Source organism: Toxotes jaculatrix, chromosome 20 (genome assembly GCF_017976425.1).
Source record: "Toxotes jaculatrix isolate fToxJac2 chromosome 20, fToxJac2.pri, whole genome shotgun sequence".
Classification (NCBI taxonomy): domain Eukaryota; kingdom Metazoa; phylum Chordata; class Actinopteri; family Toxotidae; genus Toxotes; species Toxotes jaculatrix.
The window spans coordinates 5,828,010-5,949,905 of record NC_054413.1 but is presented as its reverse complement, the minus strand read 5'-3'; the positions used below and the strand labels follow the sequence as shown (position 1 = coordinate 5,949,905).

Here is a 121,896-nt window from a genome sequence, read left to right as displayed (position 1 = left end):
TTTCATTTGGTTTCTCAGCCTCTGGTTCAGGCTGCTCCACTGTGTCTGCAGGCTGCTCATGGGCTGAATCTGAATCTGAAGATTTGGGTTCTGCAGCAGCATCATGTATGGCTGTGGTCTCATTTTTCTGTCCCTCTGACTCCTTTTTGGCTCCCTCCTTTTCCACAGGAGGTGTTTTAGCTACAGATTCTGAAAGGGAATAATCATTTGTAAACATGTCATCTCAGTCATGGCAAAAAATTACACCAAAGTGTGATGTTTCAGGTGTACACATGCTTCACTTCAGCCCTCTCACCCTTTCGCCTCTGCGTTTTCGTTCCAGTGACTGTGGTTTTCATCTTCTCCTTCGGGGTGTTTGGGCCAAACACCACATTTCCTTCTGCATCAGTCCAATACGAGGTCACGCCCAGGTCTGGTGTCCCCTCTGTGACCTCCAGCTGAAAGGAGGCAAATGTGAGTTAGCAAAAAAAGAAAAAAAAAAACTTGCTTTGTAATCAAACTCACACCATCAGCCAAAGAATTATTTTCCACTACTTACCCAAGAAGAGGTCAGACCTATCACTGAGTGCCAAAGTAATCCAGTTGACGACAGTACAAACGAGAAAACTTGCGTAATATAATATGTATCACTTCATTTACTCATTCATTTCATGAACTTTATAAAATGTAAAGCCCTGTGAGACAAAAGTGTGATTTTAGCTTAAATAAATAATCATGACTTAAGTTATTGTGTGTTACAGTGTTTGCTATAACTGAAGGGTGGTTCCTGAGGACAGGACACCATGTATAAAGCATGCTCCTTATCCTGTATACAGTACAAATGAGTATCATTTTAGCCCAGTTACATGGTGCTAAGACCTAAAAATAATGTAAAGTGACCTTTCAAAGTAAAAGTCCTCAGCTACACAGCCTTACTGTTAAGAATTTGTAGTCTATAGACTGTGACTAGTAAAATGACTTCGACATGAGAAATCTGTGGAGTGCCCCTTTAACTCTTTGTGTGCTTAACAGTTTACAGCATACGTCATCTATCATTTCCATTCAGTTAAACTAAATAGAGACCTGGACCTGCAAATCCACATGCTCCCCAACAGCAGCAGCAGCAGCAGATGACTGAGCAGATTTTACTGTCTGTCTAAAGTGTGATAATCCTGCACAATTAAGTATATGAAGTAAATAATATGGACAAATCTTAATGAAAAGGTTGTGACTGTACCATTGGATGCTGGTCACTACAGACAACAAGGGGAAACAGCATTAGTTTTCTCTCAGTTACATTCAGGTGAGCTTGATTTTGTTGCTCTGTTAGTGATCGTCCTGACATGAATGACTCGTTATTTTTGTTTCCAAAGCCTCATCAATCAAGCGCATCTTAAGTAATAGTACTAAAACACATATTTGGATCAGGGTTGGATCACAGTACGAGGCGGGTTGTGTCCATGCTGGTGGTTGATCTCCGGGGTTTCCAAGTCTACAGAAATCGTGACTGGGAGTGAAAAAGGGGAAGAAGCAACTGAAACGAGAGAGTGAATAGTGAAAAGGTTCAGGGTGAAGGGCTCAAACCAAAGTGAGACAACTCAGAAAGGAGGAGGAGGAGGAGGAAGTAGGGAAGTACATGCTCATTTTTATTAGTCTCATCAAGAAACAGGGAGATAGGAAGTGGAGCAATGATCACTACTGTTTGGTATTAACAGTGATCTCAGTCTTCGTTACAGTGGTATCACTATCATCATCCTAATCATTAATGATGGGCTGTGATGGGGACGTGGTAACAGTGGTGAAGGACATCAATAATAATGATAATGAGACAGTGAGTTGACAAACAGGATTCATCATTTCTTTCCTTCGACTTAGCATCGCATCCCATCAACACAACATGTCTCAAACTATTATCTTTGGCTTCCTATTGTCTACAAATGTCTTATTTAATATTCTAACGCAAAGGCTTGTGCCTCTGCATGGCACAGCTTTATACAAACACAAACTAAAATTGCACCAGTAACATTATGAGCAGGCAGAATATCACAAATACCTTTTTTATCTTGAGTCCAATTGGTTAGTCTTGGACCAAATCTCTGGTTTTCACTCTGAACAGTTTGACATTTCGTCTTCAGATTTAGCACCTCTAGAGTTAATTTTATATTCTACACAAACATCCCACACATCCTCAAGCCTTTTTTTCCCCCTTTTAACTGTTTCCAGTGTTTTTCTTTTATACATATTTACGACAAGATTTGGACCGCTTTTATTTTTTCTTGCTGCCCGCCTCTTCAGGGATGAAGACACTTACGGTGAAGTCCCCGCTCTCTGTGCCGTACTTGTTCTTCACCAGGATACTGTATTTGCCAGAGTCCGACGTGTTCACGGCCGTGATAGTGAAGCTGGCGAACTTGCCCGACTCAAACTTCAGGATGCAGTGGTCGTCGGATGTGATCTCCCTGTCGTTCTTCAGCCAGGTGACCTCTGGCACGGGGTCACCCGAAATGTTGCAGGTGAGATTGAGGGCCTGGGGGACAGATAATTACATTACAGTAATTAGAATTATATTTAGGCAGTTAGAGTGACTACCAGCTGTCGAATGTGCAGGTCAGGTTATTTCAGCTGAAACAGTTTACCTTGCCCTCCTGAATGGTGACAACATCAGGCAGGCCTCCTGCTACTCGAGCACGGTCTGAAAGAAATGACGAGTACTTTAATAATTACCACTTAAAAAAAAAAACTTTATTTCTAGGACACTTTCAAAAACAAAAGAGCTTTTCATAAAATATAAACTGTAAAATAATTAAGTAAAGAGAGCAAACAGGGACAAAAGCAACAACACAAAGTAAACAACCTCACTGGACTAAAATCAAGTCACCAAAACGGCAATCTCTTTATGTTAAAGCTAATTATATTTTCAATGTGTTCATGTCACAAATAAGGGTAAAAGGCCTTTTAGTCCAGACAAGAGAGATGGGAAATTCAATTTTGTACATGAGATAAAATCTCAAATACATAGTCTGTTGCTTTATTGCTTTAAAACTAAACAACATTGATTATAAAATCAGCCAAAATGCCAAAAGCAGCCAAAAGAATCAGAGTTATATGAAATGAGTTTTGAGTTTTAGTTACAATAAAATCATAGCATTTGAAACTCAACATTATAACAGGTCTTTATAATAACTCAACAGCTTCATCATCAGCCCCAAAAAACAGCCACATATGAAACAAGTGAAGCCACTGTAAACACAGTCTTACTCACTTCTCTCTGCAACAGCAGCAGCTCTGAGAAGGTAAAAAATAAAAGAGGGAACAAATTAGATCAAAGGTGCTGAGAATCAGAGGTGAAAGTTCAAAATGAATTAATGCATGCATTCACTTGGTCTTCGTGTATTTTCTCAAATCAGGAAAAACTGTGGGTTTAAATTTACAAGCAGCACATCTGTTTGGAACAGTACAAATCAATGCTAATATCACGTGGAGCACAATATTAAAACTAAGAATATGATGGTTATCAAGTAATCAGTAACTTACTTGAGTCTCTGGAATTCTGCAAAAGCATCGTCGAATGCTGCAAAACAAAAACAAGCAGTAAGAATCTGAATCTTTTTTTTTCAGTGGTCAAGTGTGTTGTGTAGTGTGTACTCTAAACACAAAACACGACAAAACAAGAAATCTAAAGTATTTAAAGTATTTAGGTCATTTAAAAAAAAAAAAAAAAAAAAAAACAAATTTAAAAACTCCAACTTTTAAAGAATGGTCTCTGGTTTGATGTTTAAATGAGGAACAGGTTAAAAAATACAGATTGAAAAAGTATCTAAGGAATATAAAACTATAGTACAGTATTGCGCAATAGTCACATGCTAGACTATGGCAACTATAGTGCAGTATGAAGTCACTGTGGCTTAGCAAGAGGTTAGAAATACCCTGACAGCCTCACCTTGACCAGACAACTCAACAGTTCTCCTCAGGCCACCCTTTCCATCATTGAACTCGATGGCATATTTGCCCATGTCTTTCTCTGTGGGCTCTGTGATCTGCAGCCACAGCTGCTCTCCCACCACACCACTCTTTATACGGTCAGAGAAGGCGATGGCTGAATCCCTGTCAGAGAGATACAGGAGTATGTATATGATATATAATGATATATAATCAGTTTCAGTGAAAATGTGCATGTGCTTTCTAATATATAAATGTGTTCAGAGAGCTCACTTGTGGTGCCATGTCACTTGGAGTAAATCGTTATAGTAGCTGACAAAGGTGTAGAGTCTGATGCCCTCATCTGTGCTGGTGATCTTCAGTGGAGTAGAGGAATTGGCTGCAAGCGAAGAAGACGCCGAAAGGTTCATTCAAGTATTCGTTTTTGGTGAAAGACCGAATTTAAAATGAATTCAGTACAACATTGCTTGGAGACAAAATGTTTCTTCTCACCGATAAAACTGAAAACTTCATTCATCAAGTCCTTGAAACCTTAAAGAGAGCAAGATTTGACCATTTTAAGTGATCTGTTTACTGCATTCAGTCACTTATTCTGTTAGTGTGCAAACCGCTCTAGGTTACCCTGATCTGTCAGATTCAACGTGGAAGTGTCCTTTCCTCTGTCGTCCTTCAGAACAACCTCATAGACACCAGCATCCTTCTTGGAAATCTGACAAAGGAAGCAATAAAGTCAAATGCAGTCTCAAACAACACGGATCATCACCAAGATTTTGTAAAGGAATATGATATGTATTCATCTGAAAAGGCAAGCTTTTCTCTTCTGCTTATGGGTGCTGCAGAAAACACATATATGACGCAAAAGCAAAAAAGCCAACAGACAAACAAACAAACAAACATTAATTTAAGAAATAAAAAAATAAGCATTCTCAGGCAAAACCAGAAGCGGCCATTGGCCCATGATGACAATAGAAAACTGATCCCAACTTTCAGTCTTCTCCAGATTAGGTCGCCGGTAAAGTCTGCTGTGTCTGCAGGGGAGTCGCGCTGAAATGGGACACATGTGACATCATGTTTACATGTTATCATGACCTGCAAGGATGGCATGCCACTGCACGCCACTCAGACAGACGTTTAGAGACGATACAGTGGGATGGGAATGAGTTATGAGACACAGAATGAAGACAGGGTTTGGAGAAAATCTGAGAGAAAAGAGCAGAGTAGAACAGAGAAGATGACAGAACAGTTAGAGAAAGAGAGAGAAAACAGCGTCCTAAAGTTTAGTGTGACTTAATTTAGTGGTATTATGATATGATATGTTAAATTTATTTATGAGGAAGTTAATGCTGAAGTTCCCTGGGAAAATTAGTAAAAAAAAAAATTAAAAATTAAATGTTTTAACAGCCCTCTTCTGATCATTTTATAACTTACTTCCTCTTACTCAAAGAGCGTATCTTTGGGATCAGAGTTCAGATGAGAGGAGCCCATAAAATGTGAAGGATCCGTATATTTTTGGAGTATAGGCATAAACAGAGCTGTGCAAGGATTCCACCGTTTACAGTCATATATGCAAATGAATTCATTGACAATTATACAGTACAGAAATACACATGTATATATAGATATATATAGATATGCACATCAAATCACACTTCACACAGGTGTCTTTTCTCATACTCTTACCTGAGCTATTTCCAGTTTCAGCACTCCCTCGGTGAAGCCCAGATGCTCGTCTGCTTTGATCTCACGTCCGTCTTTGTACCACAGTGCAGAGGTCTCCTTCTTCATGTTGCCTACCTAAAATGCAGCACAGCAGAAAGATGTGAAAAATTTAAGACTGTTCTTTAAAGGAGTGCAGCATGAAAAACTGAAAAGTTCTGTCTCACCTTGCATTTCAGCACAACACAGCACTCTGGCGTCACTTCATAACTCAAATACTCGATAAAGTGAGGACCTGGAGCAAACATGGCAGGTATGAAAACGGAAATCATAACACATACTTCCAGGAGAGCGGAATATTTTCAACCATTGGTTAAACCATTTACAACTAATGGTTTAACCAAGGAAATAATCAGCAGATTAAATGATAATGAAAATAACAATTTTAGTCAGTTGCAGCTCTAGTTTGCTGTAACTTCTTCCATACCTTGCTTTCTGAACCATTCTTTCCTCTGGAACTCTGATTCCTTCTGCAGCCCCTTGAACACTGCAAATAAAAAAAAAAAGTTTACAACATTGAGATTTTACAGTTCAAAATGAAGCTGAATCTATCTTAATCTAACCACAACATCTAACCCTGTGATACATGTTTGGTTGCTGTTAAACTGTGTGACAACATGAATGTGGTTAGTGATGCTCTTAAATGTTTTTACTGCCCTCCAGTGTCCAGAACTTAGAGCTGCAGAACTGAGCTCTGTCCAAAAAGTGTAAGAAATGTTTCAGGATGTGTTCATGTGGCTGAGCATACCGTCTCCTATCAGTACCAAGCTGGACTGGTTGGTTGCTTTCCCATCCTGCAACTGGAAGGTGAATGTGCCCTCGTCTGCCGGGGTCAGAGACTCCATGATCATCTCAATCACGCCGGTGTTCTTGTCAAAGTTCATCTTGTATTTCTGCAAAACAAGGATGACAACCTCTGAAAATTTAAGTTAAACATTTGCGCTCTCATCTCCTAATTTCCCTATTCATCATGTATGTAAATTACTTAGGATTAATTTCTTTAGTTGCTTACCTCCCCCTGAGACAGAACATTATCATTGAACACGTAATCGACTTTGCCATTAGCCGAAATCTTCTCCGCTTGCAGCCAAAAGCGAACTCTGCCTTTCTCCAGCAGCTCCACGGCCAACTCTGACTTCAGGGGAATAACTGGTTTGAAGAGGTGCAATAAAGAAGGAGTCAAAGCCAGCTCAAAGAAACCAGTCCCTGTTTCTCAACACACTTAAAAACAGCGGTGACAGGACGTGAAGGGTGATACACTCACTGGGGAATTTGTGGTCGTGACTGATCTCCAACAGCTTCTTCAACTCTGACAAAGAGAGGAGAAGGAGATTCAGAAAAAGAGTTCATAAACATTACATTAACTTCTTGAAAGATGTACTCACCTTCCTCAGAGAGATTGTAGCTGGATGAAGCACCATCAGTGTGGGTGACAAGACAGGAGTAAATGCCAATGTCCTCCTCCCCGGGAGAGTTGAAAACAGCTTTGGACCTGCAAGAAAACTCCGTATTACAGTGATAAAAATGAATTAATAATGGCGAGTCAATCCAAGAGTCACAGCCTCACAGATTTTGACATCTCTCACTTGTTTCCCTTGGTCTCTACAGTCAAGCGAGAGGTGTCTGTGATTTCCTCGTAATTCTTGGACCACACAAATTTGGAGTCAGGGGTCAGGTCACAGCATTCGAAGTTCAGGGAGATAACGCCGTCATCGTCAACATCCACAACTATCTCTTTGGAGCCTGAAGCACAGAGAGGGTAAAGGGGAAACCTTGCAGTGAAGTCATATACTGTGGTAATTTGCAAGACGCTCGTCATTATCACCATCATTTCATCACACTGCCTTTTTTTTTAAATTTCACCTGGTTTGGTCAGAGCTGGGACTGGCTCTGTCTCATCAGAGGTTTGTCCAACACCGGCTTTATTCTGAGCACGAACACGGAACACATACGTCTCTCCTTCCTTCAGATTCTTAATCTGTAAAATAAAAGAAAACAGCCAGATTACACACCAGCTGCTGACACGTGTAAAAGCGAACAGGAAAAGGCCTCCAGATGACTGCGACCTTTATGTACGCCTTCTCCGTAGCCTTGGTGTTGACTCCTCTCCACGCCTCCACAGGTGCGTCCGCTTCCTTGATGTCGATGTAGAACCCGTTGACCGGATCACGACCCTGATACACGGGTGGTTTCCATAGCAGCACCAGGGAGTCACTTCGCACCTCTCTTATCTGCAGGTCATGAGGAGGCCCTGTGGTCCAAAACAGAACAGACACATATTGGAAATATACCTTTCGGGATTTGCAGGTGACACATGCTAAATTAAAAAAAAAACAAAACAAAACAAAACAAAACAAAGAAACAAGAAAGCAGTGTGTCTGGGTGTTTTTTCTCTTCTTGTTCTGGTAATGTTCTAAAAAAGACCATGTCCATGAAAACATTCTCTCAGTAGGCCAGACAGGTGGTCTAACCAACCTGGTACAGCGATGGTCCACTCCTCACACAGGAAGGTGTTGCTGGGCAGTGAAGGGATGCCAACACCTGCCATGTTGGCTGCTCGCACCTGGAACTGGTACTTCCTGTTCTCCTTCAGGTCAGACACCTGAAGACAAAAGTCTTGCTCATGAAATGGTCTTATTTACCTTTAGGTCCGTATCACCTCTAGTTTTGGCCTGAGAAGCTTGTTTCACATCTACTCACTCTGTAGGCCCGCTCACTGACAGCCTTGATGTTGGCCTCGTGCCACTTCCCCGGCACGCCATCGATGACCTCACGGTAATCCACAAAGTAGCCGGTGATGTCAGCGCCGCCGATGAAGGTAGGCTGCTTCCAGGCCAGCACCATGGCGTCACGCACACACTCCAGGACGGTGATGCCATAGGGTGGAGCAGGGGAGGCTGACATGGCAGAAAAGTCAAATTAACACCACAGTGCCTCAGCACGGGAAACAGAGTGATGTAATGGGAAACTGAAGCACTGCAACGAGCTGATGAAACTTCTTTTGACACTTCCACCCAGCTGTTGTCGTTAATTTAAAATCTTTGATCTTTCAAATTCTTGTAAAAGAGCTTATTGTAGCTTTGTGGGTGCTGTTCAGCTTCATAGTCCCATTAATGAAAACCTTTCTGTTTACATCAATTATCGGCCGTACAACTATGACTCACTTTCTTTTGAGGCCAAAAAGTGACCACTGGATTGTGTATAAGTTTAAAAACAATAATAAACAAAAATCTACTGTAACAAAATATTGTCAAAGCTAACCAGCTGCTGGCTGTAGCTTCATATTTAATGGATAAACAGAGAGTCCAAAATGTCATACTACTTCTTCGTACTCTTAATTAGAAAAGGTCAAACGGTGACATATTACATTTGTGGTAACAAAATTCTAACAAGGGACACAGTGATTTCTGAGACTAGGTTGAATGAGTGACTGTGAGCAAAAGGTCTTTCCAAGAGCAGCACCATGTTACATGGTGATAATAAACTGGCCTGTCACACACAAATAGTCACGTGAACTTGATACCCTCCTCTATTTAGCGAGCGAGAAGTTGGTAAAAGTGTCCGAGGGGTCGACGTCTGAAGTGCACAGCCTGCTACCAAAAAGGTCTCAGATCACAAGTGTCCTTCTCTTGTGTTTGCTGAATGACCCACTTCTCGTGTACAGGGTTTAATTAGCTGTCTCTTGCCATGACATACTCCTGTGTGTGTGTGTGTTTGTGTGTTAAAGTGCTCTGGGTACTTGGAGTGGTGGCAGCTCCCGAGGTGCCAGGTAACTGACACCAGGCCACCGAGTGAGGAGGCTGTGGGAAAGTGGTGGCCAGCAAAACTACTGACAAGCGTGACGGTGTTTCGTTAAAGTTTGGTGTGGTTTTACAATGACTTACCTTTAAGAGGAGAATACCAGTTGCACACATCACCTCCTGTTTATTGATTATTTTAGGTCAAATGCCTGTGCATATAAGAGTCTTGCAGAACTGATACAACATGGGAAAGTCTTTTCTTTTTACTTGGAAAGTCAGGGTAGAATATTTTATGAGATCCTAAGTGGGGGGTCATCTTGATTTATTTTGTGGTTTGTTTTCAGTTTGATGAAAAGCGCTTCCATCTGCAACTGTTGCTCACCTGTCGACTCTCTCCTCGGCCTCGCTGTCTCCCGATTAGCAGAGGCATCTACAGAGAACTTACGTGCCTGCCCGGCCTCAGGCCCATCAGCTGTCTCTACAGCCTGATGCTGAACCTCAGCAGTGACTGGGTCTAAGTGTGCAGCTGTGACTATGTCAGTGGGTGAGTTAGAAACTGAGCCTGACACGGACTCTGAGACCAGGTCTTTTGCCAGGTCAGGGGCCCAGGACACACTGCCTCTCTTGCCCCCCTTGTTTTTATTGTCCACGGGGTCAGGCTCTGCGAGGCTTGAGCTAGCAGCCCCGGCCCCCGCCCTGGCTTCAGTGTCAGTCTGAGCTTTTTTACTGGGCTTTTGCATCGTGTCAGGGAGGGACTGGACAGTGTCATGCGTGCCCGTCCAGCGTGGCCTGTGCTCAGTTAGTTGGCCCACGTTACCCCCCGGCCCCATCTCCGGCAACACACCATGAGGGATGCCGCCCCCTACAGGAGTTAGCAGAGAAAAGCAGAAGAGGCTTTTTAAAACAGGCACAAAGATCCATCCACAACTCACAGCTCTTATTTCAATCACACAACAGTGACAGGGCAATAAGAAGAGACAGGCATAAAAACACCAAGAAAGCAATATTCATTACATCAGCCTATCAAATCCAGTAAAATGTCTTCATCTGACTGGGAGTGAAAAATGAAGACAAGATGACCAGCAAGTGACATCCATGTGAGGAGGCTGGTAGGCCTGATACGGGGTTAACATGCAGGCGTGTGAAGTGGAACAGTCGGTGAGTGTGGGTGTGCAGGCTTTGCGCCAACCCTTTATGAAAAAAACACTTCACTTCAGTAACAATGCCCATGGATATCAACACTTCTTAGATTTCCACTCAAAAGATGAAATAATTGCTGTGTTAATACCGAAAGCTGCAGCACACCACGATGTAATTCATACAAAGTCGTGTTGGTGTTACTGGTTTTAGCTGTTCTTTGTTTACTATTTTTCCTCACTTTTAAAAACTCTGAGCTGTAACTTCTCTTCAGTGAAATGTACTACATGATGTAAATACAGTTTATTATTGGTGGTAATAAAACAGCTTGTTCCGTTCTCTGTAATTAAAGATAGAAGAAATTATTGTGTTTCCTGAAAACAGGGTTGCGTCCGCCCATACGAGTGTGCAGCTAAATACATCGGCGTTCTTACTAAGTGTGTTTCACAAGGGAAAACAGAGCATGCCGCTCAGCACAAAGCTGGCCAGTGAATGAGTGACATCCAAAGGCTGGGAGTTGTGTTAGTAACAATGCAGAGAGACTTTAGGGAACATGCAGGAGATCAGAATGAGCATCTTTGACAGTTATTACAACAGTAGCTTTGTTCTGTTTTGCATAGTATATGTTAGGGCTGGGCTCCAATCAATCAGCAGAGTCCTATCTTGACAATATGAAGATATATGTATATGATATACAGTAAAAATTTAATTATCCGACAGAACAAAACTGCTGCCAGGTTTGCTGCTAAGAGAAATGTTATGACAGAGAAACTCAGTGCAGTTTAAGGGTACCAGAGATGTGTGTGTTGATACCTTTAACACCACGTGGGGTTGCTGACACATTTTGTGCCCGGGATAGGTGAGGGATAATGGTGGGGGTGGTGGTGGTGGTGTGTGACATTGGCCTGGTTTGCAACAACCGCTGCATTGGATCACACTGACCCAAATTAGAGGAAGTCTACAAGTCCTGACCCTGACCCCTGCCTCAGGCTGTGCAGGGAGGAGGAGGAGGAGGAGGTGGAGGTAGAGGTGGTGGGGTGGGGGGCGAGGGTAGGTGTAACTGAACATGGTGGTGGGTAGGTGGGGCACACAACAGTGCAGAATAATATGACAGGGTGACAGAGTGGGACCATGGTGGAGAAAGTGTGGGAGTATAAATGCTGATGATAAAAAACAGCTGAAGACATGATACAAAAGAAAAACAGCAGCCTACAACATACTGTATGTTAAAATATCAAGAATGCTAATTCTCGCATGGCTTTCCTAACATCCATCCAAAAATTAAGCAAAGAAAATTTCAGTTCATTCTGTAGTGACATTTCCTCTTTTTAGCCAGCTCACTTTGTCTCACACATTTCAGCTACGAACTGTTCCATGGAGGCAGATGTTTTGATCGCGATATTACGCTAAACATGAACAGCAGTTATTTCAAGTGTATTTTTCTTTTGAGCCACAAATCTTAATAGACAAATAACCTGATAAACTGTAATTCTCAGTTTCCTACTGACTCCTACATTAGCTTGTTTTTTTAGATGGACAGTATAAACCCTCCGTCTCACTCACCAATAGCAGCCTTCACCTCCACAGCCTCAGACTCCGGGGAGAACTGGCTGAGCCCTGCAGCGTTCACTGCCCTCACCCTGAACATGTACTTCTCTCCTGTCATCAGACCGTGGCAGATGAACCTGTAAATATGTTTGATCAACTGTGATGGTGGCAATGCATTTCCAGAAAATAAGCCTATCCTGCAAAATCCATTCTAAAAAAAAAAAAAAAAGAATGAGCTGTAATTTTACCTGGTAGCATTTACAGGCTTGTTGTTGCATGGCTCCCACACGTTGCTGCCCTCAACACTCGCCTCAATGTAGTATCCAATCAACTCTTTAGCATCATGGGATGCTTCCCAAGACACAACAACTGAAGTGTCTGTGTTTCTAGTGGGGATAACTTTGCCTGGGGCAGAAGGGATATCTGTGGACGAGAACCATGTACATTCATTGTAGAGTCATTAACTGAGAATGGATCTCGGCTGCTTTTAGTGATACGTGTGTTCGTGCTTTTTCTCACCAAGCTTGTCGCCAACTGTGGTGGCCTCAGTTGGGTCAGAAGGTTCACCGACGCCGGCGGAGTTGCAGCACCGGACGCGGAAGCTGTAGGATTTCCCTTCAGCGAGATCAAACAATGCAAAGCGAGGAGACTTGACTGGGATCTCTGTGTTCACCCTCTGCCAGCTGTCTGTGCCTGAGACACACTGACAGATAATACAGATACAACGGTCAAGGGTCATCCATCACAGATACACTGACTTGAAACAACTTTACATGCAGATCCAAATGACAAAATGTTTCCAGCGCTTTAGTGTGGATTTCTTTGAAAAGTAACATGTAAGAATATGTTGTTAACAAGACATAATTTACCTTTTCCACATAGTACATAACACCCTCCAGGCCTTTCTCTCCAGGCGGCTTCCAGCTCAGCACCACATAATTCTTGGTTGCCTCTGTCACCTGTAGCTCACGAGGTCTTCCAGGAACAATGCCCTCTGATGGTCAAAGGATAAAGGACAATGTCACAACAGCTGGGCAGCAGAAAAACATGTCATGGAGAGTATAACTTATTTAAAAATAAGATCTCCTACCTGCAGGCTCCTCCTCTGTGACAATGATTTGGCCAGTCCAGGGAGCAGAAGTACCTGACAACAAAAACATCAATCATGTAAATGTTTTGTCCATATTTTACTGCTGCTATCCCTTTACTTTTATGAGGCAGAAAAGTTCTTTAACGATGGACAGGAGTATGGTGGGGTCCGTCTGACCGGACATACAGGTTCAGCTGTACCTCTCATGCGGGCGCGGTCAGCTGGGTCCATGGCAGCCACTGGTTCAGACACTCTGGACGGGCGACTCATGCCACTCTTGTTGACAGCACGCACACGGAAGATATAGGACCGGCCCTCCACCAAGCCGGTCACAGGGAAACGGGCAAACTTGACTGGAGTGTCATTGCACTGGATCCAGTGGGTGGTTCCAACCTCACACCTGTACATATATTATAAATTTAAAACATACATACTGAAGTTTTTTTTTTTAATGTATCACCATCACTATAGTGTCTTTTTCCTTGACTTTGATAAAATGTTTGACTTTCTTTAAATGGGACTGCTGCGAGACAAATGTGAGCGTGACATAGGCAGCAACACATTGACTGACCTGTCCACAAAGTAGCCCAGGATGGAGTTGCCACCATCCACAGCTGGCTGCTTCCAAGTCACAATAATGTAATCCTTGTTGGCATCCAGGCAGCGAACATCCAGGGGGGCACCTGGAGCTCCTTCAACCTCAGCATCAGCATCTAACACATACAGTAATAACACATACATGCATGAACAGCCTTCACTGTTTTGCTTTTTTTTTAGTATTTATTTAACACTGACCAAAAGTCACAACTACAAAAGCTTGATTCTAGTTATTTAAATGTGCTTTGCCCTGTGTTGAACTGTGTAGCTGCAGGGCTTGACGCCAGGAATGTCTCTGGTCCTCAAGTCAAGCACAAGCCGAACGCAATCAGTGGCAGGAGGACAGAATTAGCAGCAGCCCACCCCGGAGTGAAAGGGGATAAGAGAGGTGACTCTTAAAGAAACACAAGGGTAAAGCCAGGGCACCTAGAAAAGACTTCACCGCAGACAAGAGTTGCATCATAAAGTAAGAGCGCGTGTTAGCAGAGTATGCATGTGTTTGTAGCCTGTTTTTTTTTTTTTTTTACAACCACAAGGGCGATGTCTTAATTACTCTTCAAATTATATCAAGATTTTTAAATTAAACATTTCAAAAAGAAACAGAGACATTTTCTTTTTGCAGCAACTTCATAAAATGATCACTTCACATTTCAGAACTGGGCAGCCCATTGTTTCTCCTTGAAGCAGATATTTACAGGATCTGTCTGCGCTAACAGACAGACTCATTCCACAGCTGAGCTCTCTGAGAATAGCCTGACTGCTGCCAGGCTCATATAGCGTTTTGTTATGGAGACTGTACCTGGCGTCTTCTTTACTGGGCGACCCTGTAGCAGGGGAACAACAGGATCTATTTTCTAGCTCATTCATACTCAACATGGTTCCTCCGCAGAAGCTGAAGTTTCAAAGGTCAGATTGTCTCCGAAGGCAGCGAAGATAAGCTTCACTGACCACTTTTTCCACGGCATTCAAACAGATGCCAGGGAGTTGCCACTCTGTGGTGTCTCTATTAGAGATATCCTATTTAAAACCACTTACTCACATTCATACACTTTGACTATTAAATGCGGTATTGTCGTCAGGTGCCAGAGGACATGCTGTTGTGACTTTGACCTCGATCTGATGACATACTTGACAAAAACAAAGCTGGGGCCACCAGGCTGCATTTAGATTGTGTTGGCTGGGGTTGCAGTTAAAATGTCTGTGGGGAGATATCTTAGATACGTAGCATTTTAGAGAATTAAGGGCTTGAGGATCTTTCCTAAATGTGTATGAAGTAAGATTTTACAGCAAGCTTTGCTGATGTTCTGATATTTAAACAGTGGTTTGAATGAATGTGAATAAGTCAAAGTTAGACCTCAGAGTCTCAGGCTTAGAGACAACAATGGAGCAGGATATGAATGTTATTCAGGCAAGTAGCAGTTGAAGGGGGCATATTTACAGCCATCTTTACATTCTAATCCCTCATCTAGCGAGGAACGGAGAGTCTTTTAAGTTTTATGGAAGGTGCCCCCACCTCTGACAAAGACATAGGCTGAGTAGGTTTCATATCCAGACTTGGTGATGACACGCAAGGTGTAGAGACCCTCATCCTCCTTGTTGAGATGTGTGAGTGTCAGTGTGGCTCTGTCTCCACTCCAGTGCATGTGGAACCATTTAGATGGAGACAGCAGAACATCTGGAAAACACACCAGTGAATATTAGCAAGGTAAGATGGGCAGAAGAACTATATGCCAAGGACAGAGTTGTCTTTCTGAGTTGTCTGCTAACCGTCTCTGTACCACTGGACCTCTGGCTGGTAGCGGTGCAGGGCAGGGTAGATGATGACCGTACACCCCAGACTCATGGTCTCCCCCTCTCTCCCAAAGGATACGCCAAACTTATCAACAATGTGAGTCTGGAAGGTGATGCCATACTCAGACACTGGGCCCTCTACACACAAAGCAAGAGACAGCAGAGTCAGAGTTTGGACTGGCATTAATGTGCTACGGTGAATCTTGCAAATTCAGACAAGCGAAAAGACTACTGTGTTCAAATCAAGAAGAAGGAGCAAAACATTGCCAGGATATCATCACGTCAAAAATCATATCCAACAGAAAAACCCAGAGAAAACATGAACAATAAGCTAGATCACAACTTTTCAACCACACTAAAGAAGGTGGAGAAGAAAACGTGTATCAAAAAAAACACAAATCCAGACCAAATGAGTGACTCTGAAACTACAGCACAGTGCTCACAAAAAGAACTCGGTGAAATGTGACAACTTGTTGTCATGCATTGAACAGTGGAACACAAAAAACACAAGTTAAACAGAGGTTAAATAGAAAAACAACACACAGTACAGTATGATTTCAGTTGTTTTAATTAGTTCAAAGTACAATTAAAGGATCAGCGTGTAGGATTTAGTGGCATTTAGTGATGATGTTGTGATGCTAACCAATTTAAAAACATTTAAAATGTGTCCAGGATGAAATAATGATTTCTAAAATCTAAAAAATATATGTTTTTTAACAGTTCTCTACTTTTACCAATACGTTCCAAGGCTCTATTACTTAAAGCAGACACTATCAAATGGCAGCAAAATGTGTTCTCATTTAAGTCAGATGCATCTGAAGAAAATTCTCACAGCAGCATTGCATAGAAAACGTAAGCCAGGGAAAGCAAGAAAGCTTCAGCAGTTCATGAAGACCTTGCACAGACCTACTGCCTAAACTACATGAGAACATCAGCTTCCAAGGTTGCATACTTGCATCATTGTTGATGCACGCAGTCTGCTGTTTTTCAACCAGAAATGCAGAAAAATCTGTAGATTTTTCCAGATTAACTACTTTATATCTCACAGTTCCGAGAGAACACTGTGAACTTGGCTGTGGAATTTCGACACAGACAAGAGTGGCCATGCATGGACACGTAGTCAGTGGAAACATTAAGTTCATCAAAATGTTTTCAAACCAGATTCCTGTGAACCTGTTACCTTCAGACCTGGCCCCTGCATTGTCGCCGCAGCATCAGAGAAACAAATAAGTTGTTAGTGCAGTAGCACCCACTGTTCTTCCAGCTCTCATTCACCCACATCTCCACCACCCCTCCGCCTGAGGTCAGCCATATATCAATAACCCAGCATGGGTAACATATATAAATCTTTTTTAGAAAGATTAGATTTATTTTTTAGAATGACTAATAAACACTAAATCAAGCGTTTTAGCTCATTGATTTGGTTTAACTGCCAGCAAGTTTTCAGCAAAAAATAAAAAATCTCTACTAGACCGACTCTATGATACATGAAAGGCAAGGCAAGGCAAGGTTTATTTATATAGCACCATTCGTACACAAGGTAATTCATAGTGCTTTACAGATTACATTAAAATCATAGAATAAAAACAAATCATATAACATTAAAATCATAAATAATAGAATAAAAGAAATATATTAAAACATCTAGATGAAAACACGAGACAGACAAAGTTAGCAACTGGCTGAGGAAGAAAGCTAAAACCAAAGAAGAATTGGTGGAAACCAAAGCAGAGCTTTTAATGTTGCTTAGCATCTGCTGGATATTTAACAGGCAATCCTTTGCTAAAATATTAGCTGTAGCACTTTAATCAAATAATAATTCAAGGCCGTGTGTCTTTCAATTTTTTCAGTGTTGGAGATATTCTACCCCCTAGTGGCCATGAATGAATAAATGCAGCTTTAAATGCACAATGCAGGATATTTTTTTTTAAATGCAACAGTGGAAACAGTGAATTAACACTTACGTCTAGGTGATGGGAGGGACTCATCAATTTCACCTTTGAACCCTATGGAGAAAAGCAGCAGTTGCTATTAAAACATGCAACACATGCATCATTTTCTATAACACTAGTAACAAATTGCACGCATTATACTGACAAAATATCGAAATCATTTGAGATATCACAGTTGGTATGATTGCTGTTTTTTCTTCTGATTTAAATAATTTTGTGATTGTGTGAAAATTGTTCTTTCACGTCGAGAACTCTGGGGCGCTGGGACTCGGTGAGACCTACTCTTAACGACGACGGAGGCAAACGCAGACAGCTCTCCCTTGGAGTTCATGGCAGAGACGCGATACTGCGCTGTGTCGTCAAAATCACATCTGAAAGAGGAGAGGATCAGGTGATCAATGTCCATGATACGCACATTCTCTTAAGGATTCATGTGTACAGTGCCCCCCCCCCCCCACCTCAACCTCAGCCCTCTCAGCCATGTAAATAATACCAACCATGTGAACCCTGACTGTAAAGCGTTCCATAACTCCCGGCCAGGAATACTCTGGCAATAAATAGAAACCACTGGTGATGTCATTTGCATCAGGTGGTGTGGGTTTCTGTACACGACAGTGTCTGTTGTGGGCTGCACATAATGGGGACCAACAATCCGACTTTACGAGACTTATTCAACAAAAACATAAGACAAATCTGAGGAAGTGGTATTTATGTTTATGCGTTTTGTAAGTTTTGACTGTGTGTTGAATTGATCAAATACGATCTCAGCTATCTTTAGACATGCACTTTGTTATCTGTGGCAGCCAGGGAAATAGTGTGGCTCTTCTCCAGGTCACAGTCCTACAGTGTCACTCTGTTTAAGCCAGTTAGGCAGGGATAAAGGCAGACATCAACACTACCATGCCACACATGAAAAGTGAAGCTTTGGCTCTTCCCATTGGGTATGGTCCTGACTGAATGCTGAAACCACGGCTAAAGTAAATTCAGGTATGAGTAGAGACAGGCTGCAAAAAATCTAAGTAGGCTAAGTATGTGTCAGAAATAATTTTTGTGCCAAATCTCTCTTTTTTTGAGTAAAACACAAAAATAATTTTGATGGCTCACTTTCAGCTCATAAATTTATCCAGTCGAATGCAATTTTGGGGAGACAAGCAGCAAGCCCAAATCTAAACTTCAAATTCTCACTCCTGAGCACTATGGGAGGCTTCACTGGCACTACATCCATGCTACATCCGTGCTCGGCATACAAATAAGCTGCGTGCCAATAGTTGGACTCTCCAAAATGTTTCCACTGATTCTACAAAAGCCGTAAAGATGCTGAAATGTGTTGGATGTTAAACTGTTACACAAGATGTCAGAGGCTCTTTTAAGAATAATTTATTTTAAGTACTGTGGACATGAAAAGCTGCACCTACCTGTTAATCTCCAGTGAGTGCACGCTGTACCTGCTCTCAAGTTTATACTTGCCAGGGTTGGCAAGGGGGTCGATTGCCACATTGTTTTTGTACCTTGTAGTGGGATGCAGAGAACATGAAAGAGGAAAGAGCAAGGGAAGCAGAAAAGGCTTAAAATGAAGTCAAAAGATGAAAAAAATAAAGCCATGGAAAATAGATAGAGCTCAAAGAAACAAGCAGGCTGTTGAGAGAACGGCAAGGACAGACTTCAGGTTATGTTATGGGTGATGTGTGTTGGTGACCTACCAGACGACCCGTGGGTCGGGCCAGCCGCTGACGGTGCAATGCAAGCGCACACACTGCTTTTCCCACACTGTGTGGGAGCGAGGTTTAATCACAAACTCCGGGGCGTGCATCAGGCTGTCTTCGTTCATGCGCTTGAAGTGTTCCTCGTGTTCATGGATCTAAAGATAGCAGAGTAAATCACTCAGGACAACTGAATCTTTGCCAGCCATAAACTGTTACACCACACAAAAAGTGTACAAAAAAAATGATTTTACCAGGAATTCACAATGCATGCTTGAAGCAAAAACAAAGACTGTACATACACAAACTGAGCAAGATACCAACATATCTTTATTTGTTTACACTTGCAAGGTGTGTGTACTTGACACGTGTTATGAGTGTGACTGTGTGTTGTTCATTATGTCCTATGAATAGATAGCGGTGTTGAGGCCCCATGTAGTTGTGCACCCAGAAACTCAGCACATAAAATGACAACACCCATGGCACATTGCTTCCCTGTGTCTCAAGGAACACGATCTCCTGAGGAATTTGTCACCCAGTAGTAAGACTGTCTGGCAGAGTGGAGGCAGATAAATACAGTGGGGGGGCTTTTATGATGCTCTGTGAATGGCTGGGTACTTCACATAATCACCCAGGGACATAAATAACTCCCTTGTGTAAGGAATAGTAATAACAACCAGTTAGCCACAGACACTTGGTCTTCCTAAGAAGGACTGCGATTAATTTCGCTCAGTTATGCAACCATGCAGATAAAACAGATGACTAACGAAGCCTAATATGTTTAAAAGATGGAGGGTTTTTTTTTCACTGTGGTGTCGCAAGTAAGAAAAGACATTTTGGGATGTTATAAAAGAGGATGTCTACAGTGAGGGTGTCACAAGAAACAAAAAAAAAATCTGTTATGTTTTGAAGCAGAAAAATCTGTCACAAGTAAGAAAAGAGTCTATGATGCCATGAGACAGAATAGTCTACCATGGCAATCATGTCACAGATGTGTTTTTGACTTAAAGCACTGTCTACTTGTAAAAGACAGTGGCTTCCTGTATGACCTTGAAACAGCGTGAAACCCCTTCACTGACCCTTTTGTTCAGAGAGATGCGTTCAGCTGACTCGCGCATGGCCTCCTTCCTGGAGATCTGCTCTGACCTCTCCATCTCCAGGCCACTGGTGAACAAATCCCTGCGGGCCATGTATGCAGCAGTGTCCCTCACCCTTGCTTCCTCTGTATTCGATAATCCTGTAGCAAACTCTTGACTGGGAGTCAGCAGAGCACAGCCGTGTGGATGGATGTGGGGAGTAAGGAATAACATTAAAACTGAAATAACTTTAAAAGAAGAGGATTTTTGGGGGGTTTCAGTTTTATATAGTGAGGTGTTCATTACCTGCCCCTGAAGATAGGCACTACATAGCCGATGATTTGGTTCTCTTTATCCACAGCCAAGTAAGTTGGCTTGGCTCTCTTGGGTATGGGGCTCAGTCTGCTCTCTTCCAGCCCAGAGTGTGAAGACACTTTAAGTCTGAGACATACAGCATACCATCAGCCTGGCACACACCCAGACAGTGCAACTAATAAAATAACATTAACATGTAGGGATAAAGCCAAAGTCGCAGGAAGATGGGTGGTAGATTAGGGTTCAGTGGGAAAGTAGTGTAGATGGTTTAGTTGTGACTGTAGCATTTTTACACCTGTGCAATGATTCCTTTGTCCAAATCAACATCACAACATCTCAACACCTCCACTGAGAACCACTGAAAACAATAATCACTGAATCATTACAAAAACCCAAACAACACTTTTGCTGCAGTCCAATTCACTGTGGATTCCAGAGCCACAAATCTCAGAGTACAAGTGATGCTGATACTGATATTATAGCCCATGGGACTCACATCACACTTGATAACCTTGACCACCACTCGTAGCAATTCAAAGCCATGTTGCATCAATCCTTCACATTGTACTGCTGTGCCAAGATGAATGAAGAAAGGGGATGTTAAGTTTAGAGGGAAGGGCGCTCAGAGAAATGCCCATAGCATCTCATACATCTAATATATCAGTTTTCCAAACCACTGTACAATGTAGGTCAGGCTCCACTCACTTTGTCATTCTGGATGAAGAGGGAAACACTATCTGTAGCACTGGAGAGTTGAAGAACTTGATAGGGAGACAGGAGCAAGAAGGGTGACAGGGCAGCTGCCCTCATTTTTACTGTATCTATATGGGTCAGTGCCTTTTTAGCTCTGACCATTCACATCCTCTTGACTTTCCAGGATCAGAAGTGCAACAATATAATATCTGAGGCTGCGGTTTCATTACTGAAATCCAGTGAAGGTTATCCCATATAACAAATACAATGTTCACGTCTTCATAAGTACAATTGCATCTTTAACCACATTATCATAAACACTATGACTGTTGACACATCACACAATCCCCCTTTCCTCAACGCAGCACAGATTCGCTGGCTGATGTGCTGCCCAGCAGTGTAAAGGCAAAGATCAAATGGTGTTAGCAGAACCTAAGCCCTCTGACCTGTTCACACTCTCCAGGCCAGGGTATTTAAAGACTTGCCAGGCACTGTAAAAGATACGATCAGGGTAAACTGGGTGTTTCGTTATTCCCAGGGTAAAACAGCTCAACAGACTCCGTCCTTTTATCAGGACATGTGAATTGATTGACTGAGCCTGTTCACCTTTTTACTGACTGCTGTGACCATTGACATCATAACAGATTTTGGAGAATCAGCCATAAAACCAAACTACTGACAAACATCACGACTTTCCCAGTAAAACCAGAGCTTATTTCCATTCATATGTTACACACACATCAGGTACATGAACACTAGACGACTGAACAGCAGCTTCAACCGTAAGCAATCAGGTTTTAAAGACAATAAATCTGTAATACAAGGGTTCAGCTTTGAAGTGGACAAGACTGAGAAACTGTCACTTCTTATTTACCCTCCAACATGGTATGCACAGGTCAAGATTCTATTTCAGTCCATGCCATATAGCATAATTCAGCCATTACATAACAGCACATTTCCTTACAGCTTATCTAACAAAGGTTTTTGCTCTGGAGTGTTATATTACCCACAACCATTTAGTTATAGTTGTATTAAAAGTAAGAGTTTGTCAGCGAGCACGAAAGCACACAGGGCACCTCTCAGCCTACATGCAAAGAGTTTCATGCAGGATTCAGAACTGATTTCAAACAGCAACAATCCTCATGTGTGAAGGAGGGTTGATCGAAAGTGGGAGAGATCTCGGAAGGGGAGAAAGACGGTTACTTGTTGTCAATATAGCAGCAGAGCAGGGAAGATGATCCCAGAGATGTGACTGTGATGGGTGTGGGGGGGCTTGATCAGTAGGGTTGGTGTTAAGAGAGGGGGATGGGCAGGGGCGGGTGGAGGTGGGGGGCAGCAGGGCTTTCCTGTGACAAAGACGTGGATTGATGAAGGCAGGGCATGAGTCTCCATCCACCTCCTCTTCCTCCTCCTTACCCTCTGCTCCTGCTGGTGGCGGAGGTGCTGCTGCCAGCAATGTATCTGCTGCTGGCCTGGTACTGGCTCATTTTTGACTCCGTCTCCTTGCTACGGTAGCCACGGTCGTAGTGGCGATGGTGCTTCTGGTAGAACGGTAAAGATCCAGACATGCTGCAGGCCGCTCCTGGTACGAGCCCTTGAGTTTCCGAGTTTCTTGCTGCCTATTTGTTTGTCTGTCTGGTCAGTTAATGAGCAGGTGGATTTACTGTTATCATAATATACTGTAGGCTCATTATGACTTTCACTGAATTATAGATTTTACAGGATTTTTTTAAAATTAACAAGCCAATGGTTTCATTTACATCAACATGTTCTGTTCATTACAGTTGAACATGGTTTATTCTTGTTGTCATGATGGGAAAAAAATGTTCAAATGTTCTAAAAAAATACACCGCGGAGAAATAATGTAATCCCCATGATGCCACTAGAAGTATATTAAAAATGTTCCAGAAACAACTGCATGATATTCCGTTGATCAAAAAAGAAAACAAGGAAAAGTCTTTTAACCATCATGAAACCTGTGAATACAAACCTGCAACATCAGCTCGCAAGACATGATATAAGATTCAGGCAAGCAGGCACGTTCTCAGCATGCTTAGACAGACATATGCAACAACTACAACCTGGCTTATCACATCTTATCCCTGCACAACAGTTGCCACTTACCCCGGACAAAGCCCCTCAAACTCAAAACTTTACAGGAAAAGATGGTCCAACTCCACGTTTAAAGCTTGATATCCCAGCAGACCTACAGGTAGGTGCACACAGGGCTGTGGTCTTCACAACAAAAATAATATTGGCCCTTGCCGGAGTGTCCAAGCAGCAGTCACAGCCTTTTATGGTGAGGGTGGAGATAAATATAGCTGAGAGCAGAGCTGGGGGGCAAGTCAACTCCCGTAGTGCAACGCACTTATGGGTACAGGTCTCTGCCAATGCACATTAACGTCTGGAATGCAGGTAAACACAGGGTTACTTTTCACTGTTTTTATTTACTATTTAATATTGTTTTTTATTCATTTAATGACATTCTTTGCCTGTACGAAATGTATAGTAAGACATACAGTATAGTCAAAGCCTACATACTTGAAATCAGAACAGCACCACATTACCCAGCCTTTTCCCAGGCATCAGCGATCCCTGGATTCCTGAGATGCTGGTTTTGATTACTTTTTTTTAATGTCATTTAAAGTCCATCAAGACCTTGCCGACTTATAGGCTGAGGTTTTACCACAACAGTCTCAGCTGTGACTGTTGCTAACTTTAGCTATGCTATTGTTACTTGCTTCACATACAACAAATGCCATTTACTGTCTCTTTGTCACTCTCTCTTTCAGTCTCAGTCATTTGTTGAGGTACACAAAAGTTCCCTCTTGTCCCCTCTGCTCATAAACAGCTACTAAAACACAAGGTGAAACAAATCAGAGACTCAGGGTCTAGTGGTGGACTGATGCTACACGAGTGAAAATGTGATAAAAAAAAAAAAAAAGGAATTAAAAGTTATCGAAAGTTAAAGAAAGGACAGAGAAAGTTTGTTAAAGGCCGTTTGGCAGGTAGATTCAATTTGACCACCACAGATGTTTGGCTGTAGCTCTGGAAATTGACTGCAACACAAACACCTGGTAAATTTCCATGGCAAAGATATGTCGCTGACCACTTCTGAGGCCTTTTCAGTCCTCACACATCACTGTCCCACACAATGATCAGCATGACAACATTCCTAAAATGTCATGGCAGCAATCTGAAGTTTAAGCCTATTAAAAGAGCTCAACAGTGAGGGGAACTAAGACATTAAGCAGGGTCACAACACTACATATAAATACGTATAAATATTGTCTTTTGTGATGCAGAAGATGACATTAGTCTGCCTCCTTTCATTTCATCATATTTGAGCATTAAAATGTTTTTACATACTGTAAATAGTTTCTAAATGTAGTGAAAGCAAAAGTGACACAATGTCCAATGAGCAAGTTAATCACATGGACTCGTGACGTCCATGTCATAGTGCCCTGTCAGACACATGAAGGCACAGTAACCTACAGGATTAGAGTATGTGATTGAACGTCAAAGAATAGCATAAAGTCTGTCTGCAGCTTTTATCACAAACATCCTGGGCTTTACGCTGATCTGACTATAAGCCCAAATTACCAAACAGCTGCCGCTCACAGCTCATATAGAAAAGTCTTTTCCTCGAAACTTTCCAGTTCATTAGAAAAACTCAGGTGCATATCTTCCCAGGAACGTGATAACACAGTCACTTAATTACTTCATCCCACTGTGCCCCAGGGTATTTAAGGAGTATCATATGCCACATAAATCTATTCTAGCAACAGTGCTTTACATTGTCAGCAGTCAATTTTATCACATTTTAACTGGATTAACAACACCTATACTCAGTTACTGTTTCATTACATACAGTGTTGTACAATATTCTGTTTTGTTGACCCTTAGAGTGGTGTTGATTCAACTCTATGGCAATTTTGCGACAATAAACAGTAGTGGAGTTGTATTATACTGCATTATACTGAGAGGTGTTTCTAATATTTTTTCTATTCCCCACTTATATACTTGAGTGTTTTGGTTTCACCCAACTTTTCTCAATTTTCTGAATGTAATGACTCTTGTTCATGTTAGCAGTATGTCTCTGAGTTCAGCTGTCCAGGAAATTCCAACTGTATGGAGGTCTCAAGGGATCTAGTCTGGTTTTGCATGTCCCTACACGGAGGCTAGAGGAACATTTAAAATGAACAGTTGTAGACATGAACAAATTGACTGAGCTCACACAGGATTGGGTAACATGATGAGACAAACTTTCACCTCAAGAATTGGTTTAAGGTAAACTGAGGAAAAGAAAGTTTCCAATGAAACTAGCACACTCTGGTGGTTTAATACAACACTACAATGTCTAAGGAAACTAGACCCATCTGAGTTAACTAGTGTTATAAATGCAAAAAGGCAAAGTAGAAAAGGTGAATGTCCCAGGCTGACTCGTGTTTCTGCCAGTTTAGAAAACTGTTTCTTCTTCTATGACAATAAACAGATTTCTTTAAACTTACTGAGTTTCGAGATACAACCACTACAGATTCTGATGACAATTAGAATCTGTTTTTGTCTTTTACAAATACAACATTACAGTAAGACCAGTGTCAGCTCCTATTGTATCGTTCATTAACACCAGTCATGATGTTTTTAACCTACACAGCTCTAGATCTACATAACATACAGCATAACTATAAATGGCTCGTGGCACATGTTCTACAACTTTGTTATCAAGTTTGAAAGTGACATGACAGCTGGACAAAAAGACAGATGTGGCTTGTTTTAACCTGTGAGTCAACGGTTCCACATCTTGCTTTTGAAGCCCTGCAGCGGTAAGCCTCCCTTTACAGCAGTGACTGGGATACCAACTGTTGTCTGACCCACGCTGGGCAGTCAGTATCTATTATTACCCATCCTATCCCTTATTGTTTTGGTTTTAGAACATGAGGTTCCTCTCATATTTCTTTTCTTTTATTCTTTTCAACATAAGTGTCATAATGATTATTTGCAACTGACTGGCATCATTTATTAGATAAAATATGATACAGTAAAATGTCATATTATGTTTGGTTTATTGATGATAACGCCTATTTTCTCCCATCATTTAAGCTTTACCTTCCCTTAATTGCACAATGCCAAGGAGGATGTGTCTTTTCTGCCCTTAAAAGGGCATATCCAGGAATTTCAAGGGAGTGCTTGTTTAAGTTACATTTACTCCACCGGGGGTGTGAGCCTATACTGTGTGTTTTATTATCATCAATACTGAGGTATTAGGGTGATGTTTTCTAAAATAGTGTTATAAAGAATGTCTAACTATAGCATTCAGACCAAAACAACGTAATAATTGCTTTATAAACTTGTAATAATGGCTTCATGCTAGATACGACCCCCCTATCTTCCTGAATTGGTCTGTTCTGATGTTCTGTACGGAATCCAACATTATTATGAGGAAGTGAAGGGCGGTGGTTGAGAAGAAGAGCAGTACCGGGCTAGCTGACAAGTCAGGTTGTAGTAAGGTAAGACTGTGTTTTCATTTTTTATTGTTCTTCATACAACAGTTAGCTACATTATAAATGCTCTGCTACCAAAAAACACACAACTACTGGTAATATTAAAGTAGAATATGTGATTAACATGCTATCGTGCCATTTTAAGTGTTCGGTTGATCGCATTGAAAACACGGCTAACTGTTAGCTGCGCGGCTAATACCTCTATAGCTAACGTAGTGATACCGAATTGGCTGCAGATAAACGGGTATTTTATAGCGTTGTAATGTTCGTTGTTGGCTTTATAAACTGAAATATACACATGAACCTGTTTGTAGTGGGCTACCGCTCACAGATGTGTGCACACTAATTATTTAATGTCGCTGAAACTAGGCCGCGAACCTTCAGGACTTTGTACGTACTTAATAATAAGCCTATGTTACGTGTTTTTTACGATAGAGGTTACGGTAAAATTATTTCCTAAAACAGTTTAACATGAAGATAAATTGGTTTTGTAAAAAGTTAATTGTTGGTTTAAATGATTTGCAAAGTGCACAACTCGCGATTTCTTAAATGTGCATTATAGATTTAGTTCTCAGTAAATCGACCGCTTATAAAACATCTAAATAATAGTGAAAATGCCTGTTGTTTTGTTTGTTTTGTTTCCATCAAGATCCCTAATCCCACTGAGATATGCAATCCATTGTTATGTATGACTTAAAAACTAAGGTCCTCAAAATTGAGAAGCTGGAAACCAGCAAATGTTGGCATTTCTTTTCTTCAAAAAGAATGATACGGTCATCATTATATAATCAGTTACTATAATTATTTTATTGGCAACGCTTCTATAAACATTACTACCTGTGCTTTCAAATTATAACGATATTTTAAGAGATTAGATATTTAAGCCATTTTTCAAGTTAAATGTATTTGCTGTGGTCACTTCAGATGTGAGAATTAAAAAAGAAATCCTGCCAAATTTTATGCTACTGTTTGAATTGGAGCCCTAACAATATCCAAAGTCGCAGATTAAAGTCTAGCGGTATCACCATATTGACAGTGCATCAGTACAAGGCCCGGCTGTAGATTCTTTGTGCTCACGCTAGTGGAGTCAATTTTCCATCAGTACCTTGTAGCTAAAACATGGGGTCTGTCAACATAAAGATTTGACTGTTGGACAAGTCTACATTCAAGGCATTGCCTGATAAGGGCATCTATCTTCACATCAGTAATTTTCCTGCCCTCTGTGAAGGCAGTGAGCTGATCAACCTAGAAAGATCAGGGACATTCCCATTTATAGCTCAGTGAGGGACACCACTCTGGGGACACACTGCCAGAGAATTAAATTCCGCGGCCACCGAGTTGTGGGCACGAATGACAAAATTTTGAGTAACAGCATGATCCACTTTACCTTTGATCAGATTGTCTCTCCATCGGTCACTGCTACTCTCAAACTAAGTTTGCTATAAACAAAACGTGGCTGCAACTAAGTTATTTTCATTGTTAATACATTTGCTGAATATTAATTTATTTATTATTACACTTTCTTAAAGCACAAAGCCATATCATCAGATAGCATATATTGCCCACACACTATATGAATATATTAATATATTGTTCATGTCAGATAACACAAAGAAAAGCAGAATGATTGGCCTTTGGCATTATTGCCTGACTGTACCAGGATATATAATCTGAGTTTGTGTTTTTTAAATTTCACAGGAACTAAACAGTCAAAATGTCGAGCAAAAGGGCTAAGGGAAAGACCACAAAGAAGCGCCCTCAGCGCGCAACCTCCAATGTCTTCGCCATGTTTGACCAGTCTCAGATTCAGGAGTTCAAGGAGGCCTTCAACATGATTGACCAGAACCGTGATGGGTTTGTCGACAAAGAGGACCTTCACGACATGCTGGCCTCACTGGGTGAGTGGGAGAGTCACTGAGACAAGTCACTTACTTCAGGATGAGCTGAAGTCAGATCACAAGCTGTGAGCAGCTCTGCACTTTACCCATTTGGGTGTACACCTGCAGTGTTTGCTGTATGAAAACTAGTTCTCTAAGCAAACACACCAGAATTTTCATCAGGTATTAATGTCACTTGTACTTAAAACCACCTCAGCAGTTGTTCAGAATTATACCTATTATGTTAATATATTAATTTAATATCTTCAGAATCAAAATTAAGTGCACTGTACCTGTTTCTTTATACAGGCAAAAATCCAACTGATGAGTACCTGGAGGCCATGATGAATGAAGCTCCTGGACCTATTAACTTCACCATGTTCCTGACCATGTTTGGAGAGAAGCTCAATGGCACAGACCCAGAGGATGTCATCAGAAATGCATTCGCTTGCTTCGATGAGGAGGGGACAGGTAAATTCCAACAGTTGTAATTCCTTTCCTGTTGATAGACAAAATAAAAGTAAGAACATTTTGCGTTTTGTTATGCCTTTTAATGTATTAAGCACTTTGAATAGCAGAGTTTCTTTGTCCTTCCCAAAACAGTCGGTCTGCATAAAGACAAATTGTTTCTAAAAGACATCAGTTTAATCATTGCAAGCGAAAGAAAACTCTTCAGGAGATGATTCAGGCTTCCTTCTTCTCTGCCTTCTCTTCCTCCTCAGGTTTCATCCAGGAAGATTACCTCAGAGAGCTGCTCACAACAATGGGTGACCGGTTTACAGATGAGGAGGTGGACGAGCTCTTCAGGGAGGCCCCCATCGACAAGAAAAACAACTTCAACTATGTGGAGTTCACACGCATCCTAAAGCACGGTGCCAAGGATAAGGACGATTAAAGAGCCATACCAGCATATTCCTCTTCACCATTTTCACCCTCTTCGCCTCTTTTGTCAGCTAGATCACCGTGCGGCATGTCTCAACTCTCCAGTATAAAAGTCCATTTTAAACAAACCAAAGCAATAACTATCCACTCTTTTTATTGTGAACTTCCAGTACTGCCAAATTTACACATCTCTAATGAGAAGAAAAAATCTAATAGGTTGTGAAATGTTTTTTTTTTCCTGTCATGTAAAGATGTGAAGTGGCTGGATCCTGGAAGCTCTAAGGGATAAGTCTTTGCAATTCATGTGATCGGGTATAGCTGAATTTTTACATTTTATAATATAAAGTTTTTAAATAAAGCCCTCTATCAAGTTGTATTTTGCTGACTGTTTCCCTTCCATAAATAACATCTGAAATAAGTATTGCATTATTCTGTCTTTATTTTTCCTGGGGCGAAATAACTTAAAAGCTCACGCACCATTTATCTCCTCTTCAGGTGCTTTGTCAGGTCTTGACAAGCCTGGTCTTCTTCCTCCTCAACAAATTCATTGAGCGTGTGCAGACGAGCATCAGCTGAATTCTTTCTGTAAAACAGCAAATTCAAAGAGTTAACATACCCTACACTGAAAATTGGGGTGTTTTGTTGTGGCACAGTTAAATGAAACTCCTTAAAGGGAAGCTGTTACCTGTATGTGGTGGTGACTTGTATCATACAGGGAGTGGCCTGAGGACCTGACCTATGAGACAAGAATGATAAGGTTCATACCAGCTGATGACTGCATCAGGTTACAGTTGATTCAGCATCAGCGCCTGAGCTTGCAATTTGCACTGCTGAACGCCAAGAATGTTATCTCTTACTGAGGGCATGTCTCAGCTTAAGGAGGCAAGTCCAGTGAAGCTGTGGACAGTCACTAGGTGCTTTCCTTGGACTTGCACTGCAGTTAAACTGCAGTCCAAATTACTTGGACAAAGATGACACCCTACTTAAAATCCCCTTATTTAGCATTTATAAGCAGTACCCAAACCTTTCATAAATAAGAAAAATACTTATGAAATTAAATAAACACTATAATGTAGTTGTATGCATCTTAAAGGACATTTATGAAGTGAAAAATAAGAAAAACCTGTTGTCATGTTGAAGTCTGTGGTTATAACATGGGTTATAGCGCCCTCTAGTGTCCGAATGGAAGTTTAAAGACTGCATTGCGCTGCCTTCAGGTGCTGTTGGAAAGATAGGAATTACATGACAAGTTCCACGGAGGTCAAAACAGGTTATTAGAGAGACTTGGTAGGGCGATGTGCCGACCACATGAGGATTTCTAGGATGTACAGTATGAGGCGCGAGGATCATGGGAGCAGTTCAGGCTGCGGTAACATTTTTGTCTCACAGCCAATGACAGTAAAAATCAAACAACCCACTGCCTGTAATACAAGTTAAGCAGTTTTTTTTAACTAACAGGAAGCAATATTTAGGTTATACAGCCACTTTTACTATTAATTTCGACTGAAAATAATGTAAAATAAGGTTCAAATCACAAAAATCGAATCTACAGCATCACAGAGGTACGAGATACCTTGAACGCCTCACGGTCGTTACGGAACCACGTTAGGACAGCATCGCCTCTGTCGGTGGCTCCGTGACTCCTTGCCGCCACCGGTAAGGTCCAGGTATGAATTTCACTGGTCTTCTGTCCTTTATTTATCACTCTGAGTTTAGTTGTCAGCGTCAAGAAATCTTAAGAAACGCTAATAACCGGAATAGGAGCGTAACTCGTATGAGATAACCAGGAAGCTAGCGGCTAAGTGGCTAGCATTGGCTAACAGCATACTTCAAGGTTGGTTAGTTAACAGCTAGAGTTAGAGTAACGACTTATGTGGTTGAGTACTGTAGTTGCTAGTGATCTTGTTCTCTAATTTACACACATTGTACTCTCTAGAAAGGCTCTGTAAACATCTTCTTGTTTTTAAAGCTTTGTTTTTCATTGTTTGTGAATCAGCTGGGTCTGAGGAGTCCTGGACCGGGGTCATGGCTTTTAAGGTGATCCGGAGATTTCCGCTTCCCGGGCAGTTCGGGATTCAGCGCCACCTTCCCGTTGCACCTGTCTGCCCCTTCACCAGGCTCCCAAGAACCAGCAGTGCAGATCAGCCCTCATGTGTGGCCTGCGTGTGCACCTCAGCCGGCCGCTGCATCAGAAGGCAGGGCTGCAGGAAGTTCCAGCCGGATTGTGGGATTAGGAGCCTGTCCACCATAGTCAGGGAGCCTTACTTTGTCGCCAGTAGCTCTGTAGGACTTCACAAGGATTCAGTCCCCCGTTTCCGTCTGACCCAAATGCATCGACCCACAGCTGCAGAGGAGCAGGTTTTCCAGGAGCGTCTAGAGAGCTGCTCCTCATCCCGGCAGGTCTGCAAACTGCTGCGCTCAGTGGAGATCTTGTCTGACACCATGGCTGCAGCAGCACTTCACCGGGTAGCTGACCTGGAGCAGGAGGGAAACTCTCTGAAGGACCCCACAGTGCTGGAGAAGGACACCATCAGGGCCCTGTGCTTCCAGCTGGAGCAGGACTCTGGAAGACTTACGGATGCTGGGCTGGTATCAGCTCTCCTGGCCTGCACACGCCTCTTCTTAGATCCTTGGAGCACTCTGATGGTGCGGCTAGTGTCTGAGAGCCAGGACAGGCTAGACAGGGGTCAGATGAGTGTAGGGCAGCTGGGTACCTTAGGCCAAGCGATGCTAGCCATAGAGGGTCCTGGCTGTGTGATGCTGCAGCAGTTGATGGAGGACATCCAGAAGCAGGAGCCTGCCCAGTGGAGTCTATCGGATCTCATTGCTGTTTATAGGCTTCTGCAAAGTGGTGTCTGTGAAGATGGGAAATACAGAGACTTGTTGAATGCCATGCACACCCACGCTGTGACAGTCACCTCCCGTATGGATCCTGCCGCTGTCAGCACGCTGCTCAGTGCTCTTGTGACCCTGAACCAGACCCAGGCCATGCCTCTAGTGATCAATCTGTGTAAGCAGGCTGTGCGGCATGTACCTCACTTCACTGATGAGGAGCTTGCCCTTGTGGTTGGGGCGCTAATCCACTTTGGTCACAGCGATCATTACTTTGTGCAGGCGATGGAGAAGTACGTTCCCACAGTAGCATTCACCTCCCAGCCAGAGACAGTTACTAAGGTGATGCAGTTCTTTAGCCGGAGGAACATCTTATCTCCAACTGTGTTTGACGCTGTCGCTGAGAGCTTTGTATACCGAGCGGACGACTACAGCACCAGCCAGGTGGCCAGGCAGATCATGGCCTTTGGAAAGCTGGGATACCTTCCACCTAATGCAGGCGACGTGTTCAGGAAAGTTGAAAGCATCCTGCACACACGCTTTTCACAATTCCAGCCTCGAGCACTGCTCAACCTACTCCACTCCTGCATCCTGGTGGAGAGGTTCCCTGTTAATTTTGTCTCCAAAGTCTTTGGCAGTTACTTTCTCCAGCAGCTGCAAGGTAAAACATCCTGTCAGACACTTACTACATATACATGAGTGCATGATTAAAGATAAAATCGTTATCTCTTGTTGACATTTTTGTCTTTGTTTCTGTGCTGCAGAGCAAGGCACAGGAATGGATCGGACCATCCTGGCACAGCTGACTCAGCTCTACATGACTGTGAAGTTGGAGTGTCCTTTCTATGCGGTAAAGTATTTCAAACTATGTCAGGGGTTAAATATGTTAAAGATAAGAACGACAAAGGCGTAATGGACAGTCAGAAACCTGTAGCTTAACCCTCTAGCTTAACATACCATCAGTATGCAAGGTTCCGTGCGTTCCACTTATCTCATGTTTTTCATCAGGGTCCCAGGCTCCATCCGAAGTACCGCGTCAAGTCTTTCCTCACGTACGGACGCTCCCTGGAGACGCCGGTGGATCCACACCTGTACAACTCTGTGAAAACTGGACTGATTGAATTGCTTGGGGCTCGTTCATACTTTGGATCCAGGGTTCTGACGCCGTACTGCTACACACTTGGTAACAGAAACACAACATGGTTTATGTCCCTAATTGTTTCCTATAGGTTACCTACAAAGGGCCTAATATGTATTCTGTTGTTTTTGTAGATGTGGAGATTAAACTTGATGAAGAGGGATATGTGCTGCCTGCCAGTCACACTGATGAAGTGTACAAAAGGTAATTTTTTTTTGTATTATATAAGGTTTTACTAAATACGAAGTCCTTCTGATGTTCATCTCTGAGAGCTGACGTGTGATTGCAGAATAGCTCTTTGCATTGATGGACAAAAGAGGTTCACTGCAAACGTCAGGCAACTGCTTGGAAAGGAGGCCATCAAGCAGCGACACCTGAGGCTTCTGGGATATGAAGTTGTTCAGGTTAGACCCTCACCTTCACTGTCTCTGCACACAGAGACAGATCAGTTTTCTGTTGACCTGCTCAATCTTTTCTTTTTATGGAATGACTAAATAAGGATGCTTTTCCTTTCCTGTTTCTAGATTCCTTACTATGAATTTGACAAACTGCAAAACAGGAACAGCGTGGTGGAGTACCTGCACCAAAAAATCTTCCCTCACACTTACAGGCTGAGCTGGTGATAATAAAAACGAAATATGCTGTGGATGTTACATCAGGGGCCTTGAGCCTGTTCTAACTAAAAGAAAACCAGTACTTATTTTTGCTAATAAGTATCACGAAATGAATGTTTAAGTTATTGATTACGCAGTTCCACATATTTAACTTTACAATAAAGTGGCTTTTGTACAAACGATGACTTTCGAATGACTTAAGTGTGTCACGTGAATTATTGTTTGAAAAATATAATTTATTTTGCTCTTGCCAACACAATGCTGCAGAAACTGTACAAAGTTAAGAGAATCCCGATTCCAGCCCTCACCTCGGATACATATGAAACAAGCTCGCTAATATAGAATAATCAATGTTTGATTAAGAAACCTGATGTGATGTTATCGTTTCCATCATTAACAGGACAGAAGACGCTTTGGTTTGCAGTTCTTCCCTCTAAAGCTGGGAGTGTCATTTAGTTAAATACAAAAAAAAGGCTATGATACATGTAAAACTAGCATTAGTGTTCTCATTGGCTCTTTATGTAGCAGGAATCTGAGGAAGGCCAAATTCATCCACCAGAACACCATCCTAGGACACAAAAAAGAACACGCATTAGTCAGTCCAAGTTGTTGTAAGCTGATGCTGAAATTCATATAAAACCGAACAGTTCTTAAACAGTAGGGTACCCTGTTGGTTGACTTGTCGCCAGGCAGACCCTCTGGGATGGAAGGAGCTGTCGAGGCCTCATCCAGGTAGGAGCTGTCCTCATCCATCAGGAGCTCATCTCCCAAAGCGTCCAGCTCTGTGGACACAAGAGTTTAAGCTCTCATCAGAAAATATCGGACTGCACCGCCAGGGTCTTGGTCAACAACATTTTTAATCAGTCGTCTTTTATTGGTCATGAGCTTATAGTTGACATTGCCACTTGCCGCTGAACATGAATATCTGGTCTTTTAATATGTGATAAAAATATCTCAGCTTTGGACTCCGTAAAAAAAAAGTAATGTTTTCCTGACCTGCTTCCAAGTCGTCCTCATCAATGTCAGGCGTGCCATAGCTTCTGCTCAGTGACTCCTGGATTTCATTGGCATCCTCCATCATGTCCTCCAGCTGATCTTGAAGATCCTGAATATTAAAGACAGTAAAGTGTTAAGATGTTCTGCTCTGTATTGTGCCAAAAGCTGAACAAATTTAGGTCCCAAACTCACACATGAAACAAGTTGAGTCCAGTATCTAAGAATTACATACTACTGAAGCAAATACCTCAATTTGATCAATTTTCACGTTCTTGTACGCTTTCTTCATGTCTTTGAGGCCGACTTTCATGGCATCAACCTAAAAAAAAAACAACAAAAAAACAAATGTTAGCAGAAAAACACTTTCCCCCCTCCAAAGAAGTTAGTTTTCTAGATGTAAAATTTATCCCTCTTACTGTGGTTTTAGTGTCTTTAAGGGTCTGGATTGTGTAGTTTGTTTGTTCCATGTTAAACGACTGCTGCATGAGGTTATCTCTCTGGCCCTCATACCTGGAGGACACGCAGATAACATAAAGTTAGGCTTTTGTAGTAGCTGGATAAAGGAATATAAGAAGATTTGGTAATTAAACCAAATCGTGAACATTAACATTTATTTTACATGGTTAATAATAAAAACGCTGGTGTTTCTATAAGTACTTACATTCTCTTCTGCTTCAGAACTCTAATAGCCTTTTGCTTAACCATGTTCTAGTAGAAGAAAAAATGAATAAGAATACTTCACAGGTAATATGAACAGCTGATCAACAATAAACATGAACTGGACATAAGTATATGATGAGCAGGTTAGGGTACTGAACCTCAGTACGTTCTTATATGTGTGGTGCTGAGTACCAAAAACTGTCAGACAGAGGCCGTTCTCATCTTTGTTTTACAGCAGCACAGGACTTGAAATCTCACCTTTGAAGGTCCATCTCTCATCTTTTTCATCTGATCCTTGTACTTGACAAGTTCGGCATCTAGTCTGGCAATCTTCTTGTCAATGGACTCTGCCCGAGAATCAACCTTAAAGCAGAAAAGTTTTTTTTTTTTTTTTTTTTTTTAACATTTTAACAGAGGCTTTCCAAAATAAACTCAACTCAGAATGACTTTACTAATTTTGTGGGCCGGAATTGGAACTAAATGACTCCCTTCACATACCATATATCACGTGTTTCGTCCTCTTAACTCAGCTCCAGTCAGCTAATAATACCTCTGGCCTGACAAATAACCTGTATAACTGGTTGATGTCTGCCATCTCACTGAGAGGATGACATGGTTTCTGCTGTATGACTCTCAAAAGGCTTAAATTCCTGCCCAAAATTACATAACGCTGATTCATTAACTGAACAGAAACATATTGTTTCATTTAAAAACCTTATACATCGTGTTAAGTACAAACGTCTACTTGGCAACCCAACCTGAAATTAATAATGATAAACAAATGATTAATATATGAACTAGTAAACTTGTCTTTTAAATGACAAAATGCCTTTTAAATATGACAAACCCTCGCCTTGTTTCTGCTCATAAACTTGGCTAACAGTTAGCTGCCCCAGCCGAGAAGGGCTCCATCTTTGTTTACTTTACTCAAGACAGAAAACAGACAAAAAACTTGTTTTAAGATTATACATACGGTTCCTATGCAGTCCGTAAGGTTCGGCGGCGGACCTTTGGCTTTTCCTCTGCCAAATATGCGGTTCATTTTGGCGAAATTAAGGCTTAAAATGCAGATGAACGCCGCGTTAGCTCGCTGTCACCGTCCTACTGAGGGAAAACACCCGGAAGAGACTTTCAGACGACGTCAGAGCGGTCACATGATCATTACTCAGCCGCTCCCTCCACAGTGCTCTTGTTTATTGTGTTTATTTTTAAATCAACTAGACAAAACAACGTTTGTTTATTTGCTTCATGTTCAAATATTTGTTTGTGTTTGTTTTCCTCATCTATTGTGCTTCTATTAAAGCCCCTTACCTTAAAATAAGACAATGGGCCAGCTGTTTATTATTAACTTAGTGTATTGTTTTTTTCCCCTATTGTTGCCTTAGACTTGTAAATAAAAACAGACAAAAAATGTCACTCAAGGTGGCCAGCAAGGTGACTGGGGTGCAACAAGCCAAGCTTTGAGACGTGTAGTAAAAGACTGATCCAGTGAGTCTCAGGTGATCTTTGAATGTCCTGAACAACTACTGCTTGAAGAGTTTAGCTACAGGATGCTCAAAACAAAGACACACCATGCTAGGCTCTTTTTTAATTTCTGTGATCACTGAACTGCTTAATTTCTTTATGTAATGCAGGAATGTACACACCTTTCTCATACCTGGAGCTGAACTGTATTTGTCCCCGGTCTACTTTTGTAAACAGTACACTACTAATGTTTCTGGCAGTTTTTTTTTTTTTTTTAACTTTTAAACCATGTTTTTAATTTCAGCATTTTTATTTATTTTTGTGACCAGTGTGTTTTGTTGTGTGTTTTTCTGTCAATCATTTCAGTACTAATGTAGATGGCTGTAGTGAAGCTTCTGCACATGTCAAATTATGTGAATGCAGCAGTCAATCACTGCAGGATTTATTTATTTACCAGACTACATGTATTTTAGTAATGTCATGTTCTGTCCTCTGGAGGGAGCTGCTGGCATACACTAAAACACTGAACCGAAACCCGCAGAAGACTCCAGACGTCACACCAGAACTTGTCTCCTTGCTGAAAATGAAAACTGCTTTTCTATTAAACTGTGTTTCAAAGTAAGCCAGTGAGAGAGTTTTCTCTTAAAATGAGATATCCAAAGCTAATGGTGCAGGGTGAATATAGAAATAGATTTGTGAGTATCAGTGCTGAACACCAGGGGGAATTCACAAATTCAAACTGACAAACAAGATGAGCTCGTCACTGCAAGAGAAGAGAGTCAATGTGGAATTGTTAAACTGGCTTTAATGTTAAGCAGTTCACAGACAGGGTGTTTTGATCAATACATCTCCTGCTCGGTTGACAGCAGACAAAGCCAATGTACAACAGCAGGTTTAACACAGAGACTGAAAAAAAATAGTAATAATAATGACATATTGGTCACAGTGAAGTTTCTGAGAATAAGGTATTTTATTTTTTTGTCAAGTAACAGAACTTACTAACTGTGCTATATCTATTTTTATGCCAGTACACCTGTTGTGGCAAAAGATTTATTAACAGTTTAATAAAAGGTTTATCCCAAACCCACAAAGCTCTGCTTTAGAGACACAAGAGTGACACTGAAAGTGTTTATAGAAATGGGTTTGTTAGACATTAGCTGAAGTTCTTCTCTAATGGGACAGATGAGTCTATACTGTGATTAATCATTCTGTTTATATAATACAGAGTCTATTTGCAGTACATTCAAAACAGCACAGTCCATCAAGCATATAGGCTGCTGATGTTGCATTAACTATCATAGCAATGATTATTGACATGCTACAAATACAGTATATTTCAATGATGTCTGTGCAAAGATTTTCTTTTTTGTAATCTATACAAAATAAGTAATTGTATACATACTATCATACTGTACATTTGACAGAATATACTGTATTAACCATGTGCACAACTTGTTAAAAGAGCTATTCATGTTTTCAGATCGCACTGACTGAATATGTCTCCACGATAATAGCATGAGTATTTCAGTAAGACTACATGTATCATGGTAAAAGCTATACACAGCACATGTGATTGAATTATTTACCATTAATTTAACAACTTATCAATCTGGACACAACTCCAGAGTCAAAGCTGATAGAGAGCCCTCTGTCAAATTTTAAATGCACATTCAAGTCCAGGATTTACCCTTTAACTTCTGTCAAGTCAGCTAACCAGCACAATTCAACCTCCTCTCAGAGGTGAAAAGCTTTTGGCACACATCTGCTGTCAGTGATTCATACAACTACCACTGAGATGATAACTGTAAAAAAACAAAAAAACAAAAAAAACAATAACATTTTATCTATGAAGTGCTGTTTGAACCCATTCAACCCATTCATCTTTCCTGAAGTCATTTTCCACTGCTGCAAACATCTTATCCTGGACTGTTAAAGGCACACTTGGCAATAGAAAAAAATGTAGGAAGAAATGACAGAAAAAGGAGAAATGGGTAAAGAAAATGCAGTTACAAGAATAAACATCATAAACACACAGATCCAAAAAGTTATGTAAAACTTGACCCATTTATGTTACTATTTCTATTAACTCCTTGCTAATTTTCCCATTAAACAATTCTCCTGAGAAATCTTTAATCGTATTCTCTCAATTTCTTATACAATAAGTTTGGGACATGTAGCTTTTTTTGGCGATTTCGCTCTCATTATCATTAGTTGTAGACCTGAATTATCTCAGGCTGCAAATAATGATTATTTTTTATAAATAATTAATATGCTGCTAATTTTCCTGATTTATTTTGTCTTTAAAACATCAGTGCAGATGAAAATTACATCTTCAAATGCCTTTTTTAAAATGTAACAAATCCTCAGATTTGAGAAGCTGAAAAACAAAAACACAAAAGTTAGACATTTTTGCTTAAAAAAACAGAACTCAATGATTATTTGATTTTCAAAATATATAAAATTCATATAATTGATGAGCAGCATTAATCCTTTCTCATTAAATTACCATTAATTAGGAATGATTTGAAAACAGATACTGGTGAAGAAGAACTTTAATCACATTAATCTTTTTTCCCTGCTTAAACAAAACTGTCTGCCAGTTTACATCCACCTCCAAGTTTAAATGATAAATATACAGTCTTTATCACAACTGTCATGTGGAAATAAATGAATCAAAGAGGCAAAAGTCACAGCAGAGGGGAGGAGGATGAAGTTATTGTCATGCAGAGGAGGTTGGTGCTTTTGATTCTATGTGGGTTTATGGAAAAGATGGAATTCAGTTTAATGTTTTTTTTAACTTTCATTTGATCTCTGAAATGAAATCAGTGTTGGCACTGGTTAAACGTCAAGAGACACGAACATAAATCCAGTCAACTTTTGCAATAGAGTCAAAATTACAGTCTACATTGCTGATGTGACATGGGTTAAGCCCAGATCATGTGAGTCTTCTTTTCCAATATGGGAAATTGAAGACAGTTCCACTGCTAGTCATGTTGGCTTACTAGTCCCGTCTGGGTTCTCCAGGGGAACAGCGGCCTCCCGCACAGTGCTGGGGGCCTTTTTGCTCCCTGACACCTTCTCACCTTTCAGTTTGGCTGAGAGGCAGAAGTCTTTGAAGCACCGTTTGAAGTTCTCATCCAGAAAGGCATAGAGCACAGGGTTGAGGCTGCTGTTGGTGTAGCCCAGAGCCACGCAGAAGAAGTAGGCGGCCATGATGGCGGTGGTTTCGGGCACACTCACGAGCGCCTTGACCAGGATGAAGATGTGGATGGGCGTCCAGCAGACCACGAACACAGCCACCACCACCACTACAAGTCTGGTGATCCGGCGCAGGTTGCGATCCTTCTCCCGGGAGCCGGACAACATTCGGACACTCTTCAGCCTCAGGACCATGAGGGAGTAGCACACGGTGATGATGAGCACAGGCACAACGAAGGCAAAGACAAACACACATATCTTCATCAGTGTGTCCCAGTACACGTACGGCTCTGGGAACTGTAAGGCACACTCAGTTATGTCTGCAGGAGGAGAAAGAGAGAGGGAGGGAGGATGAAAATGTGAACTAAGTGATGAAGTGCACTCGTGCTTCAACATAAATAAAATTCCACTCTGCGCCGTTCTGTTATCAATTTAGCAAGCTGTTATGGAGCAGCTAATCTGCACTCCAAAGGGTATAGTTTGCTCTAAACTCTACTTTTTTCTGAAAACATCTATATTCAGAAAGGACGACGCACGATGTGTGTCTAATAGAAAACTGATGGATGGACTTCATAGAATATGTTTATGCCTTTCAAATACTATCAGTGCATGCTTGAAGTGAATGTCCAGTGCCTAGAAAATTGGCAGAAACCTTTCAACTTTACTGGGGCATGGTGAAAGCACTTCCTCACCGCTGTTTGTCTGGGTGCCACCCAGAATAAAAGCAGGTATCCCTGCGGCTGAGGACAGGATCCAGATGCACACATTGATCATCTTGGCTTTGATCGGAGTGCGGAAGTCCAGGGCTTTCACCGGGTGGCACACAGCCACGTAGCGATCCACACTCATCATGGTGAGAGTGAAGATACTAGTGAACATGTTGTAGTAGTCGATAGAGATGAAGACCTTGCAAACCACCTCACCAAAGGGCCAGGTATTCAGCAGGTAGTCCGTGCTCTGGAAGGGCATTGTGGTGGTGACGAGGGCATCAGCGAGGGCTAGGTTGAAAATGTAAATGTTGGTGGCCGTCTTCATCTTTGTGTACCTGTTAAACATGCAGAGCACAAGGCTGTCCTTAAATAGTGAGGAGAGAGATGGCCAGAGCTAACCATCCATCCACGGCAGCCGCACCGTGCTTGGCTGATTCTGTAGAGGACGTTTCTACTTGGCTCATTATGAATTAAACATCATCCATTAGTCCATACTGCTTCCTTGAATCAGTAATGTAATTTTTTTTTACTCACACTTCATTGTTATGTATAGTATGCTGCTGATTGCAGGCTGTGTAATCAGCTTGTTTTCTACATTATGCCAGCATTAAAGCTCTATGCTAGTGCTGAAGCCCACAGGACATAAAGAAGAATTAAGATTAAAATAAGGTCCTTCAGAAACACCTATTCTGATTCATAGTACTACACAAAACTGTCATGGCTTACAGGAAGTGATGCATTTTTGTGTATAACAAACACATGCTTCATATAAACTGCATTAAAACAAACAAATAGTAAAAGTCAAAGTTGTCACTTTTCTTTATTCACTGCAAGAAGCAGACAGTCTGTGCTAATGACACACAACAGACAGGGCTAATACTTAAACCTGTATTAACTGAGTCTGATTCGGCCATTTGGGGGCAGCACAACAAGTGAACTTGTGAGTAAAAGGTTGCTTCTTCACACATCAAGCAGACATGGACCAACATTATTATACATTTAAAGTCTTGTTTCTGGACAACTGGTGAGTCTAAGTCCAGTATTCATGCTCTGTTTTGGTCTCCACCATCTCTTGCTGCACTGTTGTCACCGGTGCTGGACAGGGAGCGTACAGTGGGTTTATCAGAGCTTTTTCAGCTGCAGCATTACATTAAAGCAGATTTGTTGCTGTCACACATCATAAATAACACCCAATGAGGTGCAACCAGGCTATCAGCTTGATAAAGCACCACTGGTTTCAACTATGATTAATAAAATATCCACCAGACCATGAGGCTGATTTATAGTATATTGTTATTATGTTTTGGAGGTCTTGGGGGGTTATTAGATTCATAAAATGTGCCACTTTGAAGGGTTCAGGCGCTTCTTACCCAGTGATGGAGGTAGAAATCAATTCTATAGTGCCATACTTTCCACATTCAATGTTGGATGAGAAATGACAGCATTAATCTTAACCCTTTGTTGCCAAACTGCATCTGCAGTTCTCTTGTGACTTTCTATCTGAAAGATTCATCAACTTTAGATGTTGCCCCAGCTGTTTACAAGCACATTACATACCAAGTCTTTCGATAAACAGACTGCATAAGTGGATGTCAGAGCCACATCTCTTGTCCTTCACAGAGACAAGAGATGTGGCTCCGTCCCTAGAGCACAACCAAGAACAAAAGGCAGGCACTAAGGAGAACTTTGACATAGACCAGATGGCCCGAAGGTCACTGTAAAAGCCAAAGGGTTGGTGCCAGTGCCTTCTCCACAAGCAATAACATTTACAAAGGCTGCGGAGAAACGCCTGGACCTCTGTTCATGCTTTTAATCATCCACAAATATATTGCATCCTTAAACTTTTCTGCATTTTGCCAAAAGATATAATGTCCCTTATAACTAATCTTATCTTTTCTCAATTTCCAGAACATTTCCTGTCAAGAGTAAGTTCATGCTGCCACTGCATTTGCTACTTTACATCACAGTAACATTCCCTTTATTTTGCTATGTTAACGTAGAACGTGTTTCTCAGTATCCTATCCTAATATATTTATATATATATTTGTATAAATCTTCCCTTACCTGATGATGACATACATGACGAGGCAGTTGCCCAGTAAACCGACCACAAACACCACGGAGTAGACTGCAGTGATGATGGGGATGATGGGAGACATGCTCTCCTGCTCCCAGCTATCATCGTGGGTCACATTGCGGCTCTCAGAGTATCCGGACATCCACGCTGAGGAATTGACTGGACAGTCCTCCACCAGCGTGGAGAGGCACTTGTTTTCTTCTTTGAAAATTTCAACCGGAGCGCTTTCCATTTTGACACCTGTTTGTTTGGCTGAAACCAAAAGCGGATAAACAAAAATGATGATATGGCATTCAGAGATGAAAAAGGTGGGCAGGTTAGGTGAGACACAAAAGCAACCGTGTAAAGCAACACTTAATTCTCGAAGGGGGGTTAAAAAAAAATGTATGACCATGGTAATGGAAAAACGTGAGTCATGCGCAAACTTCACTTTGGTTCATGGAGCCACTTGTAGATCATGCAAAACACAGTCGGAAATAAACACAGCGCGCCAGCCGCTCAGAAAAAATGCGCACTGTAAACATATCACACACTATAATGTGAAGCTCGCAGGTTACTCACCTTTATCAACCCGAATTAGCGGACGCAGCCTTTAATATAGCCTGTGTATAAATATATATTTTTTAAAAAAACGTATCCTCCCAGTTATTGTTCAGCCCGGCTGGTTTTGTTGCCTTGGTGAAGGTTACAGCTCATCAAAGTTTGTGGATGGCACTGCGCGTCTGGAGAGGAGCAGCAACGGCTTTGCGGACAGCTCGTGCACACGCACTGATGGGGAGGTGGCGCGCAATCAGGCTAGACCCACCACACACACACACACACACACACACACACACACACACACACACACACACACACACACACACAGACTCAAAACAGCCAAGCTTCACCCAAAATATGAGAAGACAGAGCGATGACAATAACCTGCAGGCAGGCGCAGGGCTTCCCACAGCTTCACCGTGTGTCACAGTGGAGTAAAAAAACTGTTGAGCATCATTAACCAAGACATCCCTGATTTGTGTATTGGAGATGTTTAAAGCCTGTGACTAAAATTGCGTTTCAGTAAAATTGTCCTCTGATGAGCCCCCAAATATGCTCACAGCTTTGCAGGATCATAAAAACAAATTTTCTGCTGCACGTTTTAAAGCAAATGTGGCTGTTTATTCAATTTTTGCATTTTCTCTTTCTATTGAAAATAGACAGATGGAGCATCTGAGAGCGAAGCAGAGGGAAGGAAAGATGTGGGAGATGGTGACATTCAGCCCCTGGGCGGTTTGCTGTGTTAGGGTCATCACCACTTTCACCGAACACAGCACAGCACTGCACATTTCAGGGCATTTCTGCTTTAGTGGACAGATTACAATACAGGGACAGGGAAGGGAGATGATATATGACCAAGGTCTAACGCAGGCAAACCACCCAACCAGCAAACAGCATGGCCCATCATTTCACCCTTTAAGTCATTTTTAAAAGTTAAAGCCGGCACACTCCAGATTTTGCTGCTTTTTGAGCATCACTAAAATCCTCATGATTTCTTTTGTGTTAAAAGCAAACAGTTTGTTGTATCGTATTTAGCTTTTTAAAAACATGTTCATGTGTCAAAAATGCTGATTGACCTGTCAGGATCTGAGGAACAATTTACAGATTTTGTTCAAAGGTTAATTTCTACTCCAGTACGAGCAAGAAAATATTTTCAAACATCTACCGTATAGAGGCGTTTCTAGCTCTGAAACCTCCCGGCCTGATGTATCCAGCTTGGTTCTGTGTTTTAAAGGATCCCCTGCAGTGTCGGTGCCAAGAAACAGCTCTGCTTTATCCCTCAAGACTAGCACCACAAGCTGTTAGTGAGCTAAGTATGATGGTAGCTGGTGAAGTATGTTAGATGGCAAAGTTGCACAAATGTTTGAGGTGTATCTGGCAGCACAAATATAAACAGCAAAACAACCAGTGCAAAGAAGAAATAGAAATTATATGAGTGAAATGATAAAGTCAATACCTTTAACAAAAATAGTATATAGATGTGTGTGTATGTGTTAAGACATAATGTAGTGGGTTTGTGGGATGTTAAGCTGTTGTCTTATTTAAAACTGTATTTTTTTTTTTTTAACTTTTGTGATGACTCCTCTTTTAGGAGCCTACATATTATACCACATTACACTATATGATATTCTTCAGTAGCATCAAACACAGCAAACGTTAAGGCTGCACTGACTCATGGATTACATGAAACTATCAGACTAAAAATAAGAAACTTATAGATGTTTACATTAGTTTCATTATGGCGATGATTTGTGTTAATATTACACAACAGTGATTTACAGTGGATCACGATGTGACTCATACTCAGCATGTTATCGGTCAGCCAATCTACTACAGTGCAGCTAATGTCTGAGGATATAAAAAAAGTCTCATTTGTTGAGTCCTCAAGGCTCTTGAGGAGCCATGGATCTGTGAGCTTTTGTCAGTAATTATAGGGAATATAAGGGAAAAAAAACAAAAAACAATGAAAAGTCAAAAGTCATTATTGCAGAAAAAAAAGAATTTAAACAGATTCATACTAAGTAATGAATGAGCTCATTTCTGCTCCGGGTATCTGCTTCCATTACATTTCTTTATAGTCAGGAATTTCTCTGGGTAGCAAGCAGGCCAATGAATTGGAGCTCAAGGAAATGGAAAAGTATCTGCAGATGTATTTTCCTATCCACCCACACTAATTGTTAATTTAGTGAATTCTCTCTCTTTTTTTAAATATAAAACTCATAAAATACATTTTAAAAAAAAACAAAAATGAGGAAAAGACAACAACAAAGTAAATAAATAAATAAAAGCAACACTAAGAACACAGATCAAGAAGGAGTATATATCCTGGGATGATGTATCTTGAGGATTTAACAGTGATGGATATATGTGTAAAGAGCAGTGTGTGGGTGGACATGGGTAAGAGTGCGTGCGTGTAGTGCTGCTGGCACATCTGTAACGAGCGAGTGTGCTGAGGTATGTGTGTGTCTGTGTGTGTAAATAGGGTGTGTGTGATATGTGGAGTTTCCAGTCATCATCAAGTCAAATTGCAATATTGGCCTGATGATGATGCTGATGATGATGATGATGATGATGATGATGCTGATGATGCTGATGATGATGATGATGATGATGATGATGATGATGATGATGATGGGGATCCACTGAGAAAAAAAGTAATGTGATTACAGCTCATCCTAAGGGGAACATGGTTGTCTATAAATGTTTGGTACATTCATGACAATAATTACGTGAATTAATATTTGCTGCTGAGAGTTGAGCTAAGGATTTGGAGCGAGTTATGGGGCTCTTGCAGGCAATCGACCGTGATGTTTATGCAAATTTTTTCCTGAAATGCACTTACTGTTTTGCAAATTTTGAGGATGATTTGAGAAAAGCACCAAAGCGGATGAGAAGCTGTTGAGACATTTTTACTTAAAATCACAAATGTCAACCTCCGGATCATCCAAGTAGCTAAGGTGCATCCTGTGGGAAGTCTGAACCAAAGACGTAGACTTGCTGATTGACCTTGGCATCTTATGTTGAAACTTACTTGCATTGGTGACATTTATATAACAGCTTAACATGTGAATTTCATTTTTAAACCTTAGACAACGTTGCTGTAGACCCAGATATTTGCTTTAATCTACTGTAGACCCCTGCTGTAATCATCTGTACACATCTGTCCAGAGACGTCGTAAAGAGACATCCATCCATCCAAACAAATCCGGTTCAAGCTGCGCCGGCATACATCCCGCTGTTGTGTCCTTGAATAAATCATTGAATCTGTGCCGCCTCCAGGACTCTCCAGCCGGCTCTGACCCCTGACCCCCACTGCAAGAGGAGCAAGCTCAAGTCAGTTTCCTTTCAGGAATCAATACAACATCAAATATTCTAATTAAATCCCCTCCTTCCTCCACACACACTCTGCCGAGCTTAAAAACAATACTACTGTACATGTGAACACACACACAGTTTTGTCACTGTCTCTGTAAGATTTTCAAGTGTATATCCACAGTGAGGGATTAAATAGATTTAAGAGAAGATTACTTTGATAGTCTGTGGCTGTGCACACCCACACACAGCATGAGATCTGAGTTGTGCTTGGTGCTATTTTGAGAGCCAATACAGTAATGTGTGATTTGTAGCTTCTTCTATCACAAATGTTTTGATGGTGCGGTCAGCAACAGATTCAAAGTAAATCCCAACATCCAACAATATTTAAGACAGACAGACCGACATCTTCTTACAGCTACTTTCAGCATCACAATCTCTATCTGATCTATTTTAATCCATATACCAAAACTTGATGTGAAAACACACTGACAGGCGGTTTAGTTGATCTTGCTGTTTACTAATGTAAAACACTGATGATGACATTCACAGTTTGCTCATAATTTGCTTTTGTGAAGATGCGTGGGAGGCCAGTGGAGAATCTCTCGCAGCTTTGTCTGAACCACACAGTCATGGAAGGACAGATGGATGCCATAACATGTTTGCATTTCGTTCGCCCGTGCGGAGACGAATCTTGGATCTAATTTAAGTTCAGTCCTTGAAATCGTGTAAGCAGAGTGGTGAATTTAAATTCTGACTTTCACACGGTTCTTTTTTAATCTCAAAGGATTTCTGAGACAGACCAATTAAAGTCCGGAAACCTTTTCCCACTAAGAGACTCAGATTCAACTTGACTAAAAAAATGCAATTACTGTTGTTTGCAAAAAGTCAAAGTCACTCAAGGTCCATCAAAGGTTCATTGCTCTGATGTTCCATCACCGCGCACCCACACCCACAAACCTGCTTCATTTTGGTTTAATCTAAACCTCACCCTGTTTCCCTCATAATTAAAAACAGGAACAACTCGGAAATTGAGAAAAGGTGGATGCATGCTGATTTCCAGACTCCTTCGGCATCAGTACCTGCAAGTGTTGGCTCTCACCAGTAACAGTAACAGAGGTCATCACTATGATGCCCGGTAATAAATCACTTCTCTCTTTCTGTGTGTGTATTGTGCGGTAGGAGTAAACATCTACCCACAGTGCTTCACTTGGTAACACGAAGTAGAGAGGCAGAGATGGAAAATGTGTAGGTTCAGAGGAGAGAGCAGCTATTTCAGGCTGGAGGTTTTCCCTGCTGGATACATACAGTGTATGTGGGAAATTGAGCGTGTTGTTCTGCTGTCATGAGCTAGCAGACTTCTTCCCAACATGGAGTATACGGCAGTAATGCATTTTTATGTTACTGAAAAAAAAAAAATCTGATAGCACCTGAGGCTGAAATAAAACTCACCAAAGTGAAGCCTAATGGGATAAAACACACTGATTTGTGCATTAGGGGACTGAAAGGAAAATGCTGCTTCCATCCTTGTGTTTGACTCAACATGTTAAACAGACAATGTGTTCTTATGCCAAAGTGCGTCAGTGAGTCCAGAATTAGGGTTGTAAATTCAGCGCAGTTCCATTCACAATACTTTATTCATCCCTTGAGGGGCAATTTGATGCAAGAGGGTTTGCAAACAAAAGTACACGAGCAGTTAATGAATATATTAATTTACACGTATAAAAAAAAAAAAAAAATCTAAACACACAAACATAGCAGCATTGGGATGAGTTGAACATGAGGATTAACGGCAGTGGCCAGCAATAGGGATTGGCCACCTCCACTAATCCTTGTGTATTTTAATGATACATGAACAGTATTTACATAGCACTTTTCTACCTCAACAAAGTGCTTCACAACGGTCCCCTCAGCCCCCCAAATGGAAAACAGTGTAGAGATTGCATCAGAAAATGCCAGTGTGTGGTTCTAAAGGGCGAACGATGTATACAAACAGTGTGTTTTGTCGGGGACTTGCAGTCATTAACTACTCAATTTTCTGTTCATGTCATTTTTCTTACACAAGCCTGTCTCCTTGAAATCATGAGTACAGGCTATACCACCAAATTGGTCCCCCAATTACCTTTTGATGGAAAATGTAATTGCTGCCTTCATTGTGTTAATGGGCAACATTTTTTCAGGTAAGAAAGTGTTACTATTTTTGGAGGTATAGTAGGCCAGGGGTGGAAGATGACTGACCAGAGGCCGGGGTTTGTATCCTGAGTCCAACATGTGGTCAGGTTTAGGTAACAAAAGCACTTCAGTGAAGGTCAGTTTCTCAAATGTGAAGATTTTTTTTTAACTGATAATGAAAATGATCCGTAGCAACAGCCGTATTCCAAACCTTCACTTCAGAAACAATACTGAGGATGTGATCTCGGTGTTCCCGGTGATAGCTTCAGCCCTGAACAGCTAAATAAAAAAACAAAACAAAACAGACATTACTCATTGAAACTTCACATACAACCAAAGTAACAAGAGTAAAACTTGGTTAAAAACGTTGCGTATAAACACAGAATAAGACACGTTTATTCCCATATTTTCCAATCAAGCGCTTTCACATACAGATATATGAACGCAACAAAAAGCCCCCATAACGCACATCCATACTGTAGGTGTTTATGTGATCCACCTTGAAGTGTGGAGCCAGTGGGGAACACTGTTTTTGATCTATGACCCAGAGGTACAGCTGATCATCTCCAAAAAATGCTGAATGTGCACAGTGAGTGAGCGGGACATTTACAATCAATGGCCGGGGGGATTGGACCGCACACAGACGGTCCTCTACATCAGAGGGAGGGACAAAGTCGGAAAATTTAGAGGTCGATGTGGTGAAAAAGTTGGAGAAGGAGGCAGGAGTGATGGAAGGTGTGGACAGAGGCCAGAAATGATGAGGCAGGTGAGGACTAGAGACTTTTACTGAGAGAGAAAAAAAAATCATTACTCAGGATTGATGTGTCCTGATATAAACTATTATGTTACTGTAATATTTCACTTGAATATAACGGCCGATATCTAAATATAACTGTAAAATGATGCTGAAAAATTCTCCCGGGTTAACTAAACTCATGTGGAAGAGAAAAATGAAGGTGAGTGGTGAATTATTTTACCTAAAAAAAAAACTGTTTGTTGTAAACATCCGTCACAATTTACAGACAGACCTGCTGATTCAGCTTTGGTCTAATGTACGTCCACAGCAGTGGGTACTGGAGTGTGCTCACCTCCAGTTTTTACTTTCCAAATAAAGTTTCTTATAATCAGGATAAACTGTTTTTTTTTGTGATATTGTTGCGCTGTCAGATCTCAATTACTTTGGTGATAACAAGATGAAATTATGGCCAAAACTACAAAAATAAGAGCCAAATTGTAATGAACTGGAATTATGTTTCAGCCTCACAAAAGTACCTCAGAAGAACAGAATATTGTAGGTGTTCAATGAAAATGTAATTTTGTAGAAGTGCCAGGGCTGACACTTTTTGGAGGATGCAAACCATTGTGAGGATCTGTTACATAAACAATCAACCTAGTCCTGTGTTTTCTAATGTGAAAAAAATCCATCAGACTCTATCAGACTTTGCATTGAGTTGAACAGAACTGCCCTGATATCGATATAATGCAATGTCATGTAAAAATCAAATCAAAAGACGGATCACTAAAGCCACTGGAGCCTGATATTATGCAGAGAAAACACCAACAGAGTAGAAATCTTCCTGTCTCCCAGCATCAGATGTGCTCTGTGTACTGAATGATTTGCCTCTCGGTCTTATAACTTGTTTAGCATCAGCGGCCAGTACAGAGGCTCCCTGCAGACACCGCTGTGTTTACTGTGTGTTTCATAAATTCATATACAGAAAAGACCCGACACACACATCCACAAAACCTTCATGCATTCTCTCAGATGTAATCCTGATCTATTCTGCAATGAAGACTTGTGTTTCCCACAGTGCGAGGTCTCCCAGCGTCCTCTGCGCGTCGGCCATGGTGCAGAGAAGCTTCGCGCTGTGATCTTCCACCGACAGTCACCAGGGGAACCGCTGGTTTTGTGATGGATGCCTGCGACTTAATGAGAAGTGAGAGCCGTCAATAGACAAGATCAATAGACGCACATTTTCACTTTCAACTCAGATCCGTGCAGCACTACCGCCCCCCCCCCAATGCACATGTAAATGCACACACACATGCATTAATATACATATAGACCTCTCAGCAGAATTGGACTACAGCAAAAATTCCCAGCTGATATTCTCACAGCTGTTTCTTTGCAAAAGTCCAAAAACAATGTAGTGAATGACTCTCAGACGTTTACATATGAAATGACCAAAAACGTATCAAACGTGAAATATGATTTATATATTCATATCTGTGAAATTGTTGTTTTCACATGAAACCATGAGCATCTCTGCACACCACACGTGAAATGTGTTTTATTATGATAAATTCATGTTTTTATGTGTGTGTGTTTTTTTTTTTTTTTGTATTCCACTGAGAAACCAGAACCTATCTGAGCACATTTCACGTTGCAGTCAACTCCCAACAGACGTCACATTTTGCATTATCACGTTATTTCAACAGCTGAGAGCCACTGGGAAGCGACTGTACACACTCCGTTGGCTTTGTCCTGTATTATATAAAGGAGGGTTAGTTACTCCTTTCTTTCATGGGTCCAGATGTGGTGATGACAAATGTCCAGATTGTCAAAACTCACAGCAATTACTGAAAAGAGCTGGAAACAAGAAATTTCGTGTCTGCCAGTGGAGATATTTCAATAAATATATTACACCATAAATAAAATCAAATGTACAGTTCTTTTTTTTTTTATATGTGCATCAAAACATAATTTCAGTCACAATCCAGCACTGGCTGTTAATAAATGTGTTATGTGACATTCTGTAACGTATAATGTGAAGTTTGCATTTGGCCTCAGATGTATATCTGTGCTATGTTTTGGCTTTGATGATGATGTCAGTAATGGGAACAGATGGTTAAAAGGAGTGAAAACATACAGATGCCTCCCCCACACTACGGAGAAATAACCTTGGCTCTTTTGCATTCATCACATTTATCGGGTAATCGTTTTGACAAACAACCAGTTTCCCTTCACAGACGTGACTGTATGCAGGAAAAAAAAAGTCTGAAGTATTTTCGCAAGAAGGATGACACTAATTACAACTGGCTCCTTATGACTTGTAGAACTGATTTTTATTACATGTTTACAAGGCTGTTAATGGTTTCACACCCTCAGCTGATTCCTTTTCCTTTTATACAACAACTGCTGCCTTATAGGTCATCAGGTACTGCAGGATTAAAGACAGAGAGGCATGGAGAGCCATTCCTTTTATGGACTAAACCCGTGTAAAAGTATTATATTGTTATTATTTTGTTTATTTTTTCAATACACGTTAATTATTGTACAAGGAAAATTACTTTCCCTTTGGTCCCTTTGGTTCATATAAAAGTATTTACGGATGAAAATTATCCAAGCAACTTCCATATTCACAATAAGGACAACTACTGAGAAAAACTTAGAAGCCTATTTAATACAATTAGACAATGAAATAATTACTAAAGCAAACATGGTGAATAAACGGGGAGGCCTTGTATTTAGCTTGATTTCTGAGTTAAAACAAATACAATCAAAGCATATTATTAAAATGTGTTTACTGCTTGCTAGATTTTTTTTTAAAAAAGCTGTTGATAACGTCCATGACACCACTGCACGATACTGTTCTCTGTTTTAAACGATTTCCACGTGACTAGAAGATGATGTGAATCCAAAAGAAGACACTCAGTATGAGTCGGGGTTAGGATAAGTTGACTTTCAGCATAATAAGAGTCACTTATAGAGGCTCTAGCTTTAGGGCCCAGAGCCTCTGTATGAGGTGAATGTTATTAACCACCTGGTATTGGACCATATCACTTAATAATAAGTGTCATAATACTAAAATTACTTGGAATTTCCCACAGTGTTTCATAATTGCCATGCTTCAGCCCATCTTTTATGCTTTTTTCCTGGTCCTAGACATGTTATTTATGGGTCAGACAGCGTGCATCCAGCTCAGCGTGTGTTCTATATTTTTAATATTTCTGCAGCATGCATGTGAGCACCAGATCAGCTCCCTCCCTCGTCTACAGATGGGTGCACACAGTCACCGACACACCAGACAGATGGAGGCAGTGATGTGGTTTGTTGAGCGTGGAGTGAATCACTTGCTGCTCAGTTGCGTCCACGTTTCCACAGCAACCATAGGCCGCAGTCACAGCAGAGTGAGTGGTGACCTTTAGGATTTATGTATTACCTCGTTGCAATAAAGTTTGGGGAGCTCACGAGGAAAGCATGCGAACTGTAAATGAAAAGATCAAAATGAAGAAATGAGTCTGAGCTAAACAAGCCTCATGGATCAGAAACAAACTTAAACAAATGAAACTCAAACCTGAAAATGAGATTAGCGCAGTTTATTATGGCTGCACCATAATTATTGCTTTATAATGTGGGCCGCTGAATAATTAATGCTCTATTACACAAGCTTTAAAAGTAACTGTGTGTTTGTTGGTGGTGTTTCGTAGTTCATCACAAAATGAATCACCCCCGTCAGAGGAATTAATGTGATAAATCACCGTGATGCCGAGCTGTGAGGCTGCAGGCTGTTTTTCCAATCGGCACTTAATAACATACGGCTGGAGTAGCACTGATTTGACTTTACATTTTGTAATAGAAGCACTGAGGCTAATGCTGCTGTACATTAGGCCAAGAGAATAAGTGATCAGCCAGAAAAGCTTTTGTGCTGCCACATTATTAACATGGTTTCATCAACACCACTCCTGATGCAGTGAAGCTTCGGGGGCATTATCAGGTACACATTAATAAGAGTCTGTGACACTGTGCGGCTGATTATGTTAATGGTCCCATTTCATTGGATCAGTTACCTCAGAGAAAATTAATGCAATTTTCATATTTGTCCCGAAATGTCCTCAAATCTGAGGGATAGAGCTTAATCAGAAAACTCCGACAAAATATTTGATTATATTTGGGCTTTTTTTTTTTTTTTTTTATTCATTTGCCAGTTTAGTCACCAGGACACCACTGCCAACATCAAGACATCTTTTTTAATTTAGACTCTCTAATCACCAGAGCTCAGTTGTTTCCAACATGTTAAAATTTGAAACTGCTGGCTCTTGTAGCTGGTGGTGTGGTTTTATGGCCTGCCATAAAATTAACAAATACAGACATAATTAACGCAATTAATTGAAATGTCTCAACAGCTGTTTGATGGATTGCAATGACATTTGGTAGAGATATCCACAGTGGAGGAATCCTAGCGCATAATCTTAAGTTGTCCAATAGAGCTGTGAAGCGAGAGGAGTCATTTTGAGATGCCCCTAGTTCTTGGAAGTAAACGTCCAGCTCCCAGAGCAATGGTGGCCAAGGCACATGGATACTGTAGTACCACCATATCATCTGCCAAACTGACGCACAGTTTCAGAAACAAACTTTATACTCTGGTTCATGACAAACGCCCACAAAACTAAATAACCTTTTCCTCATGCTCAGACGCTGGACTCAGAACATAGTACCATAATACAAGCTGAACATCAGCACGTTAGCATTGACATTGTGAGCATGCATCAACACCAACAACATATTCCTTTAATGATGCTACCTAGTTATTTTGTATATGATGCACTGGTGCTAGTTTACTTCCAACTTGCCGCCTCTGAACACACTAAAGTTCTGTAACTGCTCTAAAACCCTGAAATCGAACTATAAGCTACAGGATGTTTTTCAGACACAAACTTATTTTAATGATCTCTGGGTTCGACACCATCAATACTGAAAGTTCAAACACATAATGAAGCAAACCTAATGATCCATTTCACCATATGGATCACTAATGATTGAATACAAAGCATTTTTACATTTACCCAGAAGCATACATAGCTGGAAACTGACATTTCTGAATGTCACTTTTATTCGACTGCTGTGTCTGGGGAAACTGCAGGGAACTGTACAGGCGAGGTTTAATAAATATATCAGCCAGAGAGCGATGTTAAAAGGTACTGGAAATGCATTTCTATTAAGTCCTGTCAGTGCCACCTAAATTATCAGCGCATAAAGCTGGGCAGCAGAGCATTGTGAGTGCTGGTTTGGCATGCAGTTATAGATCCACAGACCACTGAAATCAGAGCGCAGAGACAGAAGTTCATTGATTTCCATATGGAAAAAGAGAGAGAGAGAGAGAGAGAGAGAGAGAGAGAGAGAGAGAGAGAGAGAGCACTATATTTTGTTTAAATGGTAAATTATAAATGGAAAAATTCACTGGTACTAGCACATAGTGAATTATAAGCCAGAGAAAGCTCTTACCTTACTTGTACCAATTAAAATACACCTCGAGCTACAGCTTAATGAAGTAGCTAGACTAGTATAAATAGCCTGTACAGTGTACAGGAGTTGTCATACGAAGTTCGACCATGAACAAGCCTTTAGTCCCAGCACCTGAATGCTTTGATCCTAAAAGCTCTGCAAATGACAAGCTCATTAAAACCACTGCACTCTCTGCATGTGGCTGCTCAGCAGGAGCAATGTTGTATGCCTAAAAAGCACAAAAAAACAAATGAATAAATAAACCGAAGAAATTAGTTTTAGGCTGGTTTTGTGTTCATTACCAGTCAGAAAAAAATATTTTGAATGTGGATGAGCACGATTCTTTTTGCGAGCTGCCGTGTTCTGCTTGTTTTGGATCCCTTTTTTTTTTTTTCTTTCCTCTTCATTGGCCTCAGTGCTGGACGGAGCTTCTGAAGCGTTTCTGCATCTTGCTGAAGGGCACGTCAGCAGGGCGTGAACCGGAGCTGTACGGGTGAAAGATTCAACCTGCTGCCTTGGAAAACTCTTCCCGCAGGGCTGTCATTGTCAAAACCCAATTTGAGCCCCAATTCCTGTCATTTGTAACCCTCCTACATCCTCATAATCCTCTATCTGAGCTCTGTATATGAAATTGATAAATCAGACCCAACTGCTTCAGCCACAGCGAGACAGATTAAGACGAAGACAATGTGAAATGTACGTTGTCAAGACGACTTTCGCCTGACCTCAGGCTTGTCCGAAAGACCAAAGTCTGACGAGGACTGAGGAACAAAAGGCACCAGCACGCAAAGGTCACATGTGCGAACTGACAATCAGAAGCGGAATTAAGGAAGTTTTATTGGACAGCGAATAGGGATGCTGTGTTTCAAATGGATTTCAGGGAGTGGAAATGGTTCTTGAGGTGATCGTGACCAGAAGGATTTATACAGCAAAAACGACAGCAGAGCATTTTCCTGTTAAATTATGCAAACCACGTACTGTATGCTCACTGTGCACATATGACAAGGCCCAATGCGACAAGGCATACAGCAGGAATGAATGGCGGCTTTGTCAGAATGGAGCAATCCAATATTTGTCATGAATATTCAATTCATGCGTAATGGGAATTTAAAAACGAAAAGACTTCAGATTCCAATTTGCTGCTTCTTTTGAAGTGCGGCTCAAAACACATTAAATACAATACAGAACAAAAATGGTCCTTTTTGCTCTTAAAAACAGTCCCTCTGCCCGTGAATGTGAGTCAAAGGCACCCCGTGTAGACGTTTGGTTGATAAAGATTCAAATGAACGAATTGTTTATTCGTACGAACAAATCTTTCTGAACACAGAGAGAGGCCGAGGGGAACCGGGAAGCAGACTGTGACATTCACAGTCACCGAATCTTCGAACCGAACTGATTGAATTGAAACAACAAACTGAACTGTCTTTGTTTAAAGCTTAGAAAACAATTGTTGCTTCACCTTGGTTAAAATGAGAAGGTGCATTAAACGCTGGTGTCGGGCAAACAGCAGATACCCGTTTATCAGCAGGGCTCAGCACCACAGTCTCTGGTGTATACGTCAAACACTTTGCATGCATAACTATTCACTCCAACCTCCAGCCTAAGTGATTTTTTTTGGCACTGTGACAAATGCACTAATGATGGACCTCTCTGGAAGAGGAGTGGAGTGGAGTGCTGCAAATGTTTGAAAATGTTTAAATGTTTGAACAAGCAGCAGATGCCGAGGTTTTCTGGTGAGGACAGTCTCACGTTGTCTTACTCTACTGGAGTAAATGTATGTACTTTTTAAAGATTTGTATCCTGTATCATTTTATGTGTAGAAATGCATATTTCAGTTTCAAGATTTGTACATTTATATTCTCAATTTACTTGATTCAAGAGCCATTCAATTATTATTCCATTACCATAATGGATGAATAATCATAATTTTAAAACATGAGCAGAATAAGTCCAGTATTCTTGGTTTAGTGTGATTTGCTAGATCTCTCTATTCTTTTTCATTTCAAAATCATCACGTCTTTCATCAAATGAGTTTCTAAGTAATTTAACAGTTATTCAAACTATCAAGTATAACTGAGCACACACTGGTATTGTGTGCTGTCCGTTTTCCGTCTGCAGTTTAAAAGAGGTTGATTGAGGAAGCAGCCGCAGAACAATGTGACTGCTCCGGTGCATGAAAGGAACCCACAGGGGCCCCACAACTGTCTGATCTCAGGAGGGGAGGAGGAGAGAGAAAAGATCATTCCCCTGTGAAATATTCTTTGATGTTACAACAAAAGGATGGAGCCCAGGACTCCTGGGAATCTCCACCGCAGTGTCCTACACATTCTTTTATTTCACTTGTTACCTAAGAATATAGATTTTTTTTTAACTGAATGATACCCCGTTCATTTTTTAACTTCATGTCTCCTCAAGGACTTCAAGTTAAAGTGTTATTTTTGCCCCTGACAGGAAGCCTTAAATCAGATCATAATGGACAGTCGTGATGTGATAAGTCATATTCTGATGGCTATCAGAGGAATCGTCATCTTTCTCTCTGTGCCACAGAAAAACTTGGCTTTTTTGGAGGCTGCAAAGTGTTCGTTTCAGTCTAGTCTGGAATATTTGGAGTCAATTTCCTCACAATGTTTCTTTCTAAAAGCCCAGCTGCTCCGACAATTAAATCTAAATATGGATTTGACACATCAGCTGCATCTGCTGGGGAGCAGTGAGGACTTTGGCTCCAATAGTCCTGGCTCTCATCTCAAATGCTGCTGGGAGCTGTAAATGGCCAGAGAGTGCTTCTGTAGGAATAAATGATGGGGACACTGGGCCACTGTGAACAGAAAGGCTGAATGCATCTGAGATTGTGAATACAGCGGAGCGGGGAATAAAATACCTGAAAATGTGACATTAAAACTTGAAATCCAAACCAGATGTCAGTAAAAAAGTTCAAGATAAAATGTTCAGATTCTAAAGAGTGGTCCTGGTGAGGAGGCATTTATGTTTCCATCTTATCGCAGAGCATTTTATTTACTATGCCACACGGCCCAGTGCATTTTATGCTGTAAAACGTATGCTGGTCATGGACTGCAAGGCGTGAACATTTTCAGAATGACTGGACCTGAATCAATATTAAGTTTCTCTCTCTGGCTCTTGCTGTTTCGTATTTGTGTACCATTGTGTGTGGTCATAAATGGGAAAAAACTATATCCTATATATGTGCAGAAATCGACGGTTTTGGCAAGTACGCTTGCGGAGTTCATCTCGATAACTGGGAAGCTTAGCACTTGAAATCCTGACTGATTAACTGCCCCGCTCTGTCCGATACAAAAACCTGCCACTGAGTACTGGAAATCACTGGAGTCACTGAGCGTGTCACAGAACTGACTCCAGCTAAGACATTTCGGATAATGAGAAACTTGAAATAACTGAGGACCTGACTGGTCTTTGTCCCACACAGATGGCCTACTTTCCTCACATGCCGGGTGGCAGATCAGGATAGGGTCTGCTTTTAACCCCAAAAGACTCCCACACCCTCCTCTGCTGGTCACTTCTCATTGAGGAGAAGTTGAAATCATTCTTAAAGACAGGCCCAAACCTCCTGGGGAGCCTGATTTGCTCTGATGAATCACCCCCACAGTCATCAAGGTGTTAGAGTGAATTAATGGCCATTGGAAACCATGCATTCTGCATAAAAGAATGATAAGTTGCTGTAGGGTGCAAAGTAAGTACGACATTTGAAAGCTGCCTGTCTTCGATTTATGACATGCAGCTCAGGAACTGCAGGCAAGTCCCTCACAAATAAGTGGTGAAAAAAAAACTAACCGCGCCAATGTAATCACACGATCTAGTGTTAATATAAAAATATTGATTGTGGATGCTTATTTCCCCAGATTAGAAATCTTCTCAGGACCATGTGTGCGTGTACAGACTGCACTTGACTGACATCTCTCTTACCATCCTGCACTGTCCTGTTGCGCATGTTAAGTGTGTTTCCCATTCAATTCACATGCAGCCCCCTGACAAAAACAAGGATGTGGCTCCTGTTCCGGTGTGATCTCCAGCAGAGTCACGGGTCAGGGTTCACCTTTGTGTATTTTTGTGATATGCAAATTTGCACAGTCGGCCAACAGAACCATTAATTCACTCTTTTTGGAAATACCTCGTCTTCGTGCCATACCACGCTGCCAGACTGCAAATCACATCAGCACTCGTTAACATGTATGCATCAGAAATTAAGATATTTTTGACTTGGCTTTTCCATGTGTTACCTTCACAGCTCATTCATCCCCAAATGGTTCTGGACAGCAAACTAAGTGGAGATTTCAAGAGACTCCTTGCGGTTAATCCATCACAATGAACAAGCTGTAAAACCCATTTTGCAAAGCTGCATCACAATGGTGTAATTAATTAGTTTTCAACAGTCGGCTATGCTGAGAGTCATGACACTCTTTCCTTCTGCTGTCTGAGCCTTCCTCTGATTTTCATAGTTTCCTGTCCAAATATTCTAGTCTGATTAAAGCACTTGGAAAAATGATCTGCAGCAGTATGATGCAGTGAGGGAATGCAAGGAGAGAGCAGAAACTAGAATTATGCTGGGTGTATACCTTCAGCAAGAGACAGTGAAGGGCCTCTCGATCAATTCAAAGATTCCACTGCAGAGCAGCTGAATACTTTAGGTAGGAGGGAAAAAGTTGAGCTGAAACTAAGACTTTACTCCATAAGTCCATAAACAGAGGTAGGGAAGATGGAAGATATCATAACGTGCATTTCCATCCACCTGTTTTTTGGCACATTTTCAATTTGCACATGTTGGAAAAGCAAGAAATTCATTAAAATCTTGCAAAAACGTTATTAAGCTTTGCCGAGGTGGAAAAGTTGGTGTATCGCTGAAAACACAATATGCATTGGGCATAAAAATGAGCTTTCTTGTTGCAGCTGATTCCAAAATGAAATCCTCCACACATTGGTGACCGTGACAGCAGAAGACTGCCCAGATAAGCCGAGTAAAAAGGCAACAGTGGCCTGTGAGGATGCAAGTTTGTGCTCATTGTGTCATTAGTCCTCAGCAGAGTAAACCAACAGGTGATTTTATCATCTCCTCGTTTCTGACCAATTAAAATTTCTAACTCCGGAGTTAATAAAAAATATCAACAAACATGGATTCAGCAAGCAGCCTCTGTGCTTTCTCTTGGTCTAAGAAACATGTGGCTTTTAGGTATTTAATCATACCGCATAATTTAATGTCATGTTTCTTCATATCCATGTGAAATCCATTCCACCAAGCTCAAAGTTTCATGCTTAAAGCTGCAAGAAGGGGAGTTATATAAAATATTAAGGCATGCCACGTCAGATAGCAACAACAGTATCATCACAAGTCTTCTCACAATGCTATAGGTGCATATACTGTACATACTGTACGCTAACAAGGACATCAATCATAGAGTGATTTATGAATATTGTAAAAACTAAAGCATTGTGTGGATTTCACTGTAGACACATTTCATACAGAGTTCAGTCTGAAAACGTGTAGCTCTTTAACCGTGTGTGTGAGCGGTGGGGGCAGATGAGTCGGGTGGAGACTGAGCAAAGTGCCAGGTGCAGCCCACGAAGATAACGAGGCGCACCTGTTGCCAATTAAGCTCTTTGTATATATATGTTGGTGAAGGAGGCAGAGCACTGATGGCAGGAAGATGTGTAATCACACACCTGAAAGCCTCAGATGTGGCCACGCTGAAGACTCCACTGTTGCACTGACAGAGCAGATTGGATTTTGTTTCGTTAATGAATCTGTGTGTGTTCAGTAAAGAGCCACAGGTGCAAACCAGAGTGACTTTTTCTCCCGATTTTCCAGTTTAAAAGCGCAGTTGACACATGGGTGGATTTCAGTGGAAAAGCATTTCTGGCAAATTAATCTTCATTTAACTTTGACGGAATCACATTAAGTCAAGTGAGTTCCTGTTTTGGCTCAACCTCATTGCACAAAAGCTCAAAAGTGTCTCAAAGTGCCCGATCTCACACGTTACCGTGTGCTTTTCTTTCCTCTCATATTTGGGTAAAAGCATGAAATATTAAATAATACCTAGCACATAAGGTGGAATAAGTTTCGGAGGACCTTTCCCTTGACTTGGTTGAAAATGGATAACTCATGGATCTTGATGGGTAAATGCATGAAAACTTTCTACCCCTTATACCATGGAAAATGGAAACAGTGTTCAGTTACACCTATTAGTTCCATTAAGTTTTACCTAGAAACTCTTTTAGTTATCACACAACAGATCAAACTGAATTTAAAAATAAGTTTCCAATAATAGATAAATATGAGTATGAACAAATACTTACTTGGGTTTTCTTTGAACATTAACACAACAAACTAAACTCAAAACTGTCTCAGCGCTTTGTCTTTATTTTCTTATATTTGGCAAAAGAAATTACATTGTTTTTTTTTCCTGAAAATGTCCCAGGTTTATTAAAGTGTAATGAAAAAGAAACGCACCCGTCTAACTGACCTAAACCACAAAGTGGGGCTGAGTTTTAAACCCAAAGCTGCCATATTTGGTCGAACTGTTGAATTCAAACACGGCACGAGGAGGGATGAAACATAAATCACTGGGATTTCCGTTAGAGAAAGGCCAGATGGGCTGACTTATTCAAGGGTCTGTGATGGTTTTAGTGGGTTTTATGTGGTCCAGCAACGACTGCATCACTGTTTTCCAAGAAGTAAAGGCGACGGGATTTTGAGATTAAAATATAAGAAAAATGTTCCTCTGATTTCTCACCACGTTTAGACGTCTACCAGTGGGGGTGACACACTTGCCCCTATTCTTAACTATGACGAACAAACCAAAACAGCACATCCCACACAGCAACACATGCAATCAGTCGGAGGCAGAGGTGGTGTCCGGACAGCAGGCATTTCTCTTACTAATAAGCCCTGTCAAAGTGGAACAAGCCACTCATCCATCAGCCAATAACAAAACTGTCTACTTTGAACATCTGAACACGCAGGGAGATGCCCATTAATCACCATACTAGGGCAAAATAAATGGTCTTTCAAGAAATAAAGTTTCTCTCAGTTAGTGTTGCCCCTACAACGGTCAGTTAAGACCCTGTGATATTTTGGAACAGTGGTACACTTGGATTTTTTTTGAACGGGGGAAGTTCAGAAACACCTGTTTGTCTTCACACGAGTCCAAATACTCACAACAGGATAATTTTTCACAATAACATGGACAAAGTCAAAAGCCTAAATAAGATGATATAATCCCTGCAGGGAAAATAACACTGCATCAAATCCCCGCATTCTGTGCTTTCAGGGGGATAACTGATCCTCACTGGTACAGTGCCTGTAAAACATAAAAGCATTGGATTATTACATATTTTATTATTGTACAACATTGAATTAAAGATGTAACAAGGATTTCTGGTTAAAAGTCCAATACGAACAAGTATATATAAATACTTTATATAGCACGCTACATAAACAGTACAACACATAACATGGTGAAAATGTACTGTACTGTGCATGTACATGCTGAAATACATTAATAAAAAATTAAAAAATATCCCTGAATTTGCATACAGACCATTCAGTATTTCAAATTTAGACTTTAAACATCAGACCATATCGGTGTGAGATGTCCGTAAACACAACATAAATAAACTGTGGTGTGCGCAGGTCACTGCTGATCACAGGAAATGTCAGCGATTGTTTTCTTCTACTGCTCAGCCTGCTCAGTGGAGCCAAACACATGACAGATTATTTTTTTTAAAGATACGGAGTTGTAAACATCAATCTCAGACACAGTTCAGATGGGAATTCATGCGGATCACCTGCTGTCAGAAAACAACAATAATTGTGCAAATAATTCATCTAAGACGCAGTCAGAAGCAGACAGATGGACAAAACACGCAGTGTCTTTTTAGTAAGGGGAAAAAAACCATCAATAATGATGCTAATATCCCTCTTGCTCATGAATGCTTCAGTGATTGGATCCATAAATGCATTCATCTGTATTCAAACCACAAGTGGGTACTGCTGAGTTTTGCATTCCCAGACCACCATTTATTTTATTATTTAGCGATCAATTTTTTTTTTTTTTTTTTTTGGGGAGAGGCAAACACAGGGAGATTCTATCATACAATGCAGTGGCCCAAGCTATGAATGATTTATGAGAATCAGTACTATTATTCACCATCAACAAGTTTCCCATTGCTCAAGACCTCTGGGGGCCACAGGCTCCCTAGACTGGTCTTTAGGCTAATGGAGGTGACAACCTGCAAGTACCATCGTTCTAATGGTCATCAGCCTGACAGGCAGCCTGCTAATGGAGGCTGTGTCCCTCGTCCAGATACCTGGCTGACCTTACATTCTCTGGACTACACGCCTGAGGCAATTATAGGACTGTTAATATCTTAAAAAAACATTTATCGCCCAGAAATACATTTCAATACCTCAAGCAGAAGCAGTCACATAAGGGTATAGATCAGGGAAAATCATAATAAAAATAATAATAAAAAATTTACTTTAAGTCCCCTGTTTTGCATTTATTAGTATATAAACATAATAATAAAAATAAATTTGTTCAATGAGCCAGAAAAAGGTTGGCCACAGGTAGACAAGTCCAAATGGTTGTATAGTGCCAGGAAAAGTGTCCAAAAAGGCAAAAAAAAAAAAAAAAAAAAAAAAAAAAAAAAAAAAAAAGCCAACAAATCTGGAAAGCTACAGCTAGGAGGATGGCTCAATCAACAATTTGACAGGAGGGTTACTGAGGAATAACAAGCAGGTGCACAGGTGGATGCTGGGAGCAGGTGAGTGGAACTGGTGGGAACACTGAGGTCAGCTGCTGTCAGATGGGATCTGGAAGGAGAACGTGTTGACAGGTGAGTTGCTGACAAAAGAGGCAGGCAAAAAGAAAAAAGAGGAGAAGAAAAAAAAAACTGGCGCCATAAAAAAAATTTTTTAACAGTACTGTATGTATCTTATTTTTACCATGCAAGTTTTTTTTGGTCATTGGATGTGTATTTTCTAAAACCAGTGTAATTACATAAGAACTTGGTTGTGTGTTGCACACATCTCCACTCACAGCTGTTAAAATCCTAATCAGTGGACTGAAAATGGTTCAATGGTTTAACATTCCTCCATCTTAACTGCATTTGTTGGTGTACATTCAGGCAGAGTTCTCATCTGAGGGCTGCACTGCTCAGTTCTTTAAGTCAAGCCATTAATGTCAGATGGATTTTCTGTCCTTGCAGTATGGCCAATGCAAAATAAGAAAGCTTAATTATTCAAATATACAAAATTTTGAATTATTCAAAGCCTGGCTGATTCGCTCACCACTGCTCTGATTGTAAATGGATTCACCAGTCAAATGCCTCAATCAACAGTGCATTATTTATTGGCTACAGAAGAGAGACTCATCAGATGCTGACAGAGATGCACAATCTGCAACAGCTGATTTACAGTATTACTGAAAATTGTGTTTTCTTCTCCCCTACACTCTGATATTGTGCTTTTATCTTGGCTGCCCCAAAGGTTGTAGGCAGCATACAGAAAAAATCCTATTTACAGATTTTTTTCCCCTGAAGTCCCGAGTGTGCTGGGGAAGAAGGGCCAGCTCTTCACTGGGTAATTGGTTACCTCTTTCAGGACACAATGAGAGACAACCACCCAGAGCCTACCTTTCAGGAAACCTGTTTGCAAAGTAAAAACAACTGTTCCACAGCACAAACAATGAAGATGGTTTAGACCAGATCAATAAATTGTGCTCTGGCTTTCCCTCTCCCCTGGCTTAACTGTACCATCTCCATCCTGCCCTGCCTTGGGCTCCATGAGATCACACTCAGCTACTGTCAGTCACGTCATGTCAGCTCCTTTCTCCTTTGGAAGTGATTCAAGGTGACAAGGCGACTCAAGTTTGACTCAGAGGTCCAGACTCCCAAGGATGGGAGGACTATTTGCAATTGGAACAGCAGATAGTATCAGCAGCTGTACCTCACTGTACTAAGACCAAATTATCTCAAAAGATAAAGAAACAGATTTTCCAAAATAAATTTTTATCATATATCAAAACCCTACACAGACAGATCCTCCAAAAACACCGGAGCAAATTTCCAAATAGGTATTATTTAGATAAAGTGACCAAATTTTTTAAATCTAAATTGTGACTTAAAAAGAAATTTACAGCTTTGAGCCTGGCTCAAAATCTCCACCGCTGACGCTAAGTGTTGCACAGTGCATTCTGGGACACTTATCTTCCCCAAGTCCACACAAGTCAGCTCCCACTGCATCTTCGATAAAACGAGCGGAGTGAGAACACTTCCGGATATTTGATGTGCGCTTGAGTCGATGCAGAGTTTGAAGTGGGACAGCGCTTGGGCTGTGAATGGTGACGTTTCGCAAGTACAGAGAAGAATGCAGATTGATAAATGACCCAGCTGCCCTTTCCCTTTCACAGCAGACAAGAAAAGCAAACTGCTGCCACAGTGCAGGATGAAAGAGGAAGGTTTCACACAGATCAGATAACTACATTTGTTGGTGAGGAGGCTGAGGTCCCTTCAATAGACCTTATCTCCCATGAGACGTAAGCGGTCTGACAAAGGTTAATTAGTTTTTAGCTTGTCTTAATTGTCTTTTAAAGAGGACCCTTTGATGATTATCACTTAATTCACCATATAATCCTGCCATCTTTGATGGAGGCTGCTCCTTTTGGACCATTAATGAGCTCGTTTTAAATCAAATAAAATGCAAACATTCACTAAATACAGCATAAAGTTGTGTTATTTTGGTGTTTTCATAATAAAAGCTGCATAAGAAACTTGAAGTCAGTCAGCTCATGAGCGGAAGCTGCCGAAGTTCAGAAAAGAATCTCTTGCCAAGAGACTTCACACATTAACTTACTATAGTTGTATTTTAGACGGTTTTTGGAAGGTTCTTCTCACAATGGGATTTAGCTAGATAGCTTTGGGCTTTCTGGTCTCTCAAAGGTTTCTTTCCTTTAGGCAGGATTGATCACTGTGGTAGTCTCTGCTCCATGGGTAACCTGCTGGAGGGCAAGTTAAGTTCAGAGGATCAAAACATAGATATAAAAAGGCCCTTTACTCACCATTAACTCTCTGAAAAATCGAGTCATCTTAAACTTTTGAAATATTTTAGTTCACAAGGAAGTCCATCCTTGCAAATAACATCTTTATCTTTTATGCATTCTCTTAAAAATGTGTGCCTCTTTGTTTTCAGCCCATCATTTTTCCTGTGAACTATAAGAAAATCAGAAGTTGCACTGGTGACAGATTATGGTCAGATTTACTACAAAAAAAAAGTTCACACTGACTTTAGACACAACTTGTCTGTTTGTTTACATTTAGCCAGACCTCGACCTTTTGCTAACTTTAACAAAGGTTTTGCTGTCTAAACCTAACCCCAGTGTCTGGTGTCATACACGTTGGGTGACTCTGCTGCCCTTAGTAAATCAGAATCACAATCCAGCCAGCAATTACTCTGCCACCACAACATAATTGGGAAAACAGTTTAGTAGTATATAAACATCATTTCTAGGAGACAGGGCTGGTAATGGGAATCCAAACGAATAAGACGTTTCAAAATTGGACACATGAAATAGTAAATACACCCACATTTAGAATCCTATTCAAAACGCCTGAGTGAAAAATGACTCTTTGCAATGAAAGTCTTTAAAAATCATCACAACCAATTAGATTCTCAGATGAGGGTCTGGCTTACCTGTGTAAGGTTTTAGAGACACATCTCTCTCAAGCCATGTCATCATTATGTGGCTTGTTGTACACCTATCAGTGCTTTTTCAGCTGCTAGGACATAGGTAATTTTATCCAAATAAGACGGAGAAGCTAATTCTCAGAATATATGAACAATCTTAATGTGTTGTGTAAATGTTCAATGGGATTATTATTTTTTTCTTTTACTTTATTTTAAATGTTTAAACACATATTTTATCAGAAAAAAATCCATGAGATCACACTCCGCTCTTTAAATCATTTGAATTTGAGCTTTTAGGTCCAGTAATGAGTGCTGGAGCCTTTGCTGTCTGATCCCAGACCTCATTCATTACATTTTAGACTAGGATTCAGGCTAAATAAATTGGGTGCCTGTTTTTGAGGTGGTAAATTTTTCATCAGGTTTCACCCCCTCACAGCCCACTTGCTCACCCTCTTCCTCCACTCTCCCCTCCATCATTCTGGCGAGGCGAATGTGCCTGTGCCTACTCATACATAACCCCACAACTGAGACATTTCTGATTCTGATTCTGGGAGCTCCAAGACACATGGGGGTACATTCATATTGTTCTGCTCTCACTGTTTCTTTTTTTTTTCTTCTTCTTATCCACATTGGTTTAAGATTCGATTACAAATGCAGGAACGAAGGAGGTGTCTTGGCCCAAAGGCCCCCGATCTTTACATTATATAGGATTAACATCACCAGACTTGTAGGTACAAGGTTGTCATAAAGCAATGGTGAAATTATTATGTCTTTTGTACTGAGCAGCATATAGCCTGCAATTTCCATCCCCTCTGTTATTATTTTCAAAGATGTAATCCTAACATGGCAGCAATTACTCCTCTACTTTGATGTGAATTGTCCCAGATAGGACTGCCTGCATGTTCGAGCTGATTGAAAAACAAAGCAGCATGAGTGATTTAAATGACAAACAAAGCATGCATATAGGTAGAGACCGCAGGAGCAGATAGATCATTTTGATGTGACTCACCGCCTGGAAATGATGTGGGACAAAACTCAGCCCATCGCAGTCAAGAGAGATTCCTGATATAGCTCATCAAAGCACAGCTCATCAAATGGATTGAACTGACAGAGAGGACTCAGAATCACAAAGAAAAGAAGATCAAAGACCTCCTGATTACAGGTTTAAGATATCAAAGATGGGAATTACAGTGCCATTGGAGATGCAGACGGGTGACAAATTAAAGCAAAAACCAAAACAAAGTGTCTCAGTTAGGTGATGGGTCTTCACATGCCACCAGAACAGATTCAGTGTGCCTTGGCTTTGATTCTACGAGTCTCTGGAACTCTACAGGAGTTACAGAACATCATCATTTAAAAGGATATCCCCTCATTTGGTGTATAGATGATGTGGGGGAGAGCGCTATCTTACCAAAATCTCCCACTGCTGTTCAGTGGAGTCGAGATCTGGTGACTGCAAAGGACGCACCCATCCACAGGCCCCTCGTGCCCTGAAGACGGGGAGGAACTGCCATCCTGGAAGAGACCACTTCCTCCAGAACAGAAATGATTCATCGGAGGATAAATGGATGGTAAACACACTTAACCTTTATAGCGCTTTTCTAGTCTGATCAACCACTCAAGCCACATCACACTATATGCCATCCAGTCACTCACATACTGATGGTACAACCATCAGGGGCAACCTGGGGTTCAGTATCTTGCCCAAGTGTCTTTGATATGCAGACTGTAGGAGCCAGGGATGGAACCACTGACCCTCTGATTAGTGGACAACCAGCTCTACCTCCTGATATGTCAACTTTATACTGCTTTTGTACCTTTCTCTCTAAAAAGGACAAGTGAACCCAAACCATGAGAGCACAATGCCCCCCCACAGCATAACAGGACCACCAGAACCCCTCACTGTAGGGGTCAAGCATTCAAGTCTGTACTCTTGGTGCACACCGCAAATACACTTGCATACTTGTCGAGAATATGGTAAAGTATGACTCATCCGACGATATCTCTGTAAATCAGTGCCTACGGTTTTTGAACCACTGAACTCTCAAATGTGTCTATTTACTAATTTCTTTCCCATAAATCTGAATGCAGATATCACTTTAGTCACCATTCCTATTGAAACACTAGACAGTTAAATGCAGAACATCAAGTCAAGTCAAAACAAGTGAGCGTCCAGGATTAAATAATACACTACAAACCATGTTGAACTGTCACCGAGCTTCCTCTTCTGGGACCATAAATGTCTGAGCAAAAGTTCACAACAATCCATCCAACAGCTGCTGAGATATATTTCAGTCTGCACCAAAGTGGTGGACACAGCCATCGCTTAGCAGTTTAAGTTCAGTTCAAAAGTTTGTCAAGTCTTCACAAAACCTCCACTTTATTGCAGATTACACACAGCAATCATCAAAAACACTAATTAGATATAACCTGGAACAAACTTATCTATTACGTTTGTTTTCCATTTTGTCTCTTCGGTTTGTTTGGATTGATGTTTTCATATTATTTTCCACCTCTCACATAATCCACAGTGGGAACATGGAGATGGTCTTATTGGTATTTTGTCAAATGAAATCATAAACGATCAAATCTAACGTTATTTCTGCTCTGCTCCTTTTATGCACTGCTCTCGCAGCATGTTTTCACTGAGCCTCATATGAAAAGGCTGTTTTAATTGACACTTCGTCAATGTAACTGATGAATGCTATTTTATTATGCTGCTTTGACTTTTTATTCCTTCACCTTCTTCTGTGCTTTTCAATTCACTTTCATAACTTAACGGTTATGAAGGAAAAAAGAAAAGAGAGATTTGCTTTCGTAAATCTCTCCGGGTTTTCAATTTCACACACCTATGCTGTCAGTCTTATAGTTTTAACACAATACTCACACAAGTGAATTTGATGGTGGTCATGTTGCATAAAACCAGCATGTTGCCTTGTAGCTGAGAGAATCTCATTAAAGTAGATTGGTCTCCATTTTTTATTGCTCACACTAAACCGAGAGCATTAAAATCAGTGAGTGGATACAATCATTTGAACAGTCTGACAACGAAGTCCCCTCCGGCTGCTGCAGCTCTTTCAGACAGTGTGCACTCGGTCCTTAACAGGTGTACAGTGAAACTGATTTGACAGTCATCAGATCAGATCAGATCAGATCTGCTCTGACGGCTTCTCGGACTCTCTCAGGTGTGCCGAATTCATCACTGGGAGATTTGGCTCATCACACAGAGGATTGCTGACAATGATGATGGTGCATCAGTGGAGACTGAGGCATTTTTGCTAAGAAACAGAAATTAGGATGTTTAGATGACTACAGTGGTACATTGGTTATTTTCTGCAATGTCCTCGTGTTCTTCCACAGCACTCAGTGCTTTTCATTTTCCTGCCCTGAATACTGACTATTATACAGCAACTACAATATGGGTTTCCAGGTGATAAAGTAACCATAAGAATAATCAGGCACAGAGAGACTATAATGGAGCGAAGAAGGCAGTGGTTATGCATATTCATGCCTCACTCATTATTATGACTCTTGGTCCTGGGATTGAAGCAGAAAGCTTTTATTGTAAATAGCACATTTCAACATTTTCATGATAAAAATGTGTTTGTTTGTGTTTCTATATTCAATTATCATGTATAAACACCCACATTCTGATGGGATGCGAGAATACAGCCTATGGATTTCATTAGTAGTCCCTCCCTTGCCATAGAAAAATGCTCCAACTGTTATCTCAGGGGACACTAAACATGTCTGCTCTTTTCAGTGGTTTGGCTGCAGCAGACACATATTTTTGGACATGACTGTGGCGTGTCCCTGGGCAAAATATCTCAGCTTTAGTCACACTGTGCATGTTGTAAACACTCGAAAAGACTTTGAAACAGGCAGAAAACTCGGCTGCTTTGATATTTTAAAAAAAAAATCCATCTCCTCTGTTTGCTTACTTTTCATTTACATATCTACTTCTTTAATTCTGCTTATAGCTAATGCTAATTAAAAATCAAGTTAGAGCTCTATGTCTGAACATAAAAACATCTTGTCTAATAGCAAACTTGTGTAATTGTTCTCTTCTTGGCAACTTCAATAATATACAGACAGGCTCCTGCACTAATGTATTTTACAGATATAAAATACTGGGTCATAACATATTTCATGTTCATTTGACTGCTTTAAATACAGCTAACTGAACGGCCTAAGACCAAGACAGGATTCATAATCCTCTTAACCTCCATTCAAACAAAAAGAAAAACTGTTTCAAGTATCTACTTGAACCAATTCGTTTGATTCCCCTCAGCATTTATTTCTTGAGCTGATCTCCAGCTCTGACTCATCTCCAGGCCATTGATTCCCCTTAAATGACTTCAGTCTACACAAGACTGCCCAGGCTCTCACTCACTGCTCAATCAGAGGGTTATTCAAGGGAACAGAGACTGAGCAGATGGAGGGTTAAAAGAAAAAAGAAGCCTCACCTAAGTGGCCGCGAGCGTGTGAGGTCAGTGCTACCTTTCATTAACCTCTGTAAATAATGTTAGCAAGAGGGTCCTGAAACCTCTTACCCCAGTTTTAAGATGATAACAATGGATTTTCCTGGAAAATCATGATCACCTTGAAGCATCAGCTACAGTCTTGTCCAAATCAGGTATCCAGGACACAAACATGCTTGTGACCTGTACAGTTATCAGTATTAATTACTACTAGATGACATTTAACTCTTTAAGTCGTTGAGGTTCTGCATCCAAAAGAAAAAAGTTATGCCTCAAGAAATAAACAACCCATTTATTGCAATCAGAATCAAAAAGACCTTTTACGCTGAACATGAATCACCATGACTAACTGTGAGGATCAAAAACACAACAAATACCTGAACAAACATGGCACTGGACTTCTGCATGCAAGAAAGTACTAAAGCAGCTTTTGCATCAATAAATAGGATGCCTTTTTTTCTTCTGAGCAGCTGTGAATACAGTTATCCTGTAAGCCACATTACTGGCTCCTCATAAAACACAGCAGCTTTTTCCAATCCACCAACTTTACCCAGCCACCTCGCCTTTACCTCTCTCTAAAATTGCTAATTTACCTCTTCAGCCTCTTGAGGATAGCTAATGGAGGAAAACTGATTCAAACAGCGGCAGAGAGTGGACTTCTCTTTCAGGTGCTCTAAAATTGACAAATAATTTGTCCATTTCTATTATTTTTGGAGCAAAACAAACAATTACATGCCACTCAAGGGGATCTGCAAATTTAGCAAAGAGCTGAAGAAAAATAATACTTTTACCCAAGATATATATTTATAAAAGACACATTTGGATCATTAGAGACATTCTTTGCTGTTGTGATGTAGAGGTGATGGGCTGTCAAGGAGTAAATGACCCATTGCATTTGTGTGGGCATGTATCTGCCACCCAGGGTCCTCCTGCTCCTTTTGTCATAAACAAACTGCTGAAAATAAAAGGAAAATGCCACTGGTTTTAGCTGTGAATTACCTACTGTGTTGTGGGCGCTCATGATGATGCAACGAGGCAGCTCTCCAGGCAGCAGAATAAAGGATCTCACAGCGTTCGAGCGCAGGAAGGACCGTCTTTGCTTCCAGCATTATAGGAGGAAATGGATAAAAAGGAATCACTGAGGTACACAATGTTAAAGTTACAAGGCCAAAACACAATATTTGTTAAGTGTATTTGTTGTTAACTACAGCAAAAGAATGATTTATCTTATATTCAACATCATCGCACACATATGACAATTATTGTACACAATAGCAAGACTGATATCATCATGTACTGACATCTTCTGCTCTACCAGTTTATATATTTTTTACTGTTACCTTGCACTCTTGCACCCTATAACACAGGATACCACAGTAGTACACGTTACCATGTGAACATATACAAAACACAATTGGCACACATTACTCTCTGTACCATACCAAATCCTCTTTCCACAGGTTTCCCTAGCTAAATATCAACAGTAAGTACTCTTTAACCTCTATGAATTATTCTCATGAATTATCTAAATATTTTAAACCCAACACCAGTCAATGCAAATTCTCTCTTTATATTTACACAGAAGTATCCTTATAGTAACTAAACCAGCGGGTCTTGAAATGCCCCTTTAAACTTAATTACAGGGGCTGGTGCGTTAGCATCTTAGCTGTAGTTAGCATAGTCACGCCGACAGCCTTAGCTCTTTAGCTTGCACGACATTACAAAGGGCTAAACCACATTGCTAGCATGTTTACCGGGTTCGTAGTACTCTAGAGAGTTTGTTCCCGTTCGTATATCTTGCCATATGTAGCTCTGAGCACTAATTTAATTATTTAAAGCACATATAAAATTACTCTCTGTATTTAGCGAGCAAACTTTTTCTATCGGCTCCCGCCATTTTGGTTTGACGAAGCGACACACATTTTAAACCACGGTCAAATTCAGTGTCTCCGGATATCACAGTTACACAGTAAGACTCTACTAAAAGATACTACGGTTGTCTATTACCTAAGTTTCATATATAGTCAGCTTACCTGTAAGAAACGTGTAGACATTTCAGGTCAGGAGCGCGTTCTGTCAGGCGCACACCTGAACTCGCTCATCACTACTACTACTTCTGCTCCACAGGCGTCACCGACTCGTGCTCAGTGTAGTGTAATGCCTAAAGCGCCCTCTGCTGACAATACTGAGTTTAGCAACTCCAAAATACCCTGAAACATTAATGCATTTAACTGACAAATTGGTTTTCTGGTGTTTTCACTCAGTAAAAAAAAAAATTAAAGAGGTGGGTACAATTTCCCTGTCTTTTCACACACAGTACCACACTAGCACTAGTTAGCTGGTGAGATAATCACGACTAGCCTTAGCTGAAGCTAAATTTACCTTTTATTATCATGTTTTCCCCAGCAGATGTCTTTAAACAAAAACTATGTATTTTCATTATAAAATGAAAGCAGTACAACCTTTTAATTTTTTGCACAATGACCTGTCCAGCCTGTTACTGATGGCTGTGGTGCAGCCATCAGTAACATAGCAAACTATAGTGATGCTGGGGAATTGAAAGTAATGCTTAACACTTGTAATTTCTGATAATACAGGAGGCCGGTTTACATCTACTATATCTGTCTCTGTTAATGAACGAGGTAGATGGATCCTTGACAAATCCTAAAATAATAGACCAACTGGCATGAGGGAGGTGAAAGGAGAGACACTGGTTCTTTTTTCTTTTTTTTCTGCCTCAGTGCAGCAAGCCATCACTGTCTCAGTCCAATTATTTTGGAGGAACATATTCCATTTCTCCCAACCTTCATTTTATTCCTGAGAGATTTCTAATTATCTGTCCACAGGAGACAAGTTAAGCCTTGAAACAGAGTAATGTAGGAGCGAGAACATTAAACCTTAACAGGCATCCAGACAAATGTTAAAGACAGTGCAGCATCCACCTGACAGGCTGCGCTGTAAACACCAAGATGTATGGTGTCACTATGGACCTCTATGGGATGTATGAGCACTCAGCAATGGAGAAGAGGTGGATGTGTACCTTCAGTTTATCATGACAACTGGATGACATATCACTTTTATATGTCAGCCGCCAACTGAAGCCAGACAGTGATCCACCAAATGATTTCCCTTTCCCTAGTGGATGAAGAAAAACACATCAAAGAATGGAGAAAAAAAAACAGATTTTTTTTTCTGATGTTGTCTTTTCACATTTGCCTTTAGACTTTCTGTGGACACTGTTGCTGTTTAGCAGTGAATGAGGCGTGAATATGAAGTACCTCCGTCCTCGTCACTCCATTACCTCCTCTCTGTGCTTCTCATTATAACCTTTTCCCCTGGGAGTGCAGGAATCGCATGCACTCTGACTGCAGGGCTTACATTATGCTACTGCCAGGTGCTCTTGTTATTGTTCCCCCCTGAGTGTATTTGTAGGTAGAGAACATTTAAAAATACTTATAGGATAGAAAAGCAATGGACAGGGCATTTAAAATTGTAGTGTATACATCATATTTCTAATTTAATGGACGTACGTATGTCATTCAATTACCTTTACTCCTCCCATAAAATCTAAATAATGACTTGAACGGAAATTATGTTGATTAATTATGTACTTCCCATATTGAACCAACAGAAAGGTCTGTATGATTTATTGATCTTTATTGCAGAGGGAAATATTGTATTTCTTACTCCATTATGTTATTTCTAAATCTGAATATGTAAAGGACATAAAAGATCTGAACACTTCTTCCACCACTGTTTGAAATATACATTATGGTCAAAATATGTGGATATCCCTGACCAAGTACTTTAGGTGTGGAGCTGATTGTTATAGTTTTTGTGAGCATTGGTTCAAATGAAAGGAACTGAGTTATCAGCAGTTCAACCAGAGTAATTTTTCTCCTTTTAGATTGTGTAATTTGAAGGAGCTTTTGAGGTCTGAATAAATAACATGCATTTAACACAAAAAAGTAAAAATTATCATAAACAAGTAGTTCTTTCTTTGTGTCTCTTAAATCGCCTCCTGTCCTCTCAAACTTAGCTTCTCCAGGGTGGAAACTACTGTTTAAAGACAACAGTTTGCTTCCAAATCTGTGGCAAGAGTTTGGAGAAGGCTCATTCCTGTTTCAACATGACATTTCTCCTGTGCACAAAGTTTACCCAGTTTGGTGTGGAAGAAGTTGTTTGGCTGCAACCCCACTTATTTCCTCTTGGATGAAGAACAGAGGCTGTCAAAGCAGCATATAAATGCCTACAGATTTTAAATAAAATGTTCAACAGTCACACTTGTGGTCACAAAACTTTTTAAACTATAGAAACATACAGTGCGCGTGTAGAAATACAGTACAAATACACTCATGTCTGGTAGGTCTTGGAGGCATTATGCATTACTCATGCAGAAAGAGCGCGCATTGTACAGGATACAGCATACATTTTTAATTCAAGTCCTGAATAAAAAAATAAATACAAATCAAATTTAATGCTCTACTGCAAATCCTAGAAAGGTGATATCCATTATCATGATTCCACCTCCCTGCTGCAAAGAATCATATGGATGGTGTTCACTGTGAGTGTCTGTCACAGCGCATTGCCTCCCGCAACATGCCGCAAACAAACAAGTCTTTGAAAATGACAGCTGCAACCCAAACTTCAGACATTTAGGAAAGGCACGGAGGAAAACAAATCACAACATATGAAGTCTTCATTTTATCAAAATGAAAGTGTCAGAGTTAAGCTGAATGATGACGCCCTTCTGTCGAGCTGTGTGCAGTCGGAGGTCTTCTGTTCCTTGTGTTTCTCTCCGGCAGGCAGTGACAATCCTTACAATCGCCTGCAGTTGTGGCAAACCAATTTTCTCCAGTGTGGAAGCTTTGCTCTGAGTTAAGCTGAAAAAAAGAGCTGCGATGCAGTGACAGAGGGAAAAATGTTCCTATGCATGCATTGAAGTTAAATTGGAAAAATAACTGGCCCTGATTCATCAACCATTATGATAAGCTCATTCTTAAATCATTCTTTCACTTTATTAATAGAGATAAGAAAATCAGTTAGTACAACTTAGCCATGTAATTTATAGTTGTTGTAATTACATCAATGAAAGCTTTAAAATATCATTGTTTCTACATTATTTTTGTGTTATAAAGTACTGAATAGAGTAGCTTAAAATACAGCTACATGTTTTTCGTTATGAACTTAAAGTTTCTTGCCATAACTTTTTCTCCTTCCTCTGGTTAACTATCAGTGGTGAAGAGTATATTTAGGACAGTACCTGAGTAAAGTTCTGAGGTACTTCATTTGATTTTATTTTGCTGATTCAGATTAATAATAGAAAAAATATAATCAACAAATACATGATAAAACTTTTAGTTCCTGCTTAGTCCAACTGATGAAATTGGTTCGGAAACAAAAAAAAAATTCCAAATCAAATCTCTCAGCAGTGGATGTGATTTACCTGAGGACACATATAAGTGTCCTCACCCTCCAAATCTCCTGTTGTGCAGCAGAGCCCTGGAGCGGCCCGCAGGCCATTTCTGCCTCCCTCTCACTCTGATATACAACAGTCCAGCATGGCCAGCCAAAATGTGCAGCTCTGTAAGAAAGGCATTTAATCAGCCAGATGAAAAAAGAAGAGGAGTCATTACAGCGGAAACCTCTGTGGCTCTGAGATAAACTCAAGAGAAATCCTCAGAGTGAGTAGCTCTACTTTAAATTACAGAGCAAAAATGTGTGAAAAACAATTACTTTTGAGCCTCAACTCATTAAAATCTTTTTACTCATTGCCATAGTAGGAATAATGACTTGTAAAGAATCGAGCTCCACACTGAGAAAGAGGGAAACATAATAACCAGAGTGAATGTAACTGCACATTTTGTGCGTTCCACTCTGCTGGGAACTACCTCAGCAGACAGCTGGCTGGGTGATTTACTGAATGTGTTTTGGAAGGCTGGATCTTTTATGTACAAGGCTGCAAGCTCTGAAACTGATATCATATTGAATTTAGAAATAATACACCTACAGTAGAGGTAGATTCGCTGACAGTCTATAGGTGCTCACACCCATGTGAAAAGATTGAAAGAGTCACACATGTGCTTATATGTTCCAGCTATAGATCACAGTAGCAGTTATCTCACCAGTAAGGCAGGGTCCATTAAAGAGGCAATTCCTCTCAAAGATTACGATGGCTACAAGCTGTTTGATTTATTATGAGGCTTGGACAGAAAGACTTCTGTATATTGAATTTGTTTTATAGTTGTTTCACACATACACATTGGAAGGAGATGGATATTCCTCCTCTGCTGCAATCACCATTTAGCATATTTTCAGTGTCAGATTTGCAGCTTCAGCTGCAGTGGATAATCTCATTCCACAATATGTGCTGTGCACTGACATTGGAGTGCAGGAATGAGAAAATGTATTCAATTTGATTAGTTTTCCACCACTATGTGTGTTTGGAAGATAGTGGGCTTATATTTGTGATTGTGCTGCAGTGAGATGTATAAATTCTGCTTTGGTCAGATCATCCACCAGCAGAATATTTAAGGGCACATTCATGAAAGACCAGGTGCAGCATCTAAAATAAATTTAACCCAGACTCACTGCCATTTACCCTGCATGTAGAGGGAGGAAAAGCAGGTTTCACTACTTTATGTACAGCTTGGTAGGTTTGTCCAGTTGTTCCCAACCTACAGGTCGAGCTCCTCCACAGGGTCACAGGATAAATCTGAGGAGTTGTTGATTAATGGAGCAGAAAATATAAAGAAAAATTCTGCTTCATAACTTTAGAGTTATATTTTGGATTTTTCTCTGTTTTTTAATTGATCCATCTGAACAGTTTAGAGGCAAAATGTGTCTTTGATGTAACTGCTAACAACTTATAGACATCTGAAAAAGGCCAGTACACTCGTTTTTTGTGAGGGAACGGTTTGAGAAACATTGGTTTTATCTTTAACAATTTGCTGTATTTTATTTTATATTGACTACAGATATTTAATGGTATAAAAATTATAACCCTTCCCTCCAAACTGTGGTGGAGTGCAAAGTAGCATCAAATGGAAGTGCAGTAAATTATCTTAAGCACAATACTAGTAAATATTCTCAGTATCTTCATTTACACCACAAGAGCATTAACATCACTGTGAAGGCAGAGAATATTGACAAGAAATTACTGGTCCTAGCGTGTTTGAATAGATCACCACTGCCCTCTGGTGGATACAGGTATTACGGGGCCTCTTGCTCGCATCAGGAAAGGTGAAGCTGCAGATGCGCTCACTGGCGTTTCCAGATGTTTGATTGAATTATTCAGTGCTCTGGAGTCCAGAACTTCTGCGCATCTACCCATGTTTATGCATCAGTTCCAAACACCCACAGCTTGCCAGTCTCAGAAATTAAAACTTTACTTTGTGACGCTGATGAATTCATATATTCCCATGCAGTTTTATGAATGACTCGTGATGGGATTTGAGAGGGACAAAAACTAAGACGAATACAATACATTTCTTCCAAATTTGCTTCAGCAGAAATGAGCAGCAAAGTTTATTGATGATACTACATCAGCAGCTCATCTCAACTGATCAATAATCAATTACAAAAATCTGATTACTATCTGTGCCATGCAATCGCCTGCCAGCCTCGGTCTGTCCTGAAGGATCTGTCTGTCACAGCCCAGCGCACATTGTGTTCTGGCCGTTTATGCACGGGCGCAGAAAAATCTTTTCACACTTGCAGGAAACGCATGCGCGTAGGGGAAACCAACTGGTTTGTGTCAAGTCGAGGCAGACGGATGTGAGCGAGCCAGAAATCACCTGTATTCTGGCATTCATGGTGACACAGTGAGTATTACATCTGATTTTTGAACAGTGCAGGCCTCACGAAATAATTCGAAAACCTCGTGTTTGTGCATCTTTGTGGAGAATGAGACGGGTGATTTCAGGATCCAGTGAGGCTGGAGCATCTTTATCTGGATCTTCCAGCGACCAGAAATATTAGGATTCATGTTGGACAATTCCTGCATATTGTGATCTGCATTAAAATGAAAGAAGCGCTGATCAAACCAATGTAAATATGTGCAGATCTGCTGCTTTTTTTTTTTTTTTTTGCCTTGGAAGGATGAAAATCATCTGGCTGCACTGTAAATTATCAGCTTTCCCGATCAAATAATTTCATTATGTTCCTATAAATGGCTGCACACTGCTTGCTTTAGGATTATTGCATTTCTTGAATCGACCATCATCATCGTGTGTATGTGTGTGTGTGTGTGTGCGTGTGTATCCTCCGGAGGATGCGACTGATGGATGCGATTGCAGCGGTCCAAGAGTAACGCCTTGTCGCTATCACTGCTGCTCATCCCTCACAGACAGAGAAAGGAGGAGAGAGCAGGAGGAGGGTTGTTGCTCGTCACAATTTGATTTTGTTACATTCAGCATGATCCAGCAAACCGGTAGGACATTTGCCATTTGTTTCTCCAGCTGTTTGTTTCATCGAAATATCTGAACCCGAACGGCACGACACTTTGTTTCTTGATTAACAACAACAACAACAGCAACAAAAAATGTCGATTATTGAGGTTGCATTGCTCAGAAGTTGACCCCGCGCGTCATGGTCGTGCATTCCGCAGGACGCGGCTTTCTCGCTTCAGATAGTGTTGAAATTTAAGCAAATAATCACTATAATTTACGGGATTGCGGAATTAGATTGAGCGAGGTTTCATTGCTTTTTCAACCAAGTTTAATTCCTTGTTTTCTCCTCAGGCCTCCGTGGTTCAGCACGCCTCCTGTCAGATCTTTAATCTCGTGTGATTTCTTGGACTGTGATGTTTGTGTGCATGTGTGTGTGATGCTCCAGCTTAATGCGGTAATCATCTTCCAGTAAAGCCTTCCCCTCCTCAGCACGGCTCTCTCACTGTGGTCTCCCGTCTTCTCCTTGCAGTCCATGGGCTCAGAGCGGGTGGAGATGCGTAAGAGACAGATGCAGGTTCATCAGGAAGCAGCTGCCAGTGTCCTTCAAGCGCGCCACAGAATGGGAAACACCCCCACCAACGCCTCAAACGCCTGCTGCTTCTGCTGGTGCTGCTGCTGTAGCTGCTCCTGGTAATAACACTCCACTGCTTCCCACACATGCAGGGCTGGAGATGGGAGAGATGTAGTCCAAGGCACAGAGGGGGAACTAAGGGCCCATTAACTGTATTCTGTGTAGTCTTGTAAATATCCACCTTCCTCCACACAGTTATTTACAGGGTGATTACTGGACACATTCTAGGTTGAAATGATGGTTTTGGGATGCTAATTTGCAGCCGTCCATCCATCCATCCATCCATCCTTCCTTCCTTCCATCCATTATCTATATTTGCGTATTATTCATTTGTTGCATTAACATCTTCAGGCTGTATGAATATTGCAGTTTCTGTATCATATTTTGGAGAAAGTGTAAGCCCTGTTTCCAAACCAGAATGGAGAAAAGAAATACAGGCCTGAAAGTCCAGAGTCCTATGATTCAAGAAAACATCTGAGTAATCGAATGAATCTGCAGATTAAATGAAAATGAAAATAACTGCCAGTTCCAGTTCTAGTCCACGTACTTCAGAGTATCCACTTTCAGTAGTAACAGTAAAGTTTTCCACTGGCAGACTTTTCTATTTCATATAGCATAAATTATAACATTCATTATAAAATATAATAGCCATATTGCAACACATCATTTTGGCTACCTAGAATATAACTGAATTGGAAATGCAACCACAAACACACAGGTTCACATCTATAACTGTGCAGACATATGTTAATTTTTCATCATTTGCTTGATAAATCTATCCCCTCCTGTCCTTGATGATTGATGGGAGTCTATAAAACATATTAATGTGTAATAATGTCAGTTGTGCTAGGGTGAAATCTATGTTGTCATGTTCCTTCACTTGTTATATAACATAAAAACACATTAGCGTTTTTGTTTTTTTGCATCCATTTCCTGTCATGCCTGCCGTAGTACTTTGCTTGTGCAGTTCACTGGCTTTTAGAAGAGCACACTGTTGTTTATACTGATATTAATCAATATACTGTGCATTTATACTAGATTTGATTTTCTGCAAGCATGTTGCAGCTCGCCAATGTAACCAGTTTGTAAATGCAGTGCAGCAGACTGTATTTACATCTTGCATAGATACTTTGGAAAATTATGACACTAAATTGGATACAGGAAGAGAATACGATGGTAGATGGAATATTTTTATCACGTGTGAAAAATTCCTGTGCAGAACAACATGCCACGTATTTCAAAATGAGAGGAATAGTTCAGCAGCAATTTGGTTTTCTGTGGTACACAGATATGTCTGTTGTCTGTTTTTTAAAGGCCCATGGAAAATCACACATTATTTACTAGTGACTTACTAAATGTTATGTGAGACAACAGCATGCTGCATCATTTTATGATATGAAGATGTCCTCTTGGTCTTATTTGGTAGATCAGTGGATGCAGCTTCCTTTTTGCCTGCATCCGCTCACACATTCAGCAACAGTGCAGCCCACACTTCGATCCCAGACAAACAGATTCACAGTGGTCCTGTGACCCACGTTGGATCTCACTTGGATGGAGGCCTCAGGGGTTTAAATCTGTTTTGGATTTATCAACCGTTTACTCGAGCTTCCTCTGAGCACAGCCAACCTGTTGTGTGCAGAACATGGCCACGTTAATTCACTCCACTGGGGACAAGTAATAGGTTTTGTCTCTACATCTATATCAATTCCATCTAATTGTTGCACAGCTACAACAGCCACATTCCCAGATGGGATGGCTCACAGTGGACTTTCACCTGAACCAATTAGTCTACAGCCAGCTGCTACATCAGGTGTTGGGAACATTTTAATTACGCACTGTGATCCCCACAGGATGAGGTGGACAGTTGACACACTTAACTAAATATGCAACCGCTCCCAGTGGATCATTCTGAATCTACTGTAGGTGTTCTGTTGATCTGAATGTGGAATAAACAACATATATAAAATACAGGCCTCCTCTATGCTGTAATATAGAAAATCAATGTGTGTGATTGGTTTTAGACTCTATTTGATGCTATGTAACAAAAGAAATACACTTTTAAGGTGTAAATTTTGTAAGGATCTCAACATATTATATATGTACATGTGATTTTTAGAGGCCTGAAGAGACAGGAATTAGTGAAAAGTAGAAAACAACCATGGTTTTGTTTAACAGAAATACTGAGACCTCATTGGGCCTAGCAGCAGCATAGGTGTACTGTTCATGTGTCTACATACTATTGGCTATGCAATGTAATATAGACACTGCAGTTTTTTCTGTGTGATTTCACATTCTAACCAACTTCCTGTATTAAACTTAAAAGTGCCCCTGAGCTATTTTAAATACTTCACTACAGTGTGCTGGTGGGAAAAATCAAACCTGCTTGACAAGTTACTTTAAATAGCTGCATGATCACTGCGTTTTTTTTTTCTTCCAGTTTGACTGTTAGGAGTGAGGATGAGACAATTCAGAGATCCACTTTTGAACGCAGGACAGAGGGAACAAATAACTGTGAAGAAAGGTAATGGATAAACACTGTGAAATCTCCAAGGAGCATTTCAACAAAACTCATGATAAAACTTTCATAATGTGCAGTGTGGCATTATTAGGAGAATTAAATATCAATGAACCTTTCTTTTTAAGCCCGAAGCCTACTCTGGAAGACGCCCGCTCCTGGTCAGTGTCGTTTGAAAAGGTGATGAAAAGTGCGGCGGGGCGCAGCTCCTTCAGGCAGTTCCTGCGGACAGAGTTCAGTGAGGAAAACATGATGTTCTGGCTTGCCTGTGAGGAACTCAAAAAGGAGACCAACAAGACGGTAGTGGAGGAGAAAGTACGTCAAATATATGAGGACTTCATCTCAATCCTTTCCCCTAAAGAGGTGAGCCACAAAAAGGCACCACATGTGCTCAAGAGGACTGCATGATATTATGGCTACAAGATTCATCATTAAGTATTGCATTCTTACTGGTGTATTACGTTAACACTTCTTTTTACTGACCCTTATTATCAGTAAAAACAAGCTTTAATGCATCTCTCTGGAGTTCAAAGGTCAGTTAAGCCAATGTCTGTGGCCACATAACCAGGGATTCACATACACGTGCATCTGCTGTTGGTGTGGGGTGTTTATATTTTACTGATCACTACTCTTTTGTCACCTCATCTCCTCCAGGTCAGTTTGGATTCTCGCGTTCGAGAGGTGATAAACCGTAACATGCTGGAGCCGACCTCTCACACGTTCGACGACGCTCAGCAGCAGATCTACACCCTGATGCAGAGAGACTCGTACCCCCGCTTCATAAACTCAGCGGCGTACACAGATCTGCTGCAGAGCCTGGAGGAGCCTCCCCCTGAGCCATAGACTCTCCACTGCCACACACTTAGCTTTTCAAAATGGCGCATGCGTCCCACCCGAAGGAGTTCTGTGCTCCTGCTGGAGTCCTGCTATTTAGAGAATGACAGACAGGAAAATGAACACTACTTAAAACCAGTCTTTATCCAGCTGTAACTGCTGTTTATTTACCCATGATTAGCTTACCAAAATCCTTGGAGCAAACAAGAACAAATGCTAGGTTCAGCATCAGTTACTTGTTCGAAAACATATCTATATTTTTATATATTCCCTAGCGCTTGACATTGCACTTTTCTACCTTGTTTAATGAGGGAAAGCATGTATCTGTGAGCACTGCATTTGTATTTAGGTATATTGTGAGCCTTAATGCATATCCAGTTCTTGTAGACACTAGTAGTTATTTAACAGTAATTTAAGAAGAAGGAAAGTGCCTTGGAATAAGATCTTCTACACTAGCACCTTTGGTCTAACATGAATGGTGCGACAATGACTTCACATGTTGGTGCTTTCAGCTCTTCTCAAAGATAAAACGTTTTTACATCTCAGTGAGCTGATACCCGGAAATAGATCTTGTCTGTGTGTTTCAATACTGTGATATTAGTCATATTATATTTAATTTAAACAAAACAGGGAAACATAAACTGAATACATGACCATGACCACTGATATATTTGTGTATTTAAAAAGGAATTTGTGTGAAACAGACATCTGAATTCTCACAAATTAAATAAAGCACAATCCTATGTTGTTTTTGCTGTCGTGTGTTGTGAACATTCACTAAATATTATATTCTGGTACAACACATTATTTGACATGTTCCGTAAATGGATTGAATATTAAGCTGCTTTAATATACTTTTAATATTATCTCTGCAAATGTGCTTTGTTTGCAGGTTCTGTATGTTGACATTTGTTCAACTAATGTAACATTCTACACATTCAGGCGGCAAAAAACAGTTATTTGCTCCAAATTATCTTGGTGATTTCTTAGATTTCTATTTTTTTCATTTATTGTTTTGTGATGGCAACAATACTGAAAAATACCCATCACATGTTACGAAAAAGCCCAAGTTTATGTCTTTAAGTTGGTTGTTTGATTCAACAACAAATCCACAACCCAAAAAGTAACATAGAAAATCAGGAAATCTTGAAATTCCAGAAGCTAGTGTCAACAAACGTTTGGCGTTTTTGCTTAATAAATGCCTTAATTAATTGTGCTCAACAACTAATACTTCAGTACTCCTACAAATAGACATTAATTAAAAACATTTAACAACAGGCCATTTATTGTAAGATAGTAAGTATTAAACCATAAAGTATAGCCCTAGTTATTCCAATACATACATTTCCTGCAAGTAATGGCTTGTCTCAATGGCAAATAGCTTTACAATCAAGCAACTAATGTTACTCTACTGTAACACTGAGGATCATGTGTGGCTCCAGGTCAGGATGCAGCATTGTTTCAGTCATGCCTCTCCCGGGCTAACATGTAGCAGCCCCAGTCCTGTCTGGCTCTATGAGTAGCAGCGTGGTTTTATTGTTACGTAAGTCAGTGGTTCCTCAAGTTCCTCGACTCCAGATTCCTCTGGAGTCAGTCCCAGAGGACTCTGATGGTGCTGTGTGATTGAACAGATACTCCCGTGTTCATTCATCACTGAGGGGAGGAAGCTGCTTCTCTATGAACCGTTTGATATCCACCATTTCCTGCCGAGATACAAAAGAAAACCAAAAAGATGTATAATACAAAATGCAAATAGAGATACAGGGTCAAATGTGACTTTCCCCACACTGACCTCTGGACAGGCGCTATGAGGTAGACCGCGATATGACTTGAAGGTGATATTGGAAGGATTGATGAGACTTTTCATCTTCTCTGCTGTCTGGCTACCAAACATAAAGGGGACCAGGGGGTCGGCATCCCCATGGCATTGTAGGACATGCATGTCCTTGTTAGCGCTGTTGGCAGACGCCTGAGAACAGAAGAGATTAGGATTATGCATATCTGATTATGACAGATTATGACTCGGCTGTGGGATATCCCTAAACCTTAATTCAATAAAAGGAACAGTTCACAATAAATAAAAAAAAAACACTGGAGGCATTTTGTGCATATTTTTGAGAAATAAAAAGATGATAAAGGATTTATTCTTTTAAGCTTCTGGTTTAATGACCATCTAAAAAGCCTAATATCCTCTTTTTTTTTTTTTTTTTTACCTGAGGGAAGGACTTGCGAAGAGGAAGCCAGCAGCTCAGAGCGACCACTCCAGCAAGCTTCTGCTGAGTTGTCAGAGCTGTGTAGAGAGACAATGCTCCACCCTGGAAAAACAAACCAAAACAACACAACAACTCTCTTAAGCCTATTATTAACAGGGACAACAAGCATAAAACAGCAAAGAATGGAGGTCATTTCGGATTCCTACTGCATAAAAAACAGCCCCAACTGCAATTCTGTATTATTTAAACATCTGAAACTAATTTGAGATTTGTCCACTTGCATGTGTAATTAAATGTTCACATGCAGGTCACTTCAGCGCAGTGTTGTTGACCAGTGTGTGTGTTGCAGCAGAGCTGGAGCTGCACAAAGCGATACTGCCAACTGATTCGCTGAACTTGTGGTCGATACTGAAAGGAACAGCTCAGGGGGCTATGTGCTGAACTGTTTCTTGGCCAGGCACAGCAGCTTCATGGAGTCTCTGCTGGTTGTCTAGCAACTGCAAGAAACAGTCCTGCATATAACCCACCCTGAAATGGCAAACTGCCGTTTTTATGCTTAGACTTTTGTACAGATTAAAAAAAACAAGGTATAACATGTTAATTTGTGAGCTTTGAGGTGCTGGTAGGTTGCTCTTCGAACCTTTGGATGTAGCCAGACTAGCTGTTTCCAGCCTGAGATAACGAGCTGCTGGCTGTAGTGTTATATAAAATGAACAGACATTAAAATGATATCAATCTTCTCACTTAACTCCACCAGAAAGTGAATAAGAACATCTCGCAAAATGCTGAACTTCTGTGTGAATCTTACATGCAATTTTTCTTTTTGTGTGCATCTATCTTTAGGATTTGCCTATTTAAATACATTATACACATAAGCAGTGAATCACAGTAAAGACAGTGTTATGTAACACTTCATCTGCGTACATGCCACACTCACCTGTGAAAATCCACCCAGGATAATTCTGTGCGAAGGTATTCCATTCTTCACTTCTTGGTCTATCAAAGCTTTAACTGTAGAGAAAAACATGTAGATAAACTCTTGATGCAACTGAAATTAAAAAATACTGCACCTTCCTTATATGATTACAAATTTCATAGACGTACTGTTCTCTGACGCTCTTTTGATACCAGTCTCATCTTCGTCAGCCTCTGGGCTCAACCCATAGATGTCAAACCTATACATGAGAAAACAAATGTGAGGGTCAGTGTGTGTGACAACCAGTCTACTCAAATATGTTCAAATACTGAGACACTTACCAAGAAGGCATGGACATTCTCATGTTCAAAGAAACAGGCATGGTGGGACTGTAATCATTGGGAAAAAAACAACATCACAATTTGGCTTAACTGCACAAAACATACAAATGTTGTTGTGACTGTAAACAGAATGTCAGCGAGTTTTTCAAAGCCAATTATAGTGGAAAAAAAAAGACATTCAAGATGAAATTAGGTGCTCATAGAATTTTTAAGACTTCCCAAGAGCCGCAGACACCCTGTGCAATGTCACAGCTAGTGTGAATACTTACGCATGTGGACAGATGTACTTCACATGTGGTATCCTGATGCCTGCGAAAGCTTCTGCCCACCCGTGCCTGCCAAATTGGACAACGTTAAACCCCTTTAAATACAGTCAGTGGTAGATGAAGTACTCTGATCTTTTACTTAAGGAAAAGCAGGAAAACCACAGTGCAGAAATACCCTGTTGCTACTAAAAGTCATGCATCCAAATATATTTAAAATACAAAAGTAAAAGTACTTATCATGAAGAAAGACCCATTTCATAATAATGTATATTTTACACATTAATGTGTACATGACTTCAGTGTTGCAGATGGTAAAGGAGGGATTCTTTTTAATCAAGTCTTATCTATCTTAATCTGTAATAAGTCATCATTTGTTTGTTTATTACGTTTTGTATTATTTATCTGAATCTGCAAAGCAACTAGAAAATAAAGTTAACAAATAAATGTGTAACTGAAACACACAACTGCACACAATCTTTTTGCTTTAGTGAGTAAAACACAAATAATTTATACAAGTGGTGAAAAAAAAATGTTGCTTTCACATACCCAGTATCACCAAGGCCATGCAGAAATATCACCTATAAAAATAAACAAAAACAAAACAGTGACACTTATTTACATGTGCAAGTACATGCGAATACATGTCAGAATCTGGCAGCTAATTTGTATGTAGCTAAGTAGTTATCATTGGAGGTGACATCTGCTTTTGATCTGCCTGCAAACTAGATGTAAATCCACTGTCCCGGTGAACTCACCGCTGCAGTGGCTTTCCGGGCAGCAGGCACAATGGCAGGTAAAGGCGCTGACATGTTATTGCCGCACATACAGCGCTGAGGCAGCTGATATGTAGGAAGAAGTTAGCTACTGTTAGCCAGTAACGATATTCCCCAACTATCAGCGTGTGTCGATCTCAGTCCAACTCTGGCTGCCAAGCACGAAAGAGCTGAAGGACAAATGTCGACCAGCCCTGTATTGCCGCTGGCGGTCGTGGATTTCTTTTTGGAAGTTGAATTTTGTGGAAAACAACAAACCGCCGGATCACTCTAACAGCCAGGACGCTACTCGCCAACTGCACCAACGCGCCTCTTACGCCCACCCCCTCTGTTACGTGATTGGCTGTCTTCAGAGGTCGTTCACAAATGAAAAACATAGATTGGTTGGTTAAAATGTCACTGAGCGCTGCTTTAATAAGGGTTAAATCCTCAACAATGACAGCAAAGCACACTTCAGCACCACAATGAGATTATACAACTGTACAAGTATTAAATTACAAAATAAATATTAAACATATGCTTTAAACATGGCATGACCTTTGACACACATTGTTTGGATCTAAAATGTCTTTTCAGTTGATCTGTTTACCAGTTAATTTTGTAATTATATTTGCTTTTCTACCTTTATGGTAGTATTATTTATGGAATCCAACCTGATATGCTTCACAGCAAGTTTATTCACTGCAATTTGACTGTCGTGCTGTTATTTTGAAACACCCGCAGAGTTGACGAGAAGTACTTCCGTTCACATCTGTCACGTGACCTATGTGTCCTTGGTTTGGGTACCTTTGACATGTGATTAGCAAAAACATGTCTTTCCCTAAAAAGCCTGGCGGTAAAGCATTAGATATTTTGCAGAGCTTACCGCGGATAAGTTTAGCGAACTTGCGGCCTGAACCAGGATCAAAAAAAGCGGTAAGATTTTATTTTAGATCTCCTTTATAGTTGTCGTCAGCAGCAGGCTCATGCTAACGTAACCAGCCAGCCTGCCATACAATGTAAGCCAGTGGAGAGTAAAAACACCTTACTCAAATGTCTTTAATTGTAGGGCAAACGACGGGGCAGAGGGCAGCATGGTGGCAACAGAAGCGGCCGAGGACACAAAGGAGAGCGACAGAGAGGCAACCGGCCTCGCCTGGGGTTTGAGGGGGGTCAGACCCCGTTTTATCTGGCTATTCCAAAATATGGCTTCAATGAAGGGCACAGGTAAAAGCAGGTCACACTCTCCAACTTTAAACTAACCACTGTAGTCTTTGTTGTTACAGGCTACACAAACACGGTGCATCAGGTAGCAACAACAGTTCTGGCATCAGCAGTCCTGCACGTTGATGCATTTGTGTTTGTCAGTCAGTACCAAAACAAAGTCATGTAACACCTTAAACTCCCAGCTGACAAAACATCTGTGTGCTCTGCCACAGTTGCCGTCCCCAGTACCAGCCTCTGTCTTTGAAACGACTGCAGTACCTGATCGATTTGGGACGAGTCGACACAACCCAGCCCATAGACCTGACCCAGCTGGTCAATGCCAGAGGAGTGACGATCCAGCCTCTGAAGAGGGACTGTGGAGTCCAGCTTGTTGATGAGGTAATTGCTGTTTGCTTAAAGCATGTTGTTCAGCATGGGTTTTATTTTTCACATCTGTCAAGGCTCATAGGAGCTATACAAAGTTTTCCTTCCATCTCAGAATGTAAAAAAAAACAGTGCATTTAAAAATATGTAGCACTGACAATGTGGATCAATAACTGTTTCAGTACAAGATGTAGTGAATAGTTTAACTGCTGAAAAAATGAAACCAGACACAAACATGTCACTCTGTGGCTCTTTGATCATCTTGTGCCAGTAGGTGGCACCACATGACAATGTTGACCCTGTGACAGGCACAGATCAAGATGTTTGTCGTTGACCCCTGTTTTTTTTTTTTTTTTTTTTACCCTGCTCTGCCTCAAGTTCACCTTTCATCTGTTTGTTCTGTTTCAGGGTGCCGATATTTTTGCTGCAAAAATCAACATTGAGGTTCAGAGAGCTTCTGAAGGAGCCATAGCTGCTATTGAGAGGAACGGAGGTGTCATCACAACCAGTTTCTATGATCCTATAAGTCTCGGTAATTCAAGAATAATCAGTGTAATCGCATGTCTTATAGCATTTTAATCTCATGCATTTTAAATAGAATGCTTAAAAGTATTTTTTCCATTTTTGCAGGGATTCTCATCAAACCGGTCCCATTTTTCTTACGTGGGCAACCTATTCCAAAGCGAATGTTACCAGGCCAGGATATGGTCCCGTACTACGCAGATGCTGAAAACCGTGGTTACTTGGCAGACCCAGAGAAAATCCAGCAGGCCCGGCTAGCCTTGGCACAGAAGTATGGCTATATTTTGCCAGACATTTCAAAGGATGAACTGTATCACATGCTCTCCATGAGGAAGGATGTTCGACAGATCTTCTTTGGCCTTGCTCCAGGCTGGGTCGTTAACATGCCGGAGAAGAAGATACTGAAACCCACTGATGAGAAGCTGCTTAAATATTACAGCTCATAGATGTGAAGAGTAACAATAAATGTTATGTACATTATCTCATGGCAAAAATCAGGAAAGTACTGAGTTTTGCATGTTGAAAACATGTAAAAAAAAGTGTGGGACATGTTTCCATTTTATAGAGAAAAAATTGTGGAAAAACAGCTTTCTGTGTTTGAGAACGAAGCATTGTCATTAAACCTAATCTTGAAAACTACATTTCCCAATATATTGTTTTTTAAATGGATTACATTTTGGCGTTATAAGCTCTATACAGTATATTTACACCACACTTGTGAGTATTCCTTTCATTTTGAGTGACTAATAACTGACAACCTCGTGTTGAAATATAACAGGCCTGTGCTGTTTGATGGAAGGAACGTGAACTGTAACAGGTGAGGGGGAAATAAGGAAAATAAGATAACTCAAAGAATGAAAACAGGAAACAGATGCCTGGTGATGTGTGTTACTTGTGAAATGGGTTGCCTAGGCCCTAGAAGGGGAGTTTGAAATTAGTCATAGGCAGCTGTATCCTGGTGTGAACGTTCAAAAGATCCCTCTCCCCCCCTTTGGAATACAATCACAGGCAAACACATATATACAACTTTGCCCAGTTATGCTTTGGAGACATAAAATGACATGAAGAAATGTTTATACTGTGACATCTAATGAAATCACTGTGATTTACACTAATTATAATTGTGGTGTGCTCCCAATGTTCATACTGTCACTGAGTTTAATCATTTCCAGTCCAGAGGTTTCAAATAAAAACCAAGAGGTTAAAAGACAGAACCTCATTACGAGTTTTGTGATATTACACTCAACACTTCATGGCAGTTTACACCCTGCCTGCACCAGAATGTAGTCTCATTGGCTTTGGCTGGATAATCGTCTCCCTGTATTTGAACTCTCCATTATGCTCGTGTTTATTTTTTGAAGTCAAAATGGCACACTCACTATAAATAACTTGGTATTTTACGGAGATATTGTCTTAAGGGACGCTGCCATAGAATTTGTGCTGGTATAAAAACATTTTATCAAAGGAAGCATATGTTTGTGTGTGTGAGAGTGTGTGTGTGTGAGAGTGTGTGTGTGTGTGTGTGCAAGACCACGATCATTGTGTTTCTATACAAAGTCTTGTTTGCCATGTTAATTACTGGTAGGCAGGTCTCAATTATGCAGGAATAAAAAGAAAAGTGACAAGAATAAATGACGCTCCAAACTGTGAGCTAAATATAATGTACTTTCATAAGTCAGCTTTTGCATCCAGTGAAAAAAACCCCCAAAAAACAGCTGACTTATTAAAGATGGATTTCTTAAAGTATTTGCAAATTTCATAATTTGTTACCATGTGAGTCAAAGGTTACGCTTTGATGATTCTGCTTGTGGTTCCCTAAGCGTTTTCCTGAATCTCAAGTATCCAATAAACTACAGAGGTAGTGGATACATACACAGCCGGCCCTGCCAGGAAAACCAGCCCAAATCCTTACAGCATAATACTTTAAATAAATCACGCCACAGGAAAGAAACAGCACAATCATTGTTTATGGCAGAACTACAGCGCTTATCTTCAAAGCAGCAGATCCTTTTGAATTTGTATCAGGTCTCAGACGAGCAAAAGAGAGAAAAAGAGTGAGCTGAAAGGTTGTAGAGAAGCACAAACAACTCTTTGAATGTGTGGTTACAGAGGGTTTGCATACAAGAATAAAGAAATTGAATCAAGTATCAGTTACAGTTAATAAAGCAATCGTTCACTTTGGCTAAAAAGATTTGTTGGTCTGTTTCAGGCAGGCATTTTGTCTCAGGGTTCTGCTCCAAATAATCTAATGTCTGGGTCTAACCAGTTCACACTATTTAATTAAACATTCAAGCGCTGCTGCTGGAGTTGAGCAGGCCAGATTGTCTTGGTTATCTGCTGCCTTGAATGAGCCGTTTAAGACAGACACAGATATCACGGTGTCTCACAGGTCTCAGTCTAGTTCCAGTTAATAATTAGGGCTAATTACAGCTAAATGCAGGCCTCTTTCTCCTCTGTCTGCCGAGGAGAGACGCGTGGCAGAGGTCTGGGATCAAGGTCAGACTTACACATCAGCTACAGCGGAATCTGAAGACAATTTGTGTCCAAAAACATAGATATAATAAATATCCCACTGTGGCAATAAGCCACCAACATCCAAAGCTCAGCTGCCTGGACAATAAAAGACTTGGAAGACTTATTCAGTTCCTCAGATAAGACTCTTATCAGCAGACAGTGTAGAATACAATTCCTAATTTACAAAGAATAGTGCTGTTTTTCAGCATGAGTGGAGATTTGCCTCATTAGCCAGTCTCAGTCTGAGCAGGTCCACATGGTAGACAATTGAAATAAAATTAGAATGGGCTTTACACTTAAGTGACAGAAAGAGTGGTCGAAAAAGGGATTTGGTCTCGCCTTTCGTTTCAGTTTCCTCACTCATGAGGACAACGCACATTAATCAACATTTCGGTAGACGTGACAGTTCTATTCAGCTGGATCATTTTCAACTACAGTTCTTTGGCAACATGATATAAAACCAGTGAAGGGACAAGTTAACAAATAATCAAAATTCTGAGCTGTACATAACAAGATAGTGTACATTAGTGCTAATTTTTGGACTAAATAATATTGTACATATATGTATACAGTTATTGTTATAGGAAAATAGTTACTGATGAATTGTTTAAAAAGTCAGTAAATAGTTAAAAAAAAAAAAAAAAGCCCATCAAAAGTTAAAAGAGCCATAAAGTTGCCACTTTTCTAAAATTGTTGAGACATATTTAACTTAAATGGTCATTCAAACACTCGGCTCATTATCAAAATTGTTGACAGTTATTAATTGCTTCAGCTCCTAAAATGATGTAAAGTGGATAAACCCGGTTCAAAAATGTAAATCCTCACTACCCAGCTGCCTCAGCTTTTTTGGCTTCACCCGTTCCTGTGCTGCGCCCTGCACGTTGTACCACCTGGGTTAGTAAATCTGAGCCTGAGCTGTGTTTGAAGTCTGGCTGAGCCTGGCCTGTTATCTCTGCTCAGAGGTGGGGGCATCATTGTGTTCTGCTAATGAGGCTGCATTAAGCCTGTCTACACCAGGGGGCATGTAATCCCCTCAGCTGGCCTGACGTAGGGCTGGGCAGGGCACTGTTTACACGGGGAGTGTGGAGGCTAGCACTCAGGACCCCGTGGGCCTCGGTCTACTGTTGAATCTGCTCAAACATGAGATTAAGAAGGTGGAGGGGTCACAGACCACTGCATAGAATGGTGTCTGAGTCTTGACAGAGTATATCTTGATGCTGGCCTGCTGTGCCCATACAATACAACACAATGAATTACAGTCCCCTCACTGCGAAGATCATGGTCACCAGAGACAACAGTATTATATCCCCTTCACACCTTCCAGCTATGAAACAATGCAGCTCTTTATGAATGAGCCTCTGTAAGGAAAGTTGGTGGGATGGCACTGAAGGCAGGTTGGAATACAGTGCTTCATTATCAGAGGTCAAGACACTGACCCCTTGCTTTACGCTCCTGTGGTTGTCTTCCATTATACCTTGGGACAGACATCTGAAAAGTCTTCGGGTCAGCAAACATCCAAATACGAAATCCATATCAACGCATGAGAAGTGTCAAGTCAAGTGTTCGGGAGCCTTGAGTGAATATGCATCATGTCACTGACAAAAAGCTCCATGCCACACCTAAAAATGCAGACTCAGGTGATCCACCACAAGGCCAAAACATCCTTTGCATATACACAGTGTGTCAGACCATGGATAAGGTGCTCCACATTCAACCCAGACGTCGTCCAGAAAAGCCAAGGATCCACAAGGGTCTTTGTAAATCCTGCTAAGTTGTCCCTTCATGAGGATGTAGTCCTGCAGGTCCTTGGTGCACACCTGTACCTGCGCCAGCTCGGCCATCAATGATCCAAAGTGAAGAAGGAGAGGAGTGTCCCATATATGAGTTCTGTCCAATACAATGGCACATTGTGATCACAAAGCTACAGAGAACAATCCCTATTCAGAAAGCATAGTGCCCATTCAGCTGCAGCACTCTGCTTGTTTGGCTATGAGACAATGTGATGATACCCCACTGTCAGATCAGAGATTAGGATTCATTCAGAGGGCCAGAATAAAGGACAAATGACACGTTTTCTTTAATAATACAGCAAAATAATACTCTATAAACGTCCAGATGGTAAAATCTTGATGACATGGTTAAAACTACAATATTCAAACTTTTAATCTAGATATTGCCCCCCCCCCACACCACCACAACACACAAACACACAAACACACACACGGACCCCCAAAACACTGTCTAATATTTAACACTGTCTCAATTCACAGAGAAGCTCAGTCGAAACTAACGTTATTGTATTCACGCTGCGTCCTTCAAGCTAATTGATTAAATCCATTAACGCTTTTCACAGCGCATTGGAGCGTGCGTCCCGTTTAACACCGAGGATGTGGATTCAACCTCTAATTCTGACAACCTGTGAAAAAAGGAGCCCCCCCGCCAAATTCACCCACTCAATACTATCAAACCACTATACCCAACCGCGGTTTATTAAGATGAATATAATTTCAAATATGCACCTCAAGCACCCCTCCAAAAAATATATTTCTCAAGCTTTTATTGATTTCCTCAGACTGTTAATGTTATCTTCCCCTCAAAGCCACATGCCAGCTTATCAGTTTCGACTGACACTAAAGGGTTTTAAGTCTGACTGTCAAAGAGAAATGAGGAGCACAGTTTAAAGAACATGCCTTAATCACTTCTGTGATTGAATTCGCCACAGTCCTTTTTGATGAAGATATCGAGCTCCATTAGGGCCTGATTTACTTATGCAGACTTAAACCAAAGTCCAGAATGCTCCTTAACAAGAATATTCCTACATTTTTTTTAAAGTGTGCAAGAGTTTAGATGCCAGTGCTTATAGTTTTAGCACATATTTTCTAGAGGTTATATCGTTGTATAAAATAATTTTAGATGCACCAAACTGCCCTTGCTTTCCTTGTGTATTAACCACCATCATACACACTATTTACAATTTAAAGAGGCTGCATAAGTGACTCGTCTGCGGGGACAAAGCAGCGCAGGTGCAGGTAAATCACTGAGGCCCAGTCAGTCCGTGTATTGCAGACTTAACGTTGCCGCTGTCCGCATAATGGCATCTATTGTTTGTGTGGGCCTTGTTTTGCGCCGTCGGTGCCAAAGACGCATGTTCAATGAAACCATACAGAGGGAGTGAGCACCTGTAATGGCGTCCTGTTATATTCAGTAGGGATCACACGCCCAAAGAGTTTCTGGAAACTTCATTTGTGGTGGATACACACAGTTTAAAATCACGTTGCTGTTCTTTATGGACAGTGCCCACGTAATCTTCCTGCAGGGAATCATGAGACCATTAATTAGCCTATAGGATCTCTGCTTTCAGTGATAATGTTAATGCACTTTTCTGCTGTGCTCAACGGCGATTTTATAGCGTCACCTCCTTTATCTGTATGTCTCGTGCTTTGTGTCACAATAATTAACAATCAATAAATGTTATTAGTGCTGTAGAAATGACTTTATTATGATTTTGCTTTGCAATGCCTTTTTTCCTACAACCAAAGCATTCCTATAATATCAGCTGTTCCACCAAAAGGGCGTCTGTGCACTCAAGAGTGATTGTCTATGTTTATTTTATTTTTTATCATATTCATAGAATCATTTAGAGTCGTTGATGGTTTTTATATTCTCCGTGTTAATTTAAAAAGTTGAAAACGGATCAAGGAAGTGTTCCAGATATATACATCTGAGGCTGAAAGAGAAGAACAAAGTGCCAACCGCAGTCATCCTGTAATAGTTTCTGTGAGTCTGTATCTCTGCTGGAGTTTTGACTGATTTCAATACACTCTTGTCTCTTTTGATTTAGCGCCAAGATCCTGCTCTGGTGTTTCCTTCAGGGAAGTCACTCAGTCTGTTTTGGTATTTGTCCTCCCCCCTCATCTTTTAATTAAAAAATGATAACTATAACAAAGGCAGTGAATCTATTTTTCTTTTTTTTTTCCCTTTTTTTTTGTTTGTTTGTTTTAGTGTCCCGGAGGTGAGTTCATCACGCCCCTTTGTACACACCTATCAGTTTTTGTCTTGGGCAAATATTTGTGCGCAGTAATCGTGTAATAAACACTCCTTGATCATGTTTGTTTCAGTCCTGTAAAATGTACTTTGATAGAGACAGTGGATGGCCGATAAGAGCTGAGAGCCACAATGTAATTAGTAACCAGCCCTGCCTCCTGAAAACTTTGATGTTCACCTATCAATACCCTGCCTGCCTTTTAGGGCCTATTGATTAGATTCCATTTTTCTCCGATAGGCAAAGCTGTAATTCGATTTTCCTAATATGGTTTCAATAAGAGAGGAAAGGAAAAACATTTCAAAATATCTAAGATTAAATATTATCTTGACTTTTATCAGTTTATCATAGTATATACATATATAGTATATATGTTTTACTATAAAGAGGGAAAGGATAAAAATATTATTACTCTGACTTCGGATTTACTCAGGTTTACATCCTGAATGCAGAAATATGATTTCATGAAGTTCACAGCTTATTTGGCTTTATCGGGAGATTAAATGGTTTGATTTATTATTATTAGTACATAATAGCCTGGTTCATTACAGACTCACGACACCCATCTGAAGTTTCGTGAGACCGCGTTGACTGGGGCGTCAGATGGGCCTATCACCGACCCGAGAAAACACCTGGAATTCACACCTTAAATCCACTCCTCCTGGCCTCCTATTGGTGGAGCTGCAGCATATATCCGTCACTCTCCATCACCAGGAGTATGACAGCGGCCTTCAGCACAGCCAAAACATCCTCACTGTCCGTAGCCATGCGTTTCAGCCACGACCCAGCAGCTTTCCAGCTTTGCGCAAGCAGCTCCATGTTTGAAAGCGAAGATTCCGGCTCGGCAGACGGGGAGCAGATGGCCGAGATGCGCTCCCCGAGTTCAGGGCCCTCCAGCCCGCTGTCCGTGAACTCGGACTCCAGCTGCACCAGTCCTGAGGCTAAGTCTGCCTCAACGCAGAAGAGGGTCAGAAGGCCCCTGAACGCCTTCATCATCTGGACCAAAGAGGAGCGCAGGCGGCTGGCACAGCTCAATCCGGATCTGGAGAACACGGACCTGAGCAAAATACTTGGTAAGACTTTGATTAAAAGCCTGAAAATGTTACTGACAAGACCAGAAGTTGCGAAGGTTAAAATGCTCCTGGCAGATTTTCAAGTGTTAACTCCAGTTAAATCTTTATTGTTTGTAAGTCTTTAGCATAGAAGAACTCAGCAACAAAACACAATTAAATCATTGGCCCCTAAACAAGGTTCACATTGTTTTTTTTAACCAGTTTATAATATGCAGATTATTAACCCCACTGTGTTCCTGCAGGAAAGACCTGGAAGGCCATGTCCTTGGCTGAGAAACGTCCCTACATGCAGGAGGCTGAGCGTCTGAGGGTCCAGCACACCATCGATTATCCCAACTACAAGTACAGACCCCGCAGGAGGAAGCAGCTGAAGAAGAGCTCCAAACCGCAGACCACAGAGGCTTCTCTCCCCTCGCTTTGCAGCTCAGGCCTCACTGTGCCCTACAACCTCACCTACCTGCTCCAGAACCAGCAGCAGACCTTCCCAAGCACGCCTGCTAACTTCACCCCTCTGCACAGCACCTACCAAAACACTCCTGTTTTTCCAGACACAGCAGCAGCAGCAGCAGAGGCCTTCTCAAATAAGCCTGTGGTGTACTCAAATTCGCCTGCGTACCCTGCAGAGCATCAGTTGTATTTTGGCAGCCAGCACGGGCACATGCAGTACGGATTCTCTGCAGGGCCCTATGTGGAGCAGGGGGAGCCGAGGGTATACAGGGACACACTGAGTCCTGCCGGGCCCTCCCTGGAGTTTTACTTGGAACAGGTTCAGCTGGACATGCTGTACGATCTGGACCGCAGCGAGTTCGAACAGTATCTGGGTCCTCCTTCACACAGGCCTGAGTCAGTAGATCCCAGCAGCTACTGTCAGCAGAGCAGCCACAGAGAGGGACGCTCACTGTCATAAAACGACCACAAATGGTGTATTTATTTAAATTATTTCAGTGTATCACTTGATGATGACTGCTGAATGTGTATATTGTGCATTTAGTTTTTGACGTGTTGTGTGCTTTGATAACAAGTGTACTGTTTTCCAATGTAATTATAATATTTCAATAAATAACTCTAATTCAGCTTCTAATGTTTGGTGAAATTACTACAAGAAAACAATTAAAAACCCCTATTGTCTTTCTAAATGCTAGTATTAGGTGTTTAAAGGCCATTCCAGTGATTTAGACAGTAAAAGCTGATGCAGCAAAGGCCAAAACTTTAATGTTTTTTCGTTCCCTAGAATGGGTCATCAACACATTCACGCAGATGAACATTCAATCAATCACAAGTACAAACACTGACTCCTTTCATTTTTCTATTAATTCAATGGCTGTGAAAATTATCAATATTTGTTTTTTTTGTTTAAAATTTTTGTTTAAAATTACTTAAGTTCCCCTATTCAGCAGTATACAAACATTTAATGAATGATCTAAAACATACTGTAATGCAGCTATAAGTACAGGCCGTTGTAATAATATAAAATATGCCAGCATGGGAGAAGTTGTAATTGTTGACACATACTGTAGTTTAAAAGACATTTAACATGCCCCCATAGGATCGCACCATGACAAATAAACTAATCTTGATGTGTGAAACTGGTGGATCTGTTACGTTAAACAGTGTTTAATGTAACATGCTATACTACGCACCCTTTAGCAGAAGCCATACTGTTGACACACTGTGTTATCTCCATCCACGTCTTTCTTGGCTCAGAGAGGGAAATAGGGTGGGCGTCAGGGGCATAAACTTCCCAACTTCCTGTTTCATTTTAAAACATGTCACAAAGGCTCTAAAAATATGCCCAAAAATTGACATATCTCCAAAATCATTTGACTTTGGCTGCCAAATGTTTACCCATTTAGGAAAATGTTTACTTCCCTGTCCCATACTTTCTGTGTCAAAGCCTCAAGGTTGAACTCTGTCCGGGACAGATACAAGACTGGGACCCTTCAACATGTTAGGTGCTGGAAGAACTAAACTCTTTAAAGGTCCCACCCAGAGAAACACTAAGATTTTTTTTTTTTATTTTTTATTTTTTTTTTTTTTATAGTTCAAAAACCAACAATTAGTTTTTCAAGCAAAGACAGTTTGTCAATTATGAACCTCAACTGAATAGTAAAGATGTTCATTTACAGCAAAAGCAGTTAAAATTTCATTTAATGGACAGGAGCTGTGTCTAAAACCCAATACGTAAATCAATACATGTACTCATTTATACTAATCCTAATACAAATTTACTAATCCTCATATAAAGATAACAAAATGTTATATGCAGTTCCATCTTTGCAGAAGTAGATCAGTGATAATGTCAGTGATAACAGCTGCTGCACCTAACATTAGATTTATTTATAATCAGAACATTGTATTCCTTGACATTTTCAGCTTTAATAAAACAGTACTGCCAATGGACTAGTTTACCAGTTGGTTGAGTGTGTGTTTTAAAAAATTATTTTAAAGTCATCAGAGATTTTTCAGAGCATGCATTTACATCATTATGTCCAGTAAACCTTCTGAAATGACACTGAATCAAAAAGTATAACTACATAATCAAAACACCACCATGAACACATCACATGCACTGAGTGATTTTTTTTTTTTTACCTTTGACTACTGACAATGTAATGGTTCCAAAAACTGCAGTGCACACTTCAACACACTTCACTCGAGTGCCACAGATGGCCCCATCAGGTTAAGTACAACTAATCATTCAAACAAGATATCAGGACTTAAAACATGCTCCACCAAACAGTATAGAAAAAATGAAATGAGTCTGCAGAAGGAAATGTTGTGAGTCAGTGATGGAAATCAGATCTTAAAGTGCTGGAAGGAAATGAACAGGCACAGTGACTGAGGGAAGGATGACCTTGCTTTGGAGGAGAGAACAAGAAGAGCTGATTAGGAAAGTGAAGACCTGCTGCAACCCAACGCCACCTGAATGAGCGGAAGAAATCTGACGTCAGTTCAACTCCCAAGACAATATTACAAAACGCTCTGCAATGTCAATTGCAGAATGTCCTGCAAAATATTTGGTGCAAAAGAGGTAGAATAATATGACAACAAAAGCGACTCTCTGTCATTATTTTCCTTGTTTTATTAACTTGAACTGAAAGCCTTTAGTTCAGCTTGTTTTTCTCAAACTTCGGCCCCTCGGCAACAATTAATGAGCAGTTGCAGGAACTTCCTGAAGGAAAAACAACTGGATGATATCAGTGCTTCAGGTGAAAACATCATCAACAATAAACAGGAGCGGAAATGGCAGCTGGACAGATCAGATATCTTTGTTACGTTTATGAAACTCATCATTTTTCAAATATTTACAAGGCTGTGTTTTTAACAGGCTTCTGGTTTATTAAATAAAACAAAACAAGTGAAAGGTAAAATAATTTCCTTCTTTAAGCATAAACTTGTGCCATGAATTATGCCACAGTCTCCTCCTTTAATAGTGTTTTATTTAGAATTCCTTGTATCTAGGTTTAACTTAGATTTCACCTGTTATCGACAAACAAAACCAAGTTTTCTCAGGTTGTTCCCCCTTTTTTTAAGGTCCCAGGTTAAATGGAGTTTTTGATCATCTACAACACAGTTATGTCATCTCCATCTAGAGTTATTTTTGTGTTTAAGTATTGTAATAAATGATTGTCACGCCAGAAATCTGCTGGAAAGCTCACAGAGAAATATTTGATCTTATCACGGGTGAAGAATGTGAGGAATCTCAACATGTCAAACAACCTAGAAACATTCCTGAACCATAAAATAGTTTCCTCGTTAGAGATTAAGTATATAAATATGCCAGCTCTGTATGTCCAATATTGACTCGAGTTTATATCAAACCTAAAAATAGATTTGTGCTCACTGACTTGTTGCATTCTTGAGATTTTGTCAGCCATAACGAGGCTTTTCTTGTCTTACCTCCTACATGAAGGTCATCAATAGTTTCCTGTCCTGAGTGCAGTTTGGGTAAATTCGAGGCTGCTGTCTGCAGATAATGCTCATCCGAGTATTATCCTGCAGGGACGTCTGCTCTGTCTGGAGCTGAGGAGGAAGCTCAAACAGGAAGAGCCCTGAAGTGACATACTCGACAGATTCTCATCCTAAAGAAATTATAACCTATAAGGAGGAGGTTTCATTATCTCCCCTCTAAAAATGGAAAATGGAATTCCAATAACGTTCAGGTGTTCCCATGAGCGCTGACGTGAATTTCTGGTCGAATTAAATGAGTGTCTGTCTGATCACTTAATTATGAGGTAGTCTAATCAAGCACTAATTGGGCCTATCAGATTACTATAACCTCATCAGACCAGTCCTGCCATGGAGCAGCTTTTCACCTGTGTGTCTCACAGGTCTTCAACATCTTCAACAGTTGGATCCCTTAAGATCATACCAAGACACCGCTTTCATGCAAACTATAATTTGAGGACAATACAAAGCCGAACAACTTTATTACTCACCATAGTGGAAATTTGTCTCTGACTACAGTATAGAAAATGAGACATTTTTGGTTTTATTTGCCCAAGTTTAGAAATATCAGTCTCAGAGATTTCTGTCTCCAGCCCATCAGAGGTTAGACACACTGAATTTGGTTTGTGGGTGTTACAGCATTGAAAAAAGACACTTGTACATTAATTGTACTGTTGTAGCTCCTTGAGGTGAAGCTAATTGCAGCTACTTTATATACTGTTGGTTTGTTTAATGCATAATATTTCAACACATTATATGGGATAGTGATGCTTTTTGGGTTAAGTCTCAATCTTCACAGTAATGAGTGAGTGTCCTACAAAGCCACAATGCTGCAACCAGCTACATATTTGGTTAAGACCTGAAAATGACAATAAACAATCCAATAACAAAATGCACTGAGGTGTGCAGAAAACCACAGAGAACAACCCTCTGTGGTTCCTATGACCTCAGCCATGTTTCCAGCCAAGAGACAGACAATCGGTGAACCGCCAGACAGATGATTACTGTAACAGGGTCCGACAGACACGCTGAAGAGAATAGAGCGGCTGGGTGTGTCCCTGTGACCTGCTGGGCAGATACAATACTCTACCAGAGTCTCTTAGCAAAGAGACCATCAACAAACACTCAGAGGATGATTAACACAAACACAATCCTCAAACTGGCCGGAAGTGCGTGTGTTTGTTTGTGTCTGACCTGTTTCTATATTTCTGTTTACATATTCTATATCTCACTTCGTACATCTATCCACTGAACACTTTAACGTAAAATAAAACCATGTGAAAATGACATTTACTTCAGATGCCTTTATCAGAATGTGACGCAGTGCTGTTCAGTGTCATTCCTATCAGATTATTTTGTGTGGAAATAACGTCACACCTTCTTCCTCACTGTCTCCTGGCACTTCGTGACTCAGTCTGCGAGTATGTTCATGACTTTATCTGCAATGTGTGCGTGTTTGTGTGTGATGAGAGTGGCCATGATTGTTTCAGGATACACTAGTTAAATGATCATTCCAGATACAGAGCTGAGACGCACCTACCGGAGCTATTTCAGGACATGATTGTATTTTAAAATTCTATGAAAGTACATTTGTCATTTTCATTACTGTTGTTTGACCACCGGCCCGTTTTCAGTGGAACAAAATGACAATGCTGTTACCAGGTATTTTTGACATGTCAGTTGATAGTTCGCAAAGTCATTCCTCCTGCCAAACATTCTGTTTTCACACAGCACATGTTACAGGTTACAGTAATAAAATTCGTAGCCATTACTGAAACTGTGGTTCCCTGACCACAGACAGAAGTTGACAGCAGCAGCTTCTGATTTAGCCAGCAGCAGCCACTTTTGCCAACTGAACTGAAAATTGTCCCATATGCACTTGGAAGGCTGCAAACAGGATATCATACGAAAAGATTGAGATATTTCCCAGGCAACAACAACATTCTCACCAGTTGATGATTCATGTAGAAGACATGGAAATAAAAACTCAGCGTTATGTAAGATCAGACCATCATTTCATTCTGGTTTGGTGGCTTGCCTTACATACTTGGACAAGCTTTATTGTTTGTATTTTCATACTATATTTTCTCACTTTTAACATCATAAGAGGAAGGTTTTCAGGATGAGGACTAATCTCGGATAATGCCGGCATCTATAATGCATTTCCATACAGTGACAGCACCAGTGGCACTGTATTGAAGCCTCACTCCATGCATTCCCTCAGTCTCTTCCTCCACCTTCCTCTGCCTTGTCAGTGGGCACCTGTTAGTTTGTGTTGAGGTGGTGTCTTTCACACCTCTGCTGATTGACTTAGCAGGGTCAAAGCCTAACAGCACACCAGGCCTCTCAGCAGGTAGTGGACTGTGTGCATGCAGCAAGCTGGTGGCACCTGAGGGAAATGCATTGTGTGCTAAGCTGCTGCCGCTGCTGTAAAATCACTTTGGTTATAATGCTCTGATATGGTGACTACAGTGGAAGAAAGACTAAATCTAACGTCTAGCCTTCATGGTCGGGGCCCTCGCTAATCAACCCATGCAAATTTGGGAATGATTGCACAGTTTCCACAGTGTTACCGGTGGTTAAAGTTTTCTTTGCAAATATTAGGATTAGCAGGAAAAAGCTGATTCAACAGTTAGAAATGACTGAGATGAAGATAAATCTTAGACAAAATACATACAAGACAAGCCCCAGTATGTCAGAAAAGTGGTCTTGATTTCAGCCCCAGCTCTGGAAGGTAACTCAGAGTAAACAGTATTTTGTGTGATTGGCAGGTTATTGTTGAGTCAGTGGGGGTGTTAAGGAAGGTTGGACCTTCTCTCAGGACGTAGCCTCACTTCCCTCGCTCAGAGGCTCTCAGGAGGAGAGCAGCGTGCCTTTTAACTTTTTTATTTGTGCTGTTTTTGTAAAGGCCACATTCCCTGAGCCTGGCTGCAACTTGTGTTATTCTTCCTGTGCTGTTTGCCCCACTCGCAGCTGGAGGGACAGGAAAACCGATCTGGAAAACTACTTCATGTATGTCATCAGTGATTACGGGACGGCAGCGCCCGCCTGTGCCTAGTATTGGCAGCCTCATGCCTATAAGCCCGCGGGGCTGGCACAGGTCTGAATAATACTGTCCCATGGGGCCGACACTGCGTAGACCCTCCTCACTCAAGGCCTCGCTTCTGCTTCCATGCAAGGAACTCTGTGAGTTCATGCAGCCCTGTCAGCACTCTTCCTGTGGAGAAACTGGAGAGGAAGCTCCACCAGGCAGCCTGAGGTGGCCACAAATCTCCACAACTTTCAATTTCTTTCTTTAATCTTTCCACTTGAAACACACACAAATAGCAAATTTTAAAAAACGAGTATAATCACTATAATGCCGGATGACTCCTCTCATAATGTTTTAATATTATACACACTGTGTAGGGATTACTATTACCTATGAATGCACCTGTAAACAGCGTTTTAAAGTTCTAACTGATCAAGGTGGAGCTAATTTTGACAAACAGTGCTCAGTGTGATGGAGATGTTTCCAGCATGTGCAGCTGTACAAGCAAGTGCACCTCAAAGCTGGACTTGAGTAAATGTACTCAGTTATTTTGCACCTCTGCTGTCAACAAGAATGAGTTCATGATTTTCGATGGCATCAGATCAGATTGTTTCTGAGTCTGCAGACAAAATGAGAAGTACTTTCAGATCAACCTCAGTCGCTGGCACGAGACACGGTAAAATATTCTAATGTAAGATCCTCTTTTCATTGCTTCCTCTTTCCTCCGCTGCCACTTTCCCAGGCAGAGGACCTACAAGAGCAATCTAGGGGGATCAGGAATGACAAGGCAGTCCGGCCTCCCATTGTATGTGAGCGTTTACTCAGCATGGGAGAGCAAGGACAGTGAGGCTACAAGAATACAATAGGCTCATATTTATTTACTGCTTAGTGGCAGCCAGGGACACCCCCCTTTCTAATAGCTGATAGCAGCTTTACAGTAATAGACCTCTAATAAAGACCTCAGAGGGCAAGTAGAGGCTAGACTCTCTGGCTCTGTCCTGGGTAAAAGTATTTACAGTATTTACACCATTTCAAACCCAACTGATAAAATATTAGACCTGTTAAGGAGACTTGATTTTTTTTTCCTGTTACATGATAATTATGAATAAAAAGTAACATAATTCTCACTGAAAATATCTGCAATACCTTCACATGCTACAGTAGCTCTTGTTGAATTTAGCATTTGAGTGCTGAAACACATTACAAATACAAATAGAGTGTGAAGGGGGTTAAAAAAAAATTATAAATAGATTCAAAGCATAAATACAACCACTCGCACTTTATACTGAATGACGTTGCTGTAATCTCCACCATCTTTGGATAGTTGTATTGGAACATTTCATCTCCTGGAATGGGAATAACAAGAAGTTTTGGATATTAATGCTAAACATGATTATACCTAATTTATTCCTAACACATTTACTGTATCTTGCAGTTATACTGCTTCTTAGCTGGAGAAACCCCCAGAATCTGAATGTATCTTTGTATGTACATACGCTGTAATCAGGAAAATGCAGCTTTTATTTTGTAATTTAGGGTGGGATTTGGGAGAATCTCTGTTTTTTATAAGTGGTCCATGTGTCATGTTTCTTAATAATAAAATTAAAACCCAAACTCTTCTTCTTTGTGCAAAATTACAAACGCCAAATAAAACGGCTCTTGCTTTTGCGCCCTTGTGATTGCACATTGTACATTTTTTCGGATGGGGTTTCTGAGTAATACCTTTGAGTTCCAGCAGAGGGCTCCATCTGTTGTACTGACTGTCCAAATAGGACAGAGTTCATAAACCATCTGTAAAACACATAAGTGAAGCAACGCTGCAGATCTGTTACACAGGAATAGACAGAATGAACTTAAATTCATTCATGTCATGTTGTGTAGAGTGCATTTCCTTTAAAACTCCCTAATAATCATGCACATGTAAATGTACCCTCCACTGTTTTGGACTAAAGGTCAAATCTCACAGTTTTTATCCAACTGATCTGTTGTTTTTAAACACAACCTGACAGAGGCTTGACCATCATTTACACTTGTCTTGTCCCATGTTTTAATCTGACTGAAAAATGCCTGGAAATCGGCCAAACCAGCACCGACTATCTGACCTACATGACCGAGCCCCGAGCCTCAAAAAATTAATTTTCCAAGAGGCATTATGAGAGCGTGATTTATTGGTTGCCTTGATGCCTGGTGGGTGTAATTGTGAGAGCAGGGCTGAAGTTGAGTGGCTTTGATGCCTCGTCTGTCCCCTCCTCCAATCCCTGAGTTTCAGAGATTAACTCAGACACCGGATTAAAATCTCAAAATAGAGAAATCCTTTTTAGATGAACAGATTGATTAAAAAGGGGAAAAGATGAGTGTGTGGTGGCACCGAGCTGCTGATACTCTCACCTGGGAGTTCTCGAATGGTGAAAGTCAAACTGAAGCTCAATCACAAGCACTTGTTTTAAACTGGACTCTTGATCTATTTGAGCTGAAGGCCAGTGAGATGGGAGACATACTCAGGTATTTTACTTAAAGGAATAGTTAGCTTAGCTTAGCATAAAAGCTAGAAACAGGGTGCATGGTGATAAAACTGTCAGCATGCTTCTGCTTTACCTTTCCCTCTTGTTTACAGTAGCACATCTAATCAAAGTGTGATTCCCATTTTTATCTTTTTCTTTTTTAGCATTTGCATGTAGCACTTACAAAGAACTGCAAATGATGAAGAATGATGAAGAAGACGGGGGGCTCAATCGTGGCCCTCCCCTTAATTTCAACAAATCATAAAAAGAAAATCTGGTGCATGCTCAAACGCACACACTCATGCACATTTCAGTTTCAGAAACCCTGTGAGGTCCACTCGGTTTTAACTTTAGTTTCACTGTGAACCATAACTGTTTGGTGCAGCAGTAACAGGTTTTCTCTTTGGTGTGCTGCTGTACTGCTGGGCCTGGTGCTAACAGACAAAAGCCTGATGCTTGATATCGTCATCATTGTGTGGCCTGTTTGATTGCGGGAAGCAGGTGTATGTTAGTGTGGCCTTTCAGACCAAATTTAGTCATCTACTCACTTCCCCCTGGACCCCAGGTTCCCTCTGCATTTCCCAGAAGAGCTCGGCCCTCCCCACCCCCCACCTGCCTGCATACATGAAACACAGCGCTGCATACAGAGAGCACATACCTTCAATATATTCAAGGTTTGGTGCATTTTAGACTTTTTAAAATTTTCTGTTCTTGCTGCTCTGCTCTCCTCTCCTCCTCTACATCTCTCTTAGCCCTCATCCTCTGTCTCCACAGCTCCACGCTCTCCTTCCAGACCTAAGCTCTCTTCCTTCCTGCCCTCTCACAGCTTCCTGCTCCGGCTCTTATCACTCCAGAAAACGTGACACGGTCTCAGCCCAGTCAAACCAGCACTAACCTCTGTAGTCCCTCTTTTCCTTGGCCATCACTGCCTTAAATGGAAGTATTCTGGCCCCTCCGGGGTCTAGATGCCTGCAGGGGGATATCACATAAGGCCCCTGTCACCCACCTGGGCCAAATCTGTTAATGGACTTATTTATTATAAACAATATAACCTCTACTTCACAGCCTACAGAGGAACAATAAATCTGAAGTGGCCAGGCGTGTTTTTATTTATGTATTTATTTATCTGAGAGGAAGCCGTGGGCACACTGGGACATTATCAACTCATTCTCCTCCGAGGGGTTTTCCTCTGAGCTGAGGAAATCGTCTGCTTTGATTTACTCTGTAAATCTGAGCCTTGTAATACAGCAACAGGAGATCGCATGAGGACAAGGTTGTGAGGTCTGCTGTTACAGAATCATGCTCGAGCTGATGGAAACTTTAAGTTTAACGAATAAGAAGAATTCCTGGTTTTACCACCATTACAAGTTAAATATAAATGATCATACACTCTTCATACCAATTAAAGTCTTCCTCAGTTTGATGTATTTTCTCTGCACATCACCTCAGGTTTAGATAAATGTCTATCTCAGCTTATGGGAGCATCTTGAGTAACATTATGTGCATGGCTTGCAGGTTGTATTTATTGTTGTTCTATGACACCGCTGCCAGATACAGGTCTGCTAAGGCATGATAGAGCCCATGTTATTGTAAGGGCACAAGGCCATCTGATAAGCCCCCATGCTCAACAGCCTGCAGCGATAACACATGTTTTGGATGGTATCGAGCCAAAAGAGCCGAAGCTGCCGCCGTACAGAATGCAACACTTACTGCAAAGTTCAAATTCTGCACAACAGCCACTGATCAGAATATCTGGATGCCATTTTTCAGCTGCAGATAGCGTCCTCTTGGGTCTCTATTGTTTCACACACTGCAGCATGTCAACGTGGGTAGCAGGCTTTTGTGTGGATGCAGTTAGTGATGATATCAGGGGGGGACTTTCCCCGAGTTTCCTGATATGAGCTTTTCCCATGTTGTCGTATAGGAATAATCACAGGGGCGATGATGATCATTGACACCGATTGCTGAAAAGTGATTGGAAGCTCAAAACTTAACCAAGAGGATTAAAGTCAGACATTTGTTGTGATGTAGTCGTATCTATCTCACTATGTTTTTAAAACACAAGTAATTTAGTATTTTTAACATCGACCTACGTGTGTTCTAACTGATCAATTCAACATTTTGGGAAATATATCCAGGAACTATGTTTTGTCTGAGCTACATAAGAAGACTGATATCATGCCATGTCTGTATGCTAACTATGAAGCTATGAAAGAGGCAATTAGCATAAAGGGAAGCAGCAAGCTTGGCTTTGTCCAAAGTTAAAAATACACACACACTAATACATAGTAGAATCTCATAAGCCTAGTAATTGCCATGTTATATCTTCTTTGTTTAATTTATCCACAAACTTCCATAAAATATTGCTATCTATCTATCTATCTATCTATAATATACATACAGAGGCATGTTCGCTGTTTCCCCTCATTTCCAGTCTTTATGCTGAGCCACACTGACCAGCTGCTGTCTGTGGCTTCACATTGATCATACAAACATTTAAGAACTGTATCAATCTTCTTATCTAACTTTCTGAAACAGAGCGAATAGGCATATTTCCCAACCTTCTGAACAACTCCTTTAAACAGAGGCTGCCGGGAAGCCTTTGGTGCATTATAAACTCAGGTGAGTACGAGGTACATATTGATGATCCAGACCATTGTGTGTAAATGAACTGATGAGATAATCTCCATCAGGTGAACTCAGCCACAGAGAGGTTTAGTCAAACACAGGAACTCCTTGAAGTGTAAGAAAGGCCAGATATGTGAGATAACATATTGATAAAATAATCTCATGGCGTACGATTCAGCGTGACATGATGGATGATTGTCAAAAGAGCCCCAAGGTTTCATCTTAATGGTGTGTTTTTGCAGCATGTCAGTATCAGGCCTCACTTCTATTCTCAAAAAGGAAATTTAAAAAAGGTGAAAGCAGCATGTTCACACCTGAGACTGATTTTTATTCCACCCCACACCACCGTTAACATAACACCTGCCTCACGATTTATTTTTTAATTTGATGAGACGGTTAATTCAAAGGGAGCCTTGAGCAAGGTTTTTTTGTCCTGAAAAAATGATTTGACAGAAAATATGTCAATACAAATCTGATCAACGGTGGGTCAGCTTTTCCTATCAGTTCCCTTGTTTCTGTACAGCGTTATTGTAAAGGGAACAACGTACGGAGGAAGCACTCACACACTCAGTGCATTTCCTCCATAAAACCACAGCTGTGTGAAAACAACACGAGGTGCATTCCTCAGCCATTTCTCTCGCTTTAGCACAATAACAGGGACAACAGGGCCTGCAGAGTGTTGTAGTCTCTAATGGAAGTGCACCAAACTTTATCAAAAGTTCGTGTTTGTGCTTGTCAAATGTTTGCAGTTGGCTCTGAAATGACAGCAAAAATCATTTAAAAGTGTTCCATCCTTATTAGGCAGCATGAACATCAAAGTTGATGTGGGAAAATGGTTTCAAGGAGCTTTTAACCACTGCCTATTAAAGGAGAAGTTGCTGCATCTATGAGGAAGTTCCAGAAATGGGTTTTGGAGTATTTGTTCTGTAATCTCCAGAAATGACAGCGCATTATTTCACTGCAAGAAAAACTATAAAAAGTCCCATATTAACCAAGTCTTATGATTTTTTTTTCCACCACAGCTCAGGATAAGTTTCAGGAATTTTTTTTTCTTATCTTCTGTCTGTGCAGCTGCCTTGCTTACCTCTATTGATCCAGATTCTTGCTAGGTGCGATGCCACTGATCACACACGCTATTATTGATTGACACTGGTCGCCCTGGGCCGACGTGGCGTCCTGTTAGCACCCTCAGGGGTATCTGCGTTTTGTCCTGTGGGTGACACTTTAGCGCCTCGACAAGCCAAAGGCCACACATGAAAGGATTCAGAGTGTTTGAGCGACTGAGGAATCAATTCACACCCTGATTGCCATTTACAAAGGCTTCACTGTCTCTCCCCTCATTTCCAAATTTCTAGTCTGGATAGTCTGATTAGTAATTAACTCAGCTTTGATCCTGAAGTCATCAAACACTGATTTCAAAGTCTAGATATTGTTCTGATTTCCATTTACTTTAGAGGGAAAGTGTAACCTCTTCAACCTGCTTCATGACGTCGCTGTAAAACAGATTAGATGAATTGAGGGACTTCTTTGGGTGGAGGGGTCAAATGTAGGTCAAGTTGCGGAGAGTAGTATTTATGTGGCTGGTGGTTGTCAGGAAAACAACAATGCAGCTTGAACGTAATCTGTCATTTGTTTTCTCGCCAATACTTAAAAAGCAGTTCCTTATTTTGCCGTACAAAGCTTACAGTAAGTACAGGAATTGAGTTGGTGCTGAAAATGAGAGAAATGACTCTGGTGTTTATCTGTTTGGCCAGCCATAAGTATCGTTGGCGCAGAGGTGAGAGGGTTATTGTTTAGGAGAATAATTTCATCCCTTTGATGGTAACAAAAAAAAAAAAAAAAATCTGAAAAGTGCTTTATTATATAGCTGCAGTTCATTTTCTGATGCTTTCTGGTGTTTTCAAATATTTGTATGCATGTTTTGTTCTCTTTAAAAAGCAGTTTAAAAAAAAAAGTAATTTCAGGCTCATACTCATGTGTCAAGGACAAAAAGAAAAGAAAGACCCAAAATAGACAGGTCTTATCAGTTTGGGAATGGTCATTGCACCACTGGAAACAATGCCATGGCGAGATGGGGGCTGAGGTTGACCCTAATAATGCGACTGGTCTGTCAAGGAACCTGGAGAACAGGAAGCGCACCGTACCTCTGTCTTCATGGATAAAGTCATAAAAATGATAAACACGGGTCTCAATTAGCCTCCGTCAGGACAATGCGCTGCTCGCCAGTTGGGGAGGATTAGGGTCGGGCCAGTAAAAGTGAAGAGATGAAAGAGTCTGCTCTCCCGTGTGGCTGACCTCCCTGTTCGTTTCACTGAGGAAACCTGGGTTTTCCCTTTCTTTGCTTACTAGTGGTAATTCATCAGTCAATCAAGACGTTCTATTAATAGGCTTTTTCTCCCTGCGGTGTTGGGCTAAAGAAATGGGAACACAGTGAAAAATGAGTGAATGTCACCCTGAGAGCAAGGAGTGGCTTGGTGTGAGTGTACGGGGGAGTTAAAGTGTAATTCTAGTTGATTACAACTTGGATCTGATTTTTATTGGTTATGAGGGCAGATAATCGAGCTAAACTGCTGGCTTTAATGACCTATAGTTTGACATTTTGGTAAATTTGCTGATTCACTTTCTTGCTAAAAGTTAGATGATAAGTTTGATCATGGTCTTATGTCTGTACGCTAAGTATGGAGCTGCAGCTTTTAGACTGTTAGCTTAGCTGAAAAGGCTGAAACTCTCCAACACCACAATGAGATGAGAAATCTAGATATTTGTTGACAAAAATAACATAGAATGGGAATGGTTTACTTTACTTACTCTCTTTCCTAGATGATACATGGGCTCTTTCCACATTTGATGTCACTGATTAAAAACCTAACACAGTATCCTTGACATTATAATATTATAATATTATATTGCCGTATCCTCTAAGTCGTCTGAGTGAAACTGCAGCACTATGGATGTTCTCAGGAAAGAGACTTTGATTATTTTACTTGTTGCTTCCGTTTTATTGTTGGCTGACCCGTGGCAGCGTGCAAACCCAGAGGTCACCACAACTTGTGGTGAAAAGTTTCCAAACATCCTCATGTTAGCATGACTAAAGGCATATTTAAGATTCAACTTGGACCCGAGCTTCAGTTTAATAAAACAGACAGAGAATGAGGGCGAGACGAGAAGATAAGGCGGATGTGCTCATCTCAAAACTGAGCAGCAGAGACAAACAAGAAATAGTTTTATCATCAGAGCATCTTCAAGAGGTGGGGGCAGGATGGTGCCTCAGTGGGGTACAGGGTGAAGATATGAAAATGTCCTCTTTGCTCGACGTGGAATGAACCGGCCAATAAACACAACAGGGCCGAGTAGATTCCCACCTGATTCCCAGCAGATCCCTGACAGATTAATGCCTCCAGAACAATGAGACGAGACGGCTTCCTCTGTGTCTGAGGCAGACAACATCCCAGTGCTAGCCTTTCTGCTGGGCTGGGGTGTGTGCTCTCGGGCAAGGAAACTTTCCCAGCAATCCCCTGAGGGAGGGTGAAGACTATACCACCAATAACAAAATTTTTGTGTTTGCATGTGAGTGCGTAACCTTTGGACGGCATGATCAGTTTCTTTTTGTTTAAGTCATTTGCCAGAATTTCAAGTCCCCAATTTTTGTGACCAGAGAGTCCAGCGCAGTGGCCCGGGAAAAAACATGACCGTGCACAGACTCTCACATCCTTTTTGTGAGCATAATTTAACCGCCTTAACCTACGGATGATCTCTCATATCTGCAATCTCTCACATGGGGTGATTTTCAGGTTACTAAAGATCAACCATCAAAATAAATCATCTTTAAATAAGTCAAACTACACACTTTTCATTGACGTGTTCCCACTACTGTTCCCACTGCTACTCCTCAACAGGCTTCTGCAGTGTTTGACTGGCAGCTGATGGCTTACTAGAAACTTAGTGAACAATCCTGAGTGACATTATTAGCGCTGAAACTTGTGTTCCAGCTTAGGGAAAAGGTGTGATTTCTATTTACAGATTCAATCTCAGACAAGACGTTTCTGTCCTCCTTCCTCTCCTGCACACCTGTTATTCGCTCCCCTCCTTAACCTCCTCATTCTCTCCTCCTGTCGAGCCCCCGCCCCCCCCATCCTGAAACACCTCCCGCTCTTCAGAGCAGGTGTTGGAGGAAGTCATAGTCTAATCAGACAGTCTAAACAATCACTATCTCACTGCTGATAATGACAGATGTCTATACGCTTCCAGTTGGGTCCAAGACTGTGTGGCTTCCAGTTTATTTTCCAGGTTTAACAATGCTACAATAGCCTACAGTACACATGACAAAAGCACTACAATGTGGGTTTGATGAAGGGTTGAAACTAACTTGATTTTTATTGTAGATAAATTATTATTTCAATTAAAGCTTTAACACCAACAACAACCACCTCAGTTGGAACAAAAGGACAATTTCTGACCCCCTTTTAAAAGAAGTATTGCATTGTTCAGTTTTCTGGCCCACAACTTTACTTCTTTGAAGAGTCTCATTTGTGTTGTTTTTGGGTATATACAACCTGCTCAGCACCAGACAGCAGTCAGACAAAAAATAGGCAAATATTTGCGAGCACATTCACCACATCAATGTTTTAAGTCTAATCTATCGATACATACTCACATTGTCATATTCATATCACGTTTTTTTTTTTTTTTTTGCACCAACAGTCCACAAAGGCTTTATAGTGCCAGTGTCAAGCAAGAGCAAAATTTCCCAAAGCCCAATGTGACATCTTCACATTGCTTGTTTTTAGTGTAACCAACAGTTCAAAACCTAAAGATGTTCCACTTACAAGCAGAGACTTCTCACATTTGAGAAGCAGGAACCAGTGATTGTTTGGGGTTTTTTTTTTTTTTTTTTTTTGGACTTCATGATTCATTATTTCTAGTTAATTAATCTACTAATCCACTGGTGCATTTGTATTTTAAGTGTAAGATTTTAAGAAAAGGGCAGAATACCCAAAACATTCACTGATAATTAGCAGAGTATTGTTTAAATTCACAACTTGTTTAAACTCCCTTCTGTGGCTTTGTCCAGTTTGGGCCTGTGCAGCTTGAGCGGCTCAAGGGATCAGCGCCGAGTGCTAACATATATATACCTTCCGTCCCTGTGATTTAAACTAACACCCCTGCCTCGCAGCTCAGCACAAAGGAGCCAGCAAACACATTGTGCAATTCCCAAGAAAGCCACCCACAGACATTTATACAGCAGGACTGGCGACCAGCAGCTCAACTGCGTTTCAGAACTCACTTGGAAGGCGGACAGTTTGTGCTGCTACGCCAAGGACAGGAAGTGCTTGCAGAGGGACAGGAAGTGCTCACCGCTGCAGTAGCCGAGGCTGGAACTGAGATAATGCCATTGTGTAAGCAAGCCAAGTGACCTCTCCCTGAGCGCAGAGTCCAGAGGCTGGCGTCGAGAGCCCTGGCCCCCACCCAGCCCCAGACTCCCCAGGCACGGGGTGGGGGACTTAGTGGAGGGGACAGGGGGAGGAATGGAAGGAGGAGGAGGGGGGGGGGTTATAAGGCGTGTCACCTCCCCCTCCCCTCCTTTGGGTTGACTCTGAACCTCACCTTGTAGAGGAAATGTGGCTGCGACTCCAGACTTTATGACTTCTCCCATCAAAAGCCAAGATTTTTCACTCCCACACACAGTGAGAGAGGGGGAGAGAGAGAGAGGCAGCCAGGGCACACTCATACCCACGCCCATGTCAACACACGCAGTCACAGAGACACACATGGAAAACACACCACACACGCAGAGCCTCTCTTTCTCCACTCTCTTAGGATCGGAGGGGGAAAACCCTATCAGGTCATCAGCGGTAAAATAGACGATGACAGCATTATGGTCCAGATCCTGTCCCATGCAGTGCTTGGCTGGACCTCCATCCAAAACACCCTTCCACCAGCCCCTAGAGGGTCACCCAGAGCGCTATGGAGTCCCCGCTGGTGTCTGCACGGGGCATGAAAAGGTTGCATAAGCATCTCTCATATTTCTGTCAGTCCCTTTTGACGTGTCAGAGAGACCGTCGACCACAACGAGATGGGAATGGTCCGAGAAAAGACGGAGCTGACAGGTTGAGGTCTGCTGGCTCTGATAAGCACCCCTGCAGCCTGTGGGTGATGTTTGTATTTCTGGCCACAAACAGGGGCTTCATTCTCTGCTACACAAACACAGCAAGTCTGTACATCTGAGGTGCAACAGGTCACTTGGACCTTTCACCTCCTATCACCGTGCAGGCTTGGAACAGCAGCTCCAAACACAAGGAAACACCCTGACACATCTCTACGGCTGATGTCATCCACACATGCTGCTAAGCAAAGCAACTCCAAGCTCAATGTGAAACTGCAAGTTCTCAAGTCTTGGGGAGGGAATTTCTGGCCAAATATAAATTGTTTGTACAGTGAATTCGGTTTATTTACACTTTTTAAACTCAGACAAAAGATTATAAAGAAAACAATGAATTGAATGAGCATCTAATGAAGTAAAATGATTTGATTGAGACATAATAGTTAAGATATCTTAGGTTAAATGTACCTTAAAGCTTTGTGTAAGCTGTTGAAAGAAGTATAATAGTAGGGTTTTATGGTAGGCTCAGTATTATTCCCATTATGGCTCTATTATATCACTAAAATAAGTATAAGAAAAGACATAAATATCTGGGCTTTTTTCTATCTGCTAATGTGATAAGAAAAGTGGCGTTTAGAGGAATTCACGCCCTCCATTTGATCAATCAGCTGTTTATTTGGCTCATTAACATCCCAGACCGACGTCTACTGGGATACAGAGAGTGTATCCACATTAGGAGAAACTATTATGACATTTGAATGTCACAGCCTGAGACAAAGGCGCACCGGTATCACAACATTTTTCGTGTCAGAGGCTTCATCACTTAAAAACTATGGGATGGTTGTTTATTTAAGCTTTCTCCACTATGTTGATTTCCCTTTTAGCAGGGCCAAATCCCCAATTAACGCCTTTTGTCCAGCGCTTCTCATTAAGCTTCAGTCAAAGAAAGTCTCCATCAAGGAGACGACCGTGCGTAAAAGTTGCGAATGAGGGAACCATTGACTCCACGCGTAAACCTGATATTCAAGATTTTAACACAGTTAAGCGCCCAATACACACACACACTGGAGATCGAGTGTATTGATGTCTGAGCATCCTTAACAGTCTAATACAGGAGTGAGAATTAAAACTGAAGGAGTGCGTGGGGATGAGGCTGTCCAAATAAACGTTCTTGTGGATTACGGAGATAATCAGTTTCACCTATTTTCGCTCCAGAAGTAGGTAAAATTATAGACAGTGACAATTTTGAAAAGCTTGCATTCAAGCCTACTCACATCTTAGGCTTTGTGTACTCGCTGTAAAACTAACTTTGTGCGCATGCTTCTGTGCTCATATCTTTTAGAGTTTTGCATCTACGTGAAATTTAACGGTGTCTTCCCTCGGAGGGTCTCAGCGCTCCAAACAAGGGTCGGAGGCGGAGTACTCTCAACTTTTTTACACCTTTGTAGTAGTGGGCACTCCCACCACATGGTGATTGGCTGCCCGTGAGTTTATAGCTCACCAACCTTCACATTCAGCGCTGAGTAGTCGGTATCGTTCCGTTCATGCAGTTCCTGGAAGAGGCTGATGGATCGATTAATTGTTTTTCATTCCAGCCTGAACAGCAGAAACATTTGAACTTGTCTAAGTTTTTTTTTTTAATCTATCTGTAGTCTGTTCTCAGTATAGATTGTTGTCGCCTCTGTGAGCTGTCCGGTGTCTCTCCAAACCTCCCAGCTGGACAGAGATGAGCAGTCCCGATGCGGGTTACGCCAGCGACGATCAGACCCAGGCAAGGTGTACGATGTCAGTCATGATGCCTGGAATGGGACACTGCCAGTGGGCTGACCCTCTCAGTCCTCTTGGGGACACCAAAGTGAAAAACGAGCCGTGCGCGTCCAACTCCGGCAGCCAGAATCGCGGGAAGAGCGAACCGAGGATCCGCCGGCCCATGAACGCGTTTATGGTCTGGGCGAAGGATGAGCGCAAGAGGCTGGCGCAGCAAAACCCAGACCTGCATAACGCCGAGCTGAGCAAAATGCTGGGTAAGTAGTTTTATACAGTATTTAACCACTCTTGTGTTGCTCTCCCACATGACAGATCTATACAGTTTATTATAGCGTCACATTATTTCTCTCAAACCTGTCTCTGAATGTTGGACGCTTGCCTTTTAGTTTTATGTTCCATGGATTTTATTCTCATTCTGCTCAAACAACAGTAAATGGTGGATGCAGTGATTGTTTAAGCAGCAGGTGAAAAGTTGCAGTGTCTGAGTTAAGCTTCAGATGTAACCTCAAAAACCTGTCCCTGCCCCCTAAAATGGCAACAAGCTATTTTTGTGTGCATCACCAGGCTGCGTACAGTATCTGCTGACATATCACTGATGTGCACTCTCCTCTTGACCTGCAGGGAAATCGTGGAAAGCCCTTCCTGTCACAGAAAAGCAGCCCTTTGTGGAGGAGGCCGAGCGGCTGCGGGTTCAGCACATGCAGGATCACCCCAACTACAAGTACAGGCCCCGGCGGCGGAAGCAGGTGAAGAGGATTAAGAGGCTGGACTCCGGCTTTCTGGTTCACGGTGTGTCTGATCACCAGGCCCCGTCAATGGCAGGAGACAGCAGAGTGTGTGTGGAGAGTCTGGGCCTGAGCTACCACGAGCACGGCTTCCAGCTTCCTCCACAGCCTCTCAGTCACTACCGGGATGCTCAGGGTCTTGGGGGGCCCTCTTATGAAACTTACAACCTCCCCACACCTGACACCTCCCCTCTGGACGCTGTAGAGTCAGACTCCATGTTCTTCCCTCCACATTCACAAGACGACTGCCACATGATACCTGCGTACACCTACCACTCCCAGGCGGCAGAGTATCAGCCCCAGGATCCACTCTCCAACCACCACAGCAACCCCATCCTGCACCGACACCCTGCCTCGGCTCCAGAGCAGCCCCCTCAGCCTGCCACCCTTCCCCCGTCCTACATGGGATGCCCCAATCCTCTGGCCATGTATTACACCCAGCACTGCAGCCCAGGCCACCCTAAACGGCATCCTGGAGGAGCAGGACAGCTCTCGCCCCCTCCTGACTCTCACCCTCACTCTGCAGACAGCGTGGAGCAGATGCACCACTCTGAGCTGCTGGCCGAGGTGGACCGCAGCGAGTTCGAGCAGTATTTGAGTTCCTCTTCAGCGCGTGCGGACATGACAAGCTTGCCCTACGGGCCACACGAGACTGGCATGCAAGGACCTGAAAGCCTCATATCATCGGTGCTGTCAGACGCCAGCACAGCTGTGTATTACTGTAGCTACAACAACTCCTAACCTCCTGCCTGGCCTGTTACCCTGCTGCAAAGACACATGATCTGACCTCAAATCTCTGTAGCTAAATTTGAACAAAAACGTTTTTATTTTTTTTCACTACTGACAGAGAAGGCCCATGAGATTATAAAATGCAGCTTCGTAGAAGACATTGTACTGTATCTGTGTAAGAACAGTTAATAAAGCCATAGAATATTTCAACGTGAACACTGGTTTTGATTTCCTCTCTTGCAGGGATATGAATTCATCTTGTGATAATAAATGTTGTACAGTCACTATTTTAAAGTTTATGTACATACTGAAGGTGTTTTGATACTTTTTGCACTTTTAAGAAATAAATTTTTGCAAATAAACTCATCTTCTCTTGTATTTATTAACATTTGATGAAATGTTCCTTCCTTGTGTAGAGACATCTAAGGCAACAGAGTCACATCAACTTTATTTTATTTCTACTATTTTTTATTTCCTAAATCAAAGGTTCTGTCATCCAAAAGGACACTCTACTGACTTTGCTTTTGATTTAATAATGAGGAAAAAAAATGAAAATGCTGGAGCACAAATTCACTTTCCAGACATTTTTCCACGTGGCACAACATTACCGTTCATTCAGCGTTGGCTTGTATTGTACGGCACTATCTCTGTTTGTTTTTCCCACTTCCACATGGAGTTGAATGGGCTCCCAGCAGCACCAGTTGCTCACCTGGAAGCAGGGCAGCAGAGGGCTGTGACCCCGGCTTCCTGGCCCAGACAGAGTGGAGGTAATGTCAGTGCCTGCGTTACATACGGCGCCTTGTTTTCGCAGCACGGGAGCACAGTTTATGCTCTGGACATCCTGTCTGTAAATGATTTAGTCTCTTCTGATTAATAGTAGGGGCCATTAAACTTCATCATGGTTACTACACCTCTATTAAACAATGGTCACACTTCTTTTTGTACATTTTCATAGCTGAACATGGGGTGTGCTTCAGCTATGCATAATAAGGCAGCAGTGACATCAGGTTTTATTTCTGTAGGTACACTGAATGACTATGATATATTTATCCAATAATACCGGACGGTCTGCTGCTCTGACATGAATCAAACTTATCAGGTAACAATCTTTAAGAGATCAGACCAAACCTTGAGGATACTTCATGGTATTTATAGCTGAAAAAAAAAAGAGTCCCATTTTATAAATAGAGATTTTCCCTGTTTTAAAAGGAAGAGGTTCTTCTCTGAGGGGTCAATCACCCTGACCTCACGATCCATTTTTAGCACTTCAGAGGAAACATGTTCCAGAGGTGTATATATTTATGCGCTTTGTTCATGCTGAATGTTTTGAAATATTCTCTTATGTAGGAGAAGTAGAGGTTGGGCCTCAAGGTAAATATCTTTGGTGCTTCCCACGGTTGTAATAATGATGTCAGCCTTTACTGAGGTAAAAAAAGAAAAAAAGAAAAAATAGATCACTACATTGTCTTGTTAATGTCTCACAGCTATGATTTTTTTTTTTTAACTTCAACATACATTTCTTACTTCAAACGCGTATGTCTGACATGTGGTCGTCTTACTTCCCTCGCACCCAGACTGATTAATTTCCCCTCAGGCCGTGCAGGAGAATCCACTGTAATTGGTGTGAATGTGTTTAAATTCAGTCTGCAGCTGAGTGGCAGGTTTATCCTCCCTGTTGTTACAGCTAATGGGTGCATAACAACAGGCTCAGGCCACGATCCCTGAGGCATCAGCAGAGTGGGTGGGGTTCACCTGTGCAGACTAGGGAGAGGCAGACCCCCCTCCCATGTCAGCCATGATATTATCTCCACACGCTAATTGATCAGGGCTAATTGACGAGGAAGAGCTCACGGAGTGGATTTGGCATTTTAAAGTTTATCTCAGGAAGGAGCTGGATTAAAAATAAAGTGTGTTGTAAATATCAACACGAGAAAAGGATTATGATTGCGTTTAGTCATTTTGCTGCTTAGTTAAATTTATTTTATCATTTTAGTTGAAGGTGAAGGTCTGGAGACCTTGAAATCTTTCAGAAACAAAATTTGCCCCCGGTATTCAGCATGTGATTACAAATTACAAAAAAAAAAAAAAAAACATAAGCAAAAAAGCATAGAAAAAATTAAACTGTAAAATGTGAATGCG

At 41.1% G+C, this 121,896-nt stretch overlaps 10 protein-coding genes across 15 annotated transcripts; 6 read left to right on the top strand and 4 right to left on the bottom strand.

Moving 5' to 3' along the window:
• Window positions 1-1,604: 1,604 nt before the first annotated feature.
• On the bottom strand, window positions 1,605-23,523 carry myom1b (myomesin 1b). Of its 5 annotated transcripts, none has more exons than XM_041065545.1 (38): window positions 23,398-23,508; window positions 22,690-22,908; window positions 20,572-20,706; window positions 20,269-20,443; window positions 19,190-19,347; window positions 18,905-18,997; window positions 17,772-17,860; window positions 17,502-17,543; window positions 15,514-15,675; window positions 15,260-15,421; window positions 13,721-13,862; window positions 13,350-13,549; window positions 13,150-13,203; window positions 12,929-13,053; window positions 12,579-12,762; window positions 12,308-12,482; window positions 12,075-12,196; window positions 9,757-10,236; window positions 8,335-8,531; window positions 8,110-8,236; window positions 7,701-7,885; window positions 7,498-7,612; window positions 7,221-7,377; window positions 7,020-7,126; window positions 6,899-6,943; window positions 6,647-6,783; window positions 6,383-6,527; window positions 6,062-6,121; window positions 5,802-5,869; window positions 5,599-5,712; window positions 4,540-4,627; window positions 4,411-4,449; window positions 4,192-4,297; window positions 3,920-4,083; window positions 3,514-3,550; window positions 3,242-3,264; window positions 2,616-2,671; window positions 1,605-2,506 (listed from the first exon to the last, which is right to left on the bottom strand). In XM_041065545.1, exons 2-38 carry the CDS (start codon window positions 22,839-22,841, stop codon window positions 2,246-2,248), a joined length of 4,881 nt encoding a protein of 1,626 aa, XP_040921479.1. In that variant the 5' UTR covers window positions 22,842-22,908; window positions 23,398-23,508; the 3' UTR covers window positions 1,605-2,245. The 5 variants fall into 5 exon arrangements, with proteins under 5 accessions (XP_040921479.1, XP_040921475.1, XP_040921477.1 ...); XM_041065541.1 differs by lacking the exon at window positions 9,757-10,236 and adding an exon at window positions 4,903-4,962; XM_041065543.1 differs by lacking the exons at window positions 9,757-10,236; window positions 22,690-22,908 and adding an exon at window positions 4,903-4,962 and having other exon boundaries at window positions 23,398-23,521.
• Window positions 23,524-26,678: 3,155 nt separating this feature from the next.
• myl12.1 (myosin, light chain 12, genome duplicate 1) lies at window positions 26,679-29,912 on the top strand. Its single transcript, XM_041065877.1, has 4 exons — window positions 26,679-26,783; window positions 28,476-28,675; window positions 28,964-29,125; window positions 29,377-29,912. Exons 2-4 carry the CDS (start codon window positions 28,492-28,494, stop codon window positions 29,547-29,549), a joined length of 519 nt encoding a protein of 172 aa, XP_040921811.1. The 5' UTR covers window positions 26,679-26,783; window positions 28,476-28,491; the 3' UTR covers window positions 29,550-29,912.
• A 1,210-nt stretch (window positions 29,913-31,122) lies between these two features.
• On the top strand, window positions 31,123-34,295 carry fastkd3 (FAST kinase domains 3). 2 transcript variants are annotated; one of them, XM_041065590.1, is made up of 7 exons: window positions 31,123-31,192; window positions 31,533-33,029; window positions 33,133-33,218; window positions 33,377-33,551; window positions 33,641-33,710; window positions 33,796-33,910; window positions 34,031-34,295. In XM_041065590.1, the coding sequence occupies exons 2-7, from the start codon at window positions 31,562-31,564 to the stop codon at window positions 34,127-34,129; spliced, it is 2,013 nt and encodes a 670-aa protein (XP_040921524.1). In that variant the 5' UTR covers window positions 31,123-31,192; window positions 31,533-31,561; the 3' UTR covers window positions 34,130-34,295. The 2 variants fall into 2 exon arrangements, with proteins under 2 accessions (XP_040921524.1, XP_040921523.1); XM_041065589.1 differs by having other exon boundaries at window positions 31,125-31,203.
• Window positions 34,296-34,335: 40 nt separating this feature from the next.
• On the bottom strand, window positions 34,336-36,900 carry chmp5b (charged multivesicular body protein 5b). Its single transcript, XM_041065592.1, has 8 exons — window positions 36,750-36,900; window positions 36,035-36,139; window positions 35,778-35,824; window positions 35,533-35,626; window positions 35,364-35,435; window positions 35,117-35,225; window positions 34,787-34,902; window positions 34,336-34,688 (listed from the first exon to the last, which is right to left on the bottom strand). The coding sequence occupies exons 1-8, from the start codon at window positions 36,816-36,818 to the stop codon at window positions 34,638-34,640; spliced, it is 663 nt and encodes a 220-aa protein (XP_040921526.1). The 5' UTR covers window positions 36,819-36,900; the 3' UTR covers window positions 34,336-34,637.
• Window positions 36,901-40,228: 3,328 nt separating this feature from the next.
• LOC121200343 (delta-type opioid receptor-like) lies at window positions 40,229-43,457 on the bottom strand. Its single transcript, XM_041065591.1, has 3 exons — window positions 43,213-43,457; window positions 41,131-41,483; window positions 40,229-40,758 (listed from the first exon to the last, which is right to left on the bottom strand). The coding sequence occupies exons 1-3, from the start codon at window positions 43,455-43,457 to the stop codon at window positions 40,229-40,231; spliced, it is 1,128 nt and encodes a 375-aa protein (XP_040921525.1).
• Window positions 43,458-79,352: 35,895 nt separating this feature from the next.
• Window positions 79,353-84,048, top strand: LOC121200767 (regulator of G-protein signaling 20). Its single transcript, XM_041066257.1, is given in 6 exon segments — window positions 79,353-79,455; window positions 79,458-79,492; window positions 80,589-80,749; window positions 83,128-83,211; window positions 83,334-83,568; window positions 83,860-84,048. Coding segments are annotated over 6 exon segments (807 nt in total).
• A 261-nt stretch (window positions 84,049-84,309) lies between these two features.
• Window positions 84,310-88,849, bottom strand: lypla1 (lysophospholipase 1). Its single transcript, XM_041066258.1, has 9 exons — window positions 88,531-88,849; window positions 88,322-88,353; window positions 87,779-87,844; window positions 87,510-87,557; window positions 87,357-87,427; window positions 87,190-87,263; window positions 86,253-86,354; window positions 85,832-86,008; window positions 84,310-85,742 (listed from the first exon to the last, which is right to left on the bottom strand). The coding sequence occupies exons 1-9, from the start codon at window positions 88,597-88,599 to the stop codon at window positions 85,683-85,685; spliced, it is 699 nt and encodes a 232-aa protein (XP_040922192.1). The 5' UTR covers window positions 88,600-88,849; the 3' UTR covers window positions 84,310-85,682.
• Window positions 88,850-89,296: 447 nt separating this feature from the next.
• On the top strand, window positions 89,297-91,308 carry mrpl15 (mitochondrial ribosomal protein L15). Its single transcript, XM_041065269.1, has 5 exons — window positions 89,297-89,463; window positions 89,597-89,754; window positions 89,967-90,132; window positions 90,526-90,649; window positions 90,748-91,308. Exons 1-5 carry the CDS (start codon window positions 89,359-89,361, stop codon window positions 91,083-91,085), a joined length of 891 nt encoding a protein of 296 aa, XP_040921203.1. The 5' UTR covers window positions 89,297-89,358; the 3' UTR covers window positions 91,086-91,308.
• A 6,653-nt stretch (window positions 91,309-97,961) lies between these two features.
• Window positions 97,962-99,175, top strand: sox32 (SRY-box transcription factor 32). The gene is made up of 2 exons (XM_041066076.1): window positions 97,962-98,268; window positions 98,511-99,175. The coding sequence occupies exons 1-2, from the start codon at window positions 97,962-97,964 to the stop codon at window positions 99,173-99,175; spliced, it is 972 nt and encodes a 323-aa protein (XP_040922010.1).
• An 18,838-nt stretch (window positions 99,176-118,013) lies between these two features.
• Window positions 118,014-119,963, top strand: sox17 (SRY-box transcription factor 17). Its single transcript, XM_041066397.1, has 2 exons — window positions 118,014-118,500; window positions 118,865-119,963. The coding sequence occupies exons 1-2, from the start codon at window positions 118,203-118,205 to the stop codon at window positions 119,767-119,769; spliced, it is 1,203 nt and encodes a 400-aa protein (XP_040922331.1). The 5' UTR covers window positions 118,014-118,202; the 3' UTR covers window positions 119,770-119,963.
• Window positions 119,964-121,896: the final 1,933 nt, after the last annotated feature.

Excerpts from the sequence above, each read along its gene's own strand:
- fastkd3 (XM_041065590.1), top strand. The coding sequence starts at position 31,562 with ATGGCTTTTAAGGTGATCCGGAGATTTCCGCTTCCCGGGCAGTTCGGG. Across the intron at positions 33,219-33,376 it reads TGGAGTGTCCTTTCTATGCG|GGTCCCAGGCTCCATCCGAA; the intron begins GTAAAGTATTTC and ends GTTTTTCATCAG. Across the intron at positions 33,711-33,795 it reads ACTGATGAAGTGTACAAAAG|AATAGCTCTTTGCATTGATG; the intron begins GTAATTTTTTTT and ends GTGTGATTGCAG.
- chmp5b (XM_041065592.1), bottom strand. The coding sequence starts at position 36,818 with ATGAACCGCATATTTGGCAGAGGAAAAGCCAAAGGTCCGCCGCCGAAC. Across the intron at positions 35,627-35,777 it reads GTTCTGAAGCAGAAGAGAAT|GTATGAGGGCCAGAGAGATA; the intron begins GTAAGTACTTAT and ends CGTGTCCTCCAG. Across the intron at positions 35,436-35,532 it reads TTAAAGACACTAAAACCACA|GTTGATGCCATGAAAGTCGG; the intron begins GTAAGAGGGATA and ends TTTTTTTTTTAG.
- sox32 (XM_041066076.1), top strand. The coding sequence starts at position 97,962 with ATGCGTTTCAGCCACGACCCAGCAGCTTTCCAGCTTTGCGCAAGCAGC. Across the intron at positions 98,269-98,510 it reads GGACCTGAGCAAAATACTTG|GAAAGACCTGGAAGGCCATG; the intron begins GTAAGACTTTGA and ends GTGTTCCTGCAG.
- mrpl15 (XM_041065269.1), top strand. The coding sequence starts at position 89,359 with ATGTCTTTCCCTAAAAAGCCTGGCGGTAAAGCATTAGATATTTTGCAG. Across the intron at positions 89,755-89,966 it reads GGCTTCAATGAAGGGCACAG|TTGCCGTCCCCAGTACCAGC; the intron begins GTAAAAGCAGGT and ends GCTCTGCCACAG. Across the intron at positions 90,650-90,747 it reads CTATGATCCTATAAGTCTCG|GGATTCTCATCAAACCGGTC; the intron begins GTAATTCAAGAA and ends CCATTTTTGCAG.
- sox17 (XM_041066397.1), top strand. The coding sequence starts at position 118,203 with ATGAGCAGTCCCGATGCGGGTTACGCCAGCGACGATCAGACCCAGGCA. Across the intron at positions 118,501-118,864 it reads CGAGCTGAGCAAAATGCTGG|GGAAATCGTGGAAAGCCCTT; the intron begins GTAAGTAGTTTT and ends CTTGACCTGCAG.
- myom1b (XM_041065545.1), bottom strand. The coding sequence starts at position 22,841 with ATGTCTGGATCTTTACCGTTCTACCAGAAGCACCATCGCCACTACGAC. Across the intron at positions 6,784-6,898 it reads TCACGACCACAAATTCCCCA|TTATTCCCCTGAAGTCAGAG; the intron begins GTGAGTGTATCA and ends TCTTCAAACCAG. Across the intron at positions 5,870-6,061 it reads AGAATGGTTCAGAAAGCAAG|GTCCTCACTTTATCGAGTAT; the intron begins GTATGGAAGAAG and ends TGTTTGCTCCAG.
- myl12.1 (XM_041065877.1), top strand. The coding sequence starts at position 28,492 with ATGTCGAGCAAAAGGGCTAAGGGAAAGACCACAAAGAAGCGCCCTCAG. Across the intron at positions 28,676-28,963 it reads CGACATGCTGGCCTCACTGG|GCAAAAATCCAACTGATGAG; the intron begins GTGAGTGGGAGA and ends TTCTTTATACAG. Across the intron at positions 29,126-29,376 it reads CTTCGATGAGGAGGGGACAG|GTTTCATCCAGGAAGATTAC; the intron begins GTAAATTCCAAC and ends CTTCCTCCTCAG.
- lypla1 (XM_041066258.1), bottom strand. The coding sequence starts at position 88,599 with ATGTGCGGCAATAACATGTCAGCGCCTTTACCTGCCATTGTGCCTGCT. Across the intron at positions 88,354-88,530 it reads CCCGGAAAGCCACTGCAGCG|GTGATATTTCTGCATGGCCT; the intron begins GTGAGTTCACCG and ends TTATTTTTATAG. Across the intron at positions 87,428-87,509 it reads AGAATGTCCATGCCTTCTTG|GTTTGACATCTATGGGTTGA; the intron begins GTAAGTGTCTCA and ends TCTCATGTATAG.
- LOC121200343 (XM_041065591.1), bottom strand. The coding sequence starts at position 43,457 with ATGGAAAGCGCTCCGGTTGAAATTTTCAAAGAAGAAAACAAGTGCCTC. Across the intron at positions 41,484-43,212 it reads GTCATGTATGTCATCATCAG|GTACACAAAGATGAAGACGG; the intron begins GTAAGGGAAGAT and ends CATGTTTAACAG. Across the intron at positions 40,759-41,130 it reads TGGCACCCAGACAAACAGCG|ACATAACTGAGTGTGCCTTA; the intron begins GTGAGGAAGTGC and ends CTCCTCCTGCAG.